The sequence below is a fragment of the Eurytemora carolleeae genome, unplaced genomic scaffold, assembly GCF_000591075.1.
Source record: "Eurytemora carolleeae unplaced genomic scaffold, Eaff_2.0 scaffold162, whole genome shotgun sequence".
NCBI classification, from domain to species: domain Eukaryota; kingdom Metazoa; phylum Arthropoda; class Copepoda; order Calanoida; family Temoridae; genus Eurytemora; species Eurytemora carolleeae.
In genome coordinates, this window is record NW_019396133.1 from 272,308 (window position 1) to 402,388 (window position 130,081).

General features: G+C 33.2%; 8 protein-coding genes across 10 annotated transcripts; 3 read left to right on the forward strand and 5 right to left on the reverse strand.

The window, feature by feature from the left end:
* Positions 1-11,362: 11,362 nt before the first annotated feature.
* On the forward strand, positions 11,363-21,957 carry LOC111695931 (sorting nexin-2). The gene is made up of 14 exons (XM_023465409.1): positions 11,363-11,527; positions 12,171-12,322; positions 13,250-13,354; positions 14,297-14,393; positions 14,594-14,639; positions 15,389-15,456; positions 17,325-17,409; positions 18,304-18,482; positions 19,081-19,136; positions 19,335-19,439; positions 19,761-19,866; positions 20,315-20,446; positions 20,796-20,867; positions 21,513-21,957. The coding sequence occupies exons 1-14, from the start codon at positions 11,447-11,449 to the stop codon at positions 21,666-21,668; spliced, it is 1,440 nt and encodes a 479-aa protein (XP_023321177.1). The 5' UTR covers positions 11,363-11,446; the 3' UTR covers positions 21,669-21,957.
* A 6,390-nt stretch (positions 21,958-28,347) lies between these two features.
* Positions 28,348-34,510, forward strand: LOC111695920 (neo-calmodulin). The gene is made up of 6 exons (XM_023465394.1): positions 28,348-28,422; positions 29,740-29,804; positions 30,872-30,924; positions 31,605-31,715; positions 32,863-32,946; positions 34,368-34,510. Exons 1-6 carry the CDS (start codon positions 28,367-28,369, stop codon positions 34,452-34,454), a joined length of 456 nt encoding a protein of 151 aa, XP_023321162.1. The 5' UTR covers positions 28,348-28,366; the 3' UTR covers positions 34,455-34,510.
* Positions 34,511-35,567: 1,057 nt separating this feature from the next.
* Positions 35,568-69,885, reverse strand: LOC111695941 (laminin subunit gamma-1). Its single transcript, XM_023465419.1, has 22 exons — positions 69,803-69,885; positions 66,514-66,622; positions 65,477-65,547; positions 65,195-65,238; positions 64,570-64,649; positions 63,482-63,529; positions 61,727-61,986; positions 60,274-60,360; positions 59,377-59,425; positions 58,106-58,166; positions 57,308-57,404; positions 55,899-56,049; positions 55,313-55,436; positions 49,550-49,649; positions 49,071-49,174; positions 46,019-46,101; positions 45,031-45,113; positions 44,882-44,972; positions 44,346-44,433; positions 40,830-43,991; positions 40,219-40,331; positions 35,568-36,319 (listed from the first exon to the last, which is right to left on the reverse strand). Exons 2-22 carry the CDS (start codon positions 66,619-66,621, stop codon positions 36,191-36,193), a joined length of 5,133 nt encoding a protein of 1,710 aa, XP_023321187.1. The 5' UTR covers position 66,622; positions 69,803-69,885; the 3' UTR covers positions 35,568-36,190.
* Positions 69,886-79,500: 9,615 nt separating this feature from the next.
* Positions 79,501-88,797, reverse strand: LOC111695945 (uncharacterized). The gene is made up of 9 exons (XM_023465422.1): positions 88,380-88,797; positions 86,140-86,194; positions 84,579-84,777; positions 84,203-84,320; positions 83,493-83,585; positions 82,539-82,635; positions 81,908-81,974; positions 80,820-80,954; positions 79,501-79,928 (listed from the first exon to the last, which is right to left on the reverse strand). Exons 1-9 carry the CDS (start codon positions 88,483-88,485, stop codon positions 79,818-79,820), a joined length of 981 nt encoding a protein of 326 aa, XP_023321190.1. The 5' UTR covers positions 88,486-88,797; the 3' UTR covers positions 79,501-79,817.
* A 4,085-nt stretch (positions 88,798-92,882) lies between these two features.
* Positions 92,883-94,423, reverse strand: LOC111695929 (cholesterol side-chain cleavage enzyme, mitochondrial-like). The gene has a single exon (XM_023465405.1). The coding sequence runs from the start codon at positions 94,371-94,373 to the stop codon at positions 92,982-92,984; it is 1,392 nt and encodes a 463-aa protein (XP_023321173.1). The 5' UTR covers positions 94,374-94,423; the 3' UTR covers positions 92,883-92,981.
* A 437-nt stretch (positions 94,424-94,860) lies between these two features.
* On the reverse strand, positions 94,861-103,711 carry LOC111695942 (uncharacterized). The gene is made up of 8 exons (XM_023465420.1): positions 103,630-103,711; positions 101,161-101,237; positions 100,676-100,774; positions 99,155-99,216; positions 98,336-98,392; positions 97,698-97,793; positions 96,475-96,647; positions 94,861-95,160 (listed from the first exon to the last, which is right to left on the reverse strand). The coding sequence occupies exons 1-8, from the start codon at positions 103,651-103,653 to the stop codon at positions 94,861-94,863; spliced, it is 888 nt and encodes a 295-aa protein (XP_023321188.1). The 5' UTR covers positions 103,654-103,711.
* A 7,435-nt stretch (positions 103,712-111,146) lies between these two features.
* Positions 111,147-121,601, forward strand: LOC111695944 (serine-rich adhesin for platelets). Its single transcript, XM_023465421.1, has 14 exons — positions 111,147-111,164; positions 112,145-112,197; positions 113,961-114,003; positions 114,317-114,357; positions 114,814-114,879; positions 115,164-115,569; positions 115,623-115,700; positions 116,667-117,024; positions 117,879-117,986; positions 118,506-119,294; positions 119,360-119,415; positions 119,529-120,237; positions 120,331-120,403; positions 120,470-121,601. The coding sequence occupies exons 1-14, from the start codon at positions 111,147-111,149 to the stop codon at positions 120,534-120,536; spliced, it is 2,865 nt and encodes a 954-aa protein (XP_023321189.1). The 3' UTR covers positions 120,537-121,601.
* Positions 121,602-122,428: 827 nt separating this feature from the next.
* LOC111695930 (14-3-3 protein beta/alpha-2) lies at positions 122,429-124,889 on the reverse strand. Of its 3 annotated transcripts, none has more exons than XM_023465407.1 (3): positions 124,754-124,889; positions 124,068-124,208; positions 122,429-122,651 (listed from the first exon to the last, which is right to left on the reverse strand). In XM_023465407.1, the coding sequence occupies exons 1-3, from the start codon at positions 124,886-124,888 to the stop codon at positions 122,631-122,633; spliced, it is 297 nt and encodes a 98-aa protein (XP_023321175.1). In that variant the 5' UTR covers position 124,889; the 3' UTR covers positions 122,429-122,630. The 3 variants fall into 3 exon arrangements, with proteins under 3 accessions (XP_023321175.1, XP_023321176.1, XP_023321174.1); XM_023465408.1 differs by having other exon boundaries at positions 122,429-122,654; XM_023465406.1 differs by lacking the exon at positions 122,429-122,651 and having other exon boundaries at positions 123,284-124,208.
* Positions 124,890-130,081: the final 5,192 nt, after the last annotated feature.

Consider the following 130,081-nt stretch of genomic DNA (forward strand, 5'->3'; position numbering starts at 1 on the left):
AAATCTTGATATTTCAAACTTCTCCGATTTTAAAACCGAACCAAGCGATTAAGCCCGTCCGCCAAAGGTTTGATTGCTGAATTCAAATCCCTTTTCCAAGAGAATAAAATGCTTTACCGTTTTGATAAAGGAATTGAGTTCTTAGCACAAGCTCTGATTCTTTAAATCCATATTCTTTGCAACCCGATGTCGTATACCTCATTTTTTAAACTATATATTCTGTCAGACGTATACCTCATATTTTAAACTATATATTCTGTCAGATCTAGCAGTACAAGTTTACAACGTCAAAAGTATACACCATCAGGTTGCAAAGATAAAGCGATTTGAAAATTTTGAGTTTGTGGCAAATAATCAGTTCCTTTTTGTGTTGAATTGGATAAATCTGAGGATAAGATCACAATGATTACAATCAGAATAAGTTTTTTTCCTTCCTAAAGTTTGAAACTTCTGGTTTTTAGATTTTAGTTTACTTAAACTTCATTGATTTCCATTGATTGGAAAATTTGACAAGAGCTATTTTAAAGATTGACACATTACAACAATTCTTAAGTATAATTTTATATATAATTTCTTTCAAAATAAAAAGTTTTAAATAATTTGTAATATATACTTGCTTCTGAATTTAGGACCTAATCAATTTTAAGGGACAATCCCTTTACAGGCAAGTACATTGTTCAATGTACATATAAAAATATTTTTGCATTGTTGTGTAAAAAAAAGTAAGTAAGCATTAGAGTTGAGAGTAAAAGCAAGTATAATATTTAGTTTAGTCTAGATTTGGTTTTGTTAAATACAATTACACTATTCCATCATTAATGGGTTAAACAGCATTCAGAGATGTATCTACAATAACCTTTATGTACGACAGTACATGTACAGTACACTACAATATAGTGATTTCAGAGATATGATGTATCACTCTCCCCTAAACTTTACTATATCTTCGGTCAGTGTACTGCAAAATACTACAGAACACATGTTTACATATGCTTACATAGCAGTACATTGCCCAAAGGTAAGAGAACATATCTATACTGATCAGTATAGAATATATTTTGTATATGTCACTATAGACTGCGGTTTGAAGTATGAGACCACCCTCTGGGCAACTTTGGGCAGTTTACACGATTAAACATCCTCTTCTAATGATATTAGTGTAGTCCCACAATATTTATTATAAAAACTTAAAGTTCGGAATTTAATTTGTCTATGTTTGGACCCAGGATGATCAGTTTGGAATTCATTTTGTCTATGTTTGGACCCAGCATGATCAGTTTGGAATTCATTTTGTCTATGTTTAGACCCAGGATGATCAGTTTGGAATATACTTTGTTTTTGTTTAGACCCAGAATGGAGTTTCTCTATTACAGAACCTTGATCGGTGAGGTTGATCTCTTGTAGAGCCAGGCCCCTAGCCCCGCCCCGAGGAGCAGGGACACCAGGTTGCTCATCAGGAAGGTGTACAGGGTAGACAAGGAGTTCTTAGACTCAGGTTTAGAGCTCCCTAAACTCCCTCTGTATCCGGATACACATGGAGTTTGAGTTCCACATTTCCAATCCTAAAATAGAGTTTTATTTTAAATTATCCCTTTTCAGTTTTAAAACAAGGAAATCACCGTCATTTTTTCTGGGAAAAGTAAAAATAAAATCGTGTTTGTAAACTGGACATGAGCTGTAATAGTTAAAAATTTAAAAATAAATAAGTTTAAAAATTTGACGTTTTTATCAAGTTATTCCTACATCTAAAAGTAGAATTAAATTAAACACAAAAATATTTTTGACAAGTTATGAAAAATTTAAGTTAACTGTCAATTTATCTCTTACGCGTGCGTAGACGTGTTTTAATTTAATACTAAAACTTGTTTATTTTCAATTTTAATTATTCATGATTGTGACTTTCACTTTTTTTGAAGTAAAACATATTGAGGTCTTCAATTTTATTAAATTATTGAGTCAATTAATAAAGTTATCTATGTATTGCAATACAATGCCGATGACGTAATATTTCTGACTATTTTGTATTTATTTATCGTTTGTGTTAAGTTTGTTTACTTTTAGATTAAAAAATTCTAAAACCTCTTTTATTCTTCCAACAAAACTCATAAAAAGGTTCTTTTTATAAATTAAACTAATAAGAGATAAGCTTCAGAAGAACTCAAAAACCTTACTGTCTTTGATTTCTAGGTAATAATTGTTTACTAATTATTAATATCATCATTACTTTAAACATTACTATTATCTTTATAGTAAAAAATACTTGAAATTCGGAACGACAGTAATTTTAAGCCGAATTCTTAATGGGGTTCATTCTTTTCGTTTAACTGATTTTCTGTCTAAAATAATTCTATATATAAATTTATCTTGTTGTCAGGGTGTTTGTATCCAATAAACGTCAAAACGGCTGAACGGATCAGGCCCAAATTTTGTGTGGGGCCTCACGTGGCCCCAAGGAAGTTTTATATATAATTAAAATTTCTAAAATTTGTCTCTATCAAAAATTGATTTTAATTAAATTTTTGAAAATTTTTAAAAACCACGAAATTTTTTGTTAAAATCCGCGAATTTTTATTTGTTTTGTTTAACGATGTACACAAAGAGAACATGTTCACAAGTAGAAAACAACAGAAAAAGATGCATTTCAATTATTCAAAATTGATAAAATATTTTAAAATGAAATACTTCTAAATATCAAAAAAGAGAAAATTCAAATTGTGAAATAAATTGTATGCCTCGTAAATATTTAAAAATCACTAAAAGATAAATAAAAATGCAAAAACATATTGCTTATAAATGAGAAACACTAACAAAATCGTAAATACTAATCTAATTTCGAAACTATAGTATAAAGCGTTAAATCAGTTTTGATAATTTCAAAAAAGAAAAGTTTATGTACCTTAGGAAGTACAGGTGTACTGCTCCAGTCCCACATGAAGTCTGCCATGGTGTCTATTTCCCGAACTTTGTTTATAAACACATCTCTAAACTCTGCTGAGAAATCCGCAATTTCCGTTCTGAACATTGTTTGTTTACATTATTATTCATGAATAATAAAGGGGCAGACGTTTTAATTTCTAGTGAAACTTCTTTAGAGAGGGCTATGCCAGATTCACAATGGTACTTTTTAAACTAAAAAAATTTATCTGATAACTATATAATGTGAGATATCTCGTCATTTTCTAACTTGACAAATTTCTCACAATTTCCTCTTTTGTTTTTGTTGCACGCAATCCTCAAGTCATTTTTAAATCGTGCGACCACTATCAAAAATAGCCAATTGTAAAAGTGGAAATAATGGATAACTCATCAATTTCTGACGAGACTAATCTTGTAAGGGTACCATCGTGAATCAGGCTGTAAATAGAGGGTCATTGGACATTACGTCTTCTGTCCCTTCAAACTAAAGAAGCAGTAAACATAAATACTATTTTCTGAAAAATTACTAGGTTGAACCCCCAAAAAATGTTTTTTTTTCGTAACGGCGTTGGGCCAATTATAAAAACTATAGGAGTTAAAATTATAAATACTATAGGAGTTATTATTATAAATACTATAGGAGTTATTATTATAAATACTATAGGAGTTATTATCATAAATACTATAGGAGTTATCATTATAAATACTATAGGAGTTGTTATTATAAATACTATAGGAGTTATCATTATAAATACTATAGGAGTTATCATTATAAATACTATAGGAGTTATTATTATAAATACTGTAGGAGTTATCATTATAAATACTATAGGAGTTATTATTTTAATTACTATAGGAGTTATTATTATAAATACTATAGGAGTTACTATTTTAAATACTATAGGAGTTATTATTATAAATACTTTAGGAGTTATCATTATAAATACTATAGGAGTTATCATTACAAATACTATAGGAGTTATTATTATAAATACTATAGGAGTTATTATTATAAATACTATAGGAGTTATCATTATAAATACTATAGGAGTTATCATTATAAATACTGTAGGAGTTATTATTATAAAAACTAAAGGATTTATTAGTCGCAAACTCACTCCAGTAACAAGTCCTTATTTCTTGCGTTTAGATTAAATTTCAATAATATTTTGTAAGTTTTATAGATTAAAGTTGAAGAAGAATCGTTATAAGAAGACTTTCAATTCAAAGCCTATAAAGGTAAAAAGAACTGGAAAAATATCTAATTTTGTTACATTGGGACCTATGCAGCTGTGTAAAAGGCAAACAACTGTTTGTTGTAAGTTAAGATTTAAAGTTAGAACTTTTTTTTTACATAATTAGATTATTTTCAAGCTACTTATAAAACAATGTGTTTTAAATCAACATCTAAAACACACATCATACTGATCAATTGTCGTTTTCGCATTCCAAAACTTTACAGTTGCTAAAAGTTTCCTTTTTACCTGGGGCTGTTTGGCGGAGATTTGGGTGAGAGACATGGAGATGACCGTTGGGATACTAGAGCAGATGTTAAAGGGGATACACGTGCAGACGACCTTTACAAAAATTTGTTTTCAAAACCGTTTACTAACAAGATAGATTTGGCTTGTTTAAACAGGGTACCAAGAATAAGACTTCAGAGACGACTGAACGGCTGTTTTTTACTGTTATGGTTCCATCCAACTGTAAACTTTTTTGTTAAATCTTCTCATATACCATTAAAAGATTCTAATTAAGGCAGAAACCAAAATTTAACCGTCCTCTAGTTGTATCCATTCATTTCAGGTCAACATTCAAGTCTCATACTTTATGGGTTACCCTGGATATGTGTATACAAATAGTACGTACTGCAGTTTATAGGAGGAATACAAACAAACAGTGTTTGTATACATTCAACCCAGAAGTTGTAGTAAATACATTTTTATGTAAACAAAGCTCTGAGAATTTTTACATTTCTTGGTTTGTATCAATTTGACGTCAAAATGATTAAACTGGCCCAATTTTTTTGAGAGACCTCAAATCAGGAAAAATTGATGTAATGATTCTTTTGGTGTACCGTCCCGTTTTCCGCCTTTTTTGTCGGTATGGTGCTCCAAATGAACCGGAGTTTAGTGAAATTGCTCCAAATGAACCGGAGTTTAGTGAAATTGCTCCNAATAATAATAATAATAATAATAATAATAATAATAATAATACTATTTAAAAAATTTAATTTCCTAGGAAATGAAAATCATAGAATTTGTTAACGCATAAAAATGCGCTAAGTGAAATATATAACAACAATATCTTGTATTTAATGTAAACGGACTCTAGACGTAATTTATAGTGTCACATTTGATTCACAACGGCACCATCTTATCCATGACTTGACTTTCAATTATTTGATTAGTTAACTAATTAATGATTCTGAGAAAAATGACATACGGATTTCTTTTCAAAAACATTGAAAAAAAAATTGTCAATATTTAAAACTTTGAGCTAAACGTACGACAATATCTTACAGCTAGATAAAGAATTAAAGGGATCCGTTGTGAATAAAGGGTTACTTGAAATTAAGTCTACAGTCCCTTTAAATAAATAAATAAAGGCTAGAAATAAGAAACCTGATCGTTCCCGAATGGGAGCTGATTGTGTGGATTAATTCTACAGGGTGAGTAAAGTCCGGAGTTTAACTCCTGTGATAGATCAACCCAGGAGCTAGAACCAGGAGGAGTTTCCATCCTCCACCTTACTCAGGGTCCCTCAAATCACTGGAAACTTGAGACTTGTCTTTCAAAAAAATTCTGTTGATGTAACCTCAAATCACTTCTGTCAACTAAGTCACTTCTGTCAACTGAGTTTGATTTGAACGTATAATAACAACTAAAAATGCGTATCACAGATGCGTATTTGATTTACGCTTGAAAGTTCTTCTAAAAAAGCAAGTTCTTACAAACTTGCCGTAAATTTGAACTCAAACTCCTGAAAATGAAAAAAATGGTTTAATATTAAAGAACAAAGAGTTTCAAAGATTTAATCATGAATCAACAGCTGCTCAGTGTTAAAAATTAAATTGAATTCTGCAGATAAGAATTATACTGCCTACGCTCTGCAGAGTAAACTATGCAGCTGATATGTATTGTGATACGTGTAGGATATCACGTAGAGAGTATAGTGGATATCTAAAGAAAAGAAAGGATATTCACCAACCTCTATCCTGTATCCAGACTCTCTCAATACTACACACACAAACAGTACACCTAGCCCCTTCGTAATATTTGTTGATATTACTACGCAGTTGCGTCTGCGTATTAGATTGGCCGGGTTCAGACTTCTCTCTCTCTCTCTCAACCCCGCTCTGAAAACACTGCTAACCCACCTTACACACCTAATTTGCACTGAGCAGGAGCACACCGGTCTTTTTCTCAAATCCTTCCTCAATTCTCTCTCACTCTCGTTCTCTCTGTCTCGCCCTTAAGTTACCTGTCTTGAAATCGATAAGTTATAAAAATTAAAACTGAAAAGTATAAAATAATTACATTTAAATGCATTATTCATCCCTTTTCTGCAGTCTGGCGTTCAGGGTCGTACACAGAGGGGGGGGACAGACAAGTTTACATTTCTACTTACTAGACAAGTTTACAGTGCCAGTCTGCCAGACAAGTTAACATAAATGGATAAGTTTACAATGGCAAAAAAGTTTACAGTGCCTGACATTTTTTGCATTGCTAGTCAAGTTTACAGAACCAGACAAGTTTACTGTACGAGACAAGTTTACAGAGCTAAACAAGTTTACAGTACAAGACAAGTTTTGCATTGCTAGACAAGTTTACAGTGCCAGACAAGTTAACAGCACTAGACAATTTTTAAATTGCCAGACAAGTTTACAGTACTAGACAAGTTTACAGCACAAGACAAGTTTAGAGTACAGACAAGTTAACAGAACCAGACAAGTTTAAAGTACAAGACAAGTTTACAGAACCAGACAAGTTAATAGAACTAGACAAGTGTTCAGTACGAGACAAGTTTTCAGAACCAGACATTTTTACAGTACCAGACAAATTTACAGTACCAGACAAGTTTACAGCACCAGACAAGTTCACAGAACCAGACAAGTTTACAGTGCAAGACAATTGTTTACAGAACCAGACAAATTTACAGTACCAGACAAGTTTACAGTACCAGACAAGTTTACAGCACCAGACAAGTTCACAGAACCAGACAAGTTCACAGAACCAGACAAGTTCACAGAACCAGACAAGTTTACAGTGCAAGACAATTGTTTACAGAACCAGACAAGTTTACAGTACCAGACAAGTTCACAGAACCAGACAAGTTCACAGAACCAGACAAGTTCACAGAACCAGACAAGTTTACAGTGTAAGACAATTGTTTACAGAACCAGACAAGTTTACAGTGCAGCAGACAAACCTACTGTGCCAGACAAGATTACAGTGAACAAATTCAAAATTTAACATCTGACCTGCCTGCAGCAAACTAATTAAATTGAAAACAAAAGGGTGCGTATATTGCGCGACACATACTTAAATGGAAATCTACGAAGCGTCAAATACTGTCTGTGTCAAAATTGTGATGACGCGAATAAAACATATGCAAGGCGCAAAAAATACGAGAAATTATTTGACATCGCAATTTCTTAAACATCTTTTATGCGTAAGATTTAGTTAATGTTAGTTAGTTTGTGCCGGGGAAATTTAGTGTGGCCAACCCGATAATATCTTTTTGAGTCTATAGTTTTAAATGGATTAGGGGAGGCCTATCTAAAATTCCCGGGCACTTGTATTTGTAGGAGACCTTAATTTTGGATCTATCTTGTAGCTCAATTTAATAGGAGTGGGGAAGAGTTAAACATCTTTATTAATAACTATTGCAATTTTTTAGAATGGAAATACGGGACTCGCTTAGCATTAGAGGCAAAAGCCAACTACTTCATCTGAGTGCGGGTTACTATAGACTGCCTTCTTTTCTCCGACTTTTTGCTGGTTTCATTCTATGCTCGGACTGAGCGCATTTCTCCGTCTCTGCGTAGAGTAGACGGACAGTTTTATGAATACTATAACAACACTAAATTATCACTTTTGATTTGAATCATATTTTTAATGTAAGGATCCATCTGTGCAACATGAAGAGTAAAAAATAAATAAATCTCAATAAAGTTAAATCATTTGAATTATTGTTAATATTTGCTTTGAACCATAAAAAATGCTAGTTTTTAAAGAAGGATGGAATAAGGAAGAATGGAAGAAATTCAAAGAGGGAAGAATTAGGATCGTTGGAGAAGGGTAGGGGAAATATTTGATAGGATGAACTAACAAAGGGTAAAGAATAAAGAGAGGATAAACTAAGGAGAAATTTGGATAAGGTGAGGGTGAAAAGGATAAAAGATATAAGGAGAGGATAAGGATTGGAATCTTATTCGTAATCTAATCTTGACTAAATCTTAACCTTCTCAAATCTACCTTTTTTAAATTATTGATGTGTGATGATCGTGTGAGATGGATTTTGTGTGTGTATTGTGTGCATGTTCGTGAAGATATCAAATAAAGGGTTTAACTCATTTTTATTAGAAGACAATTAAACATCGAAACTGTGTAATACCTTAAGACTAAGTAAAGACGACTTTTTAAATCTCATATTTAACGAATCATGGTGATTCAAGTTAATAGTTAGTTAGTTAATAGAATTTAAAAGAATTAAAATCAAAAGATAGTTAAACTATATAGTTAAATTATACATATAGAAGATAGTTATACTACAGTTGTAACCAGTAAACGATGTAATAGAAAGGCGACATTGATGTTGTTACAAAGCAAATATTTTCCCTCGTAACTTAGCAAAGCACAATTTAAGTGAAAAGGGTCTATTTACACTGTACAATTGCTATGTCTAATGTTCATTGAACTAGTTTAAGTCCTTACTTGAGTTTAAAAGTCGTCTTCCTATTTCAGAGTTTTCTGGTTATCATTGTATAAAGTTAAATTATACATATAGAAGATAGTTATACTAAATAGTTAAATTATACAAATAGAAGATAGTTATACCATATAGTTAAATTTTACATATAGAAGATAATTATACAAATAGCAGATAGTCATATTATATAGTTGAATTATACATATAGAAGATAGTTATGCTATATAGTTAAATTATACATGTAAAAGATAGTTATACTATATAGTTAAATTATAAATATAAACGATAGTTATACTATATAGTTAAATTATACACATAGAAGATAGTTATACTATAAATTATACATATAGAAGATAGTTGTACTATATAGTTAAATTATACATATAGAAGATAGTTATACAATATAGTTAAATGATACATATTATAGAAGATACATCCTTTATTTCATTAAAAACATTTATCGTTTTACAAGTTAATATTAGCAAATTATAAAATATAAGAATTGTATACTTAACAGCATGTAGAAACCGGGCAAAGGGATTTAAATCGGCCTAATATTTGAAAATGGGTTTGGTCTCATTTTCAATAAATCAATTCGCAATTGAAAAATCAATGGTGCCATGTATTATACTACAGAATGAACTAAAGAATTGCGGCCTTTTAGTTAGAGCAATTAATTTAAATGGGAATTGATTTTTTTTATAATCTTTGGAAAAGAGACCGAGCACATTTTAGAATTTACATACTTTTAAAGGTAAAATCGACAAAACTGTTAAATTTACCCGGCCGCTATTTAAGGGAATCAGCTTGTAAGTTTGGTAGTAAGGTACGATAAAACGACGTAATATTAGAAGACGAAAAAGAGAAATCTCGTATTCTTTTTTTATAAAGTATGTTTAAAAATGTAAGAACAATATGGATCTATTCCATTGTGAATTTGTTTGCCATTTGAATAACAACATTATTTCGATATTCTTAGCTTTATATATAGCTAGTTAGTAGTATTACGTTAGGGGAGAGATATGATGGCTAATTATCGAAAGAAGATGAGGAGGGGTAGGGGACAATATAATAATATGGTAATAAAAATAGATCTGCTAGTTAGGATCGTAAGTACACATTGTATCCAATTAAAGGACCAAGTTTTGTTGAGAGAAGAATGAGAAAGCTTGGAAAGGTTTGGTTTAGATCGATAACAGCTGTAGGCACCGTATTATATTAACAAACATGAACCTAGGTAGAAGGATCCAAACAAGGATATCAGGATAAACCTTTCATCCAGTCACAAAGAGAGCTGGATATAAGATGGACGTATCCGATCCACTTCGTACTTTGGATATCCAAGACTCAGAGGATATATTCAAATCCACTTTTAAGGTGATACAATAAAACAAAATTTTCATAAACATTTGTTTTTGTTCTTTAAATATATCTGAACAAAAAGTTTATGACAATTTAAATGACGTTTTGTAAATGATTATAAGTTGCATTCACATATACATTAGTTAAAATAATAGATAGGACACAAGATGTCGTCTTTTCAAGATTTATAAGCATTTCGTTCACAATAACCCTGAGGCAGAAGCCCACATGAGTTACGCGTAGTCGGCGTAGAACAAGCTCTCACTATGTCTTTTTAATCTACAGAGAGAGAGCCTATTCTACGCCGACTACTCGTAACTCCTTTGGGCTTCTGCCTCAGGGTTATTGTGAACGATATACTTATAAATCTTGAAGAGACTATGTCCAGTGTCCTATTTGTTATTTTAATTAATTTATGCATTTACACCATATAGCCATGCTCAATGATTAAAAAATTCTACTTAAAACTTAATTAATTGTTCACCTATCTTTAAAAAAGTTGATTTATAGAGTCAACCTTAAATCTTCAAATTTTTGTCCGCGCAAAAATTACGAAGAGATTTTTGTTTTTACACCTAAAAAATGGTAATTGTCATTTGTGGGTTCTCCTTAAAAGTGACTCGCGGATTTCAGGGCTACCCAGTACTCACAAAGGATGAGACTTCAGCGACGATTCTACGGAATTTATACGTTGCCTGTTTTCTCATATTCACGACTTTCTGCAACTGTAAACTTGTTTCTATATTTGCGTAATCATTAAATAAGACATTAAAGACTATATTCATGACTGGAGTTAATTTAACCTTGTCCTTTAGGTCGTCTTTACAGTCTCATCCTCATTGGGTAACTCTGTAATATCACAAAAGAAGAAAATTGAACCTAGCAGAAAACGACGCCTTTGTTTCTAAAAAAAGGTTAAAAGGATATCGGTTTAAATCGGGCGCGCATGTTTCTCATGTTTTTTCAAACTTTAATTTTTTCAAAATTTAATATATTGTTTTATATTTAGGGGTCTGTCGGTAAAGTTAAAATAACTGCACCTATTGAAGAGGTGAAAGCTCTGAAGGGGAAAGAAGAGGGAGGGAGGGGGCGGGGGAAAGAAGAGGGAGGGAGGGGGCGGGGGAAAGAAGAGGAAGGCAGGGGGCGGGGAAAAACGAATGAAATTAAAGAACGAGAAAAGATTAAAGATGAATCGGGAAGAGAGGAGAAGGGAGGTAGAGAAAAGATCGACGGTATGAAGATCTTCAACTGCGATCTCTCCCCGGATGAAGACGATCTTTTTAGTGATTGTCGATCACAACATTCTGGGTCTCAGGTTATTATATTTCCAATAGAGTAAGCCCTGTAAAATAGATGGCGCCATCGTTTTTTGGTTCGTTTATAAACATTCGACGTACGGTAATAAGGAGGTACAGGGTGTCCCACGAAACATGAAAGTTGGTGAATAGTTTTGAATGTCTTCTTTCATATACTGTATTAGATATTAAAGACTTTTTGCAGTTTTATTTAGTTTAAAAAACTTTACTCAAATATATTTTACTTAGAAATCAATTTTACTATAATATGGATGCCATAAAATATTTCTTATTATTCTCTTTGGTAACAAACAGCTTGAAATATTAAGGAAGAAGACATTTTAAACTATTCACCAACTGTCGTGTTTCGTGGGACACCCTGTAGTTTGATTTACAACGATTCCCTTAAAAACTTTGAATGATCAATTAGGAATGATATATCCATGCTCTTAATTTTGAAAATTAATTATTTTCTATTGAAAATTCTCTGTGAAAGTTAGTTGTGGATAGACGGAGTTGTCAAAACCAAACACTTTTCAAGCTAAAATATCGGCAATAACTTCCAAATTATTGATCTAACAAAGGTCTACAGGGTACATACAGTGGTGAATCAGAGTCACTTGAAATTTCAACAACAGTCCCTTTAAACCTTAATTATCCTAGGTTGGATTAGGCTCCGTATTAGAACCTGAACCTGGAGTAGAGCCAAGTTCAACCAAATCCTGTCAACACATTCAATCTAACTATCCAACCTCGTCCAGCCCAACCGGTCTCACTAGTTGGACCATAGGAGCTGATAGCACAATTTCAATCAGGTTAGTGTCTATAATACAGATAGCCCCACAAAGAAAGAAAGACGACTTGTGAAGGTCGTATTTGATAACGCCAAAATGTAAATATGTGTTTGAAGGTGTGTTCACTTATTTCGAAAAGAGGGAACGAATTTTACAAATTTCAGGAGTTGATATGCGATTTATTTAGTTGATCTAATGTCGATTTTATGTCTGCAAATACCTTTTCAAAATTCTCGAACATTCCCTTAATCCGTAGTTGTAGGAGTTACTTTAAAGAAATATGAGCCCTGACACGCGGTAGTTATACAAAGAAACAATTTCTTTTTAATTTTTCTCAACAAAGAAGTTTATTTTCTTGCGGCAGAGTTTTGGTGGAAAACATGGCGACATTTTTCTTAAATTAGACTTTCTTAATTCATTCAGTTTCAAGGTTAAGCTTCTTTATTTCAGCTCAAGGTTATCTCTTCAGATTTATAATTATTAGATTATATATAAAAATATTTAAAACCTGTTTGTCTGTATTTATCCAATAAACGTCAAAACGGCTGAACCAATCAGACCAATATTTTTATGTGTTAACTTACAAGACCCCAGGGAAGGTTTTTAGTTGGTCGAAATTGAAACAAGTTGTTTAAAAGAAAGAAAAAAGAAAATCCAGAAAAAAAATCTATTATTTTTTAAATCCACCAATGATAAGCTAAATATCCGTGAAATGATTTTCTTTAAAGTTCAAAGAAAATTTGCGCCTCGAAAGCAACATGAAAAACTAAACATTATTTTAAACATACAAAGACTTAAAACAAAATTTAGCCTTGCGTTTTTTTCTATTTGACAAGCTATAGATCGCTATTCAAGTATCATCCTGTGTGGGTAACAAACAGAATAAACCTCTAGCATAAGGATTTACAAAAAATGTCGGCCATTTTTAACTTTTTTGTTTTTATTTAGAACGGATGGACAGAATTTAGAAGAGTTTATATCTGTGATAGTCTCAGATCCTCACAAGGTTGGGGATGGTATATCCAGCTATATGGTGTATAGAGTAGCAATCAGGTAATATTTTACCAAGGAATGAGACTGAAACCAAATTTCATGTGACTTATCACTTTAAAGCATATTTCTGATCATTTTCAATAAAAAATATCTGCGTTTTTTGGTACACAATAATTTTAAAGGACAAATATTCTTATTGGATAAAAATTCTTTTAGGGCGAATATTCTTATAATAGCACGAATATTCTCATCAGGACAAATATTCTCAAAAGAACGAATATTCTCAAATGGACGAATATTCTAAAAGGACGAATTTTCTCTCAGGACAAATATTCATAGATGGACAAATATTATTTTAATTACAGAAATAACATTCTTAAAGAACGAATATTCTTATAAAGAACGAATATTCTCTTATGTTGAATATTATAATACAGGACAAATATTCTTTTAGGACGAATATACTCTTTTAAAGGACAAACATTTTTATACATCTTATAATAGGACGAAAATTCTAATAGGAGGAATATTCCAAAGGACGAATATTCTTATAAAAGATCGAATATTCTTATAAAAGGAGGAATATTCCATAAGACGAATATTATATAATATGACGAATATTATATAATATGACGAATATTATTATAGGACGAATATTATAATAGGACATATATTATAATATGACTACTATTCTAAAAGGAGGAATATTGTTATAGGACGAATATCCTCATAAGTCATGGAACGAATATTTTTATACAGGACAAACATTCTTAAAAGGCAAATATTCTCATAAAACGAATTTTTTCATAGGACGAATATTCTTGTGGGAAAATAATATCTTAATTTCAGGACAAACATTTTTAGAATTTTCATATATCATATCATAATTATTATAATTATATTATCATAATTGGACGAACACTCTAAGTGGAAGAATAATCTTATACAGGGCAAACATACTCAGAGGACGAATATTCTTATACTGGACGAATATTTTTTTAGGACGAATTTGAAATGTTTCCGCCGAGGGTCCTGGAGTGTGGTGAGACGCTATAGTGATTTCCTGGGACTACATGATAAATTGGTTGGAAAATATCAGGCAGATTTTTTTTAATAAAAACACAGGTTTTTTTTTGATAAAAACTTCTCCCCCCTTCCTTTTCAAACCTAATCTTTTTTTAGAAGTAAATATTTTTTTCAAATGTTTTTATCGCTTATTGAGGAAAATAAATGAACTTTTTTATTTTGAATTTTTCCCCGCCAAATCTTAGAAAATTATCTAATTTAATTTGCTTTCAGGCCCGGGGTAGAATAGTTCCCCCAGCACCAGAGAAAAGTATTATAGGTCAGTAATCACCTTTCTTAAAAATATTGGAACAGATAAAAAATCATTTATAGATTTATAAATTTTTAAATAAATTATTATTATCCCCTGTCAGTGTGACTGTCCTGAAACAAAAAACTGAATAACAAAGAAAACAGATTAGAATTTTTTAAAAAATCATAATATATTTAATGTCCTCAAGGGCATACTTTTTGAAACGCAAAATTATTTTTTTAACTAAGAAAATGATTAAAACTTTTTTTTCAGTGGTATTAATTTGGATTTTAATATTGATTGACATTTAAATACATTTGCATGTATTTCGTTAGTAAATCTTATTTAACGGATTTTTTTTAATCAATTTATTGTTTGGTTGATTAATTGATTAATTAATTGATTGGTTAATTGATTGTTTGATTTATTGTGTGATCAATCAATTGATTGATTGATTAATTGATTGTTTGTTTAATTGATTTTTTAATTAATTTAATTATTGATTGACTGTTTGATTGATTGTTTGATCAAACAATTAATTAATTGATTGTTTGATTGATTGTTTGATTGATTATTTGATCAATAAATTGATTGATGAATTGTTTGATTGATTGTTTGATCAGTCAATTGATTGATGGATTGTTTGATTGATTTTTTCATTAATTGATTGCTGGATTTGTTTATTGATTGATTGGTTGATTTGTTGATTGATTGATTGGTTGATTGGTTGATTGGTTAATTGATTGGTTGATTGATTGATTGATTGATTGATGAAGGAGCTACGAAGGTAAAGATGGGTTCAGTGGATGGACAAACTCCTGGCCAGGATAGTTTACAGAGTAAGGTAAGCAAAATTCTAATTTTACTTGGTTTGGAAATTTATTCAAAAAAAACAAAACAATTAGCATTGTACCACGTCCACACTTGATATTTGTACCCTACACGACCCTAATTACTGTTATGTACACGCCTGACCCAATCTACTGTTCTAGCTGTACTGTACACACCTTATATCTTGACTCTGCAAAACTCTATCTACATAACTGTACATCTCTAATACTTTGACCCAGAACGACCCTATAAACAGTACTGTACATGCCTGATAATTGAACCCTGCACCCAAAGAGAATAGAATATATATTAGAGAGGAATTTACTAGAAAAAAGTGTAAAACGGCCATTTTGTTGTACTGTTTCCATACTGCAGGTATACTTCACATATTTGCGCTATATAACCTTTTGGTCCCTGGAACATCATTTTAAAGAAAATCTAAAATTAATATGGAAAGAAAACCAAATTGAAAATGAAATAGGCTGGCTTCATAATTGACCAATGATCATTTTACATAGACCGTATGCCTTTCACTTTACAAACGATGATTTTCCGTTATAACTATAAATCAATTGATGCTTTTATTCGCCTAATTCATTTTATAAAGTTTATTTAACAGCTTTAAAAAATCCGAAATTGAAATGGATAGTCTAGGGAACATACTGTATTAACGTACTCTACTGCATATAATTTGTGAACATTTACATGATTTGTACACTTTGAACTCCCTTTCAGGCTGAAAGGGACTGAAAAAATGCATACCGAGAGATTGTCTAAATTCCTCTCTAATATATATTCTATTCTCTATGCCTGCACCACTCTATCTACCGTGATGAATACGCCCTTATATTTTGACTCTGCACGACCCTAGTGAGATACAGTACACGCCTTATATTTGTACCCAGAGCCCAAAACTTAAGACAGGGTATCGTTATGAAAACCAGTTTTAAAACCCGGGTTTAACAAATGGGGTTAAGCAGTTTTATGAATATCAATATTTTTGTAATAAAATATTATTTTTTTCACTTGATTTAGATTCTCCATTTTTTTCGAATCTCTTTAATCAAAATCTACACAAATGTTAAGACCCCAAAAAGGAAACTCGAGAGTTTCGTTCAACGATACTCTTTTAAATTTCGGGCTCTGTTAATTCCTGAGCCCAAAACTTAAGACAGGGTATCGTTATGAAAACCAGTTTTGAAACCCGGGTTTCAAGAATGGGGTTAGGCAGTTTTGTGGATATCAATATTTTTGTAGTGAAATATCATTTTATTAAGTTTCTTCATATTCTTCATTTTTTTAAATTTCTTAAATCAAAATTTACACAATTGCCAAGACCCCAAAAAGGAAACTCGGGAGTTTCGTTCAACGATACTCTTTTAAATTTCGGGCTCTGTACACGAAAATATTCGGTCTCGGTACGCCCCTATGCACCGTACTGTACATCTTTGATATTTTGACCCAGCACGACCCTATATATCCTACATCCACGTGTACATATACGCGGACAATTGAATCCTTTACGACTCTACCTACCGTATTGTAACAGTATTCGGTGCAACTTAATTTATGTACAGGTCACCTTATATTGTTTAAAGTTTATATATATGTAAAATTTTTGTATACGGTACAACTTAATGTATGTGCAGGCTATTTTCATATCGTTTAAAGTTTCTATATATGACCATTTTTATATTGTACAACATACAACTTAATTTAAGTACAGGCTATTTTCATATCGTTTAAGTTTCTGTATATAAACATTTTTTATATTGTAATACAGCTTAATTTATGTACTAGGCCCCCTTATATCGTTTAAAGTTTTTTTTTCAACTGAAACATGTTTTATATTGTACAACGTACAACTAAATTTATGTGCAGGCCACCTTCATATCTCTAAGAAGAAGTGGATTGGAGAGATTTATAAACAGGGTTGGGATGCATCCCGTTCTTAGACTAGACTCAGGTAATACAGGGAGACCTATAATATTGTGAAATAGAAAGATGACAACATTTTAATAAAAGACGAAAAAAGTTGCAGTTCTATTCAGAGTCTAGGCTAAAATTCAACCGCTCTTTCAACCGCTTTTTCAACCACTTTTTCAACCGCTCTTTCAACCGCACCCGCGGAGTATATGTTTATCATTTTATACTAAAGTTATGATTTGTTTACATAGTCAAAAGACACAAATTGTACACTACAGTGTACCCAGATCAAAGTTGATTTTTAAGGTATACAGGTAAAACAATTTGGGTTGTAACAACATGAAATACACAAACTATTTTTCTGAATTTCTTTTTCCTATTCCACAGTCTTGTACTTTTCAAATAAAAACTCGCCAGAAAAAGAAGTTGAATTTGAAAACAAGCATGGTTCTTATAGTTACCCAATCAAAATATGAGGCAAATCGGTCAAAGGGTTCCTTAGTTATTATCAAACAAACAAACAAACATCAAAAGAATCAGATAAACAGAGATTACTACTTTATATATTTGATAAGAGTCAAGAATTCCTAACTTTGTCATATGCCAGTCCTTTAGGAATTTTTTTTTGATAAGAATTCAGGAAATTTAAACGATTATACCCTTTAAACCTTTATATGAATAAGAATGACTGAAATGTCCTGGATTTTCTAACTAACAAGTGATTAGTTTTACTGTGGTTTCTCTATTAAAGTTAATTCGGCTTTATGCTGCAAACACGATGAATGAAATTGTCAGGATTCAACACTTTTCAAGATAGAAACATAATGATTTCTTATTTATTGTTACGTAGAAAGGGTTAATCGGGTACGCCAATCTTTTAAATGAAAGGTTACTTGAAATAATGTTGACAGTCCTTAAAAAGTTTTTTCTTTAGATTTTGCGGATTTTCTTGAATCTGGATCTGATCTGCCCCGAGCTTCATCAACTTCTGCTCTATCCTCTGCTTCTGTGTTGAAGATGGTGAGTAGGATGGGGGAGACGGTGAACAAGATCACGTACAAGATGGAGGAATCAGATCCATGGTTTCAGGAGAAAACTAGCCATATTGAACAGGAATGGCGACAGTTTTTCCACTTGTTATTTTGATCTCCTAATTAGTTTCAAAGTCCGTCATTTTAAAATAAAGTAAATCCACCATATTTCAATAATATGTCCAACATATTAAAATAAAATTAGTCCACAATATTGGACCGAAATAAGTCCACCATTTTTGCCATTTTTGAATGAATAAGTTCCCCATGTTTGAATAAAATGTCCATCATATTGGAACAAAATAAGCCCAATATGTTGAAATAAATTAGGTAATTTTATGGGAATGAGTCCGCCATATTAGAACAAATAAATCTCCCCATGTTGTTTCGAATAAAATTCATATAAAAAGTCCACCAAAATGGAATAAATTAATTCCACCATATTGAAAAAAATAATTGTCCACCATATTTAAATCAAATAAGTCCACCATTTGAAATAAATAAGTCCATCATATTGTAATAAAAAGTCTGACATATTAAAATTAATTAAGTTCACCATATTGGAAATAAAAGTCCACCATATTGGAACTATAAAGTCCACCATTTGAAAAAAATGAGTCCATCGTCCAAAATAAATAATTCCACCATATTAGAATAAAAAGTCGGCCATATTGGATTAGATTGAGAAACAGCTGCGCAAACTTCAGGGTATTGTGGAGAGTGTTGTTGCTTGTCGGTAAACTTTTTAATAATTAGTAAAGAATTGAAGACATCTATATTTTAAAGAAAGTACTATAACTGCTGTTATCAATCATCATATTTTTTTTGGAAATAACGATGTTTTTTCACATTTTGATCATAAAAAACAGTAATTAATTCCTGTCTAGTCTGAATTTGAACAAATTATGTACATTGTACATAGTCTGATTTCTAGAAGAGAACTGGCTGTTTCAACGGGAAATCTATCTGTTTCCCTCCTAAATCTTGCATCATCAGAGGAATCCATCCAACTAACTAGAAGTATTGAAGGGCTAGCCAGGTAAATATCCAACTAACTAGAAGTACTGCACAGTGTCCAGGAAGGGTAATATGTACTGTACAGTGTCAAGGAAGGTGAATTTAATGCACATGGTCCCGGAAGGTATATATTTACTGTACAGTGTCAAGGAAGGTAAATAAGTTCTGTACAGTGTCCAGGAAGGTATTTATATTAACTTTACGGTGTCCAGGTAGGTCAATATGTACAGTACAGGGTCCAGGAAGGTATTTGGTCAGTACATGGGTCCAGGAAGGTATTTAGTGTACATGTACTGGACAGGCTCCAGTAAGGTATATATATATATATATAAGAACTGTACAGGGTCCAGGAAGGTGTAGAGCAGACCCTTGAAGAGCAAGCTGATGCTGATTGTGCTAATCTACTGGAGCTGGTTAGAGATTATCTAGCACTGGTCTGCACTGTCAAGGTACAAATACAAAAAGTAAAATTTGAAAATTAAACAGATGGTTTACTTCTTCTTTGCTTTGGTACAGTCGTTGACGTATATATCAATACAATGAAGACAACTTACTTTCTTAATTTTGATTTCTACCATCAGAAAGATAAGTTTAATTAAAGAGAAGTTGTCAATTAACAGCTTCTCTTTTTTTCCAATCGTAAACTTGTTATTTTTTAATAGTGCTTGCAGGAATCAAAGAATCGTCAAAACATCATTTTATTGATACAATCGCAGATCATTGCATAAACATGACAATTGATACATCATTTGCAACCTCTTGGGCTACATTTTTATTATTTTAACTAAAACTTGCAAATTTTCAAACCCAAATAGTTTGAGACATCATATTTCAGCAAAATATTTTCAACAAAATGGCTTTTACAATTTAAAAAAATATATTTAAATTTCTAAACAGGATGTACTGGGTGAAAGAGTAAAAGCATTCTACGCCTGGCAGACTGCTGTAAACAACCTACACAAGAAGAGAGAGCTGCGAACCAGAATGGAGTTAGGAGGACGGATAGAGAGGTTGGGACCTCTATTAGAGGTTAGTCTTGGACAAGTTGGTCTTTAGACGAACTACATTAATAGAGGGATATGTCCGATTCACAACGGTACCTTTTAATAACATATTGTTATATATTAAAAAGATTTAGTTTTAAAATTAATTCATTGCTCAGACGGAGGTTTCAAAGGTTCTGATGTAAATCGAACATGTTTCTTACGAAATTACGCTGAGAGTTGATGATGATGATGACGATGATGATGATGATGATGATGATGATGATGATGATGATGATGATGATGATGATGATGATGATGATGATGATGATGAAGACGACGACGACGACGACGACGACGACGACGACGACGACGACGACGACGATGTTGATCAGGACGTAACTGAGTGTGAGGCTAGAGTTGAAGAATCCCAGGACAATTTTAACAAAATCTCCCAAGTTATCAAGGTAAATGCACTGTTAAAATCCAATATTTCCCAATTTTAAATTCAAAATCATGTTCAATGTGTAAAGAATTTAATTGTACCTCTATACATGAATTTTTTCATCCTGTACCCACCAAACAGACCAGAGCTGAAAACTTTAGAATGAAATATCCAGATATCCGATCGGTTAACTTCTCTGGAGTTTAAATTCATGTGGAGAACAAGCAATATTCAAACTGGATATTAAGAAACTTAATTTGAAAAGAGTGGTTTAAGCCTTAATCCTGATATCCACCATTCTAAAGTTTTCAGCTCAGGATGAAACAACTAGTTGTCAAAGAGCCATGACCGAGTGCATACACCGACTTTTGAACCAACTTACACACTGGCATTCAAAAAGTCAGTTTAAGTCGAGGTTTTGTCACCAGACTTTGCCCAGTTGGTTCAAAAGTCGGTGTTAACACCCATGCCGTAAAGGCAAGACTTTTGCAGAGTTTAACTTCACTTTCAAAGTCGGCTAAAAGTGGAGTTACTACAAAATTTTTGCCTTCACTCGAGTCACTGTTTGTTGGGTATTTCTTATTCATAAACATTTTGGTTAGAGAAAACATCCATTAAAAGTCTCATTTGTGTAATGCACAAATCAAAAATTAAAAAATTATTCTAGGTAGAGATTGACCTGTTCCAGCACTATCGCGTGTTTGACTTGAAAGCCCTGGTGCTCCGCTACCTGGAGGAGTTGACCCGCACACAGCTGGCCATACTCAACCATTGGGAACAGTCCCTTCCTTACCTTACCAGGGATTCAGCAACATCTGCTTAGTCAATTTAAATCTATTTATTGATCTCAGGATCTGTACATTGAGAACCAGAAAACAGTCTTTTTTAAATAAAAAAATGCCGGATTTTTCAATTTAACTTATTTATTTCTAGAATTTGGCCTAGGTATAAATATATCAGAAATATGAATCCCAAATTCCAAAAGATATGTTATTGTTAAAATTCTAAAAACAAAGATGACAATAGTTCCTTGTATTCTGGTTCTCCCTGTATATATTTACACATGTATCCCAGTCAGCTTTCGGTGGAAAATAAACAAAACTGTCCATTTTTTGGTATTAGGTCTGTCTTTAGCTTTAAAAGGAAAAACGACGCAATTTCAATTTACGCTCAATTTAAAGAGTCCAAATGATACCCTGAAAGGAGATCAATTCTGACAATTTAGTTCGTTGTTTCTTCTGCATGAATCCATAAGCCACTTTGATGATCCGCAATTAAAAATTATAAAATTTTGCATAGAAAAACATGGATATCATTTTTGCTAAAACCAAGAGTTAAAGTCGATATTGAGAAACTCATGAAAAGGAAGAATAACTTGAAATTTCGGTGACAATCTTTCCGGCATCCGGTCTGTTAATTATGAATTATAACATATAAAAATTAAATGCCTACTTAACCATCAAATACAAATGTTCAGGTAGTCATTGAATTCCTCCCAACAGGATTCCTCTCATGGGACTCCTCCCAACAGGATTCCTCCCAAACGGGATTTCTCCCATGAGATTCCTCCCACACAGGATTCCTCCCACACGGGATTCCTCCCATGGGATTCCTCCCACACAGGATTCCTCCCACATGGGATTCCTCCCACATGGGATTCCTCCCACACAGGATTCCTCCCACATGGGATTCCTCCCATGGGATTCCTCCCACACAGGATTCCTCCCACATGGGATTCCTCCCACATGGGATTCCTCCCACACAGGATTCCTCTCACATGGGATTCCTCCCACACAGGATTCCCCCCACACAGGATTCCTCCCACAGAGGATTCCTCCCACATGGGATTCCTCCCACACAGAATTCCTCCCACATGGGATTCCTCCCACACAGGATTCCTCCCACATGGGATTCCTCCCACACAGGATTCCTCCCACATGGGATTCCTCCCACACAGGATTCCTCCCACATGGGATTCCTCCCACACAGGATTCCTCCCACATGGAATTCCTCCCACAGAGGATTCCTCCCACAGTTGTAAACTGAGGATCCACATCTGATAAGATCCCTGTATTTGATTATATTATAGTGATCATGTATGATTTAACACTGTATCTGTCTGAACCAGCATGCACTACGAGGAGGTCAAGTATTTAGGACGCCATTTTTTATTTTTTTTTAGGAAAGAATATTTTAGAAGTGGAAGTATTTTTAAAAGATAGGAAATATTGATTCAAAAGAAAATTAGTAAACTAATTTAAAATAATTTTTTTTATAAATATACTATATACTATATTTTTTCTCTCTTTTTTTCTCTTTTTTTATTTTTTTTTTATTTATTCATCTTTTATATGTTAGGACTTTATACTTTCGCCTGGCAGGAGGATTGTTTAAAGCTAGATTGTCAGCTGCTCCAATAAAGTATTAAAATATGTACACTCATCTATACTCTGTATTCAGTGGGAGGAATTGTGTGTGGGAGGAATTCAATGGGAGGAATTCTGTGTGGGAGGAATCCTGTGGGAGGAATCCCATGTGGGAGGAATCCCATGTGGGAGGAATTCTGTGTGGGAGGTATCCTGTGGGAGGAATCCCATGTGGGAGGAATCCCATGTGGGCGGAATTGTGTTTGGGAGGAATCCTGTGGGAGGAATCCCATGTGGGAGGAATCAGAAAAGTTCCTGTATACGGCCAAGAACAACTAATTGTATAATTGTCCTTGTTCTCCTTGTTAAATCGAGAGAAAATGTCTTGAATTTAACAATGTAGCCAGAGAATTCCTAATCGTTAACACAAGAACAGTAAATACTTTTATTAGTTTAGAGTAAAGTAAACAGTGAACAGCATTTAGGGCATGTTTTTAGGTTCATTATGTTTACAGTGTTACCTTTCCCATATCATATTGGAATATTTCCCAGCTTTGACGCCAAAATACGCACATAATACTCAGAAAACATAGTATTTTCTGCATGTAACCTGTTATAAATTAGCCTTAAAGAATTTTATATCATTCATTTCATTCTTTTAAATTTTCTTATTAGTAAATATCGCAATTTAGAGTTAAAAACGATCTAATGGCGTGGGACACCCTATAGAAAGAATACAACAAAATTACGACCATGAACATTCTTTAAATATAACGATAAAAAGATTAATTTGGGTTTCTTCCTTGATTATAAATAGTAAAAAATTATGTACTTAATAATTTGGAAAGGAAAAAATAGGGAACCAAATGAAGACTGATAAAATTACGGGCAGTCGTCTGTATCAAGTTCTTTCTGCATAACCCTGTAATCTGCATATTAACAAAAAAGTGTAACTTTCAACATTATGTGATTCAAACAAAAGCTTATTTTTTAAATATCACTTTTTCCCACGCCGCAATTTATTGGTACATTCTACAATAATATTTATTTAAAAAATGATTTTAAAAAGTGTGTAACAAGCATAAACGATATTTCTGAAGAAAAACTGTAATCATAAATTCTTAAATATATAAACGGGATGTTCCAATAAACATGGGAATTAGGTGCATGCCGACATTATGTAAAATTTAAGTGTTTAATTCATTAAATAAAATCTTAATTGTCTAAACCTCTTCGTTGGCCATGTTTTCAGGAGACACAAGTCCTTTATATACAAAAAAAAATTTAAATGTCAACATTGTCGATTCAAGATTTGAAAAAAAGAAGATTTTTTTCCTAAAAAAAACACTTTTTTGAATACAACTTTAAACCCTAAATACTGATATTTACGTAAAATAAAAAAAAAACCGTTAAAATATTGTCAAGACGAAATGATAAATTCTTTCGATGTATTTAATGTTCAGGGTTTAGCTGCCGCATTTTAAGGAACATGCTTTCTTTTTAAAGAACAAGAAAAATGATCAGACAATTGAAAGTTTTAAAATAAAGAAATTAAATGTCTAAGAAAATTTTGCAAAACATGTGTTTCTGATAAAATCAAGATAAAAAGATAATACTGAATGTCATTAAATAAAATTGCTAAACTATTTATTAAAAATCAAAATCAACGAGGAATTTAGGTAATTTCTTCATTCCCATGTTCATTGATCCACCCTGTACAAAACTATTTATTGGTAAACATGCGCTAATAATTCAAGTCAACATTCCCCAGCTTTATCATGAAATGTGTATGTTATTTGACTAATTTTGTTTACCATGAAAGAAATATATAATTATCATATCGAGCATGATTATATTTCTATGTAAATCTGTCGTACATAAATAAATCTATATCAAATCTAGTTTTTGTTTTTATTTGTATAATTGTTTTTTTTTGTAATTCTAATTCATCACCATCATGAGTACAATTTAATCATCATTGGAGTACAAATCTGTCATCATAGGAAGGAAAATTCGCCTTTATTGGAGTAAAAACCCATCATTATTGAAGTACAAACCCAACATGATTTGAGTACCAATCAATCATCTTTGGAGTACTATCATTGGAGTTTAACTCCAACCTGATTGGAGTACAAACCCATCATGATTTGTGTATAGAAACCCATCATGATTGGAGTATAAACCAATCATCATTGGAGTGCAAACCCATCATGATTGGAGTACAAACCCATTATCATTGGAGTACAAACCCATAATGATTGGAGTACAAACCCATAATGATTGGAGTACAAACCCATCATGATTGGAGTACAAACCCATCATGATTGGAGTACAAACCCCGTCATAGCTGACAGACAAAAAAATAGAGTTCCGAACTTTTGTGTTATTGTCTTCTGAAAATACCAATCCGTATCTTTCTGGCAGATTTAATCCAAGTCTGCTCTCGAGTCTCGACCAATGAGAAATCAAAATCAGCTGTTTTTCTCGGATTAAGCACTTGATCAGTTCAATTTAAAAGTGTTCACCTAGGAAACGCGTTTTCATAGAAAAGTTCCTACCGAAGCATGTAATCTATAGAGTTTAAAACAAACGTAGAGTAATAATCACATTTTAAAACTATATTAGAGAAAAAATAGATGGATACATTTCCCTGGAAAACTTTTCAGGGAAAAATTATTTTATTCAAAGTTTAAAGTTTAGTCCCCCCTGTTCATAGTTTGCAAGAATCAATTACCTCCACTAGTCTCTTAGATTCCCCGCGGACCTTGAAAAAAAAATGTTTTTATAGAATTTCTAAAATTTTTCTCATTCTTTATTCCTGACAATCTGAACACGTAGCAAACATCGGCAACCGCACAATTTGAACTTAAATTAAAAATGATTCAGAGATAAAATCTTATAAATAGCAGATGTAGATAAACTACCTGGATTAAATAAATCAGTTTTACCTGGCTAAACCCTATTTCTGCTGGAGGGGGGGGGGTCAATTTGACCCCCCCTGTAGTTTTTTTTACATAACTCAAAAAGTATTGGTCTGAGGCTGTCGAAATTTCCTACATACCCAAAGCCCTCCCTTTAGGTCTAAAACCGGGCTTTAATACTAACTGCCTGAGTCCCTCCGGCACACTGCCTGAATGACTGCTTTTTCCCGTAACAAACTATATCTTTGTTTTGACCCACTTTCACTTTTCAGATTTTGATAAAATTTAGCTTTTTGGATCGCACAAGTTTTGCAAATCTTTTGCAAACAACCTGTCAAAGGAAATTTGCACAGTTTTAGTTTTTCTTGATTAAAAATCAGGTTATTTAAAATTTTGCAAAATTTTTGCATATTTAAAATAGCATGGTCAAGGGCTTTTCAAAAATGTATAATTTTTATTTTTTGGACAAATTATAACTGGATTTTGGAATAAAAAATTCAATTTTTGCAAATTTGCAAATTTTTTGCAGATTCTAAAAGTAGAGCACAAGAGCTTTCCAATGATGTATCATTTGTGATATTTGGACATCAAACATGGGATTTAGAGGGGGGAGGGGTCAAAATGCCCCCCCAGTATATCGTGGTTTTCAAGTACCCCAGCAGGGATAGGGTTAAGAACTGGTTGATCCAGTGGTGTGTGGTTTAACTTCTTCTCGCTATTCATTAAATCAGGTCTCAGAAGTTTTTTATAATACTCATTTTTTTCAAACTAAATTTGTAATTCATATATCTTTGTAACCTGGCGAAGAAACTTTTATTTTGTCTAGTTTGAAATATCACAAATAAAAGGATTTTAAAACGAGAGTATTAGACCCGTTCCTTTTTTATTTGTTTCAAAATTGACAAAGTTGACCGTAGGTTATGAAGTGTATGATTGTAGACTATGATGTACTCTGCACAACGATTGCACTGCTGACCCTCTGTATAGCTAGCTCAGGTTTAATTTAGTTTCAATAGAATAGTGACATAGTCCACAATAGAAAAGAAAGTGTTTTCTTATAAGATGTGCAGCGTACCCCCTTATTATTATTATTATTATCATTATTATTATTATTATTATTATTATCATAATTTTTATATTATTGTATGTGTGGGTATGTTGGTAGATTACACAATCGTTTGCAATTTTACCCTTAGAGTAAAGTGTAACCAGTTTGAGCTCATAAGCTCGTAATAGGGATAGTTCCATTGATTTAAACCCTTCAGTTCTCATACGGACCCGGAGCTAAGCTCGAATTGCAAGTAGTCTGGCCAATAAACAAGACAACGTATTGGCTCTTTTGTGTTTAGCTGTAGGTTGGACGGAAAGTGGAACGGATGATAAGTCGCCTCATGTATATCGTGTACAGATATGTATCTGTTAAAAGATGCCAGCCCAGAAAACATGCTTTTAACGGATGATTTGAACGCATTGAAGATTTGAACGCGTGGAAAACCAAAACCGTTGGACGGGGAATTCTATTTTAAATTCAAGTCAATAGGCATTAAACATAGCTTGACACAAGGGAGGAGGACATAGGATCAGCCTGGACGAAACCGAAAGTTAATATTCACGAAGGGTCGGAAGAAGTAAGATTAACTCGTCGTACGAGGCAAATGAAAGGCGGAGAGTCTGTCAGAGAGCTCCGGCTTTCCATGATTCATTAATAGTATCTTCTTATTTGTTCTTTTTACTTGTAAATACATTTTTTCCTATACTTAGTAGATTTACTCATTATATCACTTTCAGGCTTTAGATTTCCTTTATTTCATATTAACAATAGGAAAGTGTTTTACATTTCAAAAGTCAGACTTAAAAGGTCTTTTTGAAGAATTTGGGACATCTTACTTCATTTGTTTAGATCATGCTTGGTATTCAAATAAACAAATTTTGGTCTCAATTATTAAATTGAGAAAATTGAAGCCTTTTAAAAAAAATTTAAGTAAGGAAGAAAATGAAGGTGTGGTGGACCCCCTCCCCCTGGTTAGGGTTAAACTATGCCACGAACTACCATGTTTATGTGCATTGTTATTTGTCTTGCAAATGTGGCAGGAAATTTTATTGGATAAAACAAAATAAAAATAAAAATAGAAAACCATATTTCCTTCAAAATTGGTTTATATGTTTATATAATAAAGAACTATAGAACTATATAGAATGTTAAAATAAGTTTAATCTTCTTTTAAACAGAAATAATGGCGGACCATTTGAGCGGAGATTTGATTGGATTATATCAAGATGCATTCGTCAGGTCTGAAGATTATTCAATTTTCGTTCAAAAATTTATTTTCTTTTAACTGTTGAAATATGTTTAATCTTTTTTCATGATCATTTTGTAAATTAATTAAAAAAATTTAGGACATTTTTGTCTTTACTTTCTCCTTGAAATAGAGGATAAGAACTAACATATTATGGCTTCAAAAAGATACTGTTTGAAGGCGGGCAAAAAATGCTGATTTTTTCCATTAATTAAAAAGTTAACTTTTGACCAAATTTAATACACAGCGAAAAGTGGTTGAACTACGTAGACGCAGATCAACCTCTACCCTAGTACATCATGTCGAGCTGAATAAAAGTGGTTTAATTCAGTCTACATATAGTTCAACTACAACTCGGTGTTCATTAATAAATCTAGTCCGTATCTTCTTTAATTTCAAAGCCTATTTGATATCTGCAGTTTATCCCCTTTACCATATTTCTGACATACTCGCACGTGAGTTTACAGCTGCCCCCTAGCTTGTTCTATCCGTAGTGCTCGGATCTAGGTCGCAAGTTGGTTGGTCAGAAGTTTAGAAGAAGCTGGATGTCGCGTAAACACAATGTAAAGTTTTCAAAAAGATGAATCGTTAAAACAAAATACAAACGTTGGCACACTTACATTGAAATAAATTAAACTTTATTTCACTTTGAAATCTTTAATTTTATTAAGCATAACTTCATTTTCTGTAGAGCTTTAAGATAAAATTTAAGTTATAAAAAGAAAAAGTATAAAAATCCTCATTTGGACCAAAATACATTTGCCTTTCTTATACTAGTGCTTAAAACCAAAACTATAAAAGCTATGAGGTCACATGTCGTATCAGAAATGTAGAATACATTGTAACTTTTCCTTCTGTCTGGTGGAGTGTGCTGGGATCAGACAAGTACTTTATTTTATTTTCTTAATTATGTATCCATGGATTAGAATTGTGGCACCCTGGACTTGAAAACTTGAAATCAATTGAGTTTTTGTATATAATTTAGCAAACATTAAACTTACACTTTTTTCTACTATCTTTTCATTTAATTCGCTTTTACTGATCGACGAAAAAATTTCAAAGAGAAGAAACAAAAAATGTTTAGTCAAATTGGGATTGAAAATATACAGGTTACTTGGAGGAAGAGTTAAATCAGTGTGCACACTCACTATAAGCTCAACCCACCTCACTCTGCTGCACAACACTTGTTTTTTTTCAACCAAATACTGGGTACACTAGACGGGCCGGTATAGTAAAGACTAGACCGATATCTTTGTACTAGTTATGATCATGCAATTTCTAACTTATATGCACTAAGTCTGACTATTTAGGTATGATTTAGATGCAGACGGAGTAGTAACCAGTGTAGAGGTTGGACAAATAATGAGAGCAATTGGTAATTAGCCGAACACGCACCCTGAGGCCGAAATCAAAGAATTTAAGCCGCGTCTCAAACGTGGTTCAACCATGGTTGGTACCACTTGAAATTGTATCCAGTGTTTCGATTTTCGAGCCGGCGCGGCGATCAATTGGAATCGGTTTTTGACGGATCAACGACTCGGATTAAATTCTTTTAATCGGACTAACCAATGTTAAATGCGTTCGTTTTTTCAGCCTCAATTCCTTTGCGTTCAGTTTATTATAATTCAACTAGTTGTCTATTTTTGCTTTTTTCATTTAAAACGTGTACACCGACAAAAAAAAGAGAAAAAGCGACAAATTTATCTTTAATTGGTCAAATTGGGATCAAAACTCACAGCTTGCCAGGAAATTATATTTTTAAATGGATTTTGAATAACAGATATAATTTAACTGATTTTTCTCCTTGTCTGTGCTGTACAAAAACAGTCAAAACAGTCCTAATTCAACCCTTCCCACAAACTAAAATTTTCTAATCTCTATTTCTTTGCAAGCCGATATAGTGTTCACTGTTTGAATTTTCAAACTTTGACTTTTTGATCTAACACAATTCATGGTTTGAAATATTTGAGGTCTACGAGAATGAGCAGCAAAGATATAGTGATTAGAAAAGTTCTATATTTCCCAATTAAGGCATTATTAACTAATCTTTAATACATGACTTTCACTTTTTGCAGAACATGTTAATGATCATTTTCATATAGTTATGTGTATCGATAAATGATCCACATATCTCATTCCTTTATCTTATGAATTTATGGTCGAAATAATAACAATCAATTCAAATATAAAAAAAATTCAAATTCAGAACATTTTTTTTACCGCCTTTTGACCAACATTAACAACCTTTGATTCCCCCAACAGAGGGACGTTAAGTTACCTGACGTCCCTTGAGACAATTAAGTAAAACAATTCGTGTAACAATTCGCCCAATTTTATTAAAAAATACAACTACTTAAAAGTTTTACTAAACCACGGATTCGCTTGACCAATTTTGCCTGCAAAAGTGAAATTCCCTTAATTTTCCTATAAAATATATTTCAGGGCAGAACCCAAGTGAAGCTGAAATACAGGATATGGTGAATACTGTAGATAAGGTAAGATAGTACAAATGAAAAAATTGATAATATAATGATAAGAAACTTAATAATGAATAATTCAATAATAAAAATAATATTTTTGTCATTATTATTATTACAAAACAAATAAAAATAACAATTTGTATGGTATATGTACCTAAATAGTCTTATAACCATAAATGACATCCTCGTTTTCTGTATTGATATACACGTCTACCGTATCTTATAGTATTTATACACAGGACATTGTAAAGATTTTTCGTATTTGCTGTTTAATACTTTTCCGGCTGGCTTTGTATTAAGAATATGTTCGTATATGAGGTTTCTGACGCAATTTTGACGAATTTTGAATGAAAGGTGAAAATATTCCGATACTGACTGATGAACTTCGTTGTAGTTAGTTTAAACGACAACGACCCTCCATGCCCGCTTTACAACTGTACGCTTAAAAGTTTTAGCTGATCAAGTATGAATTATATATCCAAGTTTTTGTTTCTATAAACTGTATGTACTCATTCATGGTTTCGTTGCGCATTTCTTGCTTATAAGAAAAACTTGAGAAATTCACAGAAATGAACACTTTTGAGTCAGAAAACGACGTTATCTTCCACATCTTAAATCTGGCATTGCTATCTTTGCATGGAGGGTCACTTAAACTTACGCTTACAGTCCCTTTAACTAGTCGCCTGTTTGTTTAGGACGGAACAGGGAATATAGATTTCCCCGAGTTCCTGTTGATGATGACGATGAAGCACATTAACGAGAACGCCGAGGACGAGATCAGGGAGGCCTTCAAGGTCTTTGACGGGGTCAGTTCCAATTAACATTAAAGGGACTGTAAGCGTAATTTCAGGTGACACTCCAGGCAAAGATACCAATGCCTGATACCCTTAAAGATACCCTTAAAAGCTTTGTCTGATCAAGTATGAAATAAATATCAATGTTTATAAATTATAATCTGGAAACTAATTATTTTCAATTGTGGGTTCTGTACAAAAGTGAGTGTCGGATTCTTAGTGCAGGAAACATCTAGGAATTATCAGAATTAAACATAATGTTAAACCTAGTAACACACAACATCTTCTACATCATTAATCAGATCAAGGTTTTTTAAGGGTATAATCGTGCAGTACTGAAATTACGTTTAAAGTCCCTTAAAAACTAAAGTTAAATTCTCGGCTGAAATGAGTATTTTTTTTATGAAAAGCTAATGATAAATAGATATAGCGTTAAAATCCATGTACATTGTACATAATGATTGTTTGATGATGATGATGTTTATGTGTATGGTAAACGGAATAAAATGAATAAACAGCATTGTAGTATGTGTACTGTACAGAATTTCAATTAATGTACCGTATATTATGTATATACACTGTACAACATACAAGTTTGTACATAAACTATGAATAATTTATGCACATTATAATTTATGTAAATATCGCACACACAACTGTCTATAATGTATAATATATGCAAATTGTACAGAATGATTATGGCCGTACATGCACTGTTTATGATGTATGTATACTGTAGATGATGGTAATGGGTACATGAACTGTATGATTAATGTACAGGGTGGTAATGGGTACATGTATGTACATTTTACAGGATGGTAATGGGTACATGTATGTATTCTACACTGTACAGGATGGTAATTGGCACAGGTATATACACTGTACAGGATGGGAATGGGTTCATGTAGGTTCATTGTAAAGGATGGTAATTGGTCCATGGATATACACTGTACAGGATGGGAATTGGTACATTTATGTGCATTGTACAGGATGGTAATTGATTCATGTATATACACTGTACAGGTTGGGAATGGGTACATTTATGTACATTGTACAGAATGGTAATTGGTTAATGTATGTACACTGTACAGGATGGGAATGGGTACATTTATGTACATTGTACAGAATGGTAATTGGTTCATGTATGTACACTGTACAGGATGGGAATGGGTACATAAACAGGCAAGAGCTAGCCTGTGTTATGATGAATATAGGAGAGAAGTTAACAATGGAGGAAATTCAGGTGACATTACTATTACCTACGTTAAGACCTATTTAGTATTATATACTCCCATATATGTATTTATGTATACTAGTAAATCGCGTATTTGGTAGCAAAAGGTGGATAACTGTCAAATAAGCGAAAAAAATCGCGTATATTCATTAAACTTTTGCTGACAAATAAAATTTTTTTATTTCGAAATTTAAAGTATTTAAAGTACTTAGAAAGCTCTGGAATAGGAGGACAAAATGAAGCTTTCGTTTAAGTGCATTTGATGTATCTATAAAGCAAATAGTTTTAACTGTAGCACGAAAGAAAATAAACTTTCAAAGTGACGTACATGGATCGGTGTACACTGTACACTGTACACTGTACATTGCACAATTGGGGTATTTCATGTTCAGAGAACTATAAGAAATTATAACCTTGGTCTAACCAAGGTTATAATGCAATGAAAGTTTTTGTACTGCAGTGTACTGTCTCTGGGCGGTAATGTAAACACAAGACGGATGTTGAAGCCCGACAAGGGATCCATCATTCACATAAAAAATTAATGAAATATTCTGGTCATAGATAACTATTATGTGAATTATCAAAATTATCAAAATTTAATGCTTTTAACCTCCTCGGAGACTAAACGAACACTGATGCATCTATTCTTGTTTACAAATTCCGCCCAGAGAGAACTGGTTTCAATATGTACGCAGAGTATTTGCAACTGCAATTAACTTTCCTTGCATTATAACCTTGGGTCTAAAAGCCCTTCTTATATTCCATTTTGAAATCACCCCCATTTTTCCATCAAAATGTTAATACTCTGTAATTGTGGTTCTCTATAAAAGTGACTTGCTGATTTGTGTTTTGGAAGAGAATTATGTCTTTTCAATTGACATCCGACATCTTTCCATCTATATAATAAAACAAGACATTCGTATATGTTTTCTACAGCCGACCAAACGGCTGGACAGAATGGGCTGACATTTTTTGTGGATACTCATTGGCAGACTGGGAGTGACATTGTCTTTACAAAAATTCGATTTTTATTTTCTCAAATATTTTATTTAAAATCTGTTGATAAAGATGTCGGACTTACAGCTGTTTTATATTCTATAAATATTATATTTACTTTCTAGAACTCACAGAAATTAAATATCTACTTTATAATTTATAAACATAAAAACGGCGTAAAAGATTCTGTATTTATGTACACAAGTACGTAACATCAGCTGCAGTTGAGTTCACATTGTACACTCCGGCAATTTAAACACTTTTTAAGAGATATACACACAGAGCTATCTGTCCTCGATTAACAGTCAAAAGTTTACAGGGTTAAGTTGTAAATCGGACATTGCCCTATTTGTAGGAAGGGTCACTTTAAATTACGCTCAAAACCCCTTTTAAGGGTTTCATTTCATACTTTGCGAATAACCCTGTATTTTTAGGAGATGATAGATGAAGCAGATATAGACGGAGACGGTCAGATAAACTATGAAGAATTCTATGTAATGATGACGGGGGCGCACGGCTAGGCTCAAACATCATGTTGAAACCAATTGTAAAACTATCATTAAAAGTCGTCTTTATTCTTCGCGTTTCTGTAAATTCTTGAATTTGTTGAGTGAGACCCATAACACTGTGGAATAAGAAGACGCTATTAAACTCTATTAATGATTTTTAGTCCAATAAACACGAAACACGGAGATTCTGCAATGTGCAGTGTAAACAGACCCATTTCAATTAATAAGGTGATTTTCATGCATAAAACAATTGGTTTAATAACATTATTTTACTTGAATATCGTCTTCACATTCCACAGGTTGATAAGGTCCAAGTTTATCAGAAAAAAGTTAAGCTGCTGTCGTTTTAAAGATTCATATTTTCATGTTCATTGTTAATTTTATATATTTATATAATTATTTCACCAATTATAGTGTTTTCGATAAAGATAAAAAGAAAAAGCAATATGTCGAAATTTGTATGTTAGAGATTTAAATGTATAGTTTCATATATAGCATATGTTAAATTAAAGTAAATTGAAATTTTGTATGTTCACAATTATTCCTCTTTTTATTAAAGAGCATATTGAGAAGAACATATATGTTTTGAATTTCAACAAAAAATGCAAAAATTCCGCGAAAAACAAAACAAAAAGCGTCTAATGCTGAGCTCGCCGCGCAGAGATTTTCACGTTAAACAAAGTTTTTTTTGCGCGCCATTAATTGTTGCAACTGCAACACTATAATTTTGCTCGACATTATTTTTGCAAAATTTCGCTTTCTTTCAAAAAATTCATTTTCGAGAAAAATTTACAAAATACGAATGAAAATTTTCTTCGTTTTCTTCAGCTGGAAACCTTAATCCAAAGGTTGCAAACTCTTCAGAAAAAATCTTCGATAATTTGGCTAATTACTTCTTTAAACTTCTTAAAAAGGTAAAAACAAGTACTTTATTTCTAAAATGACAACGTCTCATGCTACAAAAAAGTATAAGTGAGTTGGATAGATCAAATTTAAGGCCAAGGCGAGGCGACACTTCTGAGTTAACCCTGTCTTGAAAATTGATACAACTTTTCATAGAAGTCTGGATATACTTGATAAAAAGATAACCTTTTTCCCAAAAAGTTCTTCAGATTTAAGACCAAATTAAAGATTTTATTTATTGTAAAAGTTTAGAAATAAGAAAAGTACAGTATTCAAAATATTAAATTACATCATTCAAACATTACATTATTCATATATTATGGCAGATCTTATACATTATTATTTAAACTACAGATTTTATTTTATGAAACAAAAACTGGAAAAGTGGCAGTTGCTGCAAAACAAGTCAAAATAAAGCAGTTTTAGCATACACAAACAAAGTGTAATGGAAAAGGGACTTCCTGCAGAAAGGGGGAGGGGGACAGGTAAATTTTTTTTTGGCTATTGGAAAGAGTTTTATGAACATTGAAAGGAGTAAAAAAAATGACACACAAGAAAAAAATGAAAAAAATGTAATTTTAGTGCTCCAGACAATGTACAGCGGGACCCACAACACTGTGGGATAGGAAGACGACATCTAAATAAACCCGTGAATTGTGATAATCAAATGCTGCTAAAAAACAATTTCTTTCCCCGGTTAAAGTGAACTGGGGCTGTGTATACTGAACACAGCATCAATGCTGTGTTTCATGTTCCTTGGACTAATTATAATAATATCTTGAGTCTAACAGTCGTCTTTCTATTCCACAGTTTTCTGGGTCTCATTGTATTAGAGAAGAGATATTTTAGCACTCTAAACAGGGTCTATTGGAGGAAGGACATGACTCTGGAAGAATAGAAGAGATACTTTTCACATTTTCCAGTTCAGATTCCAGGAGTTCTATTTCAACCTCTACACTCCGGTTCAGAACATACTAAATAAAAACACATATTATTGTAATCATCAAAACCCCCAAAAAATGATTAATTAAGAATTTAATGGTTAGATGGTTGCGTACAAATACCAGCATGCAAAGCATNAGCCTAATCATATCTGGTTTGAAGCCACATTTTTTCATTCGAACACACTCTTCTTTTTTGGACATTTTCGAATTTTCCATCAAAATCATTGGAATTACAGAGTTAAGAGGTTTGCGACAATTATTGTATTTTATATAGAGAAATAAATAAATTATGACAGCATACTATGAAGCTAACATACAGGTCGAGGCTTATTTTATGCTTGTAATAAATAAATGAATCTCATTAATATCTTCGTAATCTGTTAATATGTTTCTTTAGTTCATTGAACCTAGTCAATTTATTTACCTATACCTTTTTACATAAATATAGACACAGACTCTTGTTATTTACGGATTGTATATATCTGGATAGATAGAGGGAGGACAGAGTTTGTGACAGATTAAGGGTAAGTATGCCTAAACGTTTTCAGATTTTAAAAGATTTAAAAACGAAAAACTCCAGACGCACAAGGCGCATATGGAGTTGGCTCAGATGAGAAAAACGATGGCAATGCGGCTCGGATCTACGTATGATCGATGATGGTCTTCCTCCCCTCGGTGAATTGATTTGTATTAAACATGATAAAACAAGAGTGTAACATGTGGATAAATAAAGTATTGAAATACAAATAATTTGTAAACAGAAACTAGAAAGTTTATGTATCTAATGTCAGATGAACATGATTCTATGATTAAAATGTAAAAGATTTCTCAAATCTGAAATTTTTAAGAAGTCTCAACAAGTTAGATATAAGCCCGGCCCCTTGGGTTTAATATTTTTTGCAACAACATTTTGAAATATAGCTTTATCCACATATGCCTATATTTTCATATATTTTCATATATTTTCATATATTTTCCCAAATGTATTTTTTCATTTTGTGACTGTTCAGCCCCGAATAAAAAATGACTGAACACTTGACTTGAAATCCAATTTTCAAATATGTACATCTTTGCAACCTGATGGTCAAACTTTTAATATTTCAAACTTTGACTGCGTCATTTAGAAAATATTTAAGTTTAAAATATAAAGCAGGTTTATTCCATTGGGTTGCAAAGATAGAAAAATACTTTCATTAAGAATTAAAAAGGTTATATTTGCAGGTAAAATACTAAAATTGGATAAAACATTAGACAAGTCTATTTAATAAAAACTCATTTAGAAACTTTTCAGTTAAGAAAATAATACATCGGGAGGTATCAGGGGTTAAAATAAAAGAAACAAAATATCAAAGTATAGAGAACTATAAAGAACAAAGCAAATTTAGTGTTTCACGTAAAAAAGCATTGAGAGTGCACAAACTACACAAAATAAAACAAGCTAAGCAAATAGAGAAATAGCGAAGCAAAATAAAATGAAGCAAAGCAAATATATAAAAATCAATACATGGTATGTAGAATGTAGATAAATAGTAAATACTGCAGCACATCAAAAAACCTAAGCATGTAAAAATAGCAATGCAAAACATACGGCCGTTTAAGCATACAAATACAATAACAAAGCAAGTACAAAAAATTAGATAGTCTATCTACACTGTACAGTGTACAGTATACACAAGCTAGCAAACTGAACAAGTACGTAATTAGCGAAGCATAACAAACCAGCTATAATTAGAACAAGAAAGCGATTGCAAAGATAGATGCATAGGACAAAAATGAAAGGGCAAAGTAGCTGAAATGAAGCAGTAAGCAGTAAGCACAGGTGCCTGAATACCTAACACTTGTCCTCTAGGCAATTATTGTAAGGTTTAGGACACAAGGACGGTAGGGAGGACATGATGTCCTCTATTGTCTGAACCTCGTCAGTCACCAACTTGTTTTCCGCGGTCAGAACATTTAACCGGTCTATCTAAAGAATTTAACCGGTCTATATAAAGAATTTAACCGGTCTATATAAAGAATTTAACCGGTCTATCTAAAAAATTTAACCAGTCTATATAAAGAATTTAACCGGTCTATATAAAGAATTTAATCGGTCTATTTAAAGAATTTAACCGGTCTATATACAGAATTTAACCCGTCTATATAAATAATTTAACTGGTCTATTTAAAGAATTTAACCGGTCTATCTAAAGAATTTAACCGGTCTATATAAAGAATTTAACCGGTCCATATAAAGAATTTAACTGGTCTATTTAAAGAATTTAACCGGTCTATCTAAAGAATTTAAACGGTCTATCTAAAGAATTTAACCGGTCTATCTAAAGAATTTAAACGGTCTATCTAAAGAATTTCCCCGGGCTACCGTAATCTAATGTGTCAAATGTTTAACAATAATATATTACAAGAATTACAAAAGTTCCATTACCAATGAACGTTCCTGAATAAATGCATATTATAAGGATTACAAAATTTCCATCATCATTACATTTTGCTTGATCCAAGGAACGTTTCTTTGCTAAATATATATCGCAGTTCCATCACCATTATTTTTAATGCATGTTCCCAATACTGTTCCTTCACCAATAAATATATATATATATATTCTACAAGAATTATAAGAACTACAAAGATTCCATCACCTAGAAACATAAATTAAACAACGTTCCCATCACCGGGAACTGACCTATCAAAAACTAAATTTAGGGTTCCAATCTAATCTTGTTCCAGCACTGGTGGGGTAACGAGTTCCTTATTTCCTCAATACTGTTCGAAAGATAATATTCAAGCGTTCCAGAGATAATAATTAAACAGTTCCAGAGATAATATTCAAGAGTTTCAGAGATACTATTCAAGAGTTCCAGAGATAGTATTCAAGAGTTCCAGAGATAATATTCAAGAGTCACAGAGATAATATTCAAGAGTTACAGAGATAATATTCAAGAGTTACAGAGATAATATTCAAGAGTTACAGAGATAATACTCAAGAGTTACAGAGATAATATTCAAAGGTTACAGAGATAATATTCAAGAGTTACAGAGATAATATTCAAAGGTTACAGAGATAATATTCAAGAGCTTCATGAATAATATTAAATCGTTCCAGAGATTTACCAGTTCCAGAATAAGTAGATATTCATGAATACTCAATACATATAGAGATAATATTCAAAAGTTCAAGAGATAATATTTCACACAAAAAGAGAAAGGTATCCATTAGTTTTTGACCGAAAAATAAAATAAAATGATGTTTTGAATATATTTCCTTCTGAATTCTGTAGAAAGGAATGTTATTTCCTCCATATACTCGTGTAAAAGAGTTCTCTGAAATTGAATAAATAAAAATCCATTGATACAAATTCAATATTCAATGTTCATGAATTCGGATTGTCATGCCTACATCTTCTCATTGCTAGACACAACCTATAAAAGTTCTGAAAATATATGATTAGTACCCCCCCCCCCTTCCCAACATACTATATATTAATTGTACAGACTAAGTAAATGAAAAACTAGTAAAATTGTTGTTACATGGATGAAATAAAATCTTAATTTGAAACAGGGTGAGCTAGCTTATTTTACGGAAAAAGGGTTATTTTCAAACATTCAACAATTTTAATTGACATTTCTTCAATAAAATGCGCGACTGATTCACAATGGTGACGTTTAAACCTTTGTCTATCAAGCATGAATGAGATATCCTTATTATTCTAGCTAAAATAGATATTTTTGATTTGCGGATTTATGCTGCAGATACAATACAGGTAATGTCAGAATTTAACAATTTTGAAAAAGACTCCATTTTCCTCAGTGATACCCAGCTAGAGGTTAAAAGGGTACCATATAGTGAATAAAAAATGCTCCTCTTTATAACAAGGCTCAAATAAAATTACGCATATAGTTCTGTAAAAACTGTAATCCCTGCCAATTACCTGCTTTTGTTTAGCCTGCTCTAGTTCCTCCAGTCTCAGTTCAAGATCTGCCTCAAGAAACTTAGATTCAGCAGCAGATACTCGTCTTTCTAGATCCGCTAGCAGTCCAGGCTCTTCATAGATAAATATATAGATTTTTAGATACATAGATGGACAGATAGATAGATAAAAAAATCTAGGAATTTAGATCTTCAAAGAATTTTTTGAAGATAGCCGAAAGACATGAAACATTTCATGTTTAGAATATTTTTTTTTGAATAAAATGCGAAGCTAAAAACTCAAAAAGATAGATATATAGATGGATGGTTAGATAGTTATAAATAGACAGAGAAATAGATGGGGTATATAGGTTGATAGATAGATAAATAGATAGATATATAGATGGATGGTTAGATAGTTATAAATAGACAGAGAAATAGATGGGTTATATAGGTTGATAGATAAATAAATAGATAGATATATAGATGGATGGTTAGATAGTTATAAATAGACAGAGAAATAGATGGGGTAAATAGGTTGATAGATAGATAAATAGATAGAAGGAAAATCATATGCTGATAGTGCTTTTGGTTTCCTCAATGTATTCTCAGAATAATTATCTTCAGGTTTACCTGGTTCTTCAACAGTTTGAAGAATTGCAGATATCTCCTCCAACTCCTTCTTTGCCTGAGCAACCTTGGTGGAAGCATCCTGGGCCTGAGTCTGGGCCTGGTTTGCCTCCTTCAATGCTCCCTGGGCTAGTTCAGAATCCTTGATTGCCGTAGCGTTCTTAAGCTGAACTGTGACTGTTGTTTCCTCCAGCTTATCCCGAAGGTTTTCAGCATCAGATTTAAGTTTTGAAGCAGCACTTCGGGTTTCAGTCGACTCAGCCACAATACCCTTAGCGGTTGCAGAGGCTTTCTCAGCGATTTCTTTTGATGTTGTGGCAACATCAAAAGCAAGGTTTGAATTATTCTCTGCATCACTAAGCTGTTTGCTTGCTTGTTCAGTTTTTTCATTAGCATTTCTTATAGTAGCCTCAATATCCTGGATTCTGGTCAGAGCTTGCTCAGCAGCGTCTTTATTACTGCTGACACGGTTTTCAAAATCCTTCAGGGTTTCCAAAGTGTTCTGGGCGTCCTCAAGGACGTTATTTCCAAGCTGTACAGCTTCAGTGGCTCTTGATCTGTGTCTCTCCATATCCTCCAGTCTGTTGTCCACCTCCTGCTGTTGCATGTTAGCCCTGTTCAGAAGATCCTGCAGGTTCATTCTCTTCTCCATTGTATTCCGGACCAGAGGACTATACTCATCCATCAGCCTCTGAGCATCCTCTTTAATTCTCTTAGAATCCTCTGATATTTGACGAGCCTGACTCTCCAAGTTGGCAGAGTTAATGACTGGAACCTCCAGATTAAACACCTGCTGATAAATATTTAAAGCGTCATCATAAGCATCTGTTGCTTTTAGTAGAGTGTTAGATGAGAGTTTCTCAACAGTGATTAGCTTGTTCTCAACCTCTGCCAGTTTATACTTGAGAGTGTCAATCTTGTTAGCGTTGTGAACCTGCTCCTGCATAGCAGAATATGCAAGCTGATATGCGTCATTGGACATCTCATACGCTTGTTCAGCAATACTTGTGATTTCATTAGCATCCTCTTCTTGTTGTTCCATCAACTGCCTGGCCTCTGCAGCAATCTGAGTCATCTTTTCACTTCCTTCTCCAAATTTCTTAGCTCTCTCTTGGGCTTTTCTCAAGGCTTCACGACCTTTTACATCCATCTGGTTCTTAGCTGATTTCAGTGCTTCCCTAGCTCTGTTGATAACCATCTCTGCCTTCTTAACATTATCCTTAGCTTGGTTTCCATGATTGTTTGCTACATCCAACTGCTTGTCTGCATTACTCACTAGCTGGACAACTTCATCTAACTTATCTGACAAGTTATTGAGTCGATCCTTTAGGGTTCCTCCTTCCTCATTCTGTGAGGAAATCTTGGCATCTGCTACCATGGTTTTAACACGAACTTGAAGTTTCTTCAATTGGATTTCAAAATCATCCCCAACAGGTTCAGGGTTCTCTGCTATCTGCTGGAGCAACTTGTCTAAAGATTCAAGGTTTCTCCTATGCTGATTAGCAGACTCTTGAACTAAATTGTAACAATCATCACAAGGTTCACAAATCTTTTCTCCATAACCTCCATTATCCCTACTCCGGGTATTTTCCATGCATCTGTCACACATTCTTCCTTCCACCTTGTTCCTACAGGGACATTGACCAGTTAGCTCATTACACTGAAGATCTGTTGATCCAGTTGGGTCACATTCACAAGCTTGGCATCCATTCACAGAGAAACCATAATGATAGGCCTCACATACATCACACCGCAGACCGGTTACTCCAGGCCTACAGTAACACTGACCTGAGTAGACATTACAAGTACCATTGATAGATCCTATGGGATCACAGTTACAAGGATCACAGCCCATGCTGCTATCAATCCTGAAGTATCCATCCTTACACTTGTCACAGTCATGACCCACAACATTAGGTTTACAAGAACATTTCCCTGTGTAGCTGTCACAGACGGGTAGTAATTGGTTAGTATCTAGATGAGTTCCAGGAGGATAACATTGACAAGGTTGACAATTCTGGGGTTCTCCTCTCTTCCTGACTGCTGTTGCATTTCCAAAGAATCCTGATTTACATCTTTCACAAGTAAAGCCAGCAGTATCATCTATGCACCTCAAACACTCTCCAGTTACCCTGTCACAGTTACCTAGAGCATTTGCATCCACATTTCCATTACAGTTACATTTCCGACAGGATCTAACCTCTCCGTTTCTTCCGTCTGGATCACCAAAAAATCCGTCAGCACACTGCTCACATCGTGTTCCATCCCGTCCCTCTGGGCACTCAGTACAGATAGGACTGTTTGGATCACCCTGAATCTCAAAGCAAGCTCCAATCCTAGTTTCACCTTGCTCACCTACAACCTGAGGACAAGGACAGGCCTGACAGTCATCAGGAGTTCCAAGAATGGCATCTCCAAAGAATCCCACTAAACAGGTCTCACAATTATGTCCATCAGTATTGTGATTACACTCACACTTCCCGGACTCTATGTCACAGTAATCAGAATGGCCATTGCAGTTGCATGGAACACAGCGGGCAAAAGGTCCACCATTGTTTTCATGATAGTAACCACGTTGGCATCTCTCACAAAACTGACCTTCATAGCCGTTTGGACACTCACACTTCTCAACAAAAATGGCGGGTGGTCCACTGCCACGAAGTTCAGCTGAATCCATCTGAACATCATCAAGGAATCCCATCCCAGAAGTGACATATGTACCTCTGATCTTGATGGACTTGATGTTGGATAAGACAGCCATGAAATCTGCCGCACTGAGGGACGGAGTCCAACCATACTCCGGGCTCTCATGTAGTGTAAATGTATAATCCTGAAGCTGATAGGACGGCATTGGATTGTTCTGCTCTGTGATCGAAAGTGAGATCTTTAGTGGAATTTTTCCACTTCCTTCAATGATGATGTCCTCTACCGAAGGCCGCGCACCTGCATCTTCAGCTCCTATTCTCAGCTTAAACCTGAGCTGATGATTGTAAACGGCTCGCTGATCTCCCAAGAACTTCTGTGGGGCCAGGAAGAAGGCTGTTTCCTGCAGGGACTGAACTCCGATCAGTTTGGCAAATCCATCGAACTTGAGTGGAGTTATTTGATCTCCTTCAATACTCTTCCATTCTCCGTCACTTCTGGAGAAATCGTTTCCAATGACCACTAAAAAAAAGATATTTAGAATCTAAAAATAAAGTAGGAATATGTAACCTAAGTGCAAGATTTTTTTATATTTGAAATTTGAAAGATATATGTTCTCATTTTAGTAATTTGTTATGCTTCCACAGGAATTGTGGAAAAGATTTGTAAAACGTTTTTTAAAAGTTTATGGATTAGAGTACGACTGGTTCAACTTACTCTTCTGAGACTTAATTTGTTAAAACACAGTTTTAATCTGATTTTATTAAGCAGAGTTCAAAAACCTATTAAGAGTTTCTTCGCTTGGACCAGTGGTTTAACTATCTTCATAAACTTCCAACTCAGAAGATGATTAAGTATATTACTTAAAGAACTTACTCTTGGTAAAGCCTCGAGCTTTATCACACTGTGAGGTATGCCCGTAGCAGAAGCATGGAGTACAACCAAACTTATTATCAGACGAGATCTAACAATTATATAAATAGTCACAATACGATAATAATAATAACATCAATAGTTTAATTAACTTTTCCTCAAAATTTGCAAACTAAAATGAAAGTTGTGTTCTAGTGAATTCATTAATAGAATTTCAAGACTGAACATTTTATTTCTTGAGAAAAAACTTGTCTATGAAATGTCAGTATATATGAAAAAGTGCTCCGTGTTAAAAAAATGAGAAAACCAAGTGCTGATAACAGAAAGCATGACTGTAGATGTGTATAATTTATTTAGAAAAAAATGATTTTTTCAGATGATTTTAAAATTTGCAAAAAAAAGATTTTTGCAAATATCAATATCACAAAAATCTGGCGAAAAGGAGATGATTCATCTGGTTTTACAATTTGCTCCAGCTGTGCTTAAAGTCCTGTACATTCCTTGAGTTCCAGTGAAATACTCTAGAATGATCGAATTACCTCAAAATGTCCAGGCTTACATCTGTCACAGCGTTGACCTTCAATATTCTGTTTACAATTACATTTACCAGTGTCTACAGCACACTTAGGTCTAGAACAATAATAATAATAATAATAATAATAATAAGAATAATAATAATAGTACTCACGAGTTATCTAAACTGCCTTCAACTAGACAATTACATGCTTTGCATCCTTGATCTGCCGCAGTTGGGAAGCTCCAGTAATTTGCCTAAAAATTGTAATTTTCATTTGATTATTCAAAATGAATTATCCCGATTTAGATTGTTCCAATACTTTTTATTTGCTAAAATGGGACCAAAAAAATTTGTTAGACTCATACACAGACCCATTTTGTAATACCTTTTCTCTGGAACCCAATGTCGTAGACTTTAGATATTTTAAACTATGAAATCTGTTAGATCAATTAGCCTAAGTAGAAATATTAAAGGTTTACATCATTAGGTTGCAAAAATATAAAAATTACAAAATTTTGAGTTTGTGGCAAAAACTCAATTCCTTTTTAAGCTTCAAGTAAAATTAGTTGCTTTTTGATTTATACAGCATTGTATGTACTTAAGGTTCATTGAATGTCGTTTACCACACGCACCTATGACTCTTTAGTAAAAGTAAATTCAACCTTAAGTCCGACCGCGTCAACCTTGTTGCACCGGCTCTAGTCCTATTGATCCTATTGAGTGTCTGCTTTATTTACCCAATGTCCGTGCGATACAGTACAAACTGGGACCGGAAAGGTTGACTCAGCTCGGAAATTCAAATGTACTACTTCTGCCCGTGACCATTTTAATAATTTAATAGGTCCCAGTGTATAAGCATAGAAATAATATTATCAACCTATAGTTTGGGAGTTGGGAGTTTGGGATTCCCCAATAAAAAATTTAAAGAAATTTGGATCTTATGCTTTTTTTCAAACAGGGCACCAATCCCTTTAAAGGGACTGTCAACGTAGTTCATTCCAATTTAAAGCCAAAATGGGAAATTAAAATTTTTAGATAGAAAAACAAGAATTTCTTCTTCAATGGAGGACACTGTTGTGAATCGGGTTTGCAACTTTTTACCTGGAGGGTCACTTGAAAATAAGGAGACAGTCCCTTTAAGTTTAAAAGAATGGTTTACCGCACACTGATCACACTTATCTCCAATAACTCCAGGTTTGCAGGAACATTTACCGTCTATTGAACACTGCAGATCAACGGAACCTTAAAACATATTATTATAAAGATTTATTCACACACAAAGATATAAATACATATATAAATGGTGTAGTTAAAATTTGTTTAAATAAATTTTTTTGAAAATACAGGTTTCCAAAAGAAAAGAGAAAAAATATGCAAAATTATGCACAAATAGAAAACATTGATTTTTACTCACTACATAACATATTTATCATTTCAGTTATTACGTAATCATCGAATCCTTCAACATATAAATTATTCATTCTTGTACTTAAAAGTTCTTGTAAAACCGGAACTTTCCATTCATGTTCCAATGGGGCATCAAAATATTTCATTTGTTTCTTAACTAACATTTTACTAAGATCGGAAGGATTTACAGAACAATCATTTGCAATACAAAATAAATTTCTGCCAATAAATTTCTGTTGAGGTCATTTTTACATAAATTAGAAAGAAATCTAATGCAAAGCTTAGAACTTGCTTCAATAGTCTCATAGAAAGACACACATCTGCTAGCTAACATAGTTTTTACATGTAAACATTGTGAAATACTTTCAATCAAGTACCTATACGTATCTCTAGGTACATTAAAAAGAATTCTAATAGCAGTATTCCATGCTGTATACAATTTTGAAACACATTGGGAACTCAAGTCCCAAATACTAGATCCATAAAAACTACAACAGTAAATATTATACAGTTTCAAAATAACATCAGGACTGTTAAAATAAAATTCTTGGTTAAGGAAATGAATTTTTGAAATGAAAATTGCTCGTTTTTTATTGCAATCTATGGTCATTGAATTATCACTTTGCAGAACATTTCCTAAATGTTTTAAGTCGTTAACAAATGGTAAAGGTAATTCATTCAATAAAATTGGGGTTATTTCATTATAATTAATCCTTTCTTTAGAAAAAATAAGGCATTTAGTTTTACATTTTTCGATTCGAATATTTGTACTAAATTTCAGCTTAGTAGCTTTGGCAAAATTTTCACAAATTTTCACCATTTCCTGAAGACCTGTTCTGCTAGGAGAAAGCAGGATAATATCATCTGCATATACCCAGATGCCCATATAGACACCCTGGATTTGGCATCCAAAAGTTGAACATCGTAATAACTTGATAATTTTGTCAATGTAAATACAGAATAGCACAGGGGAAGAAACTGCTCCTTGTCTGACTCCATTTTGTACATTGAAGGCATTTGAGAACGCATTACCCCATCTAACATTACATTTTTGATTTGAGTAAATGAACATTAAACACCTTAATGCTAGAGGTGAAACACCCCTCTCCAATAACTCTGTGAAGAGCACTTCCCAGAGATCAAAACTATTTCAACGAATCCTTGTTATTATTTTCTGTTGGTGGATTTATACAGATAGATAGATAGATAGATAGATAGATAGATATAAGGATAGATAGATAGATAGATAGATAGATAGATAGATAGATGGATAGATAGATAACCAAAAGAGTTCTGAAAATTCAGAAAAAAACTGAAAAATCATTTGATAACATTGACAAAATATTCTCATAAGAAAAAAGTAGAGCTGGGAACTTTAGAATTGGAAACCTTTAATCCCGCTTGCTTAATTTGAATATCCAATGTGGACACTTTTAATGTCTTGCTTAATCCACTCATTTTGGATATAGTAGAAAATCAAAAACCGGTTTTTCAAAATTATAGAGTTCCTACCGTCTCGTCTTAACTAAAGGAGAGAACGCTCATTAAATGCCGCGCAAAATTTCAAATTTCTCGGCTTCTGATACGCCACTCTGATTGGTGAAACTTTATACACTTTTCAGGATACAAACACAAGATTAGATTAGCCTCGAGATAAAAAAGAGAGGATCAAGCATTGATCTCGATATCCAGCTCAGGATGTCCTATAATGATTAAAGATGGAAATTAAAGGATTGTTTTCATATTCTCCTTTATTCACGTGAATTTTGTTCGTAGAACCAGTATATAGTTAATAATGAAAATTCAAAGTCAAAATGTTGTTTACATCTTTATACAAGAATTGACGGAGATTTGGGGAAATTTTATTTTCCACATTCTGGTTTGTTCAATAAAATTAAAATTGTCTTTACACTGGGACCGTTCACTTATTTGGGTAATTTAAGGGTAAACTAAAGAGCCTATTAGCTTTTAATTGATATTAGTTTTACTTTTCAGGACAACTGTGGCCGGAGAAAAAGCCGATTTATCATTCAGAATTAATTCCAGAGCAAAGGTATGATAACTTTGCTTTTACACTATTTGATGCTTTTTGTCATAGTCATAGATTTTAAAAATTTTCAAATATCAAATTGAATTGTAGTATCTAGTAGTTAGTTGTAGATATCTATGATTTTTTAAGTTGATTTAAAATTGTCTATTTTTAAAATATTTTAAACATTTAACAGTTTGATACGTTTTCTTACTTCCCCGGGAATCCCCGTGATTTATTGAAGAGTTGGAATCTAGGAACCGGTTTGTCTGAGAGAGAAAGTCATCTTTGTATAAACGTGTTAATTTTTTAAATCATGTTTGATCACGAAAAAAGTTAATTTCTTGCTAATACTAAAATCAAAAGTTTTTATATTTTATCATACAATGGCTGACACATGATGTCATTGAAGTATGATAATTTTAGATTTCATTGGGCAGTTGTTTCTGAATAAACGTATCTATGCAAAGGTATCATACCTATGCGCTGAAATTCTAAGCAATAAATCGGTTTTTTCTCCGGTCATAGATATCTATGAAATGTAAGACTAATACCAATGAATAACTAATTAGTTAACCATGAAATTATCCAAATGAGGAACGGTCCCTTTAAAGATGCAATAAAATTTGGCCAAATTTTGTAATTTACGACCTTTTTTCTTACTTCAAAAATCAGAGATCAAAGAATATTTACCATGAGACTATGTATAATTCTATATATTTACTGGAGCACTCCTCATAATTTCCATGTTTACTAGGACACCCTGTATAAATACCTTCTGGGTTGCAATCACAGGATTCACAGGGTTGACGGCCTTGGACATCTTTTACAGGAGATATATAGTGATAGGGTAGACATCTCTCACAGTGTGGCCCATCCCTTCACATCGAATTATAACAGGGGTCCATATAATTCCCAAAATAGCTGATTTTCTCGATCCCAAAATAATTTTTTGCCCCCGACTTAAAAAAAATGGGAATTGTAAAAAAAATGCCCCCAGTTAAAAAAACATTTTCAAATTCCACTAACACGTTTGCCCCCATATGCATTGCCCCCAATTTGAAAAAAATGCCCCCAATTAAAAAAAAACATTTTAAATTCCACTAACACATTTGCCCAAAAAAAATTTGCCCCCATTTCTTTTATATTTGTCAATCCCAAATGGGATTGAAAAAGGAATTATATGGACCCCTGAATTATAATAATAATTGTTTACCATCCCTTTATATAGAAATATTAATTAATATTAGTGACCTGTTTCCAGAGCACTCCATGCACTCCCCTCCACTCCCAGTCTGAGTATAGAGTTGCTCATTAAACCTGCATCTAGTACTCCACCCATTACAGTCACAAGCTAAACAAACATGTATGTATATGTAAATGTATATTTATATGTATATTAAAATGTATATGTATATTTATATGTATATTAAAATGCATATGTATATTTATATGTATATTAAAATGTATATGTATATTTATATGTATATTAAAATGCATATGAATATTTATATGTATATTAAAATGCATATGTATATTTATATGTATATTAAAATGTATATGTATATTTATATGTATATTAAAACGTATATGTATATTTATATTTATATTAAAATGTACATGTATATTTAAATTTTTAGGTGAAGTGCCCGGCGTTGCCAGTGAAATTTTTAAGAATTTTTTTTAAAATTAGAAAAAAATTCTATTCTTGAAAAATTAATTGATTTTTTTTACTATGTTACTCCCGAGATACACCTGGGTTCCCTAAAAAAAATCAGCCGATTTGGTCCAGCATTTTGGCCAGCTATAGCTTACATATTTATATTCTGTTTGTTTGTCTGTTTATCTATTAGTATCCAATAAACGTCAAAACGGCTGTACCGAACGGGCCCAAATTTTTTGTCGGACCTCACGTGACCCCAAGATAGTTTTATGGATGATTGAATTTTCAAATTTTTCCCTCTAACAAAATTCGACTTTTGAAGATTGTGAAAATCCACGATTTTCCCGCAAACTTTTGTTTTGTTTTTATTTTAAAATGCATAAAAAGAGAAAATAATCACAATTGAAATAGAAGATGTATAAAAAGCACCCTGAAAGCCTTGTAAATATATATACACATGTATGAGCAAAGATCTTTATTATATGATATAAAAATCCTACAGGAGCCAGTAAACCAAGGAGTTTTCCCATCCCAGTCTCCCTCTGTTAGCTGGAGATACTGCTTACCAGCGCCCTGGCCAGATACTACAACTTTACAATAATATAATCAAATAGGGCAGATCATACAGCGGGATTCAGAAAACTGTGGAATGGATGGACGACCACTATTAAATAGATTTTCAATATTCCATTTTAAAACAAAATGCCATTTTAGTTGATTTTCAAGCTACTGGTTGTAAAAACTTTTGTTGTTGTTGTAAAAACTGTATAGCATTAAACTATAAACGATATTAAACTATAACTAATTAAATATCTGCCAATCTGATTTATCCCTGAGTATTGTATAATGGCCAGAACTATTATGGTCTTTCCTCTGATCATCCTCATTTTATTCAGTTTATTTATCCATACATTCTTTCTTTAGATTATCTTGTTGAACTTGGATTTATAGAAGATTCAGGAGTTATGATGATTTCAATTCAATTTGTAATCTGGGTTCATTTTGACATTTCTTGGTGGTTGGATGATTGTTTTGTCGCTTGACTGACTGGTTGGATGGTTAGTTTGTCTCTTGGATGACTGATTGGTTTGTTGGTTGGATGGTTAGTTTGTCTCTTGGATTGCTGATTGGTTGGATGGATTGGGTTCTTGCTGAATGATTGGATATCTCAGTTGGTTAAATATTTGTTAGAATTTGATTAATGGATAACTGAATGTTGGATGAAATGAGTTCTTTGTTTATTTGGCTGAATAATTTTATGGTTCATTAAATAATTTGTAGTTGTGAGATTTTATGGCTGCAAACTTGGTTGGTTGGTTGTATGGTTGGTTGGTTGTATGGTTTTATGGTTGGATGGTTGTATCGTTGTTTGGTTAAATGGTTAGATGGTTGGAGGGTTGAATGGTTGGAGGGTTGTATGGTTGGACGGTTGGATGGTTGGAGGGTTGGATGGTTGGATGGTTGGATAGTTGGAGGGATGGATGGTTAAATGGTTGTATGGTTGGTTGGTTTGATTATCTGAAGCTGGTTTTACAATGTTTTCTCTTGGAAAAGTTTAGCTGCAAAGTCTAGATAAAGATCTAGGAATGGGATTAGTTAAGAAGATGAAGGATGAGAGAGATGTTTACATTTTCATCTTGAAAAATAATCTAAAATTAAACCAAAAACTAAACTTTTTTCTTCAAAATGATTCAAAAAAACTTTCAACAAAATTCTAAGTGACCCTAAATGGAAAAAAATCTATTTTCTAAGAATTTTGATATCTCATTTATTCTTGAACAAGTAAAGGGTATCGGACGCACCTCTGCCCCTTCAGTAAAAGTAAATTGAACCTATATAAAGCATAAAGTCTGACCGCGTCAACCTTGTTTCACCGGCTAGTCCTGTCCATAGAGCTAGGTACAGTACAAACTGGTACCGGAAAGGTTGACCCGGCTCGGAAATTCAAATGTACTACGGCTGCCCGTGATGTTTATCTTTTCTCACTTTTTCCTTCCTTAGCCCTTACACATATATTCATCCCATTATTATTCCCTTCAATAACTCCCCCCCCCCTCCTCCCCTAGCATATTTCCCTGCATTGCGGTGTCTCCATTATTACGAGAAAATTATCATATTTTCACAAAACTTCAAACTTCGAAACATTTTAAAGATTAGAAAATTGAAATATTCCACTTATAATTTGTTTATTGTTTTCTTCATGTTTTTCCTTTTTAGTCTTTTTTTTCTTTTTCCCTACTTTTCCCCATTCCCGAAAACTTGGTGAAAATATTGCAAACTTGTGAAAGTTTAATCTAAAAATTCCAAAATTTTAAAACATTTAGTTTCCAATGAACTCAATGAAAAATCTATAATTAAATTAAGGAACTGTGCCCAATTCACAAAGGTACCCTTTAAACATACAATGATAAACAGAAAACTCTGAAATAGGAAGACGAATTTTTTACTCAAGTTATAACTTTAAAACATGAGACACAGCAATAGTACAATGTATACAGACCCATTTTACTAGGTTAATGATTTAATAAGTGTCTAGTAATAAGATTTGTAACAACATTAATTACAATAAATTATTGCTGTCGTTTTCTATTCCATTTTTTTCTGTTTATCGCTGTAAATCTACAGAAAAGTGTTAAATTCTACCAATTTCCTTTTTCCCTCTGCTTCATAAATCTGCAATGTTACTCAAGAGAAACTACATTGTGAACCAGACATATATCTCACTTGAAACTAGGTAGTCCCTTGAAGCAAATGTTATAAAGACTTTAACGCGCGGATAAAAAGGGAGATTTGAATGCCGAATATAGAACAATTAATATAAATGTACTCTATGTTCTTCGGCCTTTAATGACGAAACACAACTCCACAACTGAGTTTCACGTAAGGGGTTAAATAAAAAATGAGTGAAATTGAAAGTGAACAGAAATCTCTTTAAAAAATTTACACTTTCATGAACCTTTATTCTTTTTGTTTTAGTTAGAAAAAAAACTATATTGTGAAGTCTTAAAATTGTTTAATCTACAGAATGGATTCACCCCTCCCCTGGTTTTGTTATTGCCCAAGTCCAAATACCCAACTTTTACCTGCCCAGTGGGCCCTGAAACTCAGTGCTCACTAGTGGGCCCTGAAACTCAGTACTCACTAGTGGGCCCTGAAACTCAGTGCTCACTAGTGGGCCCTGAAACTCAGTGCTCACTAGTGGGCCCTGAAACTAACTTCAATCAGAAAGACTATTATGGCTTATAGACAGACGAAATATATATAGTCAAATACTGCCAGGAATACTTAGGACTGCATGGACCTACGAATAAGGAACATATACATAGTATAGTATAGTGTAAAGTGGACAAATATGACTAGTGGATGAATTACACAAAAATTGCTGTAGACTGTAAAAGTGAATATATAGTGAATATGACTAAGCCAGTGACTAACAGACACTAATAAATACATGAAAGACATTAGAAGAACCGAATTTTAGCGCTTCGTGCACATGTTTAATTTAATAGTATCTTTATTTTTTAAGCTGTTGGAAGAAAATTTGTTTAAACACAAAAACAAGTCATGGATATTTTAAGAATTTGGTATATTATTGAGCACAGAGCCAACCATTCAGCAATTAAAAAATGATGTTTTTTTTGTTTTTTTTTTACTTCAAATCCTGAAATTGCAGCGGTTTTTTGTACACCCTACCCCAGCCCTTCAAAATTTTATTTTACCCCCCCCCCTTTCACGAAAGTGCTAGTTGCGCTACTGGAGATATATATTTACATTGTTTGTATGTCTGTCAGGATATTTGTGTCCAATAAACGTCAAAACGGGTGAACCGATCGGTCCTTAATTTTGTGTGGGACCTCACATGACCCCAAAAAAGGTTTATGAATGATCAAAATTTCAAAACTTTGCCTCTAACAAAATTCGATTTTTTATTAAATTTAAAAATCCACGAATTTTTTAGTTTTGTTTTACAATGTATGCAAAGAGAAAATGTTCACAATTTAAATAGTAAATGATATTTTACTTTATTGAGGCTTCATAAACAAGGTGAAAGAAGGAACACATTAATTAGAAGAATCCGAAGGAACACATTAATTAGAAGAATCCGAAGGAACATAATAATTAAGAAATATATAAGAAAACGAAAAACACTAGACTGGGACCAAGAGACTCCATTTCTGAAAACCACCTCTGAATAACTAAACTATACTCATGCTTAAAGTTAAGGGTGGATACATGGAGGGGGCGGCAGGATCTTCGCACCCCATTCACAGATTCAGGGGGGGCATAGCCCCCTTGAGATTTCAGAATAGCTTCTCAATAGCACTTAAGGGAAAGAAAACCTAGTGCAAAACAAGAAAGTCAAAAAAAAATTTTTGTTCCGAAATAAATCTAGCACCCCCCTAACTTAAATCCTGTATCCACCCCTGTTTAAGGTCTTGTATGGCACATATTTTTCGCAAACCCTGTCAATCATAATAGCGATATATCCAGAGAAAAGAGTATTAGTATTAAATTGTAAACTTCTGTATTGTTTAATGTAATTTTGCTTTAGACAATATAAATGATGAATATATACTACAAGAACAATACATATATACAAATCATCTTCTATATAATAAAGCTCTTCGATCATCCATATAATAATTCTCTTTGCTCATATATCGGTGTTTGTATATACGATAGCTATAGCTGGCAAAACAGCTGGACCGAATGGGATGACATTTTTTGAGATAATCCATGGGGGCCCGCGGCTAAAAAAACTCGAAAATCTAGTTTTTTTTTCTTTCAAAATTCAATTTTTTTCTACACGGGCAACGCCGAGCCGGCAATTTAGCTAGTTACATATACATGTAAATATTTATGATTTTTTTATGAAACCCATGGGTACCCGAGGGGTATCATAGGCTAAAAAATCTATTTATTTTCTTCTTCATTTTTTTAATTCCAAGGGCAACGCCGGGCACTACAACTTGTGTAATAATAAAATAGAAAAATGGATATTTATTAAAATCCAAAAGTCAAATGCCTATTTGAAATAAACGTTAACAAAATATATGGAAAACGAACTTATGCGTATAACTATATATAAAATATGAATGTATATAACAATTATATAGAAAAATGTACATTTTATAAGATCCAAAAATTAAAGGCTAATTATAATGTTATCAACATTTATTTATTAGACAATTAAGTGTATAATAATAAATGATATTAAAGAGTTTTGAAAAATTGGAAAATAGACATAATAGAGATTATACGGTGGATAATGATACTTAATACATTTTTTAGAAAATAATTTAATTGGGGATAACGCTGATAATAATAATAATTATTTAGAAAAAGATTCTTACGTTTGCATTCCCATGCATTTTCAGCAGTTGCTCTTCTCCAGGGTCTATCCCAGTGATCTGGCAAACAGGAGTCACAGTTCTTACCATCCGTCCCATGCTGGCATAGGCACATCATACCTCCATCCTATACAGTACATAGCGTACATTATACCACTATCCTATTCAGTTCATAGAGTACATTACAACCCCATCCTATACAGTACATTACATAGAGGATCATCCCACAGACTACACAGACTGCTTATCTCCTTTCACAGGGTGGGCTAGGTACTGTAGGCCTAAGTTGACCCGGCACGACATGCTACGTTTTTACGAAAGGTTTTTAGAGTGCCATCTCACGGCCACTTGTTAAACATAATACCCATTCAGATGTTAAGTTTTACAACTTTTAAAGAAATACTCCAATTTTAAACATGAAACATAACATTTATGAATTGTTTTTTTGAAGATTTTGTGTTCCATATCCAAAGGATCCTTAAATATCCCTGAATGCAGATGTTTGCTGATCGGTCGTGTACAGTACTTGTACACAATAGAACATGCTATGGAAAATATCTCAAAAATATTTCAAAAATGTATTTTTCACCTCTGGGTCTGGTATGCAGACGTTACTGTGCCCGTTACACTGACACCTTCCGCCCACGGTGAAATGTGTAATACCGTAGTAATAGGACTGCAACACCTTAGAGTCTGCAAACACCTCGTCTCCGAAAGTGTTCAAGCGTCGAAGGGAAATTCTAAAAATTTAAATTTTATTTTCGTGAAGGGTTAGTAGAAATAATTTCAAGTAGCTAATCCGATAGCCAACGATACTCTTTAAACCTTGACTGATTAAGAATGACAGAGTTATCTTTAATCTATTCACAGAACCGGTTGTCATTTTGTTTGGAAGCTGTTTTTAAATTAAATAAATATTGTTATTTACTTTCTGGCTATCACAGAAAATAATAAATCTTTTACGATTTTTAAAAGATAAATTTTTTCATCCTTGATGAAAGTATACTTTTTAAAATCCACTTTCAGTTCTATCTCACATGGAGTACTTTTGAATGAATTAGAAGCTAACGATGGAAATTTATAATAGAGCAAGGTCACGTGGATTTACCGCGCGGTTCTGTCAATATTCCAGAAAGCTGTGACTTTCGATCACAATTTGACCCATTAAACACAATTTGTTAGCCTTTCTTCTTAAATACTTTTTTGTTGGCATATGCATTTTGAATAAAAATGTATAAAAGAAACAAATCCGTGAAGTAAATGATTATTGAATTAAAGACCAAAACACGTTTGATTTCAAATAGAAGAAACCGAATGCTGCTCACTCTGGTTAGTCCGGTGTGAGTTAGTTAACTGATAAAGAAGGTAGGACTGATGAACCTACTTCTTTTGTAATCTAATTTAGTGATCTCATTGGTTGGTGCTGCTTTAAGTCAAACTTTTTCTAACCTCCATTTTGGATCTTGAAACTTTAATTTCCTCTTTCATGATCTTCTGAACATGAACTTTATTTGAACTTGATCTGGTTCAATTTGAACCGCATTTATAAGTTTCCAACGCTGTTCTGTATTTTCAAATAATTTTCCCATTTCCTAGGAAAGTCCCAACAAGTTTATTAAGAGTAGAAAGGAAAGAATTTCTACAATTTACTAAAATTGGTTGTGATTTGGATCGTGTAATGAGCAATGAAATTGTTTTTAAGTTTTTTTAAAAATCATATTTAAAGGAAACCAACCCTCTCTCTGACAGGCAGGAGCTTCGAAGTTTCGAAATCTAATTTTGTAAAACTTTTCAAATTAAATTTTTGTTTAAAACATTGTCTGTAATTATAAATATCTATTCTTAAATATATAATTTATGGCTAAATTTATAAGTTTATTGGATTTAATATTTAGAAATATACCTGATATCTAGAAATATACCTGATATCTAGAAATATACCTGATATCTAGAAATCTACCTGATATCTAGAAATATACCTGATATCTAGAAATATACCTGATATCTGTGGCTGAAACCCACTGTTGAAGCTCTGGTGTGATATCAAAATAAAAAGCTGAAGGTCGTCCTTCCAGCGTAGAGAAGGCAACATTTCCTGAAAATAATCTGAAATTAACATTTCATTTCTTACATACAGTGGTCCAATAATAAAGGAATTGAGTCTTTGCCACAAACTCTGATTTTCCAACTCCTGTATCTTTGCCATTCAAGGTCGTAGAGCTTAGATATTTCAAACCATGAATTCTGTTGGATTTAATATTCTTAGAACGACCTATTAAAGGTATTCACCACCAGGTTGCAAAGATATAGGGACTTAAAAATCAGAGTTTGTGGCAACGAAAATAAAGACGATATTAAACGGAAGATCAATAGATTAATAAAGAAAAGCAATAAAACTGTGGAATAGGAAGACGACATTTAAGCAATCTAATGTAATGAGGTTTTATATAAGCAAATAGTTTTACCAACACTTTGGAAATTAAATTATTAATTGAAATTGGTCTGTGTACACTGCACTCTTCTTGTTCCTCTTCTACAGTTTTAAGGGGTTCACTTTACGTTTACACATTTAAGTGATAACCAGTAAATATCGAAATTAATGCCGTCTTGACGATTTCTTTTAATTACAAGTACCGCCGCGAATTTTTATAATTTTAGGTGGAAAAAAAAGAAAATTGTTAACAGACAAGTAAAAATAAATATATAAATCTGTGAAGAACTTTCAAAATATCCTAAATTTTTGTTAAAACTTTAGTATTTTTAAAATTTTAAATAATTTTTTAATGGTTTATTTACCTCCAGTTAGAGGAGAGATATCTGAGTACTCACTTGTACACAGAGCTCGGTCTTCCATAACCTTAAACATTTTACGTAAAACCAGAGTAAATAAACATCAAAGTGAATAGTATCTATTCACTTTGACGTACAACCAGAGTAAATAAACATCAAAGTTAATAGTATCTATTCACTTTGACGTATAAAACCAAAGTAAATAAACATCAAAGCGAATAGGATCTATTCACTTTGACTTACAACCAGAGTAAATAAACATCAAAGTTAATAGTATCTATTCACTTTGACGTATAAAACCAAAGTAAATAAACATCAAAGTTAATAGTATCCATTCACTTTGACGTATAAAACCAAAGTAAATAAACATCAAAGTACATTGCCCCCAATTTTTTTTAAATTATCATTTAATAAAATTTGCCCCCAATTAAAGAATTTGCCCCCATTTCTTCCAAATTTGTCAATCCCAAATGGGATTGAAAAAGGAATTATATTGACCCCTGATCCCACTAGCTTAGCTTAGTGTACAAATAAAACTATATTTCATGAATCATACAATTGAACTATTTTATTTCTAACTACTCTACAAGGTCACAAAATCATAATGTAAAATTGTAAAGATTATAAATTCATAGTTTGCGAATTATGAAATTGTCAGATCTTCATATTCTAAAGTTATATAAAGTTTTCAAGACTATTTCTTTTTCGGGATAAATAAAGTCCTTTCTGGGGCCGAATTTAAAGAATTTTAACGACGCCACTGAACCACTAAACACCGCTTACAATTTAGGGTCGACTCAGGCTCAAATCTCGAAAAAATGAATAAAATTTCAAGTGGAACCAACCATGTTTGAGCCGCGTCTCAAATCTGAGACGCGGCTCAAATTCTTTAAATTCGGCCTCTAAACAAATTGTGAACACTTTCGATAGTTATAATTTTAATTTTTAAAATTAACTTTACGTTTATTCCAGTGTGACTCCATTTATTTAGTGAAGAACGGTAACCCCGAAATCTTAATTTGAGTAATTATAAGGAAGTTAATTTATCTTGGTTCTACTGCAGTGCAAAAATCCTCAAGTTACTTTTATAGAGAAACAGATAGAAAACAAGGATATCTCCATCATTTTTGCCCAGAGTAAGGTTTTGAGGTTACTGTTGTGAATGAGGCATGTAACTATGATGTAACTATGTATGATGTAATACATAAACACATACATAATAATAAAATACATTAGAAGGTAATTGTTTGAACTTTAAAAATGTTCTAAACCTGTACCTTTGTTTTTCCATCTCTAGGCTGTATAATAGAAAGAGATTCTGGCACCCTAAATATGCACAAATATATTTTAAGAGGAAAATTAATGAATTGATGAAGAAGTAAATTAATGAATTAATAAAGAAGTAAAATTAATGAATAGATGAAAAAGTTAAATTAATGAATAGATGAGAAAGTTAAATTAATGTATAGATGAAGAAGTAACTTAATGAAAAAATAAAGAAGTAAATTAATGAATAAATGAAGAAGTAAATTATTGAATAGATGAGAAAGTAAATTAATGAATAAATGAAAAAGTAAATTATTGAATTGATGAAGAAGTGAATTAATGAAAGGAATGGTAATGGAATCAATAATAAGATTATATTCATTACTCATATTCAAAGGAATACAAAACTAAATTCATGAGTACAGAATGACTAGCTGAATATTGACATTTACATACAGCAAAAACACGAGCTATATATAAAGACGACTTTAAAGAAATTTTTATTGATTTGATGTTGTAGTTCTACTGGATAATGAATATATTACCCGTATGTATCTCTACATGTTGTACTATAGTACTAGATAATAAATATATTACCCGTATGTAGCTCTACATGTTGTACTATAGTCTAGATAATAAATATACTACCCGTATGTATCTCTACATGTTGTACTATAGTACTAGATAATAAATATATTACCCGTATGTATCTCTACATGTTGTACTATAGTACTAGATAATAAATATATTACCCGTATGTATCTCTAAATGGTGTACTATAGTACTAGATAATAAATATATTACCCGTATGTATCTCTACATGGTGTACTATAGTAATAGATAATAAATATATTACCCGTATGTAGCTCTACATGTTGTACTATAGTACTAGATGATAAATATATTACCCGTATGTATCTCTACATGTTGTACTATAGTACTGCCAAGGAATCCAGTCTTCGTTATGGTATGGATCATCTTTGTAAGGTTCTCTCCTGTAACAAAGTATTTTTAAACTGAAGGTTAAAAGACTTTTTTTATTAATCTGGCTTAAATCAAAACAATTTCAGTTTTACAGAAGAAATACATTTAAACAATTATAGTATAATTAGATCAGTAACATTTTGCCTAGTGCATTTTCACCTAGTACACATTCGCCTAGTACACATTCACCTGTATAACATCATTCCTATGTATAACATTTTGCCTGTATAACAGTTTGCCTGTATAACAATGTCTATGTAACAGTTTGCCTTTATAACATTTGAGTGTGTTTTTCGACTAAACCACACATTTCTTAAAACACGTACAAACATTAAAACATAAAAACCCGCGAAACTGATTTGAAAAATATGCAAATTAAGCCATATTTTTTTTCTCTTGAAAAGGTAGAACGTTCAAAAGGTATAATTTTCCAATTTCAATTTTACATTAAGTTGAGTTAGGATGGGATAAGACAATCTATGGGCCTAGCGCTGCAGGTCGGATGGCCTAGGGGGGAGCCGAGCGCTGAGGCCTGTTAAATTTTGAATAATATGATATCTCTCATCTTCTTTCGGGCTAGGTTAGGTAAAGACAATTTCTAGGCCGGGCGCCGGAGCTTAAAGTAGGAAAAAACAACAGTTACATTATCAAAATGATATATTTGGCAAATTATTCACCATTGTTCACCATTGTAAAATGTTATGTCGGCAAAAATTTTTGTAGGCAACATGTTACTAAGGAAAGGCAAAATGTTATACAGGCGAATAAGTACTAGGCGAATGTGTACTAGGTGAATGTGTACTAGGTGAATGAGTACTAGGTGAATGTGTACTAGGTGAATGTGAACTAGGTAAATGAGTACTAGGTGAATGAGTACTAGGTGAATGTGTACTAGGTGAATGAGTACTAGGTGAATGAGTACAAGGTGAATGAGTACTAGGCGAATGTGTACTAGGTGAATGTGTACTAGGTAAATGAGAGCTAGGTAAATGATTACTATGTGAATGTGTACTAGGTGAATGTGTACTAGGTGAATGAGTACTAGGTGAATGAGTACTAGGTGAATGAGTACTAGGTGAATGAGTACTAGGTGAATGAGTACTAGGTGAATAATTACTAGGTGAATAAGTACTAGGTGAATAAGTACTAGGTGAATGTGTACTAGGTGAATGAGTACTAGGTGAATGAGTACTAAGTGAATGAGTACTAGGTGAATGAGCACTAGGTAAATGAGTACTGGGTGAATATGTTATACTATGTGAATGTGTACTAGGTGAATGTGTACTATGTGAATGTGACTAGGTGAATGTGTACTAGGCTAAAGAGTACTAGGAAAATGTTACTGATCCCAGGGCATTTTGTATTATGTGATATTACCTATTTTTCTTATAGATTGCAAAACTCTCAGGTCTTGGCGAATGGAACTTCAGTCGGACATAGACAATATCATACGCTTTCTCTAGAATATAGACAATGTCATACGCTTTCTCTATAATATAGACAATATCATACGTTTTCTCTAGAATACAGACAATATCATACGCTTTCTCTAGAATATAGACTTTATAATACGCTTTCTCTAGAATATAGACAACATCATACGCTTTCTCTGGAATACAGACAATATCATACGCTTTCTTTAGAATGCATACAATATCATACGTTTTCTCTAGAATACACACAATATCTTACGCTTTCTTTAGAATACATACAATATCATATGCTTTCTTTAGAATACATACAATATCATACGTTTTCTCTAGAATACAGAAAATATCATACACTTTCTCTAGAATATAGACAATATTATACGCTTTCTCTAGAATATAGACAATATCATACGTTTTCTCTAGAATATAGACAATATCATACGCTTTCTCTAGAATATAGACAATATCATACGCTTTCTCTAAAATATAGACAATATCATACGTTTTCTCTAGAATATAGACAATATCATACGCTTTCTCTAGAAAAATATTTAACCTCACGGTTAAAGTTCAGGTTTAAATTAAGTCAGAAGTGGCATTTAACCATGAACTTAAAATTTGAGTCAAAACTTTTCGTTCTTTAGTTTTAGACTCTGGTGGTGTAAACTTTTGACATTTCAAACTTAGATTAGTATATCTAACAGAATGTATAGTATGAAATATCTAAAGTCTATGACATTGGGTTGCAAAGATAAAGGGATTAGAAAATTAGATTGTGGCAAAAACTCAATTCCTTTCTCAAATGAAATTATGAGTTTATAAAATAAGATTGAATAAATTTCGTACAGTTGTCTCATTCTTTCTGGGTGGTCACGGTATATTATGGATTTTAGATAGAACGAATTATTATTATTTGTTTTTAACAAATTTTTCGCATTTTATTTATTTTGCTACACTTTTAAATGTTTCCGAAAAACGAATCTCTGGTTGAAGATTTATTTAAAAAAATTTCAGAATTTTAAAATGAAAACATTTCAGAAAGTTTCTGAATATGTAATTTAAAAGTTTGTAAAGTATATTATATATCTGCAAACTTTTAGCATACACACGTCAACTCCAGAATTCGAAATTCTTCTCAGTCTTTTAAAAAGACATTTTTCGTATTTGTAAATATTCAAACTTGAAACACAAAGTTCCAGAAAAAAGGAAAATTGGAAATATCTAAAAACAACTTTAGTTTTAGATAAAATAATTAGAAATGGGACAAAAATAGAATTTTTCTTATTAATTTAAAACAAAAAAGAGAACACTGAACCCTGTTATAACTAATCATTAAATGAAAGGATGAATACAAGAAAAGATCAAATGATGCAAGGATGAATGCAAGAATGAATGAAAGGAAATACTAATGAAAGGATGAATCAAAGAACAGAGAGAAAGAAAAGACGAAAGGCTGCAAGGATGAATGAAAGGAATGGCTAATGAAAGGGTTACTTAAAGAATGGATTAGTGAAATGAAAGAAATGAATGCAAGGATAAATGAAAGGAAATATTAATGAAAGAATGAATGAAAGAAAGGACTAAAGGAAAGGATGAATGAAAGGATTATACATGAAAGGAAGCAAGGATGAATAAAAGAAAATAACGATGAAATGAAATAATAATGAAAGAAAGGATGAATGAATGAATGAATGAATTATACCTGGTTTACATCAGCGTGAGTATCCGTGAGATAAGTAGCATTATGATTCTATCCACAATACAAATATCAAAGGAAAGACAAAAATGTGAAAGCGTAAAAAGCCGTAAAGCTATGAGGGGGGGGGAAGAGTTGGACAAGGGGAGGGGGGAAATTCAATTCAAAGTTTATTATATTCAAAGTTTTATTTGAAGAATGGCATGTCCGAATCGCAATGGTACCCTTAAACGTTCATATGATTAACAATTAGGAAGATATCGTCGTTTTTTCTGCCTGAAACCGTTTTCAATTCTGAAAATTTTCTTGCACAAATACTTAAGACACTTTCCTATGGAAACTTCAATTGAAAAAGCTATGAAAACAAAACTCTTTCATTTATTTATATTAGACCAATGGTTAAAGGGAACCAAATTGTGAATCAAATATGCCACTCCATAAATTGAGGAACACTTGTTATAACGTGTTCGGTCCCTTTAAAGTCTTATATTTTGTGATAAACCCTGTACATTTGTTTCATGATTTCCTCTAATATTGATAAACCCTGTACATGTGTTTCATGATTTCCTCTAATATTAATAAACCCTGTACATGTGTTTCATGATTTCCTCTAATATTAATAAACCCTGTACATTTGTTTCATGATTTCCTCTAATATTGATAAACGAATTTCTGAACTAATTTCCTGCTAATCCATTTCAACTTTCTTTTAAATCATAAGGGGAAAACACAGGGAAAACAGATGAGGAAAAACACAGACAAGCGGAAACTGAGAAGTGAAAACTTATTGGGGAAACAGACAGGGGAAAACCCCTCTGGAAAAAACAGACAAGGGAGAAAAAACAGGGGAAAACTGAAACAGGAAAACAGACAAGAAAGAACAGACAGGGGAAAACTGACAGGGTGAACAGATACTGGAAAACAGACAGGGGAAAACTGACAGGGTGGAACAGATAGTGGAAAACTGACAGGGTAAAACAAAAAGGGGAAAAAAGACAGGGGAGAAAATATGTTATAATTTGATTTTAAAATGTGAAGAATTATTTCGTTGTGTTTTCAAACTGTTTGATTCTGATGATTTTGATATTTGTTTCCTTTTCTGGTATATAGGCATTACACTCGTCACATTCTCGGTAGAAACCTCCAGTTTGTAGGCAAAATCTTGTAGGGGCCCCTAGACAAATAGATTAGTGTAGCATCATGTAGGGGCCCATAGACAAATATATTAGCATAGCATCTTGTAAGGACCCATAGACAAATATATTAGTATAGCATCCAGTAGGGACCCATAGACAAATATATTAGTATATCATCTTGTAGGGGTCCCAAGACAAATATATTAGTATAGTATCTTGTAGGGGCCCATTGACGAATATATTAGTATAGCATCTTGTAGGGGCCCATAGACAAATATATTAGTATAGCATCTTGTAGGGGCCCATAGAAAAATATATTAGTAAAGCATCTTGTAGGGGCCCATACACAAATATATTAGTAGAGCATCTTGTAGGGGCCCATAGACAAATATATTAGTATAGCATCTTGCAGGGGCCCATAGACAAATATATTAGTATAGCATATTGTAGGGACCCAGAGACAAATATATTAACATAGATATTGGTAGGGGTCCCTAGAGAAATATATTACAATAAAACATGGTACATTCCATTCTAAAACTAGAGCCATATAGACATTAAACATTATTTATATAAAATATACCTTGCATTACACCACAGGTCATCTGAGGAGGGTCAACCCGTACTCTACAATATTCGTATATTAAATAAGTGTTTAAACGATACCTTGCATGATATAACAAAATGGACTTTTATTTAAAGACTGTCAAACTTTTTGGAGAAAGCTGTAATAGATGTTTTTTCTTTCTAGCGCTAAACTAGGAAAAGTGTTTTTTGGGCCTCATTATCTCCAAAAAACGTTTCCACTGTAAACCCCCCCCCCCCCTCTCCCTTAAAAATTCTTTTTTGTTCGAACAAAACTTACTCTGCTTCTGAGACAACATTTTGGAAAGGTGGAGAACATCTGATAGGTTTACTTAGATCCTCAGATCCATCCTACACAAATATACATAGGTTAGAACATCTGATAGGTTTACTTAAATCCATCCTACACTAATATACATAGGTTAGAACATCTGATAGGTTTACTTAGATCCATCCTACACTAATAAACATAGGTTAGAACATCTGATATGTTTACTTAGATCCATCCTACACATATATACATAGGTTAGAACATCTGATAGGTTTACTTAGATCCATCCTACACATAATAAACATAGGTTAGAACATCTGATATGTTTACTTAGATCCATCCTACACATATATACATAGGTTAGAACATCTGATAGGTTTACTTAGATCCATCCTACACAAATATACATAGGTTAGAACATCTGATAGGTTTACTTAGATCCATCCTACACATATATACATAGATTAGAACATCTGATAGGTTTACTTAGATCCATCCTACACAAATATACATAGGTTAGAACATCTGATAGGTTTACTTAGATCCATCCTACACATATATACATAGATTAGAACATCTGATAGATTTACTTAGATACATCCTACACAAATATAAATATAGGTTCGCCGCCACCCAGTAAACATATTTTTGTAAGAATATTGATTATAGAATACAAAAGTCGTGTTTTAGAGAAAATAAGAAATATTACAATGGAGTTAGGAAACGAAAATATTACAATGGAGTAAGGAAACGAAAATATTACAATGGAGTTAGGAAACGAAAATATTACAACGGAGTTAGGAAACGAAAATATTACAATGGAGTTAGGAAACGAAAATATTACAATAGAGATAGGAAACGAATATATTACAATGGAGTTAGGAAACGAAAATATTACAATGGAGTTAGGAAACGAAAATATTACATTGGAGTTAAGAAACGAAAATATTACAATGGAGTTAGGAAATGAAAATACAATTGAGCATTAAAGTTAAAGGGATCAAAGTGTACAGTCCCTTTAAGAACAATATATATGAGTGGATTACCTCAAGAGTAGCATAGCAGGGGCTTCCTTCATTTCGTTCATTTTCAAATATTTGGCTTTGAGCCCAGACTGTACTCACCAAACTTGCAGATACGAGTAGAAACCACATCCTAGAATAGAATTAAGGTTTTGTCACAAACTAAGACTTTCTGGAAGAGAACCCCTGTAAGCGTGGTTGCTAAAGGAGACCCTAGAAAGAATTTATCCCCGTGTTCCATCTGATGAAAGTGACTAAAACCTATGTAATATCAAAAAATGCTAGACACCCACCCTGGCAATTCTATAAGTAAAACTATGAGTTCTACTAGATCAAATAGTCTAAGTTTAAAATAGCAACAGTTTACACCATCAGGTTAAAAAAATATAAGGATTTGAAAATTTGAGTTTGTGGCAAAGACTCGATTCCTTTTATGATTTTATAAATTAGTAGATAGAAGTAGAAACCACATTCTATAAATATGGTTAAGTAAACTAGTAGATAGAAGTAGAAACCACATCCTAGAAATATGGTTTAATAAACTAGTAGATAGAATTAGAAACCATATTATAGAAATATGATTTATTTAGCTAGTAGATAGAAGTAGAAACCACATCCTAAAAATATGGTTTAATAAACTAGTAGATAGAAGTAGAAACCACATCCTAAAAATATGGTTTAAGTAAACTAGTAGATAGAAGTAAAAACCACATCCTAGAAATATGGTTTAATAAACTAGTAGAACTAGTAGAACAACACAGAAACCACATCCTAGAAATATGGTTTAATGAACCAGTAAAAAGAACATAGAAACCACATCTTAGAAATATGGTTTAATGAACTAGTAGAAAGAACAAAGAAACCACATACTAGAAATATGGTTTAATAAACTAGTAGAAAGAACATAAACACTAAATCCTAGAAATATGGTTTAATAAACTAGTAGAAAGAAGTAGAAACCGCATCCTAGAAATATGGTTTATTAAACTAGTTGATAGAAGTAGAAACCACATCCTAGAAATATGGTTTAATAAACAAGTAGATAGAACATGGAAAGCACATCCTAGAAATATGGTTTATTAAACTAGTAGATAGAACATAGAAACCACATCCTAGAAATATGGTTTATTAAACTAGTAGAAAGAAAATAGAAACCACATCCTAGTGAAAAGTAGATTGGATTAGAGTGTATACAATCTGTTAATAAAACTTAAGAGAAGACACAAGATTAAAAACATTATCCAAGTTTTCAGTGAACTTTTATTAAAACTTATAATTTGCGTCAAAAATTTGAGAAATTACAATTTTCTGCTTTCAAGTAGAGTTGGGCAAATTTGACTTTTTCTATTTTGTTCGTTCATCATTCGGTAATACCCTTAAACGTTTGTATGATTTGCGATCAATTGGAATACCAAAAAAATATTTTAAAATTTAAAAAAATATTGAAAAAACACCATGCAGGAGAGTTGCACAAAAAAGATACAATTTTGCACTCGGCGCCGCTAATCACACTTTTTTTTTGACTCACCCTGTACAATTACATGCAGAGGAAGTGTAAACTGAACTTTTAGAATCTGTGTCACACGTGTATGATGTTTATAAAGTTTAATTTTAGGGTTTGCTTAATCGTTTTAAATTAAAAGTTTCTATACTGTGAGTGTTCAGTCTTACTTCTGAGAATAAATCAAATGTAACAACTTTTATTGATTGATTACAATGTATATTTTTAACCCTAGATCGACTCTACTTATTTGTATAGCTCCCCGTCACTCAATTTTCACGAAGAAAATTATAAATATCTACGTCATTTTGATGCCAAAGGGTACCTTAGTGGTACTCTACAAGGGAGGGTCACTTGAAATTATGTCTACAGTGAATTTCAAGATCATGAGTGATGAGTCAACTAAAGGGCAAGGATCATAATTTATGGAGTTCAATAAAACTGGTTTTTATTTTACGTTTATTTTCCTTCATTTTTAATTTCTCAAAAAAATATATTTAATGGAACTTAAAACAGATTTTTTTTTGGAAAATTTAAAATATAATCAAATAAATCAAATATAAAAAAATTATCAACATTATTTAAATGGTTTTAGTATTTAAAAAAATATTGTATAAGATAACGTTTATTTCTTGAAGCAGACATTTTTTATATAAGGAGCGCCCGCGATTTAAAAACTTCGACTAGAGCCGTCATTCCTTAAACCCGACATTAAGACCCAATCCTCGTCCCAATTCTAACGACAGCTTGTCTCACGTGATTGACAGCTGCACGATCTTCGGCTCGACTTAATGAGTTAGGCCCAATGGAAATAAAACCGACCTTGGTTGGCTTTAGTGAGAATAAGGCTCAATGTTGAGTCTTATTCTCATAAAAACCCGGAATGCACCAATTCCTACAATAAAAATTCACCAAATAGAATATTAAACCGGTTTTTTAAACTCAACTCTGTGAAAAATAAGATGCAGCTTGTATCCGAAAACTCAAGCCGTAAATAAGGCCCAACGACAGCTTAGACCCGAACCGTATTTCCCCTAATTTTTTAAATCGCGGGCTCTGGTTTAGTTAACTTTCGAATAATAACTTTAATTCTAATGAAATGCAAAACCCTCCAAATCATTTTCACAATATACAAAATTCAACAGATTTATTTATAATCTTAATCAAAGGTTTTTTGTGAGAAAAAAAGCGACAGCAAATTTTTCAAGGCGAACTAAGGATTAATGATTTAGATAAGATAAGATAAGATAAAGTTTATTGCTAAATGTATCTGTATACAAATAGAGTTTACAATCACATAATGGATGATAATATTAACAGCACAAGTATAAAGCAATTAGGTGGAAAATAGCTCTTGGCTGTTTTGATTATTTTTTCCACCTAATTTTAGTAATAATAACAAAATATTTCAATTAAATAGATTTAAAGAGAACGATTAGAGATCAGGGTGCAAATTGTATCATATGCAAAATAGTTTATACATTAATCTCTAATTTATAGGATGTGGTTTTAAAAAAAGACTGTATTGTTATAAAGGAATTGAGTCTTTGTCACAAACTCTGATTTTCTAATCACTATATCTTTGGAACCAAATGTTGTAGACCTTAGATATTTCAAACTATGAATTCTGTTAAATCAAATAATCAGAGTTTGAAATATCAAAGGTTTACAACATCGAGTTCTAAAGATATTAGGGTTTCCTTTGTTTAAAAGATACAGAGTGCTACGAATATCAAGCTAAGTTTAACACAAATATACAAAACTGTTTTATAAGAAGAAAAATGGAAAAAAGTGACAAAAAAAAACATTTACCTGATTAGTGCATTATTTCTGGTCCAGTTTATCAGTAGACAAGAGAACTATAGAGAAACTTACATTTTTTACATTATCTTAAAACTATTAAGAAAAAATCAGTAATTTTCTCGTTTTTTTATTTCAAAACAATTTACATTAAAAAAACTTAAACAATTACGTATTGAAAAAGCCGCTGAATAATCAACTTAAAAATTATATTGAATGCTAATAATTTATAAAAATTTTACCGACGTACTTTTTGCAAATTTGGTACCTTTGGAGTTTGAGGCCTAAAAGGTCTAAACGGTCTTGCCATAAATTCTGAATTTGTAACCCCTATATCTTTGCAACCCAAGTTACAAAGTTACCCTTGAAACAAAGTTAATTCTGAAAAGTTCTCCTATATTCTGCCCCATATTTGCGCGCAGGTCCCTTCTGTAGAGCCATATATGCGCGCAGGTCCCTTCTGTAGACCCATATATGCGCGCAGGTCCCTTCTGTAGAGAAAGCAATGCAAAAATTAAGTTTTTAATAGGAAAAAACATGTATATCTAACTTAAAGTTGATCTGCAGATGCAGCTTTCATGGACACCGTTGTTAATTATAAAATAACTGGAGGATTACTTCAAATTACAGATACAGTACTTTTAGTAACAATTTGAAATTTCTGAGAAGTAGTGATTATGTTATTGCAATACTTGTTGTTAGAGGGTTTGTTTTCTTTGTTGCAGTTTCTGGATTGAGTTTAATATTTTTACATCGGAATTATTACATGGGGGGACACATGCAGTGTAGATTTCAAATCCAGGGATACAATAATTCCTAGCTCTATCCCGCAGTGCTTAGGATCCAATACCAATAAAAAACCTGTTCAAAAACCTACTCGAAAACCTGCTCAAAAATAACATTTTGCTCTCAAACACACAAATCTCAACCGTAACACCCCGATCTTTAAATGGTTTATGAAGTTTAACTAAATAAAAAGCGAAAAAAAGAAATTGAAAAAATAAAGAAATTGTAAAAATCATAAGATCAGGATGCGCTCAAAATTGAAATGAATCCTTTTAGTCCTGGTCAGGCGCGGATACAGGGGGGGGGGGCAAGAATATCTTTTGACCCTTCCTTTTCTAGAGGCTTACTTAAAAGTTTTCGAGCAGATCCTTTAAGATGATTTAACAAAACATTTCCTAATTCATTGATAAATCGAGACAGTTTTACTTTTCATCAATTCGATAGATTTTAAGTTTTAACCGACGCTGAATTAATTGAATATGATTGTTTCCTATACTTAATACTTAAGTTTATTATGATTTCAGCATTAAAACACATTATAGTTTTTAATAACATTACAGCGACACTAAAGCAATATTAGGGACTGGAGTGTGAAATTTTGTGACATTTTTAAGAAATCATTTTACAGAAGAAAATCTAATTCACAGACATTTCACTAGAAGGGGATCATTCATGTGACGTACTGTCCTGCCTTATATAGTCAGTATTTGTACTGGTACAGCTAGCTCTGGCTAGTTGAAAGTTAGCTCGGCACATGAAATGAACTGGAGCAAACATGGAGAATTTGCAAGTTAAAAAAATGCCATTTTTACAAAACTCAGGAATCGCTCCCTGAAATGGGGTTTTATAATAAAAAATGTAAAAAAAATATAAACGGAAATGAAAATTTTAAAAAGATATTCAATACATGGGTATTTTTGAAACTTGGTTGTTCAAATAACAGATTATAAAAATATTGAAAATTGACAGATATTTGAGAAATACATAATTTGGATAAAGAAAAGACCAATTTTTTATATCTTGAACTCCAGTTTTCACGAAAGTTTTATTGATACCCGTATCAAAACGCTTTAAACAATTTATTTTCACATTTCTTTATTTTTGATAAAAATGCATTTTAAAAGTTATGCCAACAAATTCCAAGCAGAATACAATTTTGCTTCTGTAAAATGATTTCAGAATTATTTCACTTGATTAAAAGTTTTCTTTTCTAAAATGAGATATTCTTGACCTAATTTACTTGCTATCCTTTTATATGTTAATATTTTTCTTGTCTGAGATGCCTGAGTGAAAGTACAGTTGTAAGGTGGCAATAAATTATTACATATTTTAAAAGAATATTTTGAAATTTTAAGCACTGAAAATACTCCCTCTAAATGCTAATTCCTTAAAAAATATTGCTATCGATCGTTCCACCCCCCCCCCCCCTATCACAGTTTTTTTGGGACTTGGGATCCGCCCCTGGCCATGGTTACGCCTATATCCAATATGCAACATTTAGAAAACGTGAACTTATATTCGAATTTGAGAGAAATATATTTATATAGTCGTCATTGGATTACCAAAAAGGGGGTCTCCGACAGAGGCGTAGTCAGGGGGGTTGGGTGGGGGTATGGGGCTCAGACCCCCCTGAACCAGTAAAATATATGGATTTCAGGCCCAAACAGTTGCCAAAAAAACATTTAAAGATCACATTCAAGGCAGTAGACTTAATTTAATGTTAAATTCAACAAACTTCAGCCTTCAAGTCGTCTTTAAACAGTATTATCCTTTGTGTGTAACCCTGTACTTTACAATTAACAATTATACAGCAAAAAAGGGGGTGGGTGATTTGGGGGGGAATGTTCTGTCTTCACATCTCCCCATTTTCCCAGTCTCCGATTTACTCCGACCCTGTCCTAAACTCTGATTGGTTCCTGGAGTCACATGATCATAATCTTGAACTCTGATTGGTTGAGAGGCTACAAGGAGACTGCATGTGTTCACTTCAACTCATCTAACTTCAAGATTGTCGGGGAGAAATATATTATTATATATTCGCTTCATTTTCGTAAATACATTTATTTTCGAAGAGAATATTATGCACAACTGCTTTGAGTTCCGAACTTCCGAACCTATGAATGAAATACAATTTTTTATAATACTAAGATGAACCGAACACTCTAGAAAACTCAAATTTTCTAATCCTCATATCTTTATAACCTCATTTTATAGACGTTTATTACTTAATTCAATTTATAGAATTTGCTTTTCCTTACAATCATAGTTTGAATTTATGAAGGTTTACAGCCTTGACACCTTGTCCATTAGGTTGCAAAGATGTGAAGATTAGAAAATATTAGAATTTGTTGCAAGATGTTTATAGTTTCTTTACCGTTAACATTATATAAAGTTGTAATTATTGCTTTTAAAAACATGGTGTCCCAATAAACATGGGAATTATCGTTCATTACCTAATTTCAATGGTCAAAATAAAGTTACGTCTGCTAGAGTATATTTTATGTAAACGGTAAAAGACTGTTTTGTTATCATGCAAAACGTTATGATGTTCTGTAACAGTTCTGCAAGATAAACAGTGAAGAGAAACAACTGTACTGTATTTGTATACACGAATTTCTGTAATTGTTATGTACAAAGTATGCAATAAAAACATAAACAAACAAATTCTTAACTCTAGCTGACGGATTATAGTTTTCCTATAAGGCATCACCATACTAAATCAAAAAATTATTTACAGATGATATCAAAATCGTCTCTGAATTCCCATCTTTATTGGGACACCCTGAGCTGAAAACTTTAGAATGAGATATCCTTCATCCCAATTACTTAATCTGAGTATCTTTTGATTTTCTTCTTAAACCGTCCTTTCTTGGAAATAGTAGAGAAAAATCAAAAACCGGTGTTTCTAAATTATAGAGTTCCTCCCATTTCTGTATATAATCTTAAATGGCGCGCAAAATTTCAAATTTGTCGGCTTCATATATGCGACTCTGATTGGTTTGATTTTATACACTTTTCAGGATATAAGTACAAGATTAGGTTAGTCTTGATATTAAGAAAAAGAGAGGATCGAGCATTAATCTCAATATCCACCATTCTAAAGTTTTCATATTTTTAAACTAATCTGAATTCCACACGATTAAAAAGATTTGTGTAGATGTATGCTAATCATTGCAGGGCATATCTTCTGCAAATATGTAATTCGAAACTTGAGGAAAGTAAAATTAAAAACGTACAGGGTGGGTTAAAAACCGGGATTATCGAAGTCGATTGTTGGGAAAATATTTATTCTATTGTTTTCCAAAATTTCATTAAAATGCATGAAAAATTTACTGAGATATTACAAAAAATGTAAACTAATTAATTGGATTTTTAAAGTCACAGCAGTTCAAGTTCATTTTTTCTAAAAACAAACTTGGATTTAACATTTTTTTCACAACTTATTTTTCTATAGCCTAAAATACGAAGCAAACAAAAATGTTTAAAATTTTACCAATACATCAATAATCCCAGTTTTTTTACTCACTCTGTATCTTTCATGCAGTTCCCGACCACCTGCCTGTATACAGTGTTGCTTCGCGCACTTTTAAAAACCGGTAAAATGAACATCTCTCTATATTGTACATTCTGAAATATAGATAGATATGTAATAAATGCAGTTTGAACATAGCAATATAAACTACGTTGTACATTGTCTAAGGATCCAACTGCGTTAATCCTTAAAACTATGTAATGCAACTAGACTAGCTACATATTGTGATTAGATCATATACCTGCGTAATATTGTGAATAAAAAATTGGAACTTATCATGTAACATATAGATTTTGTAAATAAGATAACTTAGAATCGGAACTCCGCTTTGATTACAGTGTAGAGTAATTTGGTTTCGTTGAAACATACGAATTGAGATCGTGCCTTGAGCATTGGCATTTATCAATATATCGCTATTGTCCGTATTGACACGGATAGCAAACGAGATATAGTTGATAGTTTACGGGATTGTAGCTGCGGACCTGTTTGAGACATTGATCAATTGATTGTTATTGTCCGTATTGACACGGATAGCTAACGAGATAGCGCCTAGTTTAGTGGCGTTAAACGGGATTGTAGCAGTGTGGATCGTGTCCTATTTGATATTCATACCGGACGGATTGTACCTGGACTGATTCATATTTTAAAAGTATGGCATTTACTACAGATTAGTTTTTATTGATATTAATTATTAATATACTAGCTTGGGGACCCCAGCTTTTCCTAGGAACCTTCTTTACATAAATTAATTTACAAAACTTTAGAAGTTTTTTAACCCATGCTCAGAACATTCCCGTGCTTCTACTAAAGATATGTCAAACTATGAACTCTGTTAAATCAAATATTCTAAGATTGAAATATAAATTGTTAACACCATTCAAAGGATATTGGTGAAACTATTTAATTTTGTGGCAAGTGTTCCATTAGTTCGATAGCTGGGCGTTTCACATTTATTGTCTTGATTTTACAGTTCTGGTAACTTGCTGAAACTAACATATTTTCCTTCACATGAGATGTTTGTTATTATTATTAAGGGTAAAGATTATTTTTCTTTCCTTTATCATGATAGTAATTTCTGTGAAAGAAGTTAGCGGAGAGCGTGTGTGTGAGAGAGTTAGTGTGTTGAGAGGAAGGGGGCTAATAAAAGTCATTTATGGAGCGATAACTCAGTAGTTATATTCAGTATACAGTCCATTCTTATGGCAGGGGTCTGCTAGGAGAACAAAACAGGAACAGAGCTCTTTATTCTGCAGCCTCAGTGCAGGGTTTTATTTTGGCGGATTTGCAGTCTTAATCTCTAGAGTTTTCTTTTGGAAGATTTACACTTTTACACCAGGTTTCATTTTGGAAGATTTATACTCCTTAAAATTATGCAGGGGTATATTTTGGGAGATTTTTAGAGCCGCGCTAAAGGGTAGGGTTTCATTTGGGGAGGATTTGCCGTCATACATCATGCAGGGGTTTATTTTGGGATATTTAGAGACACATATGCTTGGGTTTCATCTTGGGAGATCCTAATTCTAACACAAAAAAATTTATTTTGGAAGATTTCCACTTTCCAGCTTACACCAGGGTTTCATTTTGGAAGATTACACCTTTATAACAAAGGTTTATTTTGGGAAATTTATAACCTAATGTAATAGGGTCTCATTTTGGGATATTTCTACATTTTATAATTTATCTGATTTGTTAATTATTCTTTCTTAGACATTTAATATATGCATTAACTGACTTATATGGTTTCTCATCTGAACTTTGAAAATGAAAATGAGATGTTTTTATTTGTCCTTTGTAAAGTGCACTATTAGAATCCCTAACATTGACATACTAAAATTCAAGACAGAAAAACATCGATATCTTCCACATTATTGATCAGAAAAAGATGTGATGGTTACCGTACCGTTTATATACTTTGCTTGTCTGGGTGACTGGCGGGACCAAGTTTTTTCTCGAAATTGCTTTTTTAAATTTGAAATTTGTTTTAAAGTGTATTAAAATTCCACGGACAACGCCGTGCACTTTTGCGAGTTATATACATATTTTTATACGGATTCCTTGATGTAGAATAATAAAGAACTAGATATTTTGTCATCCATGACTAAGCTTTGATTACCTTATTGTCTCCTGCACTATAGAATAGGGATGAGCACGTCAAACAAAAGTAAATTCCACGTTAGATTTAAAAATCCTATGTTTTCAATCATAACCCATTTAATTGAGAAGTTATTAATAAACACATATGTTTTGAATTCCTAATAGGTATGTTCTTCTCATACAATTGAAACTGGAGATCACAACGACGTACTATTAAAATTGCATAACTTTGACCTTCTTCTTCTGTTTAGTTTACAGTGATGGGTGTATTAGCACTTTATTCGTTTGTTAAAGGGACAGTAGACGTAATATCAAGTTAAAGGGACAGTGGACGTAATTTCAAGTTAAAGGGATAGTAGACGTAATTTCAAGTTAAAACGTAATATCAAGTTAAAGGGACAGAAGACGTAACATCAAGTTAAAGGGACAGTAGTCTTAATTTCAAGGTAAAGAGACAGAAGGCGTAATTTCAAGTTCAAGGGACAGTAGACGTAATATCAAGTTGAAGGGATAATAGATGTAATTTCAAGTTAAAGGGACAGTAGATGTAATTTCAAGTTAAAGGGACAGTAGACGTAATATCAAGTTAATCGAACTGTAGACGTAATTACAAGTAAAAGGACAGTAGACGTTATATCAAGTTAAAGGGACAGTAGACGTAATTTCAAGTTAAAGGGACAGTAGACGTAATATCAAGTTAAAGGGACAGTAGACGTAATATCAAGTTAAAGGGACAGTAGACGTAGTATCAAGTTAAAGGGACAGTAGACGTAATTTCAAGTTAAAGGGATAATAGACGTTATATCAGGTTAAAGGGACTTTACACGTAATATCAAGTTAAAGGGACAGTATATGTAATTTCAAGTTAAAGGGACAGTAGATGTAATATCAAGTTAAAGGGACAGCAGACGTAATTTTAATTTAAAGGGACAGTAGACGTAATATCAAGTTAAAAGGACAGTAGACGTAATTTCAAGTTAAAGGGACAGTAGACGTAATTTCAAGTTAAAGGGACAGTAGACGTAATTTCAAGTTAAAGAGACAGTAGACGTAATAGCAAGTTAAAGGGACAGTAGACGTAATATCAAGTTAAAGGGACAGTAGACGTAATTTCAAGTTCAAGGGACAGTAGATGTAATATCAAGTTAAAAGGACAGTAGACCTATTATTAAGTAAAAGGGACAGTAGACGTAATATCAAGTTAAAGGGACAGTAGACGTACTTTCAAGTAAAAGGGACAGTAGACGTAATATCAAGTTAAAGGGACAGTAGACGTAATTTCAAGTTAAAGAGACAGTAGACGTAATAGCAAGTTAAAGGGACAGTAGACGTAATAGCAAGTTAAAGGGACAGTAGACGTAATATCAAGTTAAAGGGACAGTAGACGTAATTTCAAGTTAAAGGGACAGTAGATGTAATATCAAGTTATAAGGACAGTAGACCTAATATCAAGTTAAAGGGACAGTAGACGTAATATCAAGTTAAAGGGACAGTAAACGTAATATCAAGTTAAAGGGACAGTAGATGTAATATCACGTAGACAAAAATTAAAGTGACTAATTTATTTTACAAGCAATCCATGAATTATTGTAAACAATACATTAGTATAAATATATCTAGTTGGGTTTAAAAACTAGGCATGGTTAATACACAATTTATAAGAATTTATCAGAGCAAAATGCTGGAGTTATCATCTCCTTTTTACTTTATATAAGCGACTTGCAGGTTTCTAACTACCGAAACAATGGTGGAATCGTGAGAAGTAAACACTTGGCAAGCGAAGAACACGACGATATCTTCCTCATTATTGATCAGATATCGGTTTGAAAGATATGTTGTAAATCGGGCAAAAAAATTCTCCAAGAGGGAGGTTAACTAGAAATTTAAATAAAAAGTTATTTAGAGATGGAGAAGCGCTAAAAATTTAAATAATAGTGAATCAAATCATCGTGTTTAGATAATAAGTAAATCTTAAAATTTTTAAAAACTTCCGTTTCTAAGGGGACGTCGGTGCAATACCAAAAACATCGAAACATACCTGATTTACAACGATACTAACAACGGATTAAAATGAGGAAGATATTGTTGTTTTTATTCCTTGAAAAGTTTTGATTTCCTTTGATTTCCATTGTGAATGGGAAAGACCCTTGTAATGTATATGCAATTGTACTACTTCCGTATTAAGAAAGGGGTTAGGTCATACTTTCCAATTTATTAAGTATCATGACAGATTTTCGAATATTTGAGTTCGACATCATTGTATTAGTGTATAATTAAACAACCTCTTTCTAAAATCTTAACATTAAAGTATAAGCATGTTTTAAAGTCGTTTTAAGAGAACTTTTAGAGCGTCAAACCCCAAACCCAGTTCTTTTGGGGGATTTCAGACCCTGTAAATATTTTAGTTTACATATGTCGGACGTGGTCGGACTAGTCATGACAATTAATGAATTTGTTCATCAGTATCTTCTTTATTAATATTTTCTATTTGTTTTAAACAAAAGAAAAGATTTTTTCGTTAACTTTAATTTGATTAAATAGAGCCTGAGACCGAATCCTGATTAAGGTTTCTCTTATGGTTACTATGTGCAGACTAATATCATCAAAACATACAAGATTTGCAATAAACGTCAATTTGAAGAATATTTTACGTCAGACTGAAATATTTTATGTCTTCAAAACTTCACTTATTGAAGTGCTTTTGAGAAGAAAAAAAATATTTTGAATATCTTAAGTAACAAAATAGATTACTTTCTTACACTTGTACTGCGTGAAATCAAAACTACATAAGCTACAAAGTCACAAAGTCATAAAGTCATAAATTTGAAACTCGAGAAATAACAAATAATATTATTGATACAATATATACTATACACTTTCATACTTTCTGCGACAAAAACAATTTTGTGAATAGAGGGTTATAATTTTCAGCTTTCTTTATAATTCTATATTTTCATAAAAACAGTAAATTTTGAACAAAACCATTTGTTTTAGCTTAATCCAGGCCTAGAGCTCGCCCTGACAATACACAATTAATCTCAGTTTAGTTTAAAGGGAAAGTTATTCGAAAATGCAAATATTACACTTTATTTTGTAATGTGTAATGCAACTTTTCTATTTACAGTTTGCTTTAATAAACTTCAAGTCAAGAATAAGTCTAAATGAAGATTATAAGTTTTTAGGTCCGGGGGGGGGGGGTCTACAAAACCTAAAATATCAATTAAACAAATATAATGTCAATTAATAAAACATATAAATTAAAGTTCTTTTTTGTCATATAACAATTATATTTACGAATTATTCAAAACTAATATTAGAACTTTTAAGATTTAAATCTTGTACTTATAACTTTTTTTCCTAAAGAGAGATTACAGCCAAACCAAAATTAAATATAAATTTAATTTAGGATTGTCTGTCAGATTTTTCAGAAAAAGGATTTAAATCTTAAAAATTTGGTTTCAAAGATAATCCGCAAATTTTTTTTTATAACCAGGAAGTTATATTTTTGAGATGGTCCTGCCGTACATATAAATCATAGTCTCCTAATTTTAGGGTTTGGGACATCTTTAAACAATTGCGGAATTACTTTAAGCTATTCCTTTTTTACCACTCACTTCAGCCGAGAAGGGAAAGGCAGAATATTCTGATTAATTGTTCAAAAACAATTCTTGAATAGTCGGGGCACAGGGATCTTATCGGCCATTCAGCCGACGATTCTTCAGATTCCTGATTTCAGCAGACAGAGTTGAAAACTAGATAAGGACTATCTTGCTTCTTAATAATCTATGACAGATCAGGGACAAAACTGCCGACATAATTCAAAGTACCCTTTATTTTAGAGGGGCGTGGGTCTAATTCACAACAGTACCCAATTTAAACCTTTGACTGATCATTTTTAAAATTGTTTTTTTGTTCTCTTAGATTCAAAGAAAACAAAAAGTTGATAAAATCTCCGTCGTGATTTAGGCCAAACCTCTTTAAATGGAGGCCATAACAAATTACGAAGAATGCAGTCCCTTTAACATAAATTCATAGTAAAGAAATGGCACGGGCAAAAAAAAATTTGCAATGAGTACATTCCATATGAATCCAACAGTTTGTTTCTTTTAGAGGGACTTTACAAGTAATTTCAAGAACAGGGTGTCCCAAAACATGGGAATTGAGAGACGACTTAAATATCGTCTTTGATTTCCGATAATGGTTAAATGATATAAAGTGCCTCAAAAAGAGATTGAAAGCCTAATGAGCTTTCCAAAATGTGGTGTACCTTCGGTGTAAATTAAAATTGACGGAGATATTAAACATTTGAACAGTTTTGTTGATTTTCAATAAACTGGAATCTGGGCAAATATTCTAATATCTCCGTCAATTTTAAAGGTTAAACAATGGTAGACCACATTTTTGAAATCCCGAGACTAGCGTCGTTTTTCGGTGTTAAATGTCTTATAGCTGTGAAACTACAAAATTATGTTTACGAAATAATCCCGCTTGGAACAAAGACCATATAGAAGTTGTCATTTAATTCCCATGTTTATTGGAACACCATGTACCTTCAATTTAAAGTGTGAACTATGATTTTTTTTCTAAATACCGTTAATACACAATACAACTCCATTCCTGCTGTTCTCCAGCTTCCAGGTCATGGTGAACATCGTGTTCAGCGTACAGAAGATCCAGTTCTTCAACAGATTTGTCGTCTTCCAGTTCAAGATACGATCTGTTCAGTTTACCAGCCTTACTCAAGGTATGCTTCTAAACACAGAAATTTTACTGATTTCAGAAATTTATGGGGAGGCTAGACCGCCCTGAGCCCCAGACAATAACCCCCCGAGCCTCATAATGTTAAAAATGAACTCCGAGTTTAGTGAAAAATCCTCAGATGAAAGATTCTAAAGGATGCATGGTATATTTTTTTGAATTATTTGTATTATACAGTTTTCTCACTTAAACTAATCTGCAAATTATCAGGTTCTAAGGCTTTTTTTTTGTGGGGCGTATGGTGGCAAAGTATCCCTCCCTCGAAATTTATATATTAAATGTTTGTCTTTCGAGAGTTTGTCTTTCGAGAGTTTGTCTTTCGTGAGTTTGTCTTTCGGGAGTTTGTCTTCTGGAGTTTGTCTTTCGGGAGTTTGTCTTTCGGGAGTGTGTTTTTCAGGTGTTTGTTTTTTAGGAGTTGTCTTTAATTCAGGAGATTGTGTTTCAGAAGATTGTGTTTCAGGAGTTTATCTTCCAAGAGTTTGATGTTTTGGATATCCTGACTCCTGAGTCCATTTATTTTCTCAAAATAGTTTTTTTCTTCTCTAATTTTATGAATAAATCATTCGACAGATAAGCCCCTATATATGTTTGATTTATCTTTTAGATCTAAAGTTTGAGTTTGAATGTGCAAGATTCTTGTTGGATGGTTAGTATAGTTCACAGAGGTCTAGACTGCAAGAGAAGTTGCATCAAATTTCTCCCATACTACTGAAAACTATAAGGAATTTGCTTCGCAAATTCTCTTTTATAGTTTTCCTAGACTAGGTCGAATAGGCAATGCCTTGGCTTGATTTTACCTCAATATCTCACTTTTATTTATTTTTAGACCTAGACATTTTATAACCATGCATTTTCGTGCCTCTAGCTTTAGATTGAAAAGAGTAATTGGCAAAATTCTGATAGGTTTTTACGTGAGAGCTGGCAACCATTGGATCACTGTGAGTTACCTGATTATCTAGAACCTTCCTTACACTTCCTTTCTTCATCAAGGTTTCACAACTGCTACAGTGCTCCCTGATAAAGATTATTGTGTGTAAAAACTTAAAATCTGAATACATATTTATGACGAGTTATATTTGCCATTTATTATGTCATACTATTTGCTATTTCAAACATTTGCGAAGATATGAAGAATTTTGTCTCAATTGTATTTAGATTAGAACGGAACTAATAATTTTGTAGTCCTTTTATCTTTGCATCCGGTTGGGTATTATTGAAAACCATGAACTGCCTCCATGCTTAGGTGATGAAAATAGAAGGAATGCTAATTAGTGTATTTATAGGTCTGCGGAGTGTGGACGGAGTGTTCAAGGTACCATCCACTTATAGTGTGGCGAGTCCGATTCCCTTTATTTACCCATTTTCTGATCAAGGATGATGTAAATATCCTTATTTTTCTTTCTAAAAATTGGAATAAAATTGGAATGAAAACTAGCTCTCGTGGAATGTTCACCGCGAAACTTTGAGTTTCGAGGCATTTAACTTTGAGCTAAAAAAACAAGGTTATCTACATCATCCTTGATTGGACAAAGATGGAGGTTCACTTGAAATCACGTCACAGTCCCTTTAAATGTTTACTTTGAAAAAGTTGAAAATGAGTCCTCTGATCTTGTAGGAGAGGGAGGTGGAGAACCTCTGGAAGGGGAGGAGGGTAGAGAGGTTCTAGAGTGTTCGCCTGAAATCAGAGTTTGTCAAAGATAACTGAACTTTTAAGGTTCTTTATCTTTCGTTCATAAACGGTTAATTTTGTTACGTTCTGGCTCAAATCTTCTGTTTGAGTCAGTATTTTGCAGTAGAGAAATAAACTTTGAATTAATTAGACCTTTCCCAGATTTTTATGATTCTCAGTCCTGATAATAGAATAAAAATGGATTACAAACTTAGAAATTCCAAATTTTAGACAACCTTGACTTGAAATACTCTCGTTGGTTTCAACTCACCAACTCTTTTATATTTTTATGTAGCCCTAGACATATCCAGTCTTAAACTGCAATGCCCTTGTGTCTAGCTTGAGGTTAAAAGGCGTAATTGGCAAAATACTGCTCGATTTTTGTGTTAGAGAGTGAAAATCTAGGTTTGCAGTGAAACTAAGCCAAACTTTACCTGGACCCCAGTGTCGAGAAGAAGTATATTAAACTTTACCTGGAGTCCAGTGTCGAGAGGATGTATATCAAACTTTACCTGGAGTCCAGTGTCGAGAAGATGTATATCAAACTTTACCTGGAGTCCAGTGTCGAGAGGAAGCATATCAAACTTTACCTGGAGTCCAGTGTCGAGAGGAAGCATATCAAACTTTACCTGGAGTCCAGTTTCGAGAAGAAGTATATCAAACTTTACCTGGAGTCCAGTGTCGAGAGGAAGCATATCAAACTTTACCTGGAGTCCAGTGTCGAGAGGATGTATATCAAGCTTTACCTGGAGTCCAGTGTCGAGAGGAAGCATATCAAACTATACCTGGAGTCCAGTGTCGAGAGGAAGCATATCAAACTATACCTGGAGTCCAGTGTCGAGAGGAAGCATATCAAACTTTACCTGGAGTCCAGTGTCGAGAGGAAGTATATTTTTGATCTGATTCTTCCCCTGTAATATTGCAGGAGGAACCCAGAGAGAAATCAGTTATAGAACCTTGGCAGGAAAAAAGTCCAGGAACCTCGATCCTCATCTTTGTTTACAAATAAAGTGTACAGCAGTTTCTGGGTGGAATGTAAATAAAACGTAGCTTAAGCAACAGTTTACAGTCCTTCAAGAAATGCAAAACATGTTCAGTAAGACCCATAAAACGGTATATTAGAAAGACGACATTTAAGACAATTTTGTGCACATTTTTTGTTATTAATAAGCAAAGCAAACCTATTAAATAAAATGGGACTGTGTTTTTGTGTAAACTTTACAGATGTCGGTTTTCATGTTTTTTAACTATCTGAGAGAATAATTTGATTCTAACAATTGTCTTCTATTCGACAGTTTTATTGGTCCCACTGTACAGGAGTAGAGATGGGCATAATTAACGAACGAAATATTTCAAAACGAACAAAAAACACACAAACGATATTTAATCGTTAAATCGTTGAATTTTTCTGATCACCCAGACGGTTAACTCATGATCTCTAAATGGAAAAAAATGAACGATGATTCATAAGAACGACTGAAAAAAACGAACGAAATGTGTCGTTAACAAACGATTAACGAACAAATTGAAAAAAAGCCAAATGAACCCATCTCTATACAGAGGTTCCTTTAACCTTGGGTCATCATTGAACATGTGGCTGTAGAACCAGGTCCTGTACAACAGTCTGTAGAATACTGGGTCACCATAGACAGCTGGGGGAGAAGGGAACACTCAGTAACAGAACCTGGCGACTTTAAACACACTGTAGACGTAATTGCAAGTAGGCCCTTATTTACTTGCTCTATTCATCAAGTTATCAGAGCAAAAATTGATACTTTTGCATTATTGGTTCTCGTTAAAATCGGAATCATGCAACAGAGTAAGAAGGGGTCTTCTCTGAAACGACGATATCTTATTCATTGTTACTCAGAAAGGGGGGTAAAATCCGTGTGAATTGGGAAAGTCGAACTTTTTAAATTGACTGTCTTTTGAAATTACGTGAACAGTCCCTTTAACGATGACTCTGTACACATTGAACCTCTCCAGTAGCTGTCGGTCACTGAGAGCGGGGAGAACAGACAACGGTTGGGTAAAGGTTGTGTCAGCGTTAACATCTCAGGAGACTTAGATTTCCAAGGAACTAGATCTATTGAGGAGCAGAACAAGGTTCTATCCGAGGATTCCGAACAGGAGGAGGAGGAGGAGGGTCTAAACAAGATTTAGGTTAGAGGAGGAGGAGGAGGAGAAAGAGGAGGGTATGAATAAGATTTATATTAGAGGAGGAGGAGGAGGAGAAAGAGGAGGGTATGAATAAGATTTATATTAGAGGAGGAGGAAGAGGAGGAGGCTCTAAACAAGATTTATATTAGAGGAGGAGGAGGCCGAGGGGGAGGTGGGTCTAAACAAGATTTAGAGTAGAGGAGGAGGAGGAGGAGGAGGAGGAGAAGGAGGGAGCCTAAACAAGATGTAAATTAGACATAGATGAAATATTATAGAGACGGAGCAATTAAGATCTAGTTTAATGTTTATTGTTTATAAAACATACAGCGGATTCCAACGGTACCTGTACGGGCTGTAACCCTTAGTATGATTAAGAATTACGGAGAAATCGTTGCTTTTTTTAACCGAAATTTTGTTAATTTAAATTTTGGTTGGTCTATCAAAGTAATGAACGGACAATGGGGGCAGGAAATCTGTCTGTATTTTCTTTGGTCTTTTTCCCAAAGCATCGCTAATCAACTAATTCAGTTAGACGGAACCAATTATCTTGAGAGGGGTAAAAATAACAAAGAGTACACCTTCACAGAGAACCAGCTTGGGAACCCACTTTTCCCTGGAAATTTAAACTTTTTCTCTAAAAGTCGACTAACTCAACTTAGAGCTTTTAAACCTAGCTAAGGACATACATTCCTATAGTCTCTATACATTCCTATAGTCTCCATACATTCCTATAGTCTCTATACATTCCTATAGTCTCTATACAAGTTTGTTAGACAACTAAGTCTAGGGGGTTACTGAGTTATGAATATAGATGCAATGAAATGTTCAAAATTAATTTTGAAATAGCATTGATTTTTATCTACGAACATCAATAAGAAGGGAAAAATATATTTGAAGGTATATATTAACGTTATTTTAACCATGATACTTCATATTCACAATATTGATCTTTTAACCTTTGTATGATTAAAAAAATATGGAGATACCCTTCTATCTGGAGGTTCACTTGAAATTACTTAGCTAGTTCCTTTAACGGGACTGTAAGTTCATTTAACCCTCCATGGAAAGATGGCAATGTCCGATTCACAACGGTTCCGTTGAACTTTTATCGGATGTGGAATGTGGAAGTAACTGTCGTTTTTCTGTGAGTTTCCCTGTTGCTTTGTATAAAAAAAACAATGCGCAAGTCTATTTCATCGAGAAATGAACAGTTAAGGAAACAAAACATTAATATCTAATTGATACTTGATCAGACATAGCCGTCAAGTGTACCGTTGTTTATTAGGCATTGCCTTCTTTGCATGAAGTATCACTTAATATTACAAGTATTCTGTATAGTTCCAACTTGACCTGGAAAGGGATAATGTTGAGCATGTTCTATTTATTCTCTTGATGTTTGTTAATCCTAGAATTCCACCAGCAAATTATCATCAGAAGATAAACGAAGAAAATCAATATACAGGGTTACCCACAGAGAATGAAACTATGAAGAAAATCTTGAAGCTTTATTTTTTGTTTCTACATCCAATTAAGTATTTTGATGGTTTACCAAATGGTCTACAACGAATCCTAAATGCAAGAAAACGGACAAAAATAAATTCCGTACAATCGTCTTTGAAGTCTAATGCTTTGTGAGTAACCCTGTATATGTATGTAATGTTCGTGATCAATTCTGGATTTAATTATATTGAGACCCACAAAACTGTGAAATAGGAAGACGACTTTTAGACTTCAAGTTTTACATTTGCATAGTTTAACAATCACGAAACACAGCAATTGTGCAGTGTACACAGGTCCATAAACATTCCCTGGGATCATGTGAGGACCCGCACAAAATTATATACAGGGTGTCCCACGAAACATGACAATAGGAAGACGACTTGAAAGTCGTCTTTGGTATTTGAATTAATTTGTGACATTTAGTCTTCTATCTACTTTAACATGTATGATTCTTGAAACAATTATCACAAAATTCTCCTAGCCCTGGTATTTCCAAAAAGTGGTCTGCGTTTTTTGTGCTTTCAATATTACCGGAGATATAAAGAGTTTGGTTCAGATTTCAATTTTGTTAAATAAAAGCAAAATTGTCGAAATCTGATCGAAATTCTTCATGTCTCGGGCAATATTGAAAGCACAAAAAAGGCAGACCACATTTTGGAAATGGCAGGACAAGGGAAATTTTGTGATTATTATCTCTAGCAATTTACTTCTAAAATTAGATTGACAAATAAACGCAGCAAATTATATAAAAAATCAAGACGACATTCAAGCCGTCCTGCATACTGTCATGTTTCGTGGGACACCCTGTATCTATATAGCTGAGCGAAGAGCTTTAATATCTAAATATATACATATATATATATCCCGCGCCGAAAAAAAAATAGTTGAGAGCATAGATATATATAAATATATATATATTTATATATGGATTTAAAAGAAATAAAGTTTATTTGCTGTAAGGAATATTTTCTGTTCACAAACATTTCTAAAGAACAGATCCGTTCAATATATTCTACAAGAAACTTTTAGTTCTAAATCATAAAAGTTTTTCTGCAAAAACTTGAACATTTTTCTCAAGTTTGATATTTCATTTCAGAAAATATAAAATGTCTCCCCGAGTTAAAGTTGTTGCAAGTTATAAAAATAAATAAGAATAAAAATAAAATATGTATTTTCCCTTTTCATGATGGATTGGATTTTGTTTATTTTAATCTATTTCAAGTCAACACTCAACATCAATTGGTTTAATTTTTGATCACGTGTTTAAACCCACTTACGTGACCCATTTGATATAATCAGAGGTCGAATCTTTTAAGTGAAATAGTGTTAATCTAAAAAACTCGATATTTGAATTTTTTCTCTTTTTTGCGGTAATTAGAAGCCTAGGTTTGAAAATATCGTAATGGGGTTTTCTGAAAAAGTTAATTCTGGTTTTATTAAGATATAAATTTATATCTATATATTTAATTTGCTTGTCTGTCTGTTCGTTTGTGTCCAATAAGCTTTAAAACGGCTGAACCAATCGGGCCCAAATTTAGTGTGGCAACCCTATGACCCCAGGGAAGTGTCATGATAAACATGTTTGCCCGAAAAAATGTCGACATTCATCTTTTGTAATTAAGCCTCAATTTCAAAAAAGAAAAATCTTCAAAAACTTAAGAATGATTAAATAGGCCACTTTTAGAGCAGCAGATAAAAGCTAAAATTGCTTACAGGAATAGGATACGAATATATGAAAATATAGTCATACACTTACAGTTATACTTACAGTTATACACTGATAATATAATTTTGTTTACTGCTTTAATATGTATGCAGATCTGTTCGTGGCATATGAAATTATTAGTTTACACTAATATATCGATGTTTACACTACAGCTGCCGAAGGTTTACTATTTAAACAAATAACTGAATAAATTCGGTGCATTCTTTGTGATAAACCAGCTCTACCTAAATAAACTTAATTTGTTGTAATCTCTAAATTAGTACGATGTGCTAACAGTAAAGCTTATTCAAATTAGAGTCTACTGTGCGAATGAAGAATGTAATGGGTATACAAACCTACTTATTATAATTGCTAATGGAATTGCCTAGAAACCGAACTTCAGTTCGACTAAATCTGCAAAACCCATTTTCCTCATCCTTCTCCTCCTCTTCCTCCTCCTCTCTCCCCTCTTCTCTCATCTTCTCCTTCATGATCCTGTTTTCCTTTTCCCCCACCTTCTTAAGTCTATACGTTTTCTAAAAAGAAAAAATATAAAACATAATGGAAAGAATTTCAAATCCTAGAACATCAATGAGGTCAAATGCCTGGCGATATTCAAAAGTCAACCCGGTCTGAAAAATGTGCTAGCTGCTGTATTTTCTAGAAGCTGCGTATCATGTTGTATTTTTCTAGAAGCTGCATTTCATGTTGTATTTTTCTAGAAGCTGCATATCATGCTCTATTTTTCTAGAAGCTGCGTATCATGCTTTATTTTTTTCTAGAAGCTGAGCACCTTGCTGTATATTTTCTAGAAGCTGCATATAATGCTGTATTTTCTAGAAGCTGCGTATCATGCTTTATTTTTTCTAGAAGCTGCGTATCAAATTGTATTTTTTGAAAAGCTGCATATCATGTTGTATTATCTAGAAGTTGCATATCATGCTGTATTTTTCTCGAAGCTGCGTATCATGCTGTATTTTTCTAGAAACTGTGTATCATGCCATATTTTCTAGAAGCTACATATCATGCTGTATTTTTCTATTAGCTGCGTATCATGTTGTATTTTTCGAGAAGCTGCGTATCATGCTGTATTTTAAAGAAGCTGCATATCATGCTGTATTTTTCTAGAAGCTGTGTAGCATGCTATATTTTTCTAGAAGCTGCATATCCTGCTGTATTTTCTAGAAGCTGCGTATCATGCTGTATTTTCTAGAAGCTACGTATCATGCTGTATTTTCTAGAAGCTGCATATCATGCTGTATTTTTCTAGAAGCTATGTATCATGCTGTATTTTTCTAGAAGCTGCATATCATGCTGTATTTTTTGAGAAGCTGTGTATCATGCTGTGTTTTCTAGAAGCTGCATATCATGCTGTATTTTTCTGCAAGCTGTGTATCATGCTGTATTTTTCTAGAAGCTGCATATCATGCTGTATTTTTCGAGAAGCTGTGTATCATGCTGTATTTTTCTAGAAGCTGCATATCATGCTGTATTTTCTAGAAGCTGCATATCATGTTGTATTTTTCTAGAAGCTGCATATCATGCTGTATTTTCTAGAAGCTGCGTATAATGCTGTATTTTCTAGAAGCTGCGTGTCATGCTGTATTTTCTAGAAGCAGCGTATCATGCTGTATTTTTCTAGAAGCTTCGTATCATGTTGTATTTTTCTAGAAGCTGCGTATAATGCTGTATTTTCTAGAAGCTGAGTATCATGCTGTATTTTCTAGAAGCTGCGTATCATGCTGTATTTTTCGAGAAGCTGCATATCATGCTGTATTTTTCGAGAAGCTGCGTATCATGCTGTATTTTCTAGAAGCTGCATATCATGCTGTATTTTTCTAGAAGCTGTGTATCATGCTGTATTTTTCTAGAAGCTGCATATCATGCTGTATTTTTCGAGAAGCTGCGTATCATGCTGTATTTTCTAGAAGCTGCATATCATGCTGTATTTTTCTAGAAGCTATCATGCTGTATTTTTCTAGGAGCTGCATATCATGCTGTATTTTCCAGAAGCTGTGTATCATGCTGTATTTTCTAGAAGCTGCGTATCATGCTGTATTTTTCTAGAAGCTTCGTGTCATCCTGTATTTTTCTAGAAGCTGCATATCATGCTGTATTTTCTAGAATGCTGTGTATCATGCTGTATTTTCTAGAAGCTGCGTATCACGCTGTATTTTCTAGAAAATGCGTATCATGCTGTATTTTACTTGAAGCTGCATATCATGATGTATTTTTCGCGAAGCTGCGTATCATGTTGTATTTTATAGAAGTAGCATATCATGCTGTATTTTTCGAGAAGTTGCGTATCATGCTGTACTTTTCTAAAAGCTGCACATCATGCTGTATTTTCTAGAAGCTGCGTATCATGCTGTATTTTCTAGAAGCTGCGTGTCATGCTGTATTTTCTAGAAGCTGTGTATCATGCTGTATTTTTCCAGAAGCTGCGTATCATGCTGTATTTTTCTAGAAGCTGCATATTACGCTGTAATTTCCAGAAGCTGTGTATCATGCTGTAATTTCTAGAAGCTATGTATCATGCGGTATTTTTCTTGAAGCTGCGTATCATGCTGTATTTTCTAGAAGCTGTGTATCATGCTGTATTTTCCAGAAGCTGCGTATCATGCTGTATTTTTCTAGAAGATGCGTATCATACTGTATTTTCTAGAAGCTGCGTATCAAGCTGTTTTTTTGTGCAATCGTGTCTGTAGAAAAAAATATTATTGCTGTCTATTTGTCTATTTGTCTATTTGTCTATTTGTCTAGTAGTCTAGTTGTCCATTTATTTAGTTGTCTACTAATCTAGACGTCCAGTTGTCTAGCCGTCTATTTGTGTAATTGTCTAATTGTCTATTTGTCTAGTTCTGTAGTTGTCTAGTTGTCTAGTTGTCTTGTTGTTTAGTTGTTTAGTTTTATATTTGTATAGTTCTATACTTGTCGAGTTGTCTGGTTGTCTAGTTGTCAAATTTTCGAGTTGTTTAGTATTTGAGTTGTAGAGTTGTCAAGATATGTTGTTTTATATGTGTTTATGTTATAAAATCAGACGTTAAATTTGGTTGTCAATGTCCATACTTTCTTGCCCTACTCTTAAATTCTGAGCATTATTTACAATTTTTTTTATTGTTTTCAAGAAAGCTAGATGTTGAGATGGCCTAGTATAAATACAAGACAGTTAGATGTAAACAAAGTATATTTCTCCGTTCTCCTCAGTTCTATACTGTGTCAACTCACTGGAGGATATTTCTATACTGAATTGAGAGATATGGACTGAAGATACAAGAGAGGACGGAGAAGGAAGAGGAGGGAGGAGAGAGGACAGATAAGGAAGATGAGTGAGGAAAGAAAAGTGAGAGGAGGTAGGAGGGAGAAGAAAGAGGGGATAAGGAAGAAGGGAGATAAAAAATGGGAGAATGGAGAAGAGAGAAGGAAGAAGGGAGAAGGAAGAAAGGAGATAAAAAATGGGAGAAGGGAGAAGGAAGAAGGGAAAAGGAAGAAGGGAGAAGGAAGAAGGGAGAAGGAAGAAGGGAGAAAAAAAGGGAGAAGGGAGATAAAAAGGGAGAAGGGAGAAAATCAAATTATATTCTTTGCATGAAAATTTGGCTTATAGTGGTGACTTAAATATGTAAATAATATATTACATGCATATTAAACTTATTTTTAAGTAAATAATTAACAATAAACAAATGTACTCTCCTAGACTGTACAAATACCGAGATTCATACGTACTCTATAAACCTACAGTTCACACCTTTGGTACAGTAAGCTGACACACAATCTTTTGGTACAGACACACCCACATAACGTTTCCGCCCCCTGAGTAAAATGGAATGTTGCGTGGGATTTTTCGATAATGTATTTGCATAAAACGTTTGTAGCTAAATGTTTTAATGAATTAAAAGCACAATACGATATATATTGCTCACATAGTAACATATCTTGTATGTACAGTATGTTCATGATAATTCATATATATATAATATTGAATGGTTCACTGAGTTAATGTAATGGATACTGTATATATCCAGTAAACGAACAATAGTTATGAATAAAGAAAGATGTACAGGGTGTACAGGGTGTGCCAGCAACATGGGAATTAAGGGGCTATAAGCTAATCATGGTGAAAATATCAATGCCAGATTTACAATGATAACTTATAACTATTTATAACACTGTTATTTTGGTTTGCAGTGTTAGAAAGGTTTTTGGACAGAAATTTTCTCTTTATTGAGAAAGTGGCTTTTTAGATTTAATTTTGTCCCAAGCTTTAGTGAGGTACAAAATATAATCTAAATATTGATATTATTTTGTTTCTTACAGCAAAGAAATAATTTAGCAGTTAAGTCTTCATAAGATCATTTTTACATTCAGTGATTTATTTTGTAAGTTATGAAAGTGAGTTTTGTCATGAAAAGCGGATTATACTCAAAAACGGGAAAGTGGGTTTTGTCTCGAAAACGCGACAATGTTTCAAATTCAGAATATGTACGAAAATGGAAAACCTAACATTGTCTTGAAAACGGTAAAGAGCTTTAATATAAAAGGACTCCTGTTATAATTTTGATTTAAAAAAAGTTTTGTTGTCCTCGTCATGTTTAATAAAATGTTGGTTATAGTTTTTATTATCGACTGTTACTCTCGATATAGGCCGGGATCCTAAAAACCCAGTCTTTCAATTTGTGCACAATTCTAAAAAGATACATGATAACCAAAGCAGAACATAGGAAAGCAAGCTAAGAACTTGAAGACAAATCTGAAAATTCTTTAAACCCGGCCTTGGATCTTTTTCTGTTTTGTCTATATGTATCAACAATATCTTGAAAACGTGTTTAATCTTTAAAAATTCAAAAACTTTTCTACTCACATCAAACATTCTAAGGATAAAAATGCAAAATACAAGATATTATTTGTTTATTATAAAACAATGATTAAGAAACTAAGGATGCTCACAAATGGTTGATTATATAAACAATGATACACGATATTTATAGATTTACAGAGGTTTGATAGAAATCTTGATTTTATCCTTGGGCACTCCGATCATCTTGGTTGCATACTCAGCCTTCTCAGCTGAAATCTGGAAGTTCTGAACCATATTAGAAACCAGGATGAGTAAACTGTTCTCTGCAACTCTGCGTCCTACGCACATCCTTACTCCGTGACCAAAAGGTCGAACTGAGGCGGCCATATCATTCTTCAGATCCTTGGGCATGTCATTATCTCTGATCCATCGTTCAGGTTTATTGACGCTTGGATTAGGGAAGTTGGTACTGTTGAATGCCATGGCAGAATTGGAAACCATAACATTAGTTCCTGGTGGTAGAATATGTTCACCAACCTTGACATTCTTAGAAATAATTCTGCTAAGAAAAGGAACTGCAGGATACAGTCTAGAGGTTTCTCTGAACAATCCTTTCATCAGAGGAATACTTTCTAGGATATCACCTGAACATGGTTTGTCTCCACATACAGTCTTCAGCTCAGCTCTGATACGTTCTTGAACATCTGGGTTCTGACCGAGCTCGTGAAGAACCCACATTATACTGGTGGTTGTTGTATCTACTCCGCCCAGCAAGAAATCACACACAATCTTCTCAACATCTTCAAGACTTGTTCCAAGCTTGAATAACTCTGCAGCAACTCCGTGTTCTAGTTTCTCTTTGTACGATGCTCTGATACCTTGTTTCAAGGTCGCAAGGATTCCATCAACATGGCCAATAAACATCATCCACTCAGGGGACTTGCGCTCAAAGTGCTCTTGAGGATTAAACATAAGCTGGGTTGTGCCTCTAAATAATCCACTATTATCTATGATGACTCTTTCAATAGCCTGGTCCAGGGGGAAATCCTTGGATGTTCCAATAAACAGCTCCAACAAGATCTTTGTAACGCTTCTGTAAACATCTTTCTGAATTTGAGATGAATCTCCATTCAAACGTTTCAGCAGCTCAGAAGCTTCTTTCTCAATTGAAGGATTCATCTTGGCGATAGCAGCACTCTTCAACATCAAGGGGTTTAGCCTAGATCTCTGCTCCCACCATTCTTCTCCTGCTAGGAAAATAAGTCCACGCTTTACTCCGTATTCCCTAGCATGGATTTCCCAAGATTCAGGTATAAAGGTCTTGGGATACCTCTCTCCGCTTGTACCAAGTAGATCTGAGGACATGCTTGGATCAGCAATGAACACCAAGTTCATGATCGGCAGCTTGAAGATTGGACCAAGTTCTTTATGCGCCTCTCTAGTGAATACATGAAGACAGTTATTCATCATCGCATGCTGAAACTTCTTTAGTTCGTCATACATAGGAACATTCGAGATAAATCGAGCAGAATAATAGCTCTTCTCAGCCAATCCTGGGATATTAAGTCTAGAAATCCGGAACATTTTGACTCAGAGAGATGCGTGCTTCTTGCTGCAAGAACTGAATGAAACTGACAGACTTGGGGAGTTTCTGACCAAGTTTCGCGGATTTTAACAAATTTTTTCGAGCATTCTTCTTTAATGTCGTCTTCAGATTTGAATTGTTATATCTTCAAAATGTAGACACAAATCTTAAATTGTTTTTACACAACGTTTCATTATTAAAATAAAGACTTCTTTAAAATTTAAACCGATTTGGCTTTAGATTTAACAGAAAGCTTTCAGTAATTTATTATAAATTGCACGTCTGGATACATTTAGTTAAATCAACTAAAGATAAAAAATATTGCATAATTTTATGTTTATAATAGATAAATAAATACGTAAAAGAAGATGGCTTGCTTAACATAATATAAAAAGTAAAAACTGTGATATAACAGCAATTTCTTTAAATTAAAATCGGGATAATCATAATAATAAATAAAAAAATATACATTTTCACGAAGTTTCTTCAATTAACCCAGTCTGGAGATTTTAAAGCATCATCAATGTTTAGCTTTACAGAAAAGCTATCAAAGAGGCTTGGAAACTGAGAATTAGGAACGGTTAAAGAGGATCTGGTGGGTCCCAGAATTTCTTCAAATTCGCCCCTTTCTGCAGAAGAAAAAGGTTGAAGGTTCTCAGGACGGGGATGCTGATTAGAACCATGATTAGGTATTTTTGGAACAGATATTTTCGGAGCAGGTTCTGAAGTTTTTAAGAGATCACTCCGATCTCTGAGAGCAGTGTTTCCAAGAGCCTTTTCAGGTTCCTAAAATCAATGAATCATTTAGAATGGTATATATTAAATTTTAAACGATACCAAAAATGAACAAAATCTTTAAAGGTTAAAAAAGATCCCGCATTTCTTATTTTTGTCGTCTTCCTTCTCTCTTATAAAAAAATTCAATTAAAAATGAAACTGATTTAGTCAATTAAAAGCTAATAATATTTTTAACAACAATATACGGGAGTAGGCGATAATATCAATATAATGAAGACGACATTTGTATTTAAGTTTTAATTGTTAACAAACATTTTTTGGAATTGCAAGTAATTAAAAAGCTGTTTTGACTGACAACTTCTCTTTGTTTCCATTTTTTGTGTACCCATGCTGTTGAAAAGCTTGATATAAATCAAAATCGAAATGAAAAAAGCGCCTTCATTGTATTGATAAATTCGTATGATGTAAAATATTTAGAATAAACCTTAATTCTGGATGGTCCCAGTAAGTTCTCTAAACCCGATCCGTTGATCTTAACCTGGAGAAGGTTTAGAGTATTTAGCTCAGACCAGGGAAGGTTAGGTTTCAAGGTATTAGAATCTTGTCCAAATATATCTTCAGAGGAAGTTTTATTTATCTCTAGGGGGGTTAAAAAAGAAGGTTGATTTGATAAAAAGGAGGAGGAGGAGAAGGAGGAGAAGGGTTGATAGGAAAGGGAAGGTTGAGAGGAAATAGAAGGTTGAGAAGAAAGGGAAGGTTGAGAAGAAAGGGAAGGTAGTGAGGAAATAAAAGGTTGAGAAGAAAGGGAAGGTTGAGAAGAAAGGGAAGGTTGAGAAGAAAGGGAAGGTTGTGAGGAAGGGGAAGGAAGAGTTTCAGTTTTCTGTGATTTCTTTCTTCCCCAGCTCTTATCATAAAACCTAAAAGTAATTTATTCTTAGCAATTTATCATTCCATTTTAACTTTATTCAATACATTTCATTTCAATTCAATTCATTTCAATCAACCAAACTACACGATGTGTTTAGAGAAAAACGTAAATTATGCATTATGAATGCATATGAAAATTTCAAAATGGACACGGCTGAACCGTTTCAAATCTAATTCAAAATACTTTGAACTTTTTTACTTTTTGATTAAAATAAAAACCTTGTCAACCATTCTTCAGGAGACAAAATAGAGGAAGGGTTTTTCGTTGAATTCTTTTCTTTGTTATCATTTTTATTCTTCTCGTGTTCGCTGTTCTTTTCATTTAAAACTTCTTCTTCGGTGTTTTTAGCTTTATTTTCTTCTTTTTCATCTTTTCTGTCGTCTTCTTCTTTATGACTAGTTTCCGTTTTCTTTGTATCAATATACAAAACCCACTGATTTCCATCTTCTTTTTTCTTTGTTAATATCTCTATTCAGAGGACGATTTCGTTTGATCTGTGGACGTTTTTTGACAGGTTTCGAGTGAATTGTATGTGCCTGTGGTTTGCCAGTATTTTCTAGCATCTCCGGTTTCATAGTGTTTTGAGTTCCAATTCCAAATCCAGATTCTAAATAAGATTATAGAAAATAAAATTTTCTTTTTTTTAGAAAAGGAATTAAGTCTTTGCCACAAACTTAAACTTTCTAATCATTATACCTTAATTTAGTAAACCTTTAATATTTCAAACTTTTCATAATTTGAAATATCAAATTGCAAAGATATAGGAATTTAAAATTAGAGTAAGTGAAAAAAATAACTCTTTAATTGTATGCTAGAGAGTTTAGAGAAATCCCCTGAAAGAACGAGTAAAAGTGTAAATACTATGTATATTTTATAACAAATGTTGCAATATGCATTTTATTGTATGTGGTAAAAGAAATCTTTTATTTTTAGTTTAAATTGATGCATTTCTAAGAAAAATTTCTCCACAAAAAGTAATATCTACGGCTATGCAATGTACGAAACTTCCTCTAACATTCTTGAACGTTTAGAAAACGAAACTAAGTCTTTTCCACTAACTCTGATTTTCTAATCCCTAATCTTTGCAATGCATTGTCGCAGGTCTTAGATATTTGATGAATTCTGTTAGGTCATAATATTCAAAGTTTAAAATATCAAAGGTTTACATTATTGTGTCTTTATTATAAAGGTGCCTTGTAATATACGGTAATAGCTTCAGGAATCAGCTGAATGATTGTCGTCTCTGTTCTTTTGTTTACTAGAATTTTAACGGAGTCTACCCTCCTTTAAACCTTTGTCTGATCATTGACAACAGATAAATCCGTGTGTTTATCTCTAAAATTGTGTTTAAATTACCGGAAAACTGCTCAGCTGGCTTAAAAACTTTTTAAGATTCCCGAACATTCTTTGTTCAACACGATTTTAAAAAATTTCAATGAAAATTTAGTTCGAAATTTTCTGTGACTTCTAGAAATCAAATATTAATATTTCTTGCAAACAAAGTTATCAAAAATTACAAACGTTATTTTAGATAAATATGAATAAATCCTTGATCATTTAAAGGTTTAAAAGGTACTGTTGATAATTGTACACGCCAATTTACAAAATAAAGGTTACTTAAAATTACACCATCAGTCCCTTTGATAAATAAACTGACCTAGATTATTTCGAAGAATATTTTCTAAATCTTCATCTACAAATTTGGTTAAAGATTTCCCAACCTCCTCTTCTAGAACCTTTTCCATACTTTGCTCTAAACAGTTCATACTCATTTCTAACAGGGATACAATCAGAAAACTTTAAAATAGGAAGACGACTTTAGGAATCAAATTATAACTTTACGTCCAATGATAATGAGACACAGCATTGTGCAGTTTAAATTAGTGATTTAAGAAGTGATGGTAAAACGACTGTTAAACTCAAGTCATAATTCCAATAAGCATGAAACACAACAATTGTGCAGTGTACACGGATCAACTTGATGAGCTAATTTTCAAAATACCAGTTTAACAATTTTCAATATTACATTAAATAAATTTGCAATATTACATTAAATAAATAAAAGGTTCCCAAATGTCGTCTTCTTAAATCACAGTTTCATGAATCCAAGACTGTTTACTTTGAAGAGTCAGTCGTCCTTGTATCATGAAGATGCGAAATCGAAGAAGACTTTATTATTCCGCTTTTCATCAGATGACATTCGAATAATTTTCTTTTAAAAACTTGGTTTAGAATATTTATTTTATAGAACATAATAAATGCTACAATCCAAGGTTAGACTTGAATAAAGAATACCTAATGAATATTTAAATATTTTTTCTTCCATTTTTGTGTTGAGATGTCCATCAAATTCTATTTTAAATCCGTTTAATAAATTTAACCCTGTTTCTTTGTTTACAAGCTTTTTTCAATTTTAAGTTTACCAGTAAACAAAGGAAAGCTTTTTTTGACATCTTCTTTTTGTTTCCATATTTATGTGTGACTTGGAAGAAATTAAAAATTAAAAGTCTTCTTTTTGTATACGACGACGACCGTTGTTAAAAAATGCGGGAAGGATATTTGTTTTCAGGATTAAGTTTCCGTTTTCTTTGTATCAATATACAAAACCCACTGGTTTTCATCTTCTTTTTTCTTTGTTGTATTTTCTNTATTATAATACTAGCAAAAGTGCCCGGCGTTGCCCAGGAATTTGTTTAATAAAATCAGGTACCCATAGTTCAGCCCGAACTGACTATGGGCGAGATATATTCGGTTTCTTCTATTTGAATTCAATAACGTGTTGGTCTATAATTTAACAATCTTAAAACTTACATTCTATACATTTTTGTTTAAAACGCATATGCTGACAAAGAAATGAAAACGTAAAAACGAAAATTTTACGTTAAATAAACCAACTTGTGATCGAAAGTCACAGTTCTCTGGGATAAGGACCGAACCCTTAATTCTGCTTGGGGTTCCCTAAAACATGTCAGCCAATTTGGTCCAGCCGTTTGGCCAGCTATAGCTAACAAATAAGCTAACATATATACAAATATATATACAAATATACATGTATATATATATGAGCGAAGAGTTGTGGTCTATTAAATGATTTAATTTTTGTTAAATGGATTCCTGAAGACATAGTTGGAACCCAAACACCAGCAGAGTTCTTCACAAACTTGATCACAGTGGGCCTAAAACCATAAAAACATTAAAATCTATTGGCACAGACTACAGAGGGCCTAAAACATTGTAAATATAGATACAGATCACAGTGGGCCTAAAACATTATAAATCTAGATACAGATCACAGTGGGCCTAAAACATTATAAATCTAGATACAGATCACAGTGGGCCTAAAACATTATAAATCTAGATACAGATCACAGTGGGCCTAAAACATTATAAATCTAGATACAGATCACAGTGGGCCTAAAACATTATAAATCTATAGACACAGACCACAGTGGGCCTAGAAACTTTATTCATTTAGGCTCAGCTTGTGTGAAAATGAATTCTAAGCACAGCGGGCCCAAAAAATTATACTTTTAAGCACACATCTTTGTAAAATCAGGCAAAGCGAGCTTAAAAACACTGAACATCAAGGTAAGAGTGGGATTAAAAATTATATATATAAATGCGGAGTTGGTCCAAAACGTTATTGTATTTTTAAGGAAACACTTCCAGTCGATTCTTTCTAAAATTCTACAACTGTAAAAACGCTTCATTTTTTGTAGGGTTCATGAATTGGGCTAAAATATTACAAAATGTAATTATTAAAGTGCAAAAAAATTGTGTGAATGGAAAAAATACATTTAAAGTTGTAATCTCTGTTTGTCTTTCTGTCTGTTTGTTTGTCCGATCATAACTCAAGAACCCCTGGACCTATTTGTCTCAAATTTTTATTGGGCAAATCGGGAGAGCTTGGCTTTAAGATTCTAAGTTAAGTGGGTCGACTTTAATAGCGAAAATTTAGTTTCCCGGTAAAATCGTTAAATTGCAGGTAAACGGCGGGAGTAACTGTGATTTTGAACAGACTTTTTGTGATTACTCTTCCATTTTCTTTATATTTTAATAGATTTTAATGACATTTTGGAGTTATAAAGTACAAACATTTTCTAATCAATTTCAGAAGAGAATAATTTCGAGGTTTTTTCTTTGTACCGAAAAATATCTTTATAAAAATAATTTCAATTTTAATTTATTTCCACCTAAAACAGAAGCAACTATTTTTTAAGTGCTCTGTAAAACAGCGCTAAAACCATTTTGAAATAATCTGTAGGTTTAGCAATAAAAAAGGAAAACAATACATTTCTGTCTATTCTAGTAGAAAATCAACGGAAAGGGACTCTAAGCGTAATTTAAAGTGACCCTCAATGCCCGATTTACAACGTAACCCAAGCTTTGTCTGATCAAGTATCAAATAGATATCCATGTATTTACTTTCTTTAAACTGTTTAACTTCATTAGAGGTTTCTCCGCGTAAATGACTTGTAAGCAGCAATGGAGAAATTAAACACTTTGGAGTCATAAAAACGACAGTATTTTTCATTTTTTTCAGATTTAAGTTTAATGGGTTCCGGTGTTAATCTTTGCATGGAAGGTAATTTGAAATTATGCTTACAGTCCTTGTAAGATACACAGTTGTCTTACCTTAGTGTGGTAGTGAATGGGTTCCGTTTATATTTCTCTCCTCCGAAACTGTTTCCGGTTTGACGAGTGTACGGTGATTCACCTTTACCCGTCACAAAACTTAATAAAAATCATAAATTTATTAACAATAACAGATAACACTATATGTCGTCTTTTCAAGATTTAAGGTTTTTTCGTTCGCAATATAATCATGAGGCAGAAGCCGGCTCAAAGGAGTTCTTGAGTTACAAGACAGAGAGAAAGAGCATACGCGTAACTCCTTTGGGCCTCTGCCTCAGGATTATTGTGGACGAAAAAACCCTAAATCTTGAAAAGACGACATCTAGTGTTCTATCTGTTTTTGTTAATTAATCTATGATATAAATATATAATCAACACTACAAACTAGACATTATGCTACATTACTGGTACAACTTTGTGACCTCGTAGCTCCTCTAATTTTGATTTTAGGTATGTTTATGAGAAAAGCAAATTTACGAATTTACCTGTGCAATCGATCCAGTTTTCCTAGGGAGTAAGCTTGAACCAGGGATATGGATAGAGAACCCAGGAGAACCCACACCTTCACATTAAATAGTTTATTTTACTAAAAAGCCTCCAAACAAATTTTTGGATACAATAATATAGGAACTAAGAGAGGCTTTCGAGATGAATTTTTATCTAAAATAGTGATGACTGATGCAAACATAAAGAAAAGCTGTAATTAAAAAAACTGTTTCGTCTGAAATATACTGTTGTATTTGCTCATCATCTTGCAGTCGAAATATTATTTCAGACATTTAAAACAGTCTTTTCTTGCTAGAATAAATTTTTAAGACGGAATTATTTTGATATTGTATTTCAATGCCAATTCAAACGAAAGACGACCTATGAGCACCCTGTAGTCCCGTTTCGATCTTCTATATATATAATTGTGTGTTTGTCTGTAGGTCTGTTTATATCCAATAAACCTCAACACGGCTGAACCGATCGGGCCCAAATTTTCTGTGGGACCTTACATGACCCCAGGGAAGGTTTATGGATGATCAAAATTTAAAAAGTAATTGATTTCCATTAAATTCTAAAATTTCACGAAATTTTCTATGAAACCAGTGAACTTTTTTGTTTTGTTTTACAATGTATACAAAGAGAAAATGTTCACAGTTAAAATAGAAAGCCTATTTGTGTAGAACTCAATCAAAGAAATAAGATAAAATTTAAAAACACTCCCCAATAAATTTCATCTTTAGATAAAAATATTGCATTTTATAACGCGTATATCCTAGCCTGGTTTAAGTTTACCTTAGATCCAAACCTTATAGAGGGTAAATAAAGTAGGTGTTGGTTCCACATTTTTTGATAATTTATTTCAATCTGGGTTTGACTCTCTTTTGTTCTAACGATTTTCTAACCCTCAAAATTAATATTAAAGGGAGTCACCGGCTATGTAAGGTAATTGAACTGAGTATGCAGTGTTGTCGAAAACTTCTTTAGGATTCATTTGAGACATATTTCACTTTTTAAAGATCTGTAAACCCTGAGTTTGAGCGCAAATTCGACGTTCAAAGCTCCTGATTTGGGGGTGGATACGCTTTCAGAATTAGTTTTTTTTTAAATTATTAAATAACGACAACGAAAAATAAAGTAAAAATTAAACAGTAATCTAATTAGATGGCTAGAAACATATTTCACAAAAGAAATTTGTCAATAAATCCATGCTAAAATCGATTATTTCGTTTTAATTATTATATTGAATTTCTAATTTTCTTTGAATTTATTCGCAGTTTTCTTCAAATTCTTTAAATGTCGTCTTTTCAATAATGATTATAGAAAATCTGCGAACATCTTTGTGAATAACGAGAAACTAGAATAATGAGATAATAGAAACTAATAATTGAACAAGATTACTTATTTTCGATGATAAGATTAATTTTAATTTTCTCAAAATGTTCCTAAACATGACGTCTGTAGTTTATTGTAGAATATTTTTACATTTTATGTCGTCGTTAATTAATAATTTAAAAAAAAACTAATTTTGAAAGCGTCAAATCAGGAGTTTTGAACGTCGATTTTACGCTCAAACTCAGGATTTACAGACTTTTAACAACACTACGTCCTCAGTCCAACTACCTTACATAGACGGTCACTCCCTTTAAGCAAATAACAAAAACTGTCTTTAGATATAAATAGTTAAACTAAAGTAATTTTTTTTACTTAAAACAATAAAAAATATTAATAACAATGAGAAGTAAATGACGACATTTTTGTAATTTTTTTTTGGGAATACTTAATTCCACAATATCATTCAATAACACTCTGGACTAACCAGGGCGAGATCTTGGGAATACTTTTAGTTTCTTCTATTTGAATTTAATCGTGTTTTGGTTTATAATTCAACAATCTTTAAACGTACAGAGTTTTCTTACTATAATTGTTCATTTTAAAAAGAGAAAAAGCGAAAAATGAATGATTATATAGGTCAAATTGTGTCGAAAAATGAATGATTATATAGGTCAAATTGTGTCGAAAAATGAATGATTATGTAGGTCAAATTGTGTCGAAAAATGAATGATTATATAGGTCAAATTGTGTCGAAAAATGAATGATTATATAGGTCAAATTGTGTCGATTATATAGGTCAAATTGTGTCGAAAAATGAATGATTATACAGGTCAAATTGTGTGGAAAGTTACTAGAAAAATAAATGATTATATAGGTCAAATTGTGTCGAAAAATGAATGATTATATAGGTCAAATTGTGTCGAAAGTTACTAAAACAAGGCCCATGGCCGAATTTGATAATTTAAACCGCGTTGCTGAACCGCCAAAAACCGGTTCCAATTGAGCACCGGCTCAAATTTTTAAGCACTGAATCTCAAGTGGAACCAACCATCTGTTTGAGCCGAGTGTCAAGTTTGAGACGAGGCTTAAATTCTTTAAATTCAGCGTAAATGAAGATATTATTTATTACATACCATGAGAAGTATATATTGAGCCATGTTTACAGTCAACTGTAGAACCTGAGGACTAAAGCTCGTCAAACTCCATATTTATAGAACTTCTGAAACATAATTATGTCACGTCGAATTAAATAATTATGTCTCGCCAAATTAAAATACATTTTTTGTCAGATTACAATCTTTTATGTTTTCAATCTGAACTCCTCTCTTTAAAGAGCTAGTGAGATGGAAAAAATACCATACAGACATAAAACTCTAACTAGAGAAGCTACGAGGTCTCAAATTCGTAGTTTTAAAGAAAAATAAGAAAATTCGTGGGACTGGATTTTGAAAAGGAACAGGAACAGTGTAAGGAATAGTAACAGGAATAGAAAAAGGAACAACAGGAACAGGAACAAAAACAGGAGTATGAACATAAACAGTAACAGGATCAGGAACAGAAAAGAAACTGAAACAAAAACAGAAACAGGAACAGAAACAGGAACAGGAACAGAAACAGAAACAGAAACAGAAACAGGAACAGAAACAGGAACAGAAACAGGAACAGAAACAGGAACAGAAACAAGAACAGAAACAGGAACAGAAAAATGAACAGAAACAGGACCAGAAACAGGAACAGAAACAGGAACAGAAACAGGAAGAGAAACGAAACAAAAACAGGGACAGAAACAGGGCTACAAACCAGGAACAGAAACAGGAATAGAATCAGGAACAAAAACCAGGAACATAAACAGGAACAGAATTAAGGTTATATAAAAGACAAAAAAAAATGAAAAAGGGTTGGGATTTGTTTAAAAACGATCTAAAGAAAAAGAAAAACGCGATATATTACGTAACACAATAAGTTATAGAACAAGTTGACGTTGTATTATTTTAGAATAAAAACCATATTGTTCGCAAAATTTGCAAGAACGACCTTCTAGGCTTCTATCTGTGCATAAACATGTCTGGGTAATTATACCCTTCACCATATATATACGCAATATATATATATATATATATAACACCAGTAAACATATAATAAATATAAAAAAATAATACATATATACATAATATGATATACATTTATATATAAAAGTACAAAGCTTATTTGTTGAATTTTGGGATAAACTACGAAGCCTAATAAAACACACGGTCTAGAATAAGAAAAAAGAGAAACTTTATCCAAGTTTATGAAAAAACATCCTTTTATTGCCATTCGTTGCCATTTTGATAATTTGGAATGCATCATGCAGTAAATGTAAAAACGTACGATTTTCACTTTTTTGGTAGATTTCTTAGGAAACAGAAAACAAAACTATTTCAAAATAAGTTAAATATTATTTATTATTATGCAGATAATATAAATATCTATTGGACAAAAAATGTTTATTTAAAGAATAAAGGAAAATGCATCAACAGAAAGAAATAAAGAAAAGAAAAATTGAAGTGAACATGAAAGAAAAAAAATGCAGTTTAAAAATTAAAATTTAAGTTAAGTTTAAAATTTGAAGAAAGAAAGTAAAAATTATTAAATTATCAATTACAAGAAAAGGAAAGGAAAAACGTTAGAGAAAAAATTTTAAATTAAAAAGTTTTAAAACGGATCTTTTTAGACTGGAAAATATACAGGGTTACACAGAAAGGATGAGACTTTATTAAGGAACTGAAACTGAACAAACTCAACCATATTCAGGTTTCATTTGGTTTTTCCATTAACATAGCCTTTTAAAGGAAGGCTAAGTAAAATACAGGTCTATGTTTGCGGATAACAATGAAAGAAAGTCAAAGTAAAAATGCAGGTCTATGTTTGAAGATAACAATGAAAGGAAAGCTATGAAAAATTGCAGGCGTATGTTTGCAGATAACAATGAAAAGAAAGCTAAGTAAAAATGCAGGTCTATGTTTGAAGATAACAATGAAAGGAAAGCTATGAAAAATTGCAGGTGTATGTTTGCACATAACAATGAAAGGAAAGCTAAGTAAAAATGCAGGTCTATGTTTGAAGATAACAATGAAAGGAAAGCTAAGAAAAAATGCAGGCGTATGTTTAAGAAGATAACAATGACAGGAAAGCTAAGAAAAAATGCAGGTCTAAGTTTGCAGATAACAACGAATTTCTGTTAATTCGTAATCTAAGTATTCTCCTGTCTGGGTAACCTAAAATTGGGTTAACATTAGCTTTATGTATTTACTGTGCGTGCACTATATAACTTCTCAACCCACTAACCATACTATAGGCTTAACAATATAACGTCATGGTTTACAGTGCTTCATTTTCATAGGATTTACAGCGCTTCATTTTAATAGGGGTTACAGCGCTTCATTTTCATAGGGTGTACATTGCTTCATTTTCAGAGGGGTAACAGTGCTTCATTTTAATAAGGGTTACAGCGCTTCTTTTTCATATGGTTTACAGAGCCTCATTTTCTTCAGAGGGGTTACAGGGCTTCATTTTCTTCATAGGGGTTACAGAGCTTCATTTTCTTCGTAGAGGTTACAGGGCTTCATTTGCTTCATAGGGGTTACAGGGCTTCATTTGCTTTATAGGGGTTACAGGGCTTCATTTTCATAGGATTTACAGTGCTTTATTTTCATATGGCTTACAGTCTTTCATTTACATATGGTTTACAGTGCTTCATTTTCTTCATAGCCAACCCGGCTTCATTTTCTTCATAGGGGTTACAGGGCTTCATTTTCTTCATAGGGGTTACAGGGCTTTATTTTCTTCGTAGAGGTTACAGAGCTTCATTTTCATATGGTTTACAGTGCTTCATTTTCATAGGATTTATGAAATATGAAGAAACTAAAAGCACTTAAAATGTTAATGAAACAAAAAGAAGCCCTGTATATGTTAATGGTACATACAGGAAACCCTGAATATTTATTTAGTATATAAAAAAAGCCCCGTAGTATACTTCTGTATATGTGTATTGTGTTAAAGGAAACACTGTATTTATTCATTTTGCTTAAAAGAATCCCTGTACATATATGTATTGTGTATTATGTCTATGATGTGTATAAAAGAACCCCTGATGTATGTCTGTATTTGGGTATGGTATGAGAAAGGAAACCCTGTATTTGTGTATGATCTAAAAAGGGAACCCTCTATTTGTGTATGGTATGTGAAGGAGCCCATGTGTTTGTGTATGGTATGTGAAGGAACCCCTCTACTTGTGTATGGTATGTGAAGGAGCCCATGTGTTTGTGAATGGTATGTGAAGGAACCCCTGTGTTTGTGTTTGATGTAAAAAAGAAATCCCTGTATTCGAATATGATGCAAAAAGGGAACCCTGTATTTGTGTAATGTATGTGAAGGAACCCATGTATTTTTGGAAAGGAAGCCATGTATGTGCATGGTATGTGAAACCCTGTAAATGTGTATATAAAGGAACCCCTGAAAATGTTTATATAAAGGGAACCCTGCATATGTGTCATGGTATGTGAAGGAACCCTGTAAATGTTTATATAAAGGGAACCCTGTAAATGTGTCATGGTATGTGAAGGAACCCCTGTAAATGTGTTTATAAAGGTAACCCTGTTTGTGTGTCATGGTATGTGAAGGAACCCTGTGAATGTTTATATAAAGGGAACCTTGTAAATGTTTATATAAAGGGAACCCTGTAAATGTGTCATGGTATGTGAAGGAACCCCTGTAAATGTGAAAGATGTGAAAAGGGAACCCTGTATTTGTGTATGGTATGTGAAGGAAACCCTGTAAATGTGTATATAAAGGAACCCCTGTAAACATGTATATAAAGGAACCCCTGTAAATGTGTATATAAAGGAACCCCTGTAAATGTGTATATAAGGGGAACCCTGTATATGTCGACCGTGAAAGTAACGCCATCTCATGATAATTTGTATTATTTGTTGATTTAATAAACTTACTTTGTTATATATGTCACGGTTGAAGACAACTAAACTTCAGATCATTCTAGATATCTGATGTCATTGGTTCCATTAACCTCCTATAGTCTATATACTAGCTTGGGAACCCAGCTTTTCCTCAAATATAAGTCGACTAGTCAAAGTTTGAGGCAAATTATCTAAAGGGTTCCTGAGTTGTGATCATACATCGAAACAAACAAACAAAAAGACATACAAATAGAGGTTACTTCTTTATTTATATAGATATTATTGGTTTCAATTACCTGCTATATTTTAGCATTGGAAGAGAATTTAAAAATGATATCCTATTTTATCAATAACGGAAATAATTTTTTACGTTTACTATAAATTATAAATGAGCTGATTGATCACACGGCCTGACTTCTGCATGTCCTGTCCGTATCTTCTGCATTAAATATACTGCTTTTTTATATTTACAATTTATGATTAATACATATGTATTTTTACAATAAAAAAGATTTCCACCATAACATACAGGGTGTCCCACATCATATTAGATCGTTTATAGCTCAAAATTGTGATTTTAGGGACTAATCAGAAAATTTAAAAATTATGAATATTTTAAAAAATGTATGAAGTTTCTATATAAGTTTTCTAGCAGAAAATACTAGGTTTTTCGAGTATTGTGTCCGTATTTTTTCGTTACAGCTTGGAAATAATCTATTATGATATGGGACGCTCTGTAGGACTTTTTTTACAAATCAAGTATATATTCGTCTCTACTGTTACTTCAATCTGATGAATAAGAAGTATATATATCCGTCTCTACTGTTACTTCAATCTGATGAATGAGAAGTATATATGTTACTTCAATCTGATGAATGAAAAGTATATATATCCGTCTCTACTGTAACTTCAATCTGATGAATGAAAAGTATATATAATGATCTGGCAAGTTTAGCCAGAGATTTGAGTTCTATGATTCAGAGATTTCTTTGATTTCAAATGTCCTTCATTAGTTTTTTTTCCCTTTGATATTCATGTGGAGAAGGTTAAACATATGTCACATGCAGGAAGTCCCAATAAACATGCGAATTAAAGGGACTGTCAACGTATTTCATAGTGACCCTTCATGTAAGGAACTAAACAACCGATTTTCAATAATAACTTTTTTTCTTTTTATATTTGAGTTAATATGATGAAAATATATTCGGTTTGATATACTAATAAAGATATAAATGTGTCCTTTTGTCCGCAATTCACTCCAATCGAAGAACCAGGTTTACAAATTAATTTTTTAGATGAATATCTTAAAAATGTGTGCCATGAAAAAAGGTTAAAGTTTACCGACGTGAGAGAATCATCGGTTTACTTCCACATTCCCTTCGAATACAATGTTTAATCTAATTTGGGTTTTAATTAGAAATAGATGAAAATTTTCCTGTTGCCATCATATGCTTTCAAAATTTCCAGAGATGTTAAATTTTTATTTTGAGTTCATTTATTTAATAAAACCAAAATTGTCTAAATCTGATGAAATTATTCATAATAATATCTCCGATAATGATAAAAGTACAAAAAAGGCAGACCACATTTTGGAAATTGCAGGACTGCATTTTGTGATTATTTTTTCATGAACAATATTTCTAAATTAAGGTTTCGAAATGAGTGCCGCAAACTTTTTAAAAGGTCAAAGACGACTTTCAAGTCTTCGATAAATGGTTAAGATACTCCTGTGTATCAAATATTGACACTAGATTTAATAAAAGGTTAGATTATTGCATCAATTCCATTTTTTGTGACAGCAGGGGTTGAGAGAGGATTAAAATTAATGATTAAACATGATTTTATTTCACACAATGTACTCATGTTGATGTTTAATTTTTGCAATTCAGCTGACATCATGGACAGGAAGGACAGGAAGAACAGGAAGGACAGGAAGGGCAGGAAGGACAGGAAGGACAGGAAGGACAGGAAGGACAATAGGACATGAAGGACAGGAAGGACAGGAAGGACAGTAGGACATGAAGGACATGATGGACAGGAAGGACATGAAGGACAGGAAGGACAGGAAGGACAGTAGGACATGAAGGACATGAAGGACAGGAAGGACATGAAGGACAGGAAAAACAGGAAGGACAGGAAGGACTGGAGGACAGCAAGGACAGCAAGGACAGAAAGGACAGCAAGGAAAGAAAGGAAAGCAAGGACAGCAAGGACAGCAAGGACAGCAAGGACAACAAGGACCGCAAGGACAGCAAGGACAGCAAGAATAGCAAGGACAGCAAGGACAGCAAGGACAACAAGGACAGCAAGGACATAGGTTTTAAAGTTAAGACTCTCTGGACTGCATGCAAAGATGGCAATGCCCGATTCACAATGGCACTAAAAGGTTTTACGTAAATTAATCAAACTAAAATGCTTTGAAATGGGATTAATAAACATCTCAGGCTCGTTTCAAGCACTAAAAGTAAGAAACCCTTGTTTAAAAACTCAAAACGATGTTTTTAATTACTGAACGAATCCTTGATCAATCAAAGGTTTAAAGGATAACGTTGTGCATCAAAAATGCCAATCACAGTCCCTTTAAAAGAAATAATATTTGTGCTATAAATGATTAATTACTGATGTGGCTAAGCACATCTTCAAGATATGATCCTCCCCCTTCACAAGGGCGCATTAAGTACACTTACTTTCCTTCCATAGTGTATACACATTTAGCTTACAGTTATTCCTTGATTTTACAAAAGAAAAATATATGGTCTACCTTATTTGTGCTGCTTTGTACTTATTATTATTATGCTTATTGAAATTAATCTTTGTTTAAGTTTTCAGGGATTATTGCTGAGGACATTCAAGAATAGGCTTGATCTGTCTCTGGTAAAAGATATATCTTAAGATACATAGATAAAAAATTCATATGACGTCACACTGATTAAAGAGGCGATAGTGACGTCATATCTATCTTAGGAGACGGCATTTTCCGTACATTGGAGCGCATCGAGAGTAACCTTTTTTATTATTCAACCTTGCCGTAAGCTAATCATAATCAGCATTTATTATTATTTTATTGAGAATAACAAACCTTATCAATAACCTTGGGTAGGAGACAGTATTCCAGACATGAAATTTGAATTTGTTTATCTTCTAGGAGTTTGACATGGTGTCCATAATGCGTTCTTCCGACCTATTTTGTTATTTCGAGCTATTTCGTAAAATTTCGTGAACCAATTTTAGGAAAGGGTTTCTTGCACACAATTTTAAGACAATTTGGTCCAGCCGAAGGTAATAGTTTACAAACAAGAAGACGATATGATATAAAATACATATCTATAGATTAATACAAAGATGTCATCAAGAAGACTAGGACGCACCTTTTTAGTGTTTTCTCATGATAAATTTTATTAATGAAAGTAGCCAAAATTTTAACAGTGTCTAATCTACGAATATGATAAAATTTGAATATTGTTCATGAATAAAATACTGCAGGTATGAAAGGAAGGGGGATGAGGGTGGGGAAGGTGGTGTTTAGAGAATTTATAGTCTTATTCTTTAAGGTAAAGGTTCCACAGAGGTTGTGAAGAAAGAAGATCTCCGACCATCTGTTCTAAGGAAGGAAGGATAAGTTTGCTCCGTGTCCCTCGAAGGACAGGATGACGTGACGGATGCTCCGGGTATAGAACAGTACTGCTGAGGAAACCATGTTGATAGCACGCACAGTAGGATCATTATTAATTAGCCATTGCTATTATTATACAGGGTGTCAGGGGGAATAGGTATTTAAGGTTCTGTACTCGGTAAACAGTCTGAGTGTATAATATAAAGTGTATTTTAAATTTTGTCTGAAATAAAGGAGTGTTCCAGAAATTTGAGCTCACAAGGGGACTGACTTTAACAAAATTGAGTTGTATCGCTGAACTTCATATCAACGGTTCAAATCTTGAATTCAGAGTTAAATATTGATGAGGATTCTAATCAGTGATTCAGAAATTGAACCGGCAGTAAGTAGTTTAGCGACCCCAGTAACCATTAACACTTTGTTCTAATCATAGATAATATATTAATATTAATGACCAGAAAACTGCGGAATATGTGGACGACTTTAAAGGAATATTTAAGTGTATTTGATGTTGTTACAAAGCAAATAGTTTTACTAAACACTTATTACATGACTAATTGAGTCAAATGGGCCTGTGTATACTGCACAATTGCTGTGTTCTATGCTCATTAAACTAACTAAAGGCATAATTTGAGTCTAAAAGTCGTCTTCCTATATCTAATAAGCTGTAGGATATTAGATATTCTTATACTTTCCGAAACCCATTTCCTTATTCCCTAAAGGGACTGTAAACGTAATTCTATATGGTCTTCATATGTTCTAAATATCAATTTAGGACGGGAATTATTGGGGGGTCGTCTTCTGTGGCTAGAATATAAAATCTGGCCGAGCGCTGTGGCTAAGTTAGAATATGGGGCCGAACGCTGTGGCTAGGTTAATATATCTGGCAGACGTTCGGAACCGGGAACAGTGATGTAAAAAAGTTCCGCGCCGGCCTAATTTTCTTGATTCATGGAGAAAACTATAGAGAAACCAAATTATGTTACTTTTTTGTTAAAATTCAATATTTAAAAACTATTTTTAATTGTATTAATTGTTGCAAAGTTTAATATAAACTTATATTATCTGTATATTATATAGGTAGTGTTCCTGTCCGGGTTGCTGATTGTACACTCACAAGGGTTTATTCCCAGGTAAATAGTACAGAGTTGGACACTGGACACTGGACACTGGACACTGGACACTGGACAGCTTATTATGAAATATTAAGAAACTGTTCATGTTGTTTCAAGTGACATTTAATTCAGAGAGTTGAATTATTGATTAAACCCATTTATTTGAGTATCAATGAGAAAGATCTTGTCGCGGTGTTGAATTCTTGGAATTTTCTTCCTTGACGCTTCTGAAAAATACGCGAGCCAGAAAACTAAATTATCGATTTTCAGCTAGAAACCCTGGGTAATCTTCTGATACTAAGTGGGAATTATAGTTCTACAATTGGGGGACACTTCGACACTTTGACTTTAATGAATAAAAAAAAATTCTCGAAAAAAAGCTGCTGAATTTTCCAAAATGTCGCCGAACCAAGGATATATAAAGCTTATTTTTTCCTCAATGCATTTAAATCTTCCATACAATTTTAATACCTAAGTCTAAAGGTAAGCGTTGTAAATCCAAATACAAGGAGTTTCTTTTATGTGAATGATGTGTAAATTAAAGCAAATTAAAAAATTCACTTAATTCCCATTTATTTGCAAAAAGTTGCAAAACATGTATTCTGTGTTCTTTTTTAGCAATACAGAATGATACTGTAATTTACTATAAGTCTGATACAATTTTTCACATAAGAATCTTCACACGTTTGATAATACACATCTGATAGAAATGATCACAATGTTAGGGTTTCTTCTAAAAGTGTAGAGACGAGATAAAAAAAAACATTTTATGATTTGCCGTTCTTAACTTCTCTTGAATTTTTTGTCTTATCTTACTAAATTCTCACAAATATTTTCGGGCTTTACGCTTCCAATAATAAAACGCGTCTCACTGAATTTTACGGACTATGTTGCACCAATCATGTTCAATTTGACGAAACTAAGGATATGTACAGCTGGTGTCCCACGAAACTAAGGATATGTACAGCTGGTGTCCCACGAAGCTAAGGATATGTACAGCTGGTGTCCCACGAAATATGACAGTTACAAGGTTGTCTTCGAAATTTATTTTTTTCGGAATATATTCGTAAACTTAATTGTATAAATATTATTCTAGAGTTAACAATTCACAATTTCACCAATCACGCACCCCTGACCCTTTAGTAAAAGTAAATTCAACCTAAAGTCTGACCGCATCAACCTTGTTGCACCGGCTAGTCCTATTGAGTGTCTGCTTTATTTACCCAATGTCCGGGCGATACAGTACAAACTGGGACCTGAGAGGTTGACCCGGCTCGGAAATTCAAATGTACTACGGCTGAATCAAGTATAAAACTATTTAATGGTGAGTTTCCTTAAAATTACGCTTACAATCCCTTTTAGTGGATAGTTAGGTAGGTTACTCTACACCGTAAGCCAAGGTTGTATAGTAAGGTAGGTTACTCTACACCGTAAGCCAAGGTTGTATAGTAAGGTAGGTTACTCTACACCGTAAGCTAAGGTTGTATAGTAAGGTAGGTTACTCTACACCGTAAGCCACAGTTGTATAGTAAGGTTGAATACTCTCAATTGGCTCCAATGTACGGAAAAATGTCTTCTTCCAAGATATTTAGGTTAAAAACTCATATGACGTCACTCTCGCCTCTATAATCAGTGACGTCATTTGAGGTTTTTATCTATCTATCTTAACATTTTCTGTAGCGCATTGAATGTAAACAACCTTATTATACAACCTTGCCATAAGCTAATAACAATCAGCAATCAACATTATTTTATGAACTTATTTTAATTTTAATTTTTAGGATTGGAACTGCTTGGAGATTAATGCAGAACAATGCTTTAAAGGAAATAAATCATGAAAATAATTTAAATTCATTTTAATTTTTTAAAATATTTATTTAAAGGGGGAGAGAAGGGCTCAAAACAAGTATAAAGAAATTGAGTATTTGCCACAAACTCTTATTTTCCGATCCCTTTATCTTTTCAACCCAATGTCGTGTTTTGACCTTAGATATTTTTTAAACAGAGAATTCTGATGGATCAAATATTCGAATTTTGAACTGCAGATTGCAAAGTTTACGGGGATTAGAAAATTGGAGATGGTGGCAAAGACATCCTTTAAGTTTAATTATATTATTACATGATTAATATAATTTAGAGATTAAATCGACAGACCCCTTTAAATCATCCACTGAGAAGGTTTATTTTATTTTAAGATGATATTTTTATCAATTCTTCGATCTGAGAGTAAAACCTTTTAAATCATAATACTATTGAATTGATGTATACTTTTTTCTGGGGGGGGCGGGGCATCACGCGTCCCCCCCCCCTCTCACCATAATAAAAAAGGTATTTGAGTAAAGTATGAATAAAAATAAAACGGTTTTATATTATCCGGAATTATATCATTTACCCCTTAATCGCTATTATCCCCTTTTTAAATGCGGATTTAAAATTACTTTCTTCGATATCTAAATAATATTAAAAATATTTTTCTAATGAATTAAAACTGCTTACATCCTCACTGACGTCGATCCTTGCTTTTTTAATTAGACCTTTTAGGCCCCGTTTTCTGACGTACTTACATCATGCTTTCTGACCCCATTTGAACATCTTGTTTCCTAGTTTTTGACCAAATATATCTCAAATGTTCAGGAATCCCGATGTTGGATTAAGATATATCAGGCAACCTGCACAATTCAATCAGAATACAGGAAACAGGTAAAACAATATTAGCTTTAGTTTTTTTTACTTTTTCAGGCGAAAAAAGTTCTAAATCGTTCTTGTGTTCCAAACCTGCAGACACACAGGGTCAAGTTTTGGCCAACTTTCTTGAGATATTGAGTCTTTGCCACAAGCTCTGATTTTCTGATCCCTATAGATATTTCAAACTGTGAATTCTGTAAGATCAAATAATATAAGATTGAAATATTTAAGGTTGGAAAGATATAGGAGTGTTAAAATCTGAGTTTGTGCCAAAGACTCAATTTCTTTCCTTTTTTCAGTTTTGGTGGAGACAATTATGCCGCAAGACCGTTTATAAATAATCTTCGACAAAATATGAGACATAAAGAACCCTACATGGCCTCGCTAAAATCAAGGGTTTTTGGAAACTCGGAGAAATACGAAACTGTTCCCGGAGATTCCTCTTACTCCGACCCTACTCAGAACACAGAGGATTCGTCTTACTCCGACCATACTCAGAACACAGAGGATTGGTCTTACTCCAACCCTGCTCAGAACACAGAGGATTCGTCTTACTCCAACCCTGCCCAAAACACAGAAGATTCGTCTTACTCCAATCCTTCTCAGAGTACAGACGATTTTGACAAAAAACCAAAACAATATGTAGAAAAAATCAAAAAACAAATTGATCTAAATGAACTAAACAACATATTATCAGACAACGAGGTACGAGAAATTTAATTTTCTTTCGTTTTTTTTCTTTCATGGTTTTTTTTCAGGGGTATTTTGAGAAAATTAATATTGTTGAGTTCCAAACCACCCGACAAGAGTCAAGTTCACTGCGACCAATAGCACAGGTAAAAATGGGCATTCTTTTGGTTTGAATTTAAAATTTTTATTACTGCATTTGTGCAAACTTTTGGTTCTGTCGTGTGATAAAAGGCAAAAACTAAAACAAAAATTGATTTGGTTTTTTAATTTTAGATGCATCGCTTTGGTTACTTTTTTCAGATTAAAATTAGCATAGGATACTTTCTATTGTGGAGCATCTTAAAAGTCAAACAATTTTAGTTGTTTAAGACGAACGAAAAACAATTCCCCTCCCTAAACTCAGATCTCCTTTAATCTTAAAAAATAATGATTTATACTTGTCAAGGACTAATGTTCATAACAAATCAAGAAATAAATGATTCGTTAAAAATAATACAGAACTGTGATGATTGGTCACATTTATAGAATGATTCTGTCTAAAGAGAACTGGTGGTTTCTATCTGTCAATCCATTTTCTTGTCTCATAGGGTTTGTTTGTCAGTTTAATATTGTTTGATTTTATTAGCAGGATTTGGTTTGGCTTAACTTGGTTTTTTTTGGCTAGGTTTAGTTCAATTTGGATGGGTTTAGTTTAATTTGGCTGGGTTTAGTTTAATTTGGATGGGTTTAGTTTAATTTGGATGGGTTTAGTTTAATTTGGCTGGGTTTAGTTTAATTTGGCTGGCCGGGTTTAGTTTAATTTGGCTAGGTTTAGTTTAATGGGCTAAGTTTGGTAAAATTAAATGGAAGATTAACACAACTGTTTTTGTTTAAATATACTTTTCCAATGTTTATATAACTTTTATCTTTAGTTTGAATAAAACTCTATACATTAATATATATATATATTAGTATATCATCCTTCTTGGGTAACCCTGTATTTATATATATATACTATAGTATATCACCTATATATATATAATTCAAGATTTGGCTAGAACTGATTAATAAATCAATCTCCAAATCAATTTTAAAAATGTATTCTGATAAAATGTTTAAAATTGTTTTATTAGACCGGTGGTTGGACGCCGATCCTTACTCAATCTTCTTCCACTCAACAAGTGATCCCAGCAACCCAAAGTCCCGAGGAGTGGGGACACAAAGACGACATTTACAACTATCCTAGCCTAGCAGAAGAATCAGATATATCAAAGGATGTTATAGAGCACAACTACAAATTGATCGATCAAAAATCCAAAGATGAAGAAAATGCAAAAGCTGTTAATCACAAAGCAGCTTCAGATAGGTTAGCTGCCGCTGCTGAAGTTGCCAAAGGAAGCATCTCAAATTATCCAACTCTATTTGGAGATGTGACTCCGACAAAGATTAAAAACTCTATTTCCGAACTAAGCAGAACGCAGGGAACAGACAGTAAGATTATTTTTAAAATTAATCATTATTGTTCAGTATAATTTCATAAACAGAAATATTATTAACGTGGGAAAATTTACAAAACAGTTCATGGCTGAGACATTGAAAATTAATAAGTACATATACAAGAGTATCTGTTTATCATATTTTCTCAAGATATCAACAAAACGGACTTTTTACTTTGCTTTTGGAAATCATATCTTAATTCAGAGCAAACATTTTGTGAAATGTGATAAAAGCAAACTACCATAGAGAATACCAACGTTATAATGCAAGGAAAGTTATTTCAGAGGTGTACGCATCTTTCGTACTGCAGTGCACTGTCTCTGGGCGGTAATGTAAACGCAAGAAAAAACTTAATGTTCCTCTGGTCATATTTAACTATTATGTGAATTATCAAAATTATCAAAATTAAATGCTTTTATCCTCCTCGGATACAAATCAAACACTGATGCATCTGTTCTTTTTTACAAACTCCGCTCAGAGAGAACTGGTTTCAATATGCACGCAGAGTATACGCAACTGCAATTAACTTTCCTTGCATTATAACCTTGTAAAATACAATTTCAAATTATCATTAAACATTTCAGATTATCTTGGACCCTTCTAAATTGGCCATAGACGTAAATAAAAGTGACTCTCCAGTTCAGGAGTGGCATTTAAGCCTCTCCACCTCCTTTGAAAAAAAAATTTTAAAATATATTTTGCTAGAAAAAAGGATATTTCAGACAATGGTGTAAATTATACAAGTTTAAATCCAACCATGCCATTCTATAAATGAGAGTTATAGAAAAAACCTTAAATGTTATAAAACTGTCCCAAAGAAACACAATTCCCATCTTTGCATTTGACAGGTGTTGGAGATTTGAGTAAGTTCAGTCTCTTCCAGAATTCTATTTATGGAAAAGACAAATTCATCGTCACAGAATCTGAGAACCTTTCTGCTACTGATTTAAATTTAGGTATCAAATGTGTTAATTTGTGTTGGACAGTGTAAAAGAGCGCATAAAGGAATTGAGTCTTTGCCGCAAACTCAAAATTTCTAATTTCTATATCTTTACAACCTTTGATATTTCAAGCTTAGATTATTTGATCTAACAGAATTCATAGTTTCAAATATCTAAGGTCTAAGACTTTGGGTTGCAAAGATAAAGGGATTAAAAATCAGAGTTTGTGGTAAAAACTCAATTCCTTTGCGCCAGAAATCTTTCCAAAGATACAGAGTGGAACCCATGAAACTTTATTGTGAAATGGGTCTAGCAGTTGTACTCTGCACAATTACTGTATTTAAAATCATAACTTGAGTTTAACTGTCGTCTTCATAGCCTGCACAGAGGCGGATACGGCGAAAATCTCTTTTCAACGGTCAACTTTTAATAAAGTATAGAAATATAACCAACCAGAGAGCAAAATTGATCTCAAGGGTTGGGCCGGTACCAATTTTTAAAAGCAGTCCAATCCAATAAAATTCTTATTTCAAGAATCTGAGAATGTTCGAGGAAGAGGAGAAAACAAGTTTACATGGAAACTATTGACTGAGGATCCTAAATATTCAGATCAAGAAAGGATGAAGGATCTAGGTAATCAAGATCAAGGAAGGGTGGAGAATCAAGGAGTATCCGGAAATATAGAGGGTAAAGGTGGAGCCGGAGTTTATTATATAGATGAAGGAAAAGAAAAAGGGAGTGGAGAAGGAATTGATCAGGGGGTTACAGGAGCAAGATATGAAGACCCAGTAAGTCTTGAGGATGAGGATCAGGGACAAACTTATTATCTGGACGAAGGAGAAGTAAAACAGGGAGAAGATGGACCTGGAGTAAACACTTATCAAGGACAGGGAACACCAGTGGAAGGAGGGGCAGAACAAGGAGCATCATACTTTATAAAGACAGAGGTAGAAGAGATACAAGCAGGAGGAAATGCTGACAAAGAAACATATTATGCAGTGAACAATGGAGCACCCGCTGATAATTCTTACTATCTAAATGCTGCTGGGGTAACTGAAACGGAATCAGAACCAACTGTTTTTAAAGATGCCTACAGTTCAAGCGTAGGTATTTCTTCTGGGGTGGTTTTAGATGAAGTATCTGAACTAGAGTCAAGTCACAGTGGAGAATGGGCTGGGATAGTAAAATCAAGTTTGGAAAACGAAGGAGATACAGTTTATGAAACAGATGAAGTGACTGGAGGAGAAAATGGAGTAGAAGAAGATGCTTTAGATGGAGAATACGGACTGGAGGTTAACAGCAATCATATGGCTCTTTTCTCAGGTCATATTTTACTTTAGAATATGAAATGTAAAAGATTATTGATTTGATCAATTCTTATATTTTAGTGAATAATGAGATTTCCAGTAAACCTGAAGTTCAATCATTTCAAATTAATAGCAAGGAAATCATTGATATTAAAGAAATTTTCTATGCTTTCAATAACCTAAAAATAGTTACTTTTTAAATTCTTTAGAAAAAAATCTTTCTAAACATATCAATGATTCTGAAATGAAGCCACTGGACTCTGGAATGACTCCAAAACCCTTACAAGGAATCCTTTACACTAACCTTGAGCAGATTCAAGAACCACTTTATTCCGGAATCAAGCCTCAGGGGTTACAAAACTCTGCTGTAGAGTCCACTGGAGCCCAAAGCCCTGAAATTGATTCCTATGGGATCAGCAACTTTGATTTGGCACCTCAGGTCGAGATGAGTTCTAAACTTGAGTCTCTGGGTGGCCAAATTGAGACGACAGGGGACCTAAACACAGAATTTGACAACTACGGTATCAGTAACTCTGGGGTTGAGCCTAACAAGGATCCAAACTCTGGATTTGAGTCATATGGAATAGAAAACTCTGGTTTCGAAATCCAAAAGATCATAAACTCAGAGGGGTCACAAGCACAACACTCTGAATTCAACAGTGAAATGTCTTTTGGAGCAATTGATGTTATGAATGACTCTGAGGATGAAGATTACCCAAAAGCTTTGACAAATATGATTTATAAAACAATTGGTGGACATAACACTGTGAACCCTTCAACCTACAGTTTCCTGTCTTCATCGTCAAGCCTCCCCAGTACATCTAGTCTATCTACAGGTTCTTACACTCCCTCCAAAACCAGTTCTTATAGTCTTTCCACTTCCTCCGGTTCAACAAGTAGCTTCTCCAGCTCATACAATCCATCCAGTTCCTCCATCCTTTCTAGTTCATCTAACTCAGGTCATTTAGCATTAATTCTTTTTATTACGTATTGAAATTGTTCAATTAAAGTAAACTTTTAAGCGGAAAATTGTCTAATAAAAAATTATTTAGGGTTTAATCATGAAAAAAACATCAATTCCTTCAGCGCACTCAACGATAAAACCTTTCCCAAGGAAGTTTCAAGGTACATTTTATTTCATTAGTTGTTAATGATTTGGTTTACATGAATGATATAAATATGCCTCTTTAGAATCTCCGGAGCTGTGCAGAAATATTTATCTCAACCCCCTAGCTGGCTTGATACAGAAAACTGGTAAATTTATCAGCTAATGATGAAACAGCTACCATAGAAAAGCTGACACATAACACAGCTGATATGAAACGCAGCTGACTATGGATCAGCTAACTATAGAACAGCTGACTAACAGCTGATTATAAATCAACTGACTATATAGAAAAGCTGATTATGGAACATCTGGCTATGCAACAGTTGAACCTAGGACAGCTGACTAATATACTTTAAAACTGTTGACTGATGCATCTGACATTATGAATCAGCTGTTTCAAAATTAGTTGCATGTAATGATCGCGTGCCAATTTTATGTAGTTATTTAAAGGTGCCCCAATAAACATTGGCATAAAGACTTTTAAATTTTCTTCAATATTTAATTTGTAAATCTGATTAACTTAGTAATTAATACACTCAAAATATATAACAGCAATTCTGGATTTAAAAATGTCCTCTCTTTCAATACCTAAAGACATAATTTTATAGCAGTAAAAATTCAATAAATGTTAGTAGCCCACAATATTATTTTTGTATAGCAACCTAAAACTTTCAGATATTCATTGACTAATATTTTTTTAAAAAAAGATTAGGAGAGTCGTACAATCTGTTTATGCAAACTTTTTACTTTACCACAAAGTCATTTTCAAAACTATATGTAAAAGACGATTTTAATGTTATCACTTTATCCCCATGTTTAATCCGACACCATGAAGGAAATTGTTAATTCTAAATTTATCTATTTCTAAATGATATACAGTAAGACCCAGAAAACTGTGGAATAGGAAGACGATATTTTGATAATAATATGCGCTTTTTATCTTGTAATAAACATTTGGTCTTAACCGTAGTTTGAAAATCAACTTATTGAGTTAGAAAAGATCTTTGTACATCGCACTATTAATCGTTCATCCCAGAAATGTTGTGTTGCCTGTTCATCGGACTACCTAAAACCATAACTTGAGTCCAAAAGTCGTCTTCCTGTTCCGCAGTTTTCTTGTTCTCACTATATATATTCCTAAATCTTGTGACATTTATAGAAAACATTTTATTTATTATTGTTAAATATTTAAAGCTGTTAAATTCGAAATCCTTGTATTTGTTTAAATATAAATTTTAAATATAATTTTAAAATTTACTTATTTATTACTAAAATTATCACATTGTTAATGCTCATTAAGTATATGATTTGTACAATAGCCGATGTGGTTTAAAATTAGATTTGTTTTCAAAAAAGGGTTTATGTCACTTTTTTAAAGGTGATGTTAACAACTTCAAGTGAACCTTTATACTGTCCGATTTTGTGAATCAAGAGCCGGCGATTAAAAAAAATTGAATAAAAACAATTAATAAATAAATAAAATTAAATACGACTCAGGTCTAAGCTGTTGTTGGGCCTTACAGCTTAGGCTTTAGGATTCAAGCTGCATCTTATTTTCTACGGAGTTGAGTTCGAAAAACCGGTTTAATATTCTATTTGGCGGATTTTCATGGAAGGAATTGACGCATTCTGGGGTTTTATGAGAACAAGACTCAACATTGGTCTGTTTTATTTTCATTGCGCCTAACTAAAATAATAAATTTATATAAGCGTGAATAGAGTGAACCATTGTGAATTGGACATTGGAGGGTCCCTTAAAACATTTTACTTAACTCAGAAAGTACTTTGAAGCTTTGTAAGGTTTAGTTTTATTACAGACTAGCTTGGGAACCCAGCGTTGCAAAAGGTTGAGGGTACTCATAGTTACTCCCGCAGTTTACCCGCACTTGTACGATTTTATCGGGAAACCAAACTTTCATTAAAGTCGATTCACTCAACTCATAATTTAAAACCGAGCTAAGAACATTTCCGTGGGCCTCCCGACAATCAAAATTTGAGGCAAATCAGTCTAGGGTTTCCTGAGTTATAATCGGACATACAAACAGAGATTGCAACTTTATATTTATAGATACTAATACAGGAATTTATTAGAATTAGAGGAGGAACAAAACTAACTAGCTCCACCCCCTGGAATTAATACCAGGATAGAAAAGTTTTAGCCTTCTAAAGAGAATACTTCATCACACAAGATGTACTATGACGGAGGGCAGACTTAACGGTCTTGCACTTGTAGCCCCATACACCCTATAAGGCTGTCTGAGCTCTCTACTGAAAAAATTATTGAAATGTTTGTGTAAGCAAATCCCAGAAAATTGTAGCATAAGAGTTGGTGAATATATAGATTGAGTAAATTCTATCTAAAAATTTCATAAACAAAGTAGGTTTATGAGTAATTTCTATAATGAGTCAGTGATTGAATAATCATTAGACTTTGTGATATTTCAATATGCAATACTAAGTCAAATTTAACATCCCTCCCATCCAATCCCTCCCATTCCATCCCTTCCTTCCCATCACTCCCTTCCCACCCCATCCTAACCTTTCAATCTTATCCCATCACTCCCTTCCAATCTCATCCTTTCCATTCCTCCCTTCCCATCCCTCCCTTCCAACCCCATGCTACCCTTCCCATCTCATCCCATCAATCCTTTCCAATTCCATCCCTGCCTTCCTATCCATCCCTTCACATCCCTTCCATCCCTCCCTTCCCATCGCATCACACCACTCCCTTCACCCCCCTACCATTCCCATCTTATCTCATCCCTAACTTCCCATTCCATCCCTCCCTCACTATCATGAATCCATTCCATTCCTCCCTCCCTTCTCATTCCTCCCTTCCCATCCCTTCCTTCCCATCCCTTCCTTCCAATCCCTCCTTTCCTATCCAATCCATCCCACCCATCCCTACCTTCTTATCCCGCATTATCAATGAAAATATAGAGAACAATGCAGTTTATATTATTCTGATACTTGGGGAAGCCGTCTATTTTGCCCTACTGTTATGTCCCCCACATGTGCGAAGCGGTCGATAACGACCGCTCAAAAAGCTGCCAAAATTATACTAAAACAATAATTTAAGCCATTAAAATGTGAATTATATAAAGAGTAATTACTTTAGACGCATTTTTTAAACAAAAATCACGAAAATTTATCTTTGTAAAAAAGTGGAGGGTGTCTCATTTTGGTCTAATTTTCGCGTATCCTCTCAATACCTATCAAGATCTTCACTAAATAAAAACAAAAAAAAGCAAAAATATGCTTGAACTTGGTTTCTTGGTTCTCAAGTTACCCAAAACTTAAAAAAAAAAATTAATTTGTAAACCATTAAGTGGGTAATGGGTGACTAAAGTGAGCGGTCGATATCGACCACTTCGTACATAGACGGTTAAACATTAGCATTTTATGAAAAAGTATTTTTAATGCACATGGTAGGCGGCATGTCGGTTGGTTCAAATAAATCTGAAAAATCCTTGAAAAATGGATACAAACAAGCACATTTTATTTTTACTCAATTTTTAGTGGTTACATTTTTTTTATTGAGAAGGCTTTAAGAAATTGGACTTTGAGCATGCATGGCAACTAAGTATCGTCAATAAAAGGCCTTTTTCGAGGGGGTAAGGGAACGTGGAACGCTTAGCAAAGATTGATAACTCAAGGGTTAAGAATGGATGAAAAGCCGACCTGAAATAATCCCCATTCATCCTGAGGTAGAAAACCTGGGTTAGCGTTAGCGATCAGATACTTGTCCAGGAGAGCCAGCACTTCATTGCAGATCTTACGCAGCTCAGTCTCTACCTTCTCACGGTAATGACGAGCCATAGCCTACAGTATCATTATTATCGGGGTCATCATTATTATGATTAAAATCTTTCAAGAATATCATTACCAATAATGAGGACCTCTACAGCACATATCTAGGAAGACAATTGCATGGTTCAAGAATAAAACTCGATTTATTCCCAATCGTTTTCAAGGTTCTGTATTGTATCGAAGTACCAGTTAAATTCTGTTGACAATCTCTTCAAATTTGTATTCAATAGTTAATTCTTTTTGATCAAATCTTAAGCAATATTTAAAGGTGTATCAGTTACTTTAGTCCTTTTTTTCTCTTCTCATATTTTTTACAATTCACAATATACAAAAAATACTAGAAAAACGACAAAATCTTCCATATTATTGATCAAATGAAAGTTTCAAAGGTACTGATGTGAATCAGGCATTGCCATCTTAGAGGGTCACATGAATTCATTCTTGCAGTCCCTTCATTTTAAAATGTCAAGGGTTAATAAGAGTTTGGAGTATAAACTTAATAAATCTCATATTTAACTGATAAGAAGACCATCTATACAGTCCTCCAAATCCCCAACCTGCTTGCTCTTCTCTTCCAACCTTTGTTCCATACTCAGAACCAGCTCAACCAGTTCCTGACATATCATTATCACCATCATAACCATCATAACCATCATAACCATCATAACCATCATAACCATCATAACCATCATAACCATCATAACCATCATAACCATCATAACCATCATAACCATATATACAACCCTCCCATTAGCACCTTAACAATTAAAGTTAACTGCCTAATTTGTACTTAAGCTTGAAAAAATGGGATATGAACTTTAATAAGAACCCTTACCTAAACTATTTTCCCGCTATGGCCGCCTCCACCTTGGCAGCTGCCGCCTCCACCTTGGAAGCTGCCGCCTATTCTTGGCCGCTGCCGCCTCCTCCTAGCACTGCCGCCGCCTCCTTGGCCGTTGCCATCTTCTTGGCCACTGCCATCTCCTTGGCCACTGCCATCTCCTCCTTACAGCCACTGCCATCTTCTCCTTTGCCGCTGCCGCCTCCATTTTGGCCGCTCCCATCTCCTTGGCCGCTGCCATCTCCTCCTTGCAGCCACTGCAATGCTGGCATCCTTCTTCAAAATAATACCAATTAAATAAATTTTATCCAATATTTTAAATCTACTGTTATCAGTACAAGTAATTTGTACTGTATGTATTTTCTTTTCATGGTTTCAGGGGCGTACGAAAGCATTTCTGTAGGGGGGGAGGCAGATTTTGCGAATAGCAGAAAGGGGAGAAAGGAATATAGAAAGTAATCAATTTGCTATAGATGTCTCTTTTTGCACATTTTCTCAGAGGTTCAAAAATTAGTTGTCTGCTACAGGCAATTTAGGAAGGAGGTTTCTACCTGCCTGCATATCTATATATATATTATCTTTGACCCAACCCAATAATGCATTAAAAAAAAATTTTTACAAAAAATCCTTTAAATTGCTATTCATTAAAAGTCACAAAATTTCACGACGATAGTGTCAAAAATAAGAGTGCTAGGACAAAAAACTACAGGGGGAGGAGCGCCAAAAGCTTCCCTCCCCCCAGATAATCCCTCTTAATACTGTGGTGTAAGCTTCAAGGGATGAAAAATAGAGATTGAAACGTTTCTAAAAAATTATCTATATATTTTCTAAGGATCGATACATATTGTTTTATAAATTATGATATCAAATATATTTACACTGAAGGCAGTATTGATTAAAGCTTTTTTAAAAACTTAAATGGAATACATGCGCAATTTCAAGGGACCCTCCATTTATAGAGTGGCATGTCCGAAGTAACTTTGAAACCTTCATTTCTCCATCGTTTCTGAAGCAAGAAATGTACGAGTCACTTTTGTAGAGAAACCACAAATAAAACTAATCAGTTTTCAAAATGGGAAACATGGATATTTTACAAAGCTTTGAAGGGTTTTGTTGTGAATCAGAATATCTTATTTCTTTTCTTAATCTTTTAGTTCGGGTGATTTCAATGCAATATAGAATGTAGATTGCCTGAGGAAGGTAAATGCAAGCAGATGTAATATTAAAAGAGCCCCCCCCTCAGGGGAGCACGCGTAGGGGGGTCCGTGGGGCTCAGCCCCCCCTCGTACGCCCCTGGGTTTATTGAATACTTCTACAGATGATGTTCCACAATGACAGGGGTCGCTTGCTAGTAATGATCAAACAAATCTTTTTTAAAAATCTTATTTACAAAACTAGCGCTGAACTTTGTGTTTAATTTAATAATAGTTTCTCCAAACTTCTTACCCTGAAGAGTTTTATAATTTGTTTTATAATATAATTAATATAGATTGTATAAGTGTGATAGTGTCCGTCTTGATTTAAGGAATAAAAAGCAGTCCCTCAAACTCTAACATTATTGTGTCCATGAAAATATAGATAGGGATTAGATGGAGGGGCATTCCTTGTAGTATTATTATTCATGTTTGATTTAGTTTTCCATTTTTACCACATTCAGAACGCAGAAATGCAGAATTCCTTTTTAAAAGTGTTGTCATTTAACCATCAACTCTTTTGAGAACCTATTATTATGATCGGCCCCCTAGCCCATCCTTACCGCAGCGCTCGACCCAGAAAGTGTCTTAACCTAACCTAACCCTACATAATGCTAAATAAAAACTAATTTGGTNGACTTTGACTGAAAGAACAAGTACAATTATAATACTTACCAGTACGCCTGTCAACCTTCTCCTTGATCTCAGCGAATGCTAAAAGAATAAATTGTTAGAATTGAAAATTTGTCGCACAAAAAGCAGTTAAATAATTTATAAAATTAGCAGTCAAATATTTTTAACGAGCGCCAAGGCTAGTACAGGCTAGAGGGCCAGGTCCGTCCTAGTATATAATTTATGGACACCCCCCTCCCTATCAATTTTAATACTACAAGATACAGCCTAAAAACATAGATCCACATTGTGGCAAAATTAAAGGTTTGTAGGGTACCGTTGTGAATCAGGTATATCACTTGACTTTAAAAAGAGGGTACATTTAAACTTTTTAGAGAAATATTAACGATAACTGACCTATAATCAACCCTGTCAAAGAACTTGGACAAGGCTGTTGGACTTTACTCCAGGTTCACAAACCTGTTCCTCTGCCTTGTTACCACAAATGTGCCGGACCCGGTGACGGAGTGACTGTGTCTGTGATGAACGTTGTGCGCGTCTCGGCATTCTCTGAAACTCGGAAAAGGAATCTAGGGTGACGCGAAAAGCTGATAAAAACCCAAATCTAGGGTGCCCCGAAAAAAAAATATTTCTTGGAATGGAATTGTTAGTTTGTTTTGCTAAAAATTGATTGCGAATCCAAACTTCGCTATAGAAATGTAACATTTTACCCCGAAATTATTTGGTTTGGTAAACCATTCAATATCCATTCCCAAACATGTCGTCTTCACAATGATTTTTTGTGCTTTTCCCCAGGCAGCCCCAGAACCCCTATATCGATTTGTTCGAACTCTACTTTCGGAATCACACAAAATTTAACTAACTAAGGGTGCACGTGGATGCTGCGTAAGTTGTAATCTGTACTGTATTTATTCTCTTTTTATGGATTCAGGGGCGTACAAGAGCATTTCTGTAGGGGAAGAGGCAGATTTTGTGAAAAAAATATTGATACTTTTTATCTATTCGATCATATATACACAACACACTTCCATATTACAAGTGGAACAAAAATGTTGGGCCTCCCCTTGGCAACATTGTGCCCCCTTAAAAACCACTTTTTTGAAAAAATATTGATATTCAACTATTCGATCATATATACACAACACACTTTACAGTGTTTATACATTATTTATGTAATTTTCTTAGCCCTAAAGGCTAGGGGGTCTGCAATCATCTTTAAAAGACCATAGAAAATTGGTGTAGGTTTGAATAGATAATTTGCCAAGGCCATGGCTCATTGAAAAAAAAATTAGAAAGATAATTCTTTAATAGTTTGGGTGCCAGCTGGAGGGTTGTAAAAGATGCAAAAAACGGGTCAGAAAAAAAAAAAAAAAAGTGTTGTTTAAAACAAATATGAAAGTGTGACATATGTTTCTATTTCCATTTTTCAATGGCTTTTCAGAAATATAGTTTTTAGATCTGTAGCTTTAGTCACAATTTTAGATTCTTTTTCCCAAAGACCAGACAATTTTTTCCGCGCTGTATCCAACCCTATGTATTAAAAAAAATTCACAAAAAAATCCTTCAATCAAATTACTATTCATTAAAAGTAACAAAATTTCACGATGATAGTGTCAAAAATGAGAGTGCTAGGACAAAAAACTACAGGGGGGGGGGCCAAACGCCCCCCTTCCCCAGAAATCCCTCTTAATACCATGGTGTAAGCTTCAAGGGATGAAAAATAGAGATGAAAACGTTTCTAAAAAATATCTATATATTTTCATAGGATCGTTACATATTGTTTTATAAATTATGATATCAAATATATATTTACACTGAAGGCAGTATTGATTAAAGCTTTTTTAAAGACACTTTTTTAGTTAAGGGCAAAAGTGAAAAGGGGTTTTTTTAAACGATGTAATCAGGTGCGGATCCAGGAGGGTCAAGAGTATCTTTTGACTCGCCCCCCCCTTTTCTGGAGACTAACCTAAAGCTTTACTGTAACTTGTTTTCCAGCAGATACTTTAATATGCTTTAACAAAAAGCCAGCATGAACGATGACAGATTTAATGATCTGGCCCTAATGAACATTCATAGAGACATCTTAGAAACCGTAAAACCCACAAAAGTGTTAAAAACTTTTATAGATATAAATACCCTTGAATTAAATATATTCAATAGGTTCAGGGTTTATTTATCTTCATTTTTTTACTGCAAACAATAATTATAAAAATGCATAACAAAGTTGACCGACTTTCTTTATTCTAGAAGATTAGATCTTATATCTTTATACAACTTTGGAAACTTTACTTTTAATCCTCATGTTTAGTAGTTTACATATAAATAATTTATTTCTTAAAATTTTATTATATGGATGGGCAAAATCCAGATTCATTTTACAGAAACATTTATGGTTTTAGACTTTTAAAAGGTATTATACGACATTATGAAAAAGTTCCAACATTTCAAAACTTTATTCTGTAGAAGTTTACCAAACATGCAAATTTGTTACCCTCGAAGAAAACATAAGGCAAAAATGATGTTTTTGGGGTTTTTAAAACGATCGTTTTTAGTTTGTTTTTGTCTTGTGTTTTCACCTAGGATAACAAATTTGCATGTTTGATAATAGTAGACTTCTACAGAATACGATTTCAAATCGTTGAACCCTAGAAACCAGAGGACGTCCTAAGATCGTCATGGGGACGTCAATAATTACCAGTGCGACGTCCGGCGACGTCATATTTTAGGTGTTGAGGACGTTTAACGCAAGGATTCTTACGTCATCACGACCAAACTTTCGAAGTCGAAATGACGTCACTTTGGACGTCCAAATGACCAAAGTTTTGACCTCCAAATGACCAAAGTTTTGACGTCCAAATGATTAAACAAGTCATTTATTTATTAACCACTGAGCAGAGCCTAATTTATTCTATTAGTACAACTGTACAACTACACTGTAACCCTCCCCACTGGTATTACATTCACACCATAACTGTCCTTCTGTTGTTGTTACCCTTACCCCCACCAGTAATTGACCTTCTTATGTCCTTTAACGTCCTCTTATGACCTGAATGACCTCCAAAAATGAAAATGTTTTAACTATGGCTTTATGCATATCAAACGAAAGCTAGAAACCCAGGAAATACAGTAGCAGCAACAAATCCAGTGTTTGACCTTCTAATGACCTCTTACGACCTGGAATGACCGAAATGACTTCCAAAAATGAAAATCTATGGCTT

Coding starts and splice junctions, on each gene's coding strand:
- LOC111695931 (XM_023465409.1), top strand. CDS start 11,447: ATGAAGATCTTCAACTGCGATCTCTCCCCGGATGAAGACGATCTTTTT. Junction 14,394..14,593: donor AATTGGTTGGAAAATATCAG/GCAGATTTTTTT, acceptor ATTTGCTTTCAG/GCCCGGGGTAGAATAGTTCC. Junction 18,483..19,080: donor AAACTAGCCATATTGAACAG/GAATGGCGACAG, acceptor ATATTGGATTAG/ATTGAGAAACAGCTGCGCAA.
- LOC111695920 (XM_023465394.1), top strand. CDS start 28,367: ATGGCGGACCATTTGAGCGGAGATTTGATTGGATTATATCAAGATGCA. Junction 30,925..31,604: donor TGGTGAATACTGTAGATAAG/GTAAGATAGTAC, acceptor CTGTTTGTTTAG/GACGGAACAGGGAATATAGA. Junction 31,716..32,862: donor CCTTCAAGGTCTTTGACGGG/GTCAGTTCCAAT, acceptor TACACTGTACAG/GATGGGAATGGGTACATAAA.
- LOC111695930 (XM_023465406.1), bottom strand. CDS start 124,888: ATGATGGTTATGATGGTTATGATGGTTATGATGGTTATGATGGTTATG. Junction 124,209..124,753: donor TGGAAGAGAAGAGCAAGCAG/GTTGGGGATTTG, acceptor ATGATACTGTAG/GCTATGGCTCGTCATTACCG.
- LOC111695929 (XM_023465405.1), bottom strand. CDS start 94,373: ATGTTCCGGATTTCTAGACTTAATATCCCAGGATTGGCTGAGAAGAGC.
- LOC111695941 (XM_023465419.1), bottom strand. CDS start 66,621: ATGTGGTTTCTACTCGTATCTGCAAGTTTGGTGAGTACAGTCTGGGCT. Junction 63,530..64,569: donor ATGCCTATATACCAGAAAAG/GAAACAAATATC, acceptor TATTGTGGATAG/AATCATAATGCTACTTATCT. Junction 40,332..40,829: donor TCAAACTGTTGAAGAACCAG/GTAAACCTGAAG, acceptor TTATCTATGAAG/AGCCTGGACTGCTAGCGGAT.
- LOC111695942 (XM_023465420.1), bottom strand. CDS start 103,653: ATGGCTCAATATATACTTCTCATG. Junction 101,238..103,629: donor CTCAATATATACTTCTCATG/GTATGTAATAAA, acceptor TTTAATGTGAAG/GTGTGGGTTCTCCTGGGTTC. Junction 96,648..97,697: donor TATTCTTCGAAATAATCTAG/GTCAGTTTATTT, acceptor AATCTTATTTAG/AATCTGGATTTGGAATTGGA.
- LOC111695944 (XM_023465421.1), top strand. Junction 112,198..113,960: donor TCACAAGGGTTTATTCCCAG/GTAAATAGTACA, acceptor TTTAATTTTTAG/GATTGGAACTGCTTGGAGAT. Junction 115,701..116,666: donor CACTGCGACCAATAGCACAG/GTAAAAATGGGC, acceptor TTGTTTTATTAG/ACCGGTGGTTGGACGCCGAT.
- LOC111695945 (XM_023465422.1), bottom strand. CDS start 88,485: ATGAAGGAGAAGATGAGAGAAGAGGGGAGAGAGGAGGAGGAAGAGGAG. Junction 84,321..84,578: donor GTACAGAGTCATCGTTAAAG/GGACTGTTCACG, acceptor GTGTGTTTAAAG/TCGCCAGGTTCTGTTACTGA. Junction 83,586..84,202: donor ATGTTCAATGATGACCCAAG/GTTAAAGGAACC, acceptor TTTCCTGCCAAG/GTTCTATAACTGATTTCTCT.